The following is a 144,179-nucleotide window of genomic DNA, read 5'->3' as shown; positions in this document are numbered from 1 at the left end:
ACTCCCCCTGAAGAAGAAGGGGAAAGAGTTGCCAAACTTGACCAAGTATAGGACCAGGGGCCCAGAAAGAGAATTGGTAGCCCCAAGGAAAGGTCCTCATTGTCAGTTGTGGAGAAGGACCCCTAAGAAAGTAAAAGGTGGAAGGTTCAGCTTAAGGCAGGACTGATCCCAAACAACGCACACATTGTTAGAGGAGGCCTCACAAATCTCCAGGGTGAATATCTCTACCTGCACCGAAAACCTGGTTACCCTCCTGAACTGTACCTGTTACCGGACATCAGTAAAAGAAAGGTACTGAAACAAAGTCTTAATGTGTGTGTGTGCCTACTTTGACATTACTGCCTATAGCGTTCGTACAAGCCGTATGCTGATCACCTCAGCAACCATACACAGCGCTGGTAACCGATTTTACCAGTTACCACAGGAGGCGTCAGGACACAATACTCTCATCTTCCTGACCCCCATCCCTTTACTGACGGTCCAGGGCACGGAACCGGGAACCGACCAACCGTGATCCCCACAGAAGTAACCCATCCATCCCGGTATCCGAGTACCCCTACCCCTGTCGACCGACTCAGTTATATATACTTATATATGGCCCCACAGTCCCTTATATACAGTATAAAGTCCCAGCACAGCACCCCACACAGTATGATATCCACCACAGCCCCCCTATATACAGTATAATATCCACAACAGCCCAATATACACTTTGATGTCCATCACAGTTCCCATGCAGTGTGATGTACAACACAGCCCCCATTATATATTTTGATGGCCCCCACAGCACCCAATACATTATTATGGCCCCATAGCCAGCCCTTCTTATATACCCATAGCCAGCTCGTTATGTCCACATAGCTCTTGGAATGTCACCAGAAGCCCTAGGTATAATAGCCTCAATTCATTAGGAAAATAATAGAATAAAACTAAAAAATCTTTTACTCACCTAATCCAGGATTCCTGTTCAGCTCATATCCGTCTTCTCTTCCATCTTCTCTTCCATCTGATGCAGCAGTGAGCGCTGAATGGGGCATGACGTCACTGCATTGCGACATTCAACGTCATCTGCGTGCACTGATTACAGCTCCTCTGCTCCTGTCCCGGGTGGTGCAGATGTGAATACAGTTGAGTGTGGGGAAGGAGCGACGGTTGGAGTGCAGGCAGAGAGAGGGGTGAGCGTTCTCAGTGCCTGACACTGCTCCCCTGTGTGCCCGCACCCCGGCCATCACAGTGCTGAATGCCGGCGGCCAGAGTAAGGGGACGGGCGGCCGCAGGCATTCAATGAAGTAAGTTTTTTTTTCCAAAATGCACCCCCCTCAGGTAGGCAGGAGGTAGAGCCCTAGGTAGGTGCCTATCCTGTCCATCCCTCGTCCTGGCCCTGTCTCCTTGCACTGTATCCAACAACTTTCAAGTTCTTTAACACAAACACATCATTAGTAATGTCAAACTGACCTCACAATAGAAATGGATGGCAACGCAGTAGTAACCAACATCACATTTAATAATACAGCAAACATTTTCATGTTTTTCAAATGAAAAAGGTCCAAAAATGATCCCTCTTAGTCATTTTTGATTAGGCAGACCATTTTGTGCAGAACAATGATTCAAACTGACAGTGACACTGCCAGAGGTAACAGCATCCTGCTGTAACTGAAGTGAGTAATGTGCCATATACTCTATAATGCTTTTCACATTCTCCCCACCAATACACTCGATGGAGGCAAAGGAGGCTAATTATGGCTTGCGCTTGATAGAGTAACTGCCTGCGGGAGCCTGTGGTGATGCTTCTGCTGCAGTTTCTTTTCTTTTAAACAACCTCATCCATTGCCACTTTTTCTTTTACCATACATTTTATACAACACTATAATTAATTTTTGACAATATCTTCAATTCCAATAATTCTAACCTTGCCAAAAATGAGGTAAGAAGAAATTCTAGGTAGGTTTTAAAGATGAACTAATCGCTTTGTGCAACCCAGATCCATGGTCTAGGTTAGTAGTCACTGGCCATGAAAAGGAGCTGTGCGAAGATCCCAGGCTCGTATGATTAGCCAGGCTGGCGAGACATCACCTGTGTACTACACACCTCACAGATGATGTCATGTCAAGACGGTGAATAAAGCAGTGTGCAGGGAACCCGTAAGCTGTGAAAATTTATGCAGCTCCTGTCAATAGCTAGAGAGCACCGATCTTGATCATGGATTAGGGTTAAACAAAGTGATCCGCTTATCTCAAGTAGGTGGGTACATGTACAGAAAGTAAGAAATGTGGCAACAGGCCTAAGTATAGCAGTCCGGTTATCAGATTAAACTAGCAAAACAGGTGTGCAAAGCAGATATGCACAGTGAAATGTCTACATTTTTAAACATGTTTTCTGTCTTTGTTTTTTTTAAACAGAATTTAACCCCTATGCGACCTTGGTTGTTTCCATTTTTGCGTTTTGGTTTTTTTGCTCCACTTCTTCCCAGACCCATATTTTTTTTATTTTTACGTCAATATGGCCATGTGAGGGCTTATTTGTTGCAGGATGAGTTGTACTTTTGAACAACACCATTTGTTTTACCATATCGTGGAACAGAAAAAGTGCGGTGCGGTGAAATTACAAAAAAATCCACAATTGTTTCTTTTTTTTTACCATGTTCACTAAATACTTAAACTGACCTAACATTATGATTATCCAGGTTACTACGAGTTTGTAGATACCAAACATGGTTTTTTTTTTTTTAAGTGGTGAAAAAAAAATCCAAAGTTTGTAAAAAAAAGGCGCCATTTTTGAGACCCATAGCGTCTCCATTTTTTGTGATCTGGGGCTGGGTGAGGTGTAGTTATGATGTTTTTATCACCCGTTATTGCATTTTAATCCAATGTTGCGACTACCAAAAAACCTAATTTTGGAGTTTTGATTTTTTTTCTCATTAGTCATTACGTCTTTTACCGATCAGATTAATTATTTTTATATATTGATAGATCTGGTAACTCTGAACGCGGCGATACCAAATATGTGTATTTTTAATAGATTTTTAATTGTTTTATTTTGAATGGGGCGAAGGGGGGTGAATTGAACTTTTATATTTTTTTAATTTTTTTAAATATTTTTCAAAACATTTTTTTTTTTACACTTGCTTTAATAAATTCAAAAGCTGCAATCGTCTGATCACATGTGTTACACACAGTAGGGCTCCAGCCCTGCTGTGTGTAGCAAAAATGCTCACTTGCTATGAGCACCAAGTGCTGGATGGCACTCATAGCATCCCGGCAATGACAACACAGGAGTCTCTTGCAGACCCCGGGTTGTCATGCTAACCCATCAGTGACCCGTGGTCATGTGACATGGGTGCTAATGAGCGGGATTAGTGACACGCTTCTGTAGTGGCCATGTTAAATGCCGCTGTCGCAGATTGACAGCGGCATTTAACATGTTAACATCCGCGGGTGGATCGCGATTCCACCCGCAGCTGTTAGGGGCACATGACAGCTGATAAGATCAGCTGTCAAATAAAAAATTATAAAGATCAAAGTGACACTTGCGTAGCTAATAATAGCACCAAAAGACTGCAATTACTAGTGCAAAATTAGTATATTGTATGAAAGCAGACAGATTCATATCATCACCATAGTATAGACAACATTAAAGTGGCAAGTGCAAAGATGATAAATATAAAGTTCTGAATTGTGCTGCATAAATATAACTGTCTGCAAAATTATTAGTAAAAGGCTAATCTCAGCAAAAGGACAGTGGTCAATTTAAAGTATTGTCATGAAGCATGAGAGTATGAGAGAATGTCATATGTGACTCTCCATATGAATGACATCTGAGCACATGAGGTAATTATATTAATCACCCATAAAAGGATAGATGAAGAGGACCACCCACTCATACCCCGGCGCGCATTTCACCTCTGGCATTTACGAGGGAGTGCCCTCTCCAGATTTCATTCAAGTTTATGCAACTTAGAGTTGGAAAGACTGCATAAAAGCAATCATATGGTCAAAATACTCACTTATCTAATAATTATGCAAACAGTGTATTTTAGGGATTTACGGTCTAGGGCTAGGAAGTCAGAGCACACAGCTCATCACTAAAGATAGGTTAGAAAGGGCCAAAACAAAGTGTGTGGGAGTGGTGGTCTCACTCTGTGATTTGTAATATGTATGTTCACAGAACAGGTGGAGATAGAGTTAGGAAAGATACATGCACTGTAGAGTCAGTGTGACTGTGAATTTACTTGAACCGTGGTATACTGCAATACAGCACCTAATTACATCAATATTTTTCATTCTTGATGAACTACAAATAAAGAGAGCAGTTTAAATACACTCAGTCCTATTTTTCCAACTGAAGAAAAATACTGAAACCAAGACTAGTCTGGGATAATGTGCTTCCTGGTTTGTGAGATTGACAAGTCATAAGCAACATGTTTTTATTTATTTATTTTTTAAAAAACAAAAGAAAATTCACAGCATTTTAGAAATGTGTCTACCTCAAAAAGTGTGTGTTTTTAAACAGTTTTGATTTTTTTTGCACACTTGTTTTTACCTCTTTCCGACCAGGTCATGACAACATCCGGGTCACTAGGAGGCAGGAAATTACTTTGGTCATGGGCAGTGCATGACCAAAGTAATGTCTCCCTGTGTGCAGCGCTGACAGGCTGCATGGCATAGGGAGCTGCTGCTCTCTATGCTATGCAGCCGATTAGGCTGCAAAAAGTGAAAGTGACATAGTGTAAAAGTTAAAAAAGGGTAGGAAAGTGAAAAAAAAAATGGTAAAAGTATTAAAAAAAACTGAAAAAAAAATAATCCCCAAAACATAAAAATATATTGTACCCATAATATTTATTTATCATAAAAAAAATAAACCAATAAAAGTACACATATTTGGTATTGCCGCGTCAGGAATGATCTGACCTATAAAACTGTCCACTAGTTAACCCCTTTAGTGAACACGTTAAAAAAAATAAATAAAAAACGAAGCAAAAAACAATGCTTTATCATCATACAGCCAAACAAAAAATGGAATAACACGCAATCAAAAAGACGAATATAAATAAAAATGGTACTGCTGAAAACGTCATCTAGTTCCGCAAAAAACAAGCCACCATACAGCTCCATCATCCGAAAAATAAAAAAGTTACAGCTCTCAGAATAAAGCGATGCAAAAAAATTATTTTTCTAGAAAATAGTTTTTGTGTAAAAGCGCCAAAACATGAAAAAAAACTATATAAATGCGGTACCGCTGTAAACGTACTGACCCAAAGAATAAAGCTGCCTTATCACACGTGGAACGGCATGAAAAAAAAAACAAAAAACAATTCCGAAATTGCTGTTTTTTGTTTATTCTGCCTCCCAAACATCGGAATAGAAAGCGTTCAAAAAATGTCACATTCCCGAAAATGGTACCAATAAAAACATCAACTTGTCCCGCAAAAAACAAGCCATCACATGACTCTGTCGGCCAAATTATGAAAAAATTATAGCTCTCAAAATATGGCGATGCAAAAACTAGTCTTTGCAAAAAAAACGTATTTTTGTGTGTGATAGCTGTCAATCATAAAAGCCTGATCTGAATCTGGTATCGCTGTAATCGCACCGAACCGAACAATAAAGTCGTCTAATCACTTACACCACATGAGGAACGGCGTAAAAAAATAAACTCTAGGGTTAGGGTTAGGGTTGTGCTTGGGTTAGGGTTGTATTAAGGTGGGTTGGGGTTAGGGTTGGGCTAGGGTTAGGGTTGGGGTTGTATTAGGGTTGGGGTTAGGGTTGGGCTAGGGTTAGGGTTGGGGTTGGGGTTAGGGTTGGGGTTAGGGTTGGGCTAGGGTTAGGGTTGGGGTTGTATTAAGGTTGGGATTTTTTCAAAAGTAAAGAAAAAAACATGATGACAATATGAAGACCAGTGTTGGGCGCAAGTGTTCGCTACTTGAGTTTGCATCAGGTGCTCGGGTATGCACTGAGTATCACGGGTGCTCGAGTGACATGCTTGAGTCTCTGCCCCATATGCTTCGCGGCCAAAAAAAACATTGCTGGGATCGCCTGCCATGCACGAGCATTCCCCACATGTTTTTTTTTGGGTGTCTAACAACCGTGAAACATGCGGGGCGGGGACTCGAACATGTCACTCGATCACCCATGCAAACTCAAGTAGCGAGCACTTGCGCTAAAGACTAATGACAACTTATTCACTATGATGCCCTAATGTTATCAAATTCTGTCGTACCTCTGGGTTCAAAATGTACACTATACCCCTTGATAAAATCCTTGAGGGGTCTAGTTTCCAAAATTGAGTCAATTGTGGGGAGTTTCCACTATTTAGGCACATCAGGGGCTCCCGCAATGCGACATGGCGTCCGCTCTTGATTCCAGCCAATTTTGCATTCAAAAAGTCACACAGTGCTCCTTCCCTTCTGAACCCTGACGTGCGCCCAATCAGTGTATTTTCCCCACATATGGGGTATCGGCTTACTCAAGAGAGATTGCACAACAAGTTGCATGGTGCAATTTCTCCTGTTACCTTTATGAAAATGCAAAACTGGAGGCTGAAAAACATTTTTGTGGGAAAAATAGGAAAATTTTATTTTCACGGCTCCATGTTATAAACTTTTGTGAAGCACCTGGGGGTTCAAGGTGCTCACCACACATCTAGATAAGTTCCCTGAGGGGTCTAGTTTCCAAAATGATGTCACTTATGGGCGGTTTCCAGTGTTTAGGCACATCAGGGGCTCTCCAAACGCAACATGACGTCCGCTAATTATTCAAGTAAATTTTACATTCAAACAGTCAAATGGCGCTCCTTCCCTTCCCTTCCGAACCCTGCTGTGCGCTCAAGCAGTGGTTTTCCTCCACATATGGGTTATCGGCTTACTCAGGAGAGATTGCACAACAAGTTGCATGGTGCAATTTCTCCTGTTACCCTTATGTAAATGCAAAACTGGGGGCTGAAAAACATTTTTGTGGGAAAAATATGAAAATTAAATTTTCATGGCTCCATGTTATAAACTTCTGTGAAGCACCTGGGGGTTCAAGGTGCTCACCACACATCTAGATAAGTTCCCTGAGGGGTCTAGTTTCCGAAATGGTGTCACTTGTGGGGGGTTTCCACTGTTTAGGCACATTAAGAGCTCTCCAAATGCAACATGGCGTCTGCAAATTATTCAAGCAAATTTTACATTCAAAAAGTCAAATGGCGCTCCTTCCCTACTGAGACCTGCCGTGCGCCCAAACAGTGTTTTTTTCCCCACGTATGGGATATCTGCATGCTCAGGGGAAATTGCACAACAAATTTTGAAGTCCATTTTTTCTGTTACCCCTGCAAAAATAAAAAAGTGGGGTCTAAAGTAACATTTTTGTGAAAAAAGTTAAATGTTCATTTTTTTCTTTCCCATTCCAAAAATTTCTGTGATGCACCTGAAGGGTTACTAAACTTTGTGAATGTGGTTTTGAGCACCTTGAGGGGTGCAGTTTTTATAACGGTGTCACTTTTGAGTATTTTCTGTCATATAGACACCTCAAAGTCACTTCAAATGTGATGTGGTCCCTAAAAAAATGGTTTTGCAAATTTTGCTGTAAAAATGAGAAATTGCTGGTCAACTTTTAACCCTTATAGCTCCCTAATAAAAAAAATTTTGGTTCCAAAATTGTGCTGATGTAAAGTAGACATGTGGGAAATGTTATATATTAACTATTTTGTGAGATATATCTCTCTTATTTAAGGGCATAAAAATTCAAATTTTGAAAATTGCTAAATTTTCAAAATTTTCGCCAAATTTCCAATTTTTTCACAAATAAACGCAAGTGATATCAAGGAAATTTTACCACTATCATGAAGTACAATATATCATGAAAAAACATTCCCAGAATCAGCAGGATCCGTTGAAGCATTCCAGAGGTATTATCTCATAAAGTGACTGTGGTCAGATTAGTAAAAATTGGCTCGGTCATTAACATGCAAACCACCTTCGGGGGTGAAGGGGTTAATAGTCCAATATTATACTTATACACACCACAGCACACAGTGGCTTGTTGCAGGAGCTGTTTTTTGGGGCATGTACCCACTTAGCTTTTCTTGTCACATCTTTTTTGGCAAAGGGAACTGTGTGCGCGTGTGTGTGGTCAGTTATTTAAAAGAAAACAATATAAATATATATTTTTTAAAAAGTACATATTTACATTTTTGCATACCTGTTGTATGCATTAATTCCATAAGTATTAAGAAATTATTCCAGTACTAAATGAAAATATACCTCAATTGTTAACACTATTGGTTTATAAATATTGGTTACTTTACTCTTTACTAAGTGCTCATTAAATGCTTCATATAAATATAAATTCCGTGCTTGGATACATAGTATGGAAAGATATTTCGCAGTTTTCCCCAAATAGTACTATTATTCTAGTGTGTGAAGTTTGATATAGGTTAGAAATTCATGGAAGGGAGGAATGGAATGTATCTGCAAGTGGGAGTCCCATTCTGTCATCCGTCTTTGCTGCATGTTCACTCAAAGAAGAGGGAGGCTCTGGGAGACAGGGCAGCCTCTCCCTCCCTGTCTCCTGCATTAATCTAAATGCCAAAAATCAGACTTTGTGGAATGCAGAGACATTAATGAAAGTACAAGAGTCTAATTCCATATGGCATTACATTATCCCCCAGGTGGTACTTAGCAGACACCCAAAACATTTTCATAGCCTGTAGGTTAAAGCTTGACATCAGGGTGTTTTGGAGGAGTTCTGTGAATTACAGTGAATATATTATAGAGAACAGTGAAAGTCAAGTTTATCTGTTTGGTACATAACCAGAAAAACCACATTTGTAAGCCGGACAAGATAACATGTCGAGAAACATTTGGTTTTCTTTGTGTTCTTGCTGTGGTGTGTTGCAGTAGGTTTAATATACTGTACATTATCATCTTTAATTTCTCACTCTGTCTATCAAGAATTTAAATCTTTCAAGAGATACAAAATTATACAATGTAATCAGAGTACATTCTTGTCATACCATCATTTTACCAGTTGCCGTCATCTCAAAAAACCCTAATTATAAACTTGTCTAAAATTAGACACTTGTGTCCTCTTTTGGGTTGGCATTAAAATTCAAGGGAGTTTACTGTGTATGAATCAGGTTATTGCTGTTCCAAAGAAAATAATTATGGTAGGCTTTTGACGTGTTTAAAATTAATTCAGAACAATTTTCAGACATTTTATTTACAGATTAATAATGGTAGGTTTTCAAGCTCAAGGACAGAAAAAATGAATGTTTCAAGAATAAATTGTACTATATGTGAGCTGCAATTTCCAGATTTTCATTGAAATAGAAATCAGAGATATTAGAGAAGCATATATAATATTGTAAAAGATATTAATCATTTGCAATTGCTGCCCCTGTTTCAAACTGGAAATATAATGTTCATACCTAACTAAAGGGGCTATTACACAAATTAAAAAAATAAATAATTAAATAAATAAAAAACTTTTGCAGTAATGCCCGTCATTATTTTTACCACTTAGTAATGATATCTGCATGTGTGTGACGGCTGTGCATTATCACTGTATGCAGGGTTGCCAACCTAATATTACATTTTTTCTTGACAACTGGACCAAAATACATGGACAGACCAACATTTTTAAAGATATTTGTCATGCCTTTTAATGAAGACTATGGCCACTTATGATGACCACACCCTTTATAAAGACCACAACTCCTAAGAAATACAGAGTGAGATCATATACTGAGAATTAGACCTAGCATTCTGGACAGGAGAAATGGTACTGTGCAAGTCGTTATATACAGAATAAGAGCAGATAATGAGAATTGCACACAGTATACAGTAATGGAGAAGTTGTACTGTGCAGTATATGTATAGAAATATTTAGGAATGATAAAAGCAGATACAGAAAATTACACCCATATAGGAGAGAAGAAGTGGTGCTGTGCGGTGTATATAAACACACATGGAATATAAGATCAGGTATCGAGGATAACACCAAGCAGACTGAACATCAGTACTACCATGCTATTGCCATACATATAGATATGGCATGGTACTACTGATGTCCTGTCTGCTGGGTGTTATCCTCAATACCTGATCAACCTGATATATGTAATGTTTTTTGGTGACATATTGTACTTCATGATAATGGTAACATTTCTTTGATATGACTGGCAAATAGGAAATTTGTCAAAAATGTTGAAAATTTTGCAATTTTCAAACTTTAAATTTGTATGCCCTTAAACCAGAGAGATATGTCACACAAAATAGTGAATAAATAACATTTCCCACATGTCTACTTTACATCAGCACAATTTTTTAAGCAACTTTTTTTTCTTAGGAAGTTACAAGGGTTTTAAAGTTAATTAGCGATTTCTCATTTTTACAACAAAATTTACAAAACAATTTTTTAAGGATCACATCACATTTGAAGTGACTTTGAGAAGCCTTTATGACAGAAAATACCCAAAAGTGACACCAGTCTAAAAACTGCACCCCTCAAGGTGCTCAAACCCACATTCAAGAAGTTTATTAACCCTTCATGTGCTAAACAGGAATTCATGGAATGTGAAAGGAAAAAGTGAATATTTAACCTTTTACACAAAAATTTTACTTTAGACCCATTTTTTTATTTTCACAAGGGTAATATGAGAAAATGGACCCCAAAATTTGTTGTGCAGTTTCTACTGAGTACGCCAATACCCAATATGTGGAGGAAAACTACGGTTTGGGCACATGGCAGGGCTCGGAAGGGAAGGAATGACATTTTGGAACACAGACTGCTGGTGTCATAATGTGTTTTATAGAGCCCTTTGACTTTTTGAATGCAAAATTTGCTGGAATCATTAGCAGACACCTTATCGTTTTTTGGAGAGTCCCTGATGTGCATAAATAATGGAAATCACCAACAAGTGACCCCATTTTGGAAACTAGACTCCTCAAGGAACTTATCTAGATGTGTGGTGAGTACCTTGAACCCCCAGATGCTCCACAGAAGTTTATAACATTGAGCAGTGAAAATAAAAAATCACAATTTTTTTATTTTCATAGGAGTAACAGGAGAAAATGAACTATACAATTTGTTGTGCAGTTTATCCTTAGTATGCTGATACCCAATATGTGGAGGAAAACTATTGTTTTGGCGCACAGCAGGGCTCGGAAGGAAAAGAGCGCTATTTGACTTTTTGAATGCAAAATTTGTTGGACACGGACACCATATTGTGTTTGGAAAGCCCCTGATGTGCCGAAACAGTGGAAATTCTCAACAAGTGACTGCATTTTGGAAACTAGACCCCTTAAGGACCTTATCTAGATGTGTGGTGATCACCTTGAACCCCCAGATGCTTCACAGAAGTGAAAATAAAAAAATCTGATTTTTCCCACAAAAATTTTCTTTTAGCCCCAATTTTTTTATTTTCACAAGGGTAAAAAGAGAAAATAGACCCCAAAATTTCCTCTGAGTATGCAGATACCCCATATGAGGGGGAAAACTGATGTTTGGGTGCAAGGCAGGGCTAAGAAATGAAGGAGTGACGTTTTGGAACACAGGTTTTGATGGAATGGTCTGTGGGTGTCATGTCACGTTTGGAGAACCCTTGATGTGCCTAAACAGTGGAAACTCCCCACAAGTGACCCCATTTTGGAAACTAGACCCCACAAGGAATTTATCTAGATGTGTGGTGAGCACCTTGAACCTACAGGTGCTTCCCTGAATTTTACAATGTTGATCTGTAAAAATGTAGCATGGTGGCTCAGTGGTTAATACTGCAGCCTTGCAGCACTGGGGTCCTGGTTTCAAATCCCACCAAGGACAACATCTGCAAGGAGTTTGTATGGCCTCCCCGTGTTTGTGTGGGTTTCCTCCGGGTACTCCGGTTTCCTCCCACACTCCAAAAACATACTGATAGGGAATCTAGATTGTGAGCCCCAATGGGGACTGTGCTGATAATGTCTGTAAAGCACTGTGGAATTAATGGCACTATACAAGTGAATAAAATAAATAAATAAATGAATTTCTCCTGAGTACGCAGATAACCCTTATGTGGTCAAAAACTACTTTTGAGGCACAGTGCAAAGCACAGAAGGGAAGAAGCGTCATATTGGGGTTCAGATTTTGCTGGACTGGTTTGAGGGTGCCATGTTACATTGGTAGAGCCTGAGGTGCCAGAACAGCAGAACCCCCCATAAGTGATCCCATTTTACAAACTACACCTCTCAATTCATTTAGGGGTGCAGTGATCATATTGACACCACAGGTGGGTCACAGAATTTTATACTATAGGGCAGTGAAGAAAAAAATAGTTACATTTTTACCACCACAATTTTGTTTTAGCCCCGGATTTTACATTTTCACGCTGAGAACTGGATAAAAATGGCACCAAAATGTATCCCACAATTTCTGCTGAATGTAGAAATACCCCATATGTGGCTGTATGGTACTGTTAGCCACACGGCGAGACTCAGGAGGGATGGAGCGCTATTTGCCTCCTGGAGTGCATATTTTCTTAAAATAGTTGGCGGACTCCATATACAGAGCCCCTATGTACAAGAAGAGCAGAACCCCCTTTCAAGTGACCCCATTTTGGAAATTATACCTCTTTGGGAATTTATCTACAGGTATAGTGACAATTTTGATTCCATGGGTGTTTTTCAGAAACAAGCAGTAGTGGAGGTTGCTGAGTAAAAATTGCAAACTGTCATTGTAGTGACCAGTACATTGTACTGACCAGTACGTTGTAGTGATCAGTATGTTGTGCCCAGCTCATGCTTCTGGAGACACACACCCATAAATTAGACAGATTTTTATCACTACAGAAATGCCAAACATGTGATGCTAAATGTGGTTTAGACACACTAGGACTCAGAAGGGAGGGGTCATTTGGATTTAAGAGTGCAGAATTTGCTGAATTTCTTTTGGGGGGCATGGAGCCCTAGCGGTTTTTCAGAGCTTTTGTACTACCAATAATGTTGAAACCCCCTATATTTTTGTTGACAGATGATGGATCTGAGTGGGGACTTGCATTTTTTGTGGATTGAGTTGAAGCTTTTATTGGGAACATTTTACATAACATTTTGGATCATATTTATCCAGCGCTCTACGCTGAGCACTTACTTTGGGGTTTCCATCTAAATCTCCGAGTGACATGACAGATGAAACCCCTGATAGATCCATTCACATGAGTGAGGCAGCAGACTTACTCTGGACTCCATCTGGCCTCTGTACAGCAGTGTCCTTAATTTCAGAAGTGCACAAAACTGTGGCGGACCGTGTTTTTATGCACGCCTAAAAAGACGGACACCTCTGGATCACAGGTCAGGCAGGTATCCACAGTGCCTCCATCTGCATCATAATAGGGAATCTTCCATAGGGGGTTCCATCTGAATCAACTATTTCAGAGATTTACACGATGTATAATATAAAGTTATATTGTGGTACCGTGTTAGCCAGTAAAATCGATGTAAATACTTTTATGCCCAAAAATGACGAAAGTATTCTCGGAGTGATACCTTTACTGGCTAGCCAGAAAAAAAACAACAAACCTGCCAATAAAGGGCCGCGCTCGAAAACTCTCAGCTCGGGCAAAGAGGGCATTATTCAGAGGCAGCACAGAGATCAAAGGTAACCCTGAAGAAGCTGCAGAGTTCCCAAGCAGAGACTGGAGCATCTGTCCTTACGCGCACAATAAGCAGTACACTTCATAATGGTGGCCTTTATGGAAGAGTGGAGTGGACAGAAAAAGGAAAAAATCCTTTGCCCATTGCCAACTAGACGTACATGAGGGATTAACCACTTAAATGCTACTGTCAATCTGTGACCGTGTTATTTAAAACTTGCAACCAAGTTGGCACACAGTTCCACTCCATTGCACTCATCGATCGCGGACCACAAATGAGTTGCTATGGGACAGTAGGGGTTTGCTAAGGACCCCTGTGCCTGTCATGATGGTGCTTTTCTGAAACCCTGCCTGTGACTGGGCTATTAGGGAAACCATGATTTTTACTATATACTACAGTACTATGGCATTGCTGAATATAGTATAAGCAATCAGATGATTTTAGGTTCAAGTTGACTAAAAATAAAGAAACATTTTTTTACATAATAAAATTTTATTCCCCATTTTTCCCCTATTAAAAATAAAGAAATAAAACAAATTTTAAAAACTAACATCAAAATCAAAAATCCAGATGTGCAGTTTTTTGGTTGCTGCAACACCACAAAAAATGCAATAAGAATAGATCAAAATGTCATATCTACCCCAAAATGGTATGAATAAAAATACTGATTGCTACGCCAAAAAACAAGCCATCACAAAGTTCAATCGACGGAAGCATGACAATTTTACGAGTCTCAGAAAGTGAAGACACAAGCAAATTTTCTGAATTTGCAATTTTTTCACATAAAATACTAAAAAAAAAACATACAATTTTTCTTTTACTGTAACCATGCTGACCTGGAGAATCTTGTTGCCAGGTTATTTTTACTGCACAATAAACACCATAAAAAGAAAACTCAAAAAAACAAATGCGGAATTTTGCTTAATTTTTCTGCACTTGTGATTTTTTCCTCCTGTTTTTTACATTGTAGGGTAAAATGAATGATATGATTGAAAACTACAATTTGTCCCATTAAAAAAAAGCCCTCAACTGTTATGTGTCAAAAAAATAAAAATATTTTGGCTCTTGGAAGGAGGGGATAAAACCAAAGAGCAAAAACGGAAAATCGCTTGGGTAGGAAGGGGTTAGTATAAAACTGTTGTCTATAAAGAGGGTCATCATGAGAAGATTACAAGCTTGGCGACTTTCAGCAGTGTAATTGAAACTGTTAAAATGTATTTGTGGGCACCTCTAGTGCCATGTACACGGTGTCATCATTCTCTCGGGATAGAACAAGGAGCAGTTTAAAGATGGATTTTCTCATTGTGGCATTTCGGCAAACTAGCTGTTAGTTAAAGAAGATACCATTGTTTTTCTTCCTGCAGTGAATAAAATTAAACAAGTCCTTTATTTCTGAATGACAGCCAAGGGACTGTTGTTAGTCTGCAGCTCGCTATGAAGTAGCTCTATACCAGACTGTGTCCTGTGGGGCTTGGAGTTTTCAATTCATTATTTGTCAGGCTTGGAGAAGGATTCTACATTAGGCCTTTAATTTAGTATATTGCCATGGGCTACTGACCACATGACACTACTTAAATGTGAGCAAATCTAACAGGGATGCGGGTCTTGCTCTTTAATTTGGTGAGGAAAGCATAGAGATGACGGCCTGAAGAGTGTTAATCATGTAGGAAAACAGGTCAAAAATAGGTCATTTGTTAGACAAGGTCTGAAAATGTGATGCTCATATGTAACGCTATGGCAGCCAAAAGAGGCCAACGATCAATTGCTCAGTGGTGGATGCAATCATTTTTCTTTCTCACCTATAGAATGATATTGCAGGAGCACAAGAAATGTACAGCTGACAGAATCTTCATCAAAGCAAAATCCTATTGACTTGAAATTTGGTGCTTATCCTTGTAGGTCATTTATTGTATCTGAGCTGAACAGAATCAGCTATCAGACTGCAAACAAAAAAAGGAAAAGAGCCTTTTACATGTCCACTCTTATAGTCAAATATACCATTTTTTTTACAAAAACACTTAGACATAATGCACCAATCAGAAAATGTAATTAGAATGATGCAATGTATACTTTTAATTTCATTTTATTGAAGGATGTGTAGCATGCAGCCTATGTTTTATGAATTTAGTGTATAAATTATATTTAATAGATTTTAATTTCAATGTTAATGTTTTAATAGGTATTCCTGCTTATTGGCTGCTTATATAGTTTTATCAATCTCTAAGCTTCGGGGATCATATTTGCATACATTAAGCTAAGGTTCTCAAATGTGTGTCATTAACCGTCAATAAAAAGTAATCAGGCCAAAGTAATTATCAATTGGTATATATCATGTGTATGTTATGCATTGACCCGCCACCTCTGGATAAACATATAGAAGGTAAAATAAATATAGAGGATTATTTTCTACATAAAAATCTAAGGCTGGGGCTACATGGCAACACAGGTTGTAGAGCCAACAATTGGTCTGTGCCGCTGCTACATTGCAGCATAATGCAGGTGAAAGAGATTGCATTGCAACCCACAAGACATTGCAAGAAACAAGTCTCAAAAAGTCATAACTAGAGATGAGTGGATCAATCTGCGGAGAATTGACTTTTGAGTTGAATTTCCTTAAATGTGCAGGTCCTTGCGAATCCAAAAACTCTGTGATTCAATTGCAAAGATCAGACTAAAAAAAATGCTTGTCTCTCTTTCATACACTGCTAAAGACTCAGAAAGTGGGCTAATGGCATTAGACATGGCCGTGCAGGCATCACTATAATGCTTTGCAGCTATCACATCACCTGGTCTAGTTCAGCCAATTAGGGGGGGGGGGGCTATTACAGCCAATATAAAACATGGGGGCTGGCCAAAAAGAGCCATTTTATGTTTGTATAGTGATGGGATAGGAAGTCAGGGTGCACAGCTCATTCTACATAGGGAAAGAAAAGGTGCAATTTTGATTGTAACGTAGTACTTTGTACTAGTGCTGAATCAACTTGAAAATCAGAGGGCTAGTCTTGTTCTGTGAATAATAATCAAAGATTCAAATGATTTAGGGAAGTGCTGTACCTGCATAGTCACTCATTGTGATTGTGAATTTACTGATATGTGATATATTGCAGTAACAGAACTTTATAACAGCGTTTTTTTAATTCTTCACAATTGCAAACATGGGGAGCGGTATCAAACCCCTCATATATCTTTCTCTCATGCAATTAGTGGCTTTTGAGTTTTACGATTTTCAGAAAATTTATTGGCACAAATTTAATTTTTGGGGAAAATTTGGCGAATCCAACAAATTTATATTTCTAAATATTTGTTCCTCTCTAGTCGTAACCTATTGTTTCATTATGACTTTCTTGTCAAGGTTGCTGTACTTTGCTGTTCACAATTCAACCCCACACACCAGCAGTATGCTTCAATGTACAGCAACATAGAGCTATTTTTTACCATGTGATCTTTGTAGTCGCAGCTACAATGGGGAAAATAAGTGTTTGATACACTGCTGATTTTGAAAGTTTTCCCACCTAGAAAGAATGGAAAGGTCTGTAATTTTTATCCTATGTACACTTCACCTGTGAAAGACAGAATCTTGAAAAAAAATCCAGAAAATCACATTATGTGATTTTTACATAATTAACTTGCATTTTATTGCATGAAATAAGTATTTGATACACAAGAAAATCAGAACTTAATATTTGGTACAGAAACCTTTGTTTGCAATTGCAGAGGTCAGACGTTTCCTGTACTTCTTGACCAAGTTTGCACACATTGCAGCAGGGATTTTGGCCCACTCCTCCAAACAGATCACTAGATCTTCAGGTTTCGGGGCTGTTGCTGGGCAACATTGAGTTTCAGCTCCCTCCAAAGATTTTCTATTGGTCTCAGGTCTGGAAACTGGCCAGGCAACTCCAGAACCTTGAAATGCTTCTTATGGAGCCATTCCTTAGTTGGACTGGCTGTATGTTTCGGGTCATTGTCATGCTGGAAGACCCAGCCACCACTCATCTTCAATGCTCTTACTGAGGGAAAGAGGTTGTTGGCCAAAGTCTCACGATATATGACCCCATCCATCCTCCCTTCAATACGGTGCAGTCGTACTCTCCCCTTTGCAGAAAAGCACCCCCAAAGTATGATATTCCCCCCACCATGCTTCATGGTTGGGATGGTGATCTTGGGACTGTACTCATCCTTCTTCCTAAAAACACAGTGAGTGGAGTTGATACCAAAAAGTTACATTTTGGTCTCATCTGACCACATGGCCTACTTCCATGTACACTAACGTTCAAAATTTCATTTAGAAATTTCATTATTTTTGAAAGAAAAGCACATTTTTTTTTCAATGAAGCTAACATTAAATGAATCAGAAATACACACTATACATTGTTAATGTGGTAAATGATTATTCTAATTACAAACGTCTTGTTTTAATTGCAATATCTACATAGGTGTATAGAGGCACATTTCCAACAACCACCACTCCAGTGTTTTAATGGTACATAGTGTTTGCTATGTAAGTAGGCTAATGGATGTTTAGAAAACCGTAGAAAACCCTTGCACAGGTATTTTAGCCCAGCTGAAAACAGATTGGCTGATTTGAGAAGCTATAAAATTGACCTTCCTTTGAGCTAGTTGAGAATCTGGAGCATTACATTTGTTTGTTCTATGAAACTCTCAAAATGGCCAGAAAAAGAGAACTTTCATGTGAAACTCGACAGTCTATTGTAACATACCTGGCGGCGTCCTTGCATAGGGGTCCATCTCCCACTGTGCAAGAGCACGCACTTGATCTCCAGTCCAGTCTGCTAGCCTGGCTTCCCTCCATGCTGTCTGTTTGCCTCTGTTTTTGCTGCTTAAGGGCGGCGCCCGATCACTTCCTGTTTCTTGTACCTGCTGCAGACACACCCCTTGTGCGTCCTCAGCCTATTGCTGTCTGTCACCTGGTATTTAACCCAGCTCCTCCCAAGAAACCCTGTCTGAGCATTGTGTTCTGTCAGTTGGCTTCTGGTCACTGATATGCCAGGTCCCGTTTATGTTTCCTGCCTTCGGTATCAGTTCCCGTGTCTGAACTGTGTCCTGTCTGTATTATCTTCTAGCCTGTTGTCTTCTGCCTATCCTGGAAGCTGTATTTCCAGGCCTGTGTGTACACGCTTCTAGCCTTTTCGTTCCGCCTTCTAGGGGCCGCATACCTAGACCCGCTCCTGTATCTTGCTGCTGTGTCTGTTCTTGTCTGAATACTCTCCTAGCCTGTTTCCTGTTTTTTTTTCTATGTCCGTACCTTCCCTTTTCCTGCAGAATCTGATCCCGTACCTATCTCCTACTCGTTGTGTCTGTACTCCCGTTTGTGAGTTTAGAGTCCACTCGTTACTTCATTGCAAGTATCCTGTGTGTACCTGGTTCTGCCTTTCCCTTCCAGTCAGTTCCGTGTGAACAGAGCCCTGTCCCCTCTGCTCTGCCTTGCTTACCGCTCCGGCGGTTCTTGCCCGCATTGCCCTGTCCACCGCGTCTGCGGTTTCGCTTTGCTCAGTCCTGTCCACTGCGTCTGCGGTTTCGCTTTGCTCAGCCCTGTCCACCACGTCTGCGGTTTCGCTTTGCTCAGCCCTGTCCACCGCATCTGCGGTTTCGCTTTGCTCAGCCCTGTCCACCGTGTCTGCGGTTTCGCTTTGCTCAGTCCTGTGCACCGTGTCTGCGGTTTCGCTTTGCTCAGTCCTGTGCACCGTGTCTGCGGTTTCGCTTTGCTCAGTCCTGTCCACCGCGTCTGCGGTTTCGCTTTGCTCAGCCCTGTCCACCGCGTCTGCGGTTTCGCATTGCTCAGCCCTGTCCACCGCGTCTGCGTTTTCGCTTTGCTCAGCCCTGTCCACCGCGTCTGCGGTTTCGCTTTGCTCAGCCCTGTCTACCGCGTCTGCGGTTTCGCTTTGCTCAGCCCTGTCCCCCGCGTCTGCGGTTTCGCCTTGCTCAGCCCTGTCCACCGCGTCTGCGGTTTCGCTTTGCTCAGCCCTGTCCACCGCGTCTGCGGTTTCGCTTTGCTCAGCCCTGTCCACTGCGTCTGCGGTTTCGCTTTGCTCATCCCTGTCCTCCGCGTCTGTGGTTTCGCTTTGCTCAGCCCTGTCCACCGCATCTGCGGTTTCGCTTTGCTCAGCCCTGTCCACCGCATCTGTGGTTTCGCTTTGCTGAGCCCTGTCCACCGCGTCTGCGGTTTCGCTTTGCTCAGCCCTGTCCACCGCGTCTGCGGTTTCGCTTTGCTCAGCCCTGTCCACCGCGTCTGCGGTTTTGCTTTGCTCAGCCCTGTCCACCGCGTCTGCGGTTTCGCTTTGCTCAGCCCTGTCTACCGCGTCTGCGGTTTCGCTTTGCTCAGCTTTGTCTACCGTGTCTGCGGTTTTGCTCTGCTCAGCCTTGTCTACCGAGTCTGCGGTTCTGCTCTGCTCAGCCTTGTCTACCGCGTCTGCGGTTCTGCTCTACTCAGCCTTGTCTACCGCGTCTGCGGTTCTGCTCTGCTCAGCCTTGTCTACCTCGTCTGCGGTTCTGCTCTGCTCAGCCTTGTCTACCGCACCTGCGGTTTCGCTTTACCCTGTTTGTTTACCGCATCTGCGGCTCTGAATTTGTCTCCCAGTCTGTACTGGACCCTACCCAGCCTGCGCTCTAGTCTGCCTGTTCCTGTATTCCCCGGTGTGGGTCAACAGCCGTGTACGGAGTCTGACCTGGAGTAGACCCTGGTCCCTCTGCTCGGTTCCTCCCTGGTGCACGGGCATCGTATGCCGTCGTGCGACCTTGGTCGGATCGGGCAGATACTTAGTTACGCCCCTCCAGGCACTCTCCGGTTCATGGCACAGTGGAACCACTAAACACGCACACGCCAGTCAGTCCGGGCGTGTGCATTACATCTATTCTTGTTCTTAGAAATGAAGGCTATTCCATGCGAGAAATTGCCAAGAAACTGAAGATTTCCTGCAACAGTGTGTACTTCTCCCTTCAGAAGAGAGCACAAACAGGCTCTAAGCAGAGTAGAAAAAGAAGTGGGAGGCCCCGCTGCACAACTGAGCAACAAGACAAGTACATTAGAGTCTCTAGTTTGAGAAATCGACGCCTCACAGCTCCTCAACTGGCAGCTTCTTTAAATAGTACACGCAAAACTCCAGTGTCAATGTCTACAGTGAAGAGGCAACTCCGGGATGCTGGCCTTCAGGGCAAAGTGGCAAAGAAAAAGCCATGTCTGAGACTGGCTAATAAAAGGAAAAGATTAATATGGGCAAAAGAACACAGACATTGGACAGAGGAAGATTGGAAAAAAGTTTTATGGACAGATGAATCAAAGTTTGAGGTGTTTGGATCACACAGAAGAACATTTGTGAGACGCAGAACAACTGAAAAGATGCTGGAAGAGTGCCTGATGCCATCTGTCAAGCATGAAGGAGGTAATGTGATTGTCTGGGGTTGCTTTGGTGCTGGTAAAGTGGAAGATTTGTACAAGGTAAATGGGATTTTGAATAAGGAAGGCCATAACTGCATTTTGCAACGCCATGCCATACCCTGTGGACAGCGCTTGATTGGAGCCAATTTCATCCTACAACAGGACAATGACCCAGAGCACACCTCCAAATTATGCATGAACTATTTAATGAAGAAGCAGGCAGCTGGTATTCTATCTTTAATGGAGTGGCCAGCGCAGTCACCAGATCTCAACCCCATTGAGCTGTTGTGGAGCAGCTTGACCGTATGGTACGCAAAAAGTGCCCATCAAGCAAATCCAACCCCATTATGAGAGTGGCTTCAGGAAGCTTGGGGTGAAATTTCTCAAGATTACCTCAGAAAATTAACAGCTAGAATGCCAAAGGTCTGCAATGCTGTAATTGCTGCAAAGGGAGCATTCTTTGACGAAAGCAAAGTTTGAAGGAGAAAATTATTCTTTCAACTAAAAATCATTATTTCTAACCTTGTCAATGTCTGGACTATATTTTTTATTCATTTTGCAACTCATTTGATAAATAAAAGTATGAGTTTTCATGGAAAAAACAAAATTGTCTGGGTGACCTCAAACTTTTGAACAGTAGTGTATACTCTGGATCGTCTAGATGGTCAATAGCGAACTTCAAATTGCCTGGACATGTGCTGGTGTGAGCAGGGGGACCTTGCGTGCCCTGCAGGATTTTAATCCATGACGGTGTAATGTGTCACTAACGGTAATGTTTGAGACTGTGGTCCCAGCTCTCTTAAGGTCATTGACCAGGTCCTCCCTTCTAGTTCTGGGCTGATTCCTGATCTTTCTCAGAATCATCCTTACCCCACGAGGTGAGATCTTGCATGGAGCCCCAGACCGAGTAAGATTGACAGTAATTTTGTGTTTCTTCCATTTTCTAATAATTGTGCCAACAGTTGTTGGCTTCTCACCTAGCTGCTGGCCTATTGTCCTGTAGCCCTTCCCAGCCTTGTGAAGGTCTACAATTTAGTACTTGGTGTCCTTAGACAGCTCTTTGGTCTTGGCCATGATGGAGAGGTTGGAGTGTTAATGATTGAGTGTGTGGACAGATGTCTTTTATACAGGTAACGCGTTCAAACAAGTACAAATAATACAGGTATTGAGTGCAGAGTAGGAGGGCTTCTTAAAGAAAAACTGACAGGTCTGTGAGAGCCAGAATTCTTGCTGGTTGGTAGGTGATCAAATACTTATTTCATGCAATAAAATACAGTTTATTTATTTAAAAATCATACAATGTAGGTGGGAAAACTTGCAAAATCCGCAGTGTATCATATGCTTATTTTCCCCACCGTATATGATTCATGAATCCAAATAAGTTACATCTAATAATGTGGCATGAGTGAAACTATATTGAGACCGATTATTTTCCCCTTTACCCCCGAAGGTGATTTGCACGTTAATGACCAGGCCAATTTTTACAATTTTGAACATTGTCATTTTATGAGGTAATAACTCTGGAACGCTTCAACGGATCCCACTGTTTCTGAGACTTTTTTTTCGTGACATATTGTACTTCATGACAGTGGTAAAATTTCTTCATTATGACTTGTGTTTATTTGTGAAAAAATTGGAAATTTGGAGAACATTTTTAAAATTTCGCAATTTTCAAACTTTGAATTTTCATGCCCTTAAATCAGAGAGATATGTCACACAAAATAGTTAATACATAACATTTCACACATGTATACTTTACATCAGCACAATTTTGGAACTAAAATTTTTTTGGGTTAGGAAGTTATAAGGGTTAAAAGCTGACCAGCGATTTCTCAATTTTCCATAAAAATTTACAAAACCATTTTTTTAGGGACTACATCACATTTGAAGTGACTTTGAGGGCCTTTTTGACAGAAAATACCACAAAGTGACACCATTCTAAAAACTGCACCCCTCAAGGAGCTCAAAACCACATTCAAGAACTTTATTAACCCTTCAGGTGCTTCACAGGAATTTTTGGAATGAAAAAATGAACATTTAACTTTTTTCACAAAAATGTTAATTTAGACCCAATTTTTTTATTTTCGCAACAGTAACAGGAAAAAATAGACTCCAAAATTTGTTGTGCAATTTCTACTGAGTAAGCCGATACCCCATATGTGGGGGAAAAAACACTGTTTGGGCGCACGGCAGGGTTCGGAAGGGAAGGAGCGCCAATTGACTTTTTGAATGTAAAATTTGCTTGAATACTTAGCGAACACCATGTCGCTTTTGGGGAGCCCCTGATGTGCCTAAACAGTGGAAACCCCCACAGTTGACACCATTTTGGAAACCAGACCCCTCAGGGAATTTATCTAGATGTGTGGTGAGCACCTGAAACCCCCAGGTGCTTCACAGAAGTTTATAACATTCAGTCGTAGAAATAACATTTTCACATTTTTCCCACAATTTTTCTTCTGTGTATGCCGATACCCCATATGTGGGGGAAAAAACACTGTTTGGGCGCATCGCAGGGTTCAGAATAGAAGGAGCACTGTGTGACTTTTTGAATGCAAAATTGTTTGGAATTGAGAGCGGACGCCATGTCGTGTTTGGAGAGCCCCTGATGGAAATCCCCCACAAGTGACCCCATTTTGGAAACTAGACCCCTCAAAGATTTTATCAAGGGGTATAGTGAACATTTTGAATCCAAGGGTACGCCACAGAATTTGATCATCATATTGATGATCATATTGAATAAGTTGTCATTAGTCTTGAGCGCAAGTGCTCTCTACTTGAGTTTGCATCGGGTACTCGGGTATGCACCAAGTATCACGGGTGCTCGAGTTACATGCTCTCCCAGAAGTTTTGTGGCTTGTCAACATGTAGTTTGGCAAATTCCAGTCTGACTTTTTTATGATTTTTTCAACATTGGTGTTCTCCTTGGTCGTCTCCCGTGAAGTCCACTTTGGATCAACCAACGACGGATGATGCGATCTGACACTGATGTTCCTTGAGCTTAAAGTTCACCTTTAATCTCTTTAGAAGTTATCCTGAGCTCTTTTGATACCATTCGTATTATCCGTCTCTTTGATTTGTCATCAGTTTTCCTCCTACGGCCACGTCCAGGGAGGTTGGCTACAGTCCCATGGATCTTAAATTTATGAATAATATGTGCAACTGAAGTCCCAGGAACATCAAGCTGCTTGGAGACGGTCTTATAACCTTTACCTTTAACATGCTTGTCTATAATTTTCTTTCTAATCTCCTGAGACAACTCTTTCCTTTGCTTCCTCTGGTCCATGTTGAGTGTGGTACACACCATGTCACCAAACAGCACAGTGAGTATCTCTAGCCCTATGTACTGGCCTACTGACTGATTACAAGATTGTAGACACCTGTGATGCTAATTAGTGGACACAACTTGATTTAACATGTCCCTTTTGTCACATTATTTTCTGGGGTACCATCACTTCTGTCCAGGCCTATTTCATGAGTTACATTTTTTAAAAAATTCTGTGGAAGCAGGGTTGAAAAGCAATGTCTGACTTTCATTTGTTCATTTGCATAGATTTTTCATTTATTATTACTTTTGTCAGATTCAAGTTATTTCTGTGACCATTGTGGGTTTTTCTTTCATTAAACGAGGGGTACCAACAATTTTGACCACATGTGTACAACCCTAACCCCAACCCTAATACAACCCTAGCACAACCCTAACCCTAACCCTAGCACAATCCTAACCCTAGCAATCCACAGGCCAAGGTGAATTTGAACAAGAAGCGATTTTATTTGGGTAAATTGCCAAACAACAGCGATCATCGCTTTACATATTTTAGTAGATTGCACGAGTTTCAGGCTGCATGGGCTTTCCCAAAATGCTTTGCAGCTTTCACATCACATGGTAGTGCATCACCAACCTGAAGAGACCATGATACCTCATGTTTCTAATTGTGGCAATCCGTCAGCACCGCCTGCTATGTATTGACCTGAAAACTAATGTCTCTCTTTTTCATTTGGGAGTGATTTTTATCCCCACCTGTATGATAAAAACTTTAATCAAATCCACCCTTCTGATATCATGGTCATTTGTTGTATATATTATTATTTATTATTATTATAGCGCCATTAATTCCATGGCTCTTTACATGTGAAAAAGGGGTATAAGTAGAAGACAACAAGTACAATAGTTTGAACAAAAACAAGTCACCGACTGGTACAGGATGAGAGAGGACCCTGCCCACGAGGGCTCATAATCTATATATCCTCTCTAACACCAATAAGCGTTGTAACAAGCTCCCGTGGTGCCAATGCTGTACAATGAACCTACACCTTGAAATTTACCCACCAATCCATCATTTTAATCATGGTTGCTCCCCATTTTTTCTACTTTATCCTCACATGAGTATTTTTCTGATCAGCATTACATGTATTATCGGTCTTTCTCTCTCTCACCTCTCTCACTCCATTTCAAATTACTGAGACCTGCCAAAAACTTTAAAATAAGTACTATACATTACTAGGAAACCTTGGCGCATTAGCCAAATAATTTCAGGACAATTAGACTGCTTTCAGTTTGCGGCATATATATTCACCGCAAATCTAATTTTATGGAAAAATTTGCCGAACCTGACGAATTTGAATTTTAAAAGGTTCGATCATCTTTATTAACCACTGTATCACGAAAGCTAAGCTGTATGTGATCTAAGTTTGCCCGTATGGCAGAACTGAATTTGTTTTTTACATAAATTAATTTACTATCTGCACTTCATTTTATAAAGTTGGGGGTAGCCTTATCATATTATAACACTTTATCAGAGTGTTTAAAAGAGTCAATTCAGGGACACAATCAGCACTGCTGCATCCAAGGAAAGTCTTTCCAAAATTGGAAGTGGCAATGACAGACATCGATAGGCCTTTCCTGATTCTGTGTGTGATAGTGCATGAACATTCATTTGTGGTGTTTTCTGTCTGCTTAATTACAGTAATGAGTAAGCCTTTCCCAAGTTAATTAAGTATGCTAATCCATCCGAATTTGGTCCTCATCCGCACAGTCATGATTATATTCATATAATAGAGGATGAGGAAGTGCAGAACTAATTGTAATTTGTTTTATCTAGATTAACAGAAATTATCAAGAACACTTATAATGAAATAATCAGAATTCTTTTCAATATGCTGAACCACTGTTGTCTTACATTATTAAAGGGATTGTCCAGTTTCTGAAAATAATAATAATAATAAGAGACAGAAATCTTATAAAACAAAAACTGAGATCATTGAAGCCAATGATATGCCATAGAGGTCATGTGCCATATTTGCTGCCCTCATGGCTGCAGTAGTAACAGAGTCTTAGTTGTCAGTCGACAAAGATCTGTAGGGACTACTGAAGCATATATGTTGATACAGTTGGGGACAGAAGAGGCCAGTAGTGTTATTTTTTATGTTGTAACATGTGTGCTGTTTAATTTTTTTTGGACACCCCCTTTAATTCTAAAATCCTATCACAATATTTGGCTATTTGAGGTATGAGATAGAGAATGGTCTACACTGACTAGCATTCAGTGATCATCTGCCTCTAGCTCCTCTATCCTCTTCTCTCTTTTCCTCTCTGTAGACTCTAATAGACATCAACTGTAATCTGATACCTCAGTGAGTTTAAAACCTGACTTAATTGGATATGAGCAGTGAATTTACATTCGTTTAATCTTAATAATATATATTACAACGTTTCTTATTTTCATTTGTACTATTGAGTAATTCAAAAAATTACTTCTTATTAACTCATATGTGTGTCAAAAGGGATATTAATGCTTACACTTTATACTGGCCTTGTCCTTTAATTTCTAAGTTCACTGCAGTGGTTATCTCTTCTGATGCTTTTCTGCAGGTCTTGCTTTGCTAAGAACATTCATACAATTCTAGCCATAATTTTAATGATAACATACATTTATATGAGCCACAGTAATTACATCATACTGACAAATAAGGTAATTTGGATACTATCATTTAGTCATTGAAGCATCATTCTAAGTTATAATTTAAATGATTAACGTTGCTGTAATTAGGAAAATATTATCTATTACCGATTCTTAAGTACCCTTTAAGATAGGTGCTGTGGAAATGCTAAATAAGTATGAAAAGCGGAGTTTCTTATTTGTAACCTATTATGTCATATTGACCCGTATTGCAGATTCTTCTAAGCTAAAATAATAAGATTTGAAACTATTAACTGAACTGTTCAGATAATGTGGTCTAATTTTCTTTGAAGGAGTTATTGGTCTTTGTGATTACAATATATGTCAATGCAGGTATGTATTAGTTTTAGTAGAAATGAGCAGCACATTTCCTCCAAATTATTTTTGGTCAGATTCGCATTATTGGCCAGCACATACGATTAGGTTTGAATAAAATCAGCCTGAACTTAAAGTGTCCCGATTGTCATAAAAAGATGTTTATTATATTCAGAGGTTTCTCCAGATTTAAAGCACGATATATGGAAGAAAGAGAAGGGGTTAAAAAATGATAAAATACATAATACTCACCTCTCTAAGGCCCTCACCTGTTCTTATGCCGACTACACTGCAGCCACTCAACCTCCACGCTAGTCTTAAATTCTTCTGGTGCTCCCTTTTGGCATGAGCCCGGTGATTGGCCTCACATGATCACATGGGAGGTGGCCTACAACATTGAAATCAATCACTGGCCTCAGCTCCAGAAGAACAAAAGACCTATGTGGTGGCCTGCGAAGCTGCAGAAGCTTAAATATTTTTTCCCATCTCCAATATCCTATCCCAATATGTAGTAGATGTAATAATAATAATATTAGCAAATACCTCCAATTTGAAATGTAGTATAGTTCATCTGATTTTGCTTATCCCATGCAGGCCATTGAAGTAGCTAAGAAATCCATGGTTATGACCACTCATATAGTGACAGTTAGCTGTTAGTGGTCGATAACCATGGATTCCTAAGCTACTGCAATGCCCTACATGGGGTAAGTGACATACCAAATGAGATGAACTATACAAAATTTCTAATTGGAGGCATTTGCTAATATTATTATTATTACACCCACCAATTGTTAGGATAGGATCTTGGAGATGATAATACCCCTTTAAGGACAGATGCAGCCCAAGGACAGGTGAGTACAATATATATTATTGTTTTAACTTCTTCCAGACTCTTAAAAGTAGCAATATGGCGACTGTCTGGCTACTATTTTGCTAGATTCGTATGAATTGAATTCCAAAAAATTCACCACAATATGAATTTTTTGGGGATATTCCTAATGAATTTAATTTGTTAAGACTGATTTGGACATCTTTACTTAAAAGGGGTACATACGTTGAAAAAATACCTAGGTCCATTAAGTTCAATCTTTGTCCACCAATTATACATTTGTCACTAAATTAACTATAACCTACAATGTTATGTGTACTGAGGAAATCATCCAGCTCTTTTTAAACTCTGTTATAGTTTCTGCCATAAATACCTCTTGTGGTAAGGCATTCCACCGTCTGACTGCTCTAACTATAAAGAACCCTTTCATATTTAGCTGCCGGAATCACTTTTCTTCCACTCGTAATGATTGCCCCCTGGTCCTTAGTATGGTCTTTGGAAGGAAAAAGTCATGTGCCAGTCCTTTGTACTGACCACATACAGTCCTGCTCATCATTATTGGCACCCATGAAGTTTAAGTACATAATGTGGAATATCTCCTGAAAAAATGAATCAAGTGAAACATTTTTTTTGTATAGAGCACTCATAATAAATACAAAAGAGCAAATGATAAACTATAATTTAAAACAAAAAACAATGGGAGGGAAAAATAGAAAAACCCAAAGCTTGCTATGTCACTGGTATTGACACCTTTACATTAATTTAGTATGGAAACACATTTTGACTTGCCTGTGGTAAATAACAAAAGAAATTCTCCTGTGATTAATTGTCGGTACCCATGTGAAATGAATTAGCCAATGAATGATGACTTCAGTGTTTTATAAAGCCACATGGTAGGCCCTGTTCTTTTGTTACAATGGTGAAGACAAAGGAGCTGTCTGAGGACATCAGAACTGCTATTATTAGCAAACAAAAGACTTCCAAAGAGTATAAGGCCATATCCAAATACCTTGGTATTCCAGTTTCAACAGTGCGCAATGTTATTAAGAAGTTTGCTAAGCATGGAACTGTCAAGAACCTCCCTGGACGTGGGGGGAAGAGAAAAGTTGAGAGATGTCTTCAAAGGTTGGTGCAAATGGTGGAAAAAACACCACATCAAACATCCAAAGACCTGAAGGCCAAGTTGGAACAGTCTGGGGTTATGGTTTCAACAAGTACCATATGTTGCACACTAAACCAAACAGAGCTTTATGGGTGAAGGCCAAGAAAGAAACCATTGCTGAAGAAAAGACATGAAAAGGAATGACTGATCTTTGCCAAAGAGTACCTTAACAAAAAACAATCCTTCTCGGAAAATGTTCTGTGGACAGATGAAACAAAAATAGAGCTTTTTGGCAATGCAAAGCAACAGTTTGTTTACAGACGGCGCAATAAAGCTTATAAGGAAAATAACACCTTAACAACAGTTAAGCATGGTGGAGGATCCATAATGCTGTAAGACTGCTTTGCTGTGTCTGGTAATGAAGGCCTTGACCGTATCACAGGAATCATGAACTCAGAGAATTATCCAGAGATTTTAGAGTGAAATATCCTACCCAGTGTAAGAAAACTTGGTTTGAGTCAAAGATCATGGATCCTCCAGCAAGACAATGACCCAAACCACACATCCAAATGTACACAGGAATGGTTGAAAAAGAAAAAATGGACTGTTTTAAAATGGCCAGCAATGAGTCCTGACCTCAATCCCATTGAAAATCTTTGGGGTGAGCTGAAATTTGCCATTGCGAAAAAGAACACTGAAGACATTTAAGCTTGAACAAACTGCAAAGGAAGAGTGGGACAAAATTCCAGCTGAGAAGTACAAGAAGCGTATAGATGGTGTAATGCAGCGCCTTACTGCATTGCTAAAATGTCCAGGGGGTGTGTTCTGGCTGACCATGTACCTCCCCTCAAGTGACTGATCACATGACTGTGACATCATCACAGGTCCTATGTGCACAGACTGATATATAAACCTTGGTAGTTTTGAAACAGGTGTGAAAGGCATGAGGCCTGATCCCTGTATGTGGGACACCATTAGCCTGGAGGGGCTGGAAGAGAGAGGCCTGGGGAGGCAAGAGGCTAAATCCCTGTGTTTGGGATGCAGTAGCCCTGGAAGGCACGTGGCTTGGAGACCACGGCTGGGAAGATTTAAAGCCACAGCTGTGGCAGAACAGAGCTGAGAGAAGCAGCTAAGACCCAGCAAAGGTAAAAATGGTTCTTTATATGGACATTGATGTTGTACCTTGCTGAAGTCTGTATCTAAAGCCAAGCGGGCATGTCTGCCATTGGAAAGGTCTCCTGGATGTTATGTGTATAACCATGCCGGTGAGCCACTGAGATGGACTATGTTATGTGCAGTTATGAAGTGTAATAAACTGCTGGATGTCGTGTTATCAGGAAACGTGGCAGGTGTGCTTTAATTAACCCCGTGAAGCGAGTGTCCCCCAGCGTGATGAATAGCGCTACCTTACAATGGCTACAAGAAATGTTTGGAGTCTGTCAGCAATGCCAAAGGCTGTGCAACCAAGTATTAATTAGGGGTGCCTTTATTGCTGCATATGCTATTCATTCTGTTTTTTCATTGAAAAAACATGGAAGTTGAAAAACAATGTTTTATTGTCGTATTACTTTGGACCACTAATTAAAAAATCCGGAATTTGTGAAAATATTGTACAGTCTATGAAAAAATGAAGGGGTGCCAATAATGGTGAGCAGCACTGTATATATTTATACTTATAAATGAGATCTCCTCTAAGACGTCTTTTTTCTAAGGTAAACAAGCCCAACTTTTCCAACCTCTCATCAATGAGAGCCCGTCCATCACTTATAATAATCTAGTTGCCCGCCTTTGAGCTGAATCTAACTTCTGAATAGTGTTGAGCCACCCCCGTAGTGTTCGAGTTCGGTTCGGTTCGTCGAACACCCGTGTGTTCGCCGAACTGTTCGTCGAACACCTTCGAACACCGTTAAAACCAATGGCAGGCAAACAAAAACACATAGAAACACATAGAAAACACCTTCAAAGGTGTCCAAAAGCTGACAAACTGCTCAGAAGACACAACTAACACATGGAAAAGTGACAAGTACATATAGTCATGCGAAAATAAAAGAGGTGGAGGAGTAAAAGGAGGGGGAGACACAGATATAGGCATGTCATGCCCTTCTAAAATCCAAAAAGTGAGAAGCCGACACGGCCAGTCCGCTCCTGCCCGTGCCACCTCCGTGTCGCCGGGTTTGTGCCAGAGCCGCGGTGGACCCTGATGGCCAGCCCCCCTCTCCCAATACTGGTGCCTGTCCGCTGGTGGGTCGAGCGAGCCCCCCTGTGGTGGAGGCAGCTCTAAGCTTTTTAATTTAAATTGTCTCTCTAATTTGAATGAATACACTTTAAATCCATTTACAAGGATCTATTGGAGGGCAAGTCTCATGCCAGCAGCCACGTAATTCCAGCTCCAGTAGCGTCCACTAAAGCTGCTGCAGTTAAAAAGCTTTTATAAGGATCGAGCTCGGCTGTCCATCGCAAGGCATCCTACTGCCAGTCCCAGCCCCTATGCCTTGCTGTGCCTCCTGATGCTCTTCACTGAGTATCCCATGGTCCCGAAGCATTTCCTTTGAAAAAATTAAGTGTCTAAACTACAGGTGGTGTAGCTTGCTTAACAGCCGGGATAATCCGCTGACTAGCAGACACTGCTACTAGGCACAAAGTATTTCCTGGGCTAGATGCAGTTAAAAATTTGTAATTAGATACTCTCGTTGGATGCTGAGAAAGCATTCCATAGAGTCTCCTGGCACGCCATATATGATTCTCTTAAAAAGCTTGGGGTAGGGGTCTAGGGGACCCTTTTATAGCCTAAATCACGGCCCTGTATCGCAATACATCACCTAGGCTGAAGATAAATGGAACTGTAGCACCCTGAGGGCTCGGTTGCTACAGACGTATTGCACCTCACCCAGAGGTGTGATATCTCACTCTCAGGTAAGGATGGAGTGTGGATCAGGACCCGACACCTGCATGCATTACACCACATTGCCGTGGGGCAGGGCGACCAATATGCCCCTGAGATGGGCACGAGAGTCCCTGTCCCTGGCTGGAGTGGGGGGAGGGAACACTGAGGAAGGGGAACCCTGTAGTGCAGGAGCAGGGAGGAAGCAGTTCCTGGGTGCATTGAGAAGGGAGTATAAAAGGTGGGCACCATCTTAGTTCAGTGCAGAGAAGTCTGAGCAGAAGTGGCAGGGAGCAGGGGCTCTGCATGAGCTCTGCTCCGGAGGCGGGCCTAGTAACAGAGGCCCAGGCCTGGAAGAGGGAGAAGGAAGGAAGAGGAGCGGAGAAGGTTCCAGGAACGAGGAATGAAGGGATCCCAGGGGTGCGGACGGGTGAGTCGCCACCGCACGCCCGAATCCACCTGCGTGGAGGGGTCAGGCCAAAGGGGGAGACCGGTCCCCGAACTAGTGGAGGCAGGAAACGACCCTCAGCTAGAAACCGGAGGCTCTGACATTTTATGTGGCGCAGCCCCTCGCTACACCCGCTAGGAAGGCACCACATAGGGTCAGGGAAACTGGCGCCAAGTTTACCAAGAGGAGGCCCGAGGCAGCCGGACAGAAGTGTTGGTAAGAAAGGCCAGACAAAGGACACACAAAGGGGGTCCTGTGAAGTGCTCCAAAGTTATCTGGGAGTTGTCTGAGCCCCTCACCTGGTGAGCACAGTACGACGTGGGCAGCCGTTACCTGCAGACGTGGTCTGGATAATAAGAACTGTGAGTAAAGGCCTTGGACTGCATCACTGACTCCGTGTCGTTACTGCTGCTGCCCTGCACCATCACCCCCATCCTCCGCATACACTGCCCTGAGGCTATACTCCTCCCGTGGGGAGTTATGCTATGCTCTGCTGCACCCACAACACCAGCCTCAGCGGTCTGCCCTGTAGCGGCGGTTCACTCTGACCGCAATCCACGGGTGGCGTAGTCGGACATTTAAACATCAAAACCACATAAATAGTTCCGCCACTGGTTTGACCGCCCTGAGCCACGGAACCGGGTCGCCGCCACGAAGACTACAACCACCAGCATCCACCAAAAAGGGTCCGGCTCCGGGTGTCCCAAGGCCCTGGGGGTGCGTCAGAACATTTTCATCACCTTTCACAATCACCAATGGGACAAGGCAGGGATGTCCTCTGTCCCCTCTCTTATACATCCTAGTGACGGAGCACTTGCTCTCATCAATTCGCCATAACCCCAATATTAGGTGGATTGAGGTGGGAGGCACCGAGTACAAGTGCTCTCTATTTGCTGATGATGTCCTAGTATATATCACTCAATCACATATATCCATCCATGCTGTTATGGCTGAAATAGATCACTTTGTTACATGGTAAAATTTTAAAATCAATGCAGCGAAGTCTGAGGCCCTCGATGTCTCCCTCCCCAAATCCATATAGGATTCCATCCAGTCCAACTTTCCCTTTGCCTGGCCCTCACAGGGTATCAAATACTTAGGAATTCCTATTCATAGAGACCTCTCCCATCTATGTTATCTTAATTTTGGGCCCTTTATTGAACAATTCCATACAGACCACGGTTGGCAAGTTAGAACTGTAAGATTCACTACGTGAACCGCTGGTGTTTTGTGGAAAAGCACATGTACACCGCGTTCCAAATTATTATGCAAAAAGTGTTTAGGAGTGATAAGGGAAGAATTTGTTTGTTTGTCAGTTAAACTCATTGATGGTGATGTGTGTCAGGGCTCTTTATATCACTGTAAGCAATTGCAGACACCTGTGCTAATTAGTTTGGCAGGTGTGTCCAATGAAAGGCAAGACTACTTAAGAAGGCTCTCTCACATTATTAAGCAGCCTACATTTTCTGCGAAAATGGGAAAGAAAAAGGATGTGTCGGCTGCTGAGAAGAAACAAATTGTGGAGTGTTTAGGTCAAGGCATGACTACAATCAACATTGTGCGATGATCAGGATGAAGTGTCTTGGCAATCAAGAAGTATGTAGCTGATTCACAGTACACACGTGTGCGTGCTGATAAGGGCAAATTGAGGACTCTTTCCTACAGGCAATTACGTCAGGTTGAAAGAGCAGCGGCAAAAAAGCCTTGTCATAGCAGCAGACAAGTTTTTGAAGCTGCTTGTGCCTCCAACGTCCCCCGAACAACAAGATGCAGGGTCCTTCAGAGGTTTGCAGCTGTGCATACGCCATCCTGTCGACCTCCTCTATCCACTTCACACAAGCAGAAACGGCTCCAGTGGGCCAAACATTACATGAAGACTGATTTCAAAACTGTTTTGTTCACGGATGAGTGCCGTGCAGCGCTCGATGGTCCAGATGGATGGAGTGGAGGATGGCTGGTTGATGGACACCCCACGCAAACACGGCTACAGTGCCAACAAGGAGGGGGTGGAGTAATGTTTTGGGCTGGAATCATGGGGAGAGAGATTGTCGGCCCCTTTAGGATCCCTGAAGGCGCTAAAGATGAACTCCATAATGTATGTGGATTTTCTCAAACAGCACTTCCTGCCATGGTTCAAGAAGAAGAACCGTGTATTTCACAGCAAGATCATTTTTCTGCATGATAATGCACCATCTCATGCTGCACATAAAACATCTGCATCTTTGGCTGATATGGGCATAAAAGGGGACAAACTTATGGTGTGACCCCCATGCTCCCCTGACCTCTACCCCATTCAGAACCTTTGGAGCATCATTAAAAGGAGTGTCTATGATGGCGGGAGGCAGTTCACATCTAAGCAACAGCTCTGGGAGGGTATTCTGTCCTCATGCAAAACAATTGAAGCAGAAACCATCCAAAACCTGACAAATTCAATGGACGAGAGAGTTCAGAAGCTCCTTTCGAACAAGGGGTCCTATGTGAAAATGTAACATCACCTAGAATAAAGTTTTGAGTTGAAAACTGTTTGATTTCAGTTTCTAACAACCTGCTAATGCTTATAATTTCAAAAATGACCATTTTTTTGGTCTTTATTAAAATGAAAAGGTTGATCGAAAAGTTTGGGGGATCTAAGAGTGTGGCAACCCAGTAGTCATGATTACTTCGAATTCTGACAATATGAGGGTCATGCTGCAGGTAGTGCAGCAAGAAGGCACTTATGTGTCTTGCGCATCTCGGAGCCCCAAATTTATTTTCCGGGCTAGATGCAGCTAAAAATTATTTTTAATTTTAAATCTGGTGGAGCTTATTATAGATGGCCTAATAGGATCAGTGCTGCACACTGCTACAAAGCCCAAATTATTTTCCAGTCAAGATACAGATAAACATGATTAGTAATTTGAAAGCTTAAAACGTTTGGTAGGGTGATTTTAACCAATCATCAAGCTTTTACTCTCCCCAGGATGACACAGGGGTAGAAAAGTCGTTTCGGATCCATGATTTGTTCATCTTTATGAACGTGAGTCTGTCTACATTATCAGTGGAGAGCCGCATGCGCTTATCTGTCAGCACACCACCAGCAGCGCTGAACACATGTTCAGACAGAATGCTGGCTGCGGGGCATGACAAGATCTCCAAGGCGTAAGTGGCTAGCTCCGGCCATTTATCCAGATTGGAAGCCCAAAAAGAGCAAGGGTCCAGTGACACAGTCGTGGCTTCAATGTTTACTTGGAGATACTCCTGTACCTTCGTCTCTAGGCGTTGACTATGTGTCAGACTTCTTGTCTCCTGTGGCCTTGCAAAGGATGGGCTAAAAAAGTGGTGAAATGATTCCGCAAAATTGATGTTACCAGCAGATACTGTGGTTCTGTTACGGTTTGAGTGCTGAACACTTGACGGTCCCACGGTTGGCAAGTTGGAACTGTGAGATTCACTACGTGCACCACTGGTATTTTGTGGAAAAGCACATGTAAGATTCTGCAACAGTCTCTGCTGATACTCCTGCATGCGTGCATCCCTTTCTATGGCAGGAATAATTTCTGCAAATTTACTTTTGTACCGGGGATCTAACAGTGTGGCAACCCAGTAGTCAGGATTATTTCTAATTCTCACAATTCGAGGGTCATGTTGCAGGTAGTGCAGCAAGAAGGCACTCATGTGTGTTGCGCATCCAGGAGCACCAAGTCCCTGTTGTGTTGGTGGCGAGGTAACAATCATGCTTCCTTCCTCTGTCCTCTCCCCCCAACCTCGCACAACAGAAATGTGATCAAGGTCTCCCTCATCTGATGAGTCTTCCATCAGTTCGTCCTCCACTTCTTCCTGGGCTCCTGCACCTTCCTCACTAGTTTGGCTGCTACCATGCGCCCTGGTAAAACCATCTCCCCCACCCTCACATGCCTGCCGCCTTGGTGCTGCCGACCTTCTGGACCTTGCAGATGTTAGCCCTTCCGCATACAACTCCTCCTCCTCTACTTCCTCCACCTCCTCTTGTGCCACCACCTGACTCCGAATTCTGTTTAACATGTGCTCCAGCATGTAAATCACCGGAATAGTCATGCTGATAATGGCATCGTCAGCACTAAACATCTTCGTCGCCATTTCAAAACTGTGCAGAAGGGTGCATAGGTCCCTGATCTGAGACCACTCCTCCAGCGTGATTTGCCCCACCTCTGAATCTCATTGGCCCAGGCTATACGTCAGAACGTATTGCACCAGGGCTTGTCGGTGCTGCCACAGTCGCTGCAACATGTGCAGAGTTGAATTCCACCTGGTAGGCACATCGCATTTTAGCCGGTGAAGTGGCAGGCCCAACGACTTCTGTAGAGATGTAAGTCGCTGAGCTGCGGGATGCGAACGGCGGAAGTGAGCACACAGCGACCGTGCCCTCTGCAGAAGGCCATCTAGTCTGGGATAGTGGGCTAAAAATTGCTGGACAACCAGGTTCAACACGTGAGCCATACAAGGCACGTGTGTGACATTGCCCCGGCGAAGGGCCGCACCCAGGTTTGCAGCATTGTCGCACACGGCCTTCCCTGGTTTCAGGTCCAGTGGAGACAACCATTCATGAAATTGGTTCTCCAGAGCTGACCACAACTCCTCAGCTGTGTGACTCACATTTCCCAGACATTTCAATGTAAAAACCGCCTGATGACGTTGAGCCCTACTGCCAGCATAGTAAGGAGGTGTGCAGGATCCCTTCTGCGCAGTTAGAAAGCTTGTGGCCTGACCAGACAGGCTTTGGGTGCAGGTGGAAGACCGAGAGGAGGTTGAGGAGGCAGAAGCAGTGGAGGAACTTTGACATAAAGAGGATTGACGCACAACTCGTGGGGACGGCAAGACTTGGACAGCAGCCCCTTGTCCTGCTGTCACCATAGTTACCCAGTGCCCAGTCAGCGACATGTAACGCCCCTGTCCATGCCTACTCGTCCAAGTGTCTGTGGTGAAATGCACCCTGTCACACACAGAGTTTCTCAAAGAAGCGGTGATGTTGTGTGCGACATGCTGGTGGAGCGCAGGCACACCTTTCTTTGAGAAGTAGTGCCGACTGGGCATCTGGTACTGGGGCACTGCGACGGACATAAGGTCTCGAAAATCCTCTGTGTCCACCAGGCGGAAAGGCAGCATTTCTGTAGCCAAGAGCTTGCAGATGGTGAAATTCAACCTCTTAGCTTTCTCATGGCTAGGAGGAAATGGTCTTTTACTTGTCCACATCTGAGGGACCGAGGGCTGGCTATTGTGCTTAGACGGGGTTGATAAGGGTGTCCCCGGCAAACTGCCGGTCTGTGAGGAAGATGCAGGCGGACATGTTAGGTTGCCTTCATCCAAAGGTGGTGCTATCGATGTCGGACAGCGCTCAACACCAGCTGGTGTTACCACCTCCAAAGAAAATGATGACCTGCCAATCACGCTGGCTGTTGCGGGTAAAGAGGTGGCAGGTCTGCGCCCCAAAACAGGTGTGACTGCTGTCCCCCCAGTCACAGAGGATGAAGAGGCCGCGGATGCACAAGATATGGCAGACGGTGGTTGGCCCGGCCGGCTAGGCCGCATTGTAGCACACTGAGCTTCCCACTGCAACTTATGCTTCATGTCCATGTGCCGGTTCATGCATGAAGTACTCAAACTATGTATTTTTTGGCCTCTACTTAGCTTTTGCTGACAAATGTTACAGATAACACGAGTTGGGTCATCTTTATCGATCTGAAAAAATGCCCAGGCTATGCAAGGCTTAGCATCCATGCGACCTGAAGAGCCACCACGACTTGTGGTGAGAGGCAGAGTTGTGTTTGAGGATGCAGTTGTTGACGTGCTTCCAGTACTACGTCTCTGTCCAGGAAGGCGCAACCTGACCTCGTCGTCACTAGCATCTTCCTCCACCTCCTCTGCTGACCTCATCTCTTGGCTGACTGTGGGTTGACAGTAAGTGGGATCTCCGACCTCATCATCATCACCCTGTGCGTTATCACACCCGTCGTCCTCAGAGCCAACCTGTTCCTGCCCTGACAAAAAACTAAAGTTGTCGCTCCAATCAGGTATTTGAGTCTTATCATCGTCTTCCTCATTGTCTCCACCAACAGGAGTTACAGTTTGGGAATGAGGGTCTACATTATGGTCAGAACCTTCTGCGTCTGGTCCTGGATCCGACACATAAAGATTCTGGGCATCAGTGCAGATCATTTCCTCGTCTGGATTCACAGAAGCGCTGGAGTCGACCTCTGATTCCCAGGCTATAGTATGAGTAAACAGCTCTGCAGACTCAACCATCTGTTCTACCTCATACTCAGACGGGCAGCTGGAGATTTGGGAGCTGTGAGGAAGCAAGTGCGATTTGGGTGACACCTTTGAGGACTGGAGTATTTGTGATGTTGAAGTTGATGTGGAGGAGAGCCCACTTAAAGGAGCACTTGATATCCGTTGAAGCACCTGCTGTTTTTGTGCCTCATCTGGAATTTGCAGCGATTGGCGTGGCCGTAAGAAAGGGATCTTATCACATTGTCCGCTAAAAGAAGTAGACATTTTAGTTTGGCTGGAAGATGGTCTTTCTTCTGCAGATGTTACTGTTGCTTTAACACCTACCCCACGGACACAACCTTTTTTCCCCTTCCCAACATGCCTATTCCCCTTTCCACCAGCAGCAGGCCTTTTTCCACTCATTTTGGTGGTTAACTAATTCACAACTCTGGAGTTGTTTGCACAAAAAAACAATGGATGGTAACCGAGCAGAGCTGAGTGGCCAAACTGTGGTATTAGGCCAAAACTATTGGCTGGGTTAGATGCAGAAAAAAATTATTTTGAATTTGCAACCTGATGGAGGTCAGTATAGATGGACTAATAGAGAAAGTCCGACACACTACTAGAAGGCCAAATATTTTTTCAGAGGTAGATGCAGAAAAAAATATATTCAGTTTGCAACCTGATGGAGGTCAGTATAGATGGACTAATACAACAAGTCCCACACACAGCTAGAAGCCCAAATATTTTTTCAGAGGTACTGTAGATGCAGATAAAAATTAGTTTTAATTTGCAACCTGATGGAGGTCAGTATAGATGGACTAATAGAGAAAGTCCGACACACTACTAGAAGGCCAAATATTTTTTCAGAGCTAGATGCAGAAAAAAATTATATTCAGTTTGCAACCTGATGGAGGTCAGTATAGATGAATTAATAGAACAAGACCCACAAACAGCTAGAAGCCCAATATTTTTTCAGAGGTAGATGCAGAAAAAAATATATTCAGTTTGCAACCTGATGGAGGTCAGTATAGATGGACTAATAGAACAAGTCCCACACACTGCTAGAAGCCCAAATATTTTTTCAGAGGTACTGTAGATGCAGATAAAAATTAGTTTTAATTTGCAACCTGATGGAGGTCAGTATAGATGGACTAATAGAGAAAGTCCGACACACTACTAGAAGGCCAAATATTTTTTCAGAGCTAGATGCAGAAAAAAATTATATTCAGTTTGCAACCTGATGGAGGTCAGTATAGATGGACTAATAGAGAAAGTCCGACACACTACTAGAAGGCCAAATATTTTTTCAGAGGTAGATGCAGAAAAAAATATATTCAGTTTGCAACCTGATGGAGGTCAGTATAGATGGATTAATAGAACAAGACCCACACACAGCTAGAAGCCCAATATTTTTTCAGAGGTAGATGCAGAAAAAACTATATTCAGTTTGCAACCTGATGGAGGTCAGTATAGATGGACTAATAGAACAAGTCCCACACACTGCTAGAAGCCCAAATATTTTTTCAGAGGTACTGTAGATGCAGATAAAAATTAGTTTTAATTTGCAACCTGATGGAGGTCAGTATAGATGGACTAATAGAGAAAGTCCGACACACTACTAGAAGGCCAAATATTTTTTCAGAGCTAGATGCAGAAAAAAATTATATTCAGTTTGCAACCTGATGGAGGTCAGTATAGATGGACTAATAGAGAAAGTCCGACACACTACTAGAAGGCCAAATATTTTTTCAGAGGTAGATGCAGAAAAAAATATATTCAGTTTGCAACCTGATGGAGGTCAGTATAGATGGATTAATAGAACAAGACCCACACACAACTAGAAGCCCAATATTTTTTCAGAGGTAGATGCAGAAAAAAATATATTCAGTTTGCAACCTGATGGAGGTCAGTATAGATGGACTAATAGAACAAGTCCCACACACTGCTAGAAGCCAAAATATTTTTTCAGAGGTACTGTAGATGCAGATAAAAATTAGTTTGAATTTGCAACCTGATGGAGGTCAGTATAGATGGACTAATAGAGAAAGTCCGACACACTACTAGAAGGCCAAATATTTTTTCAGAGCTAGATGCAGAAAAGAATTATATTCAGTTTGCAACCTGATGGAGGTCAGTATAGATGGACTAATAGAGAAAGTCCAACACACTACTAGAAGGCCAAATATTTTTTCAGAGGTAGATGCAGAAAAAAATATATTCAGTTTGCAACCTGATGGAGGTCAGTATAGATGGATTAATAGAACAAGACCCACACACAGCTAGAAGCCCAATATTTTTTCAGAGGTAGATGCAGAAAAAACTATATTCAGTTTGCAACCTGATGGAGGTCAGTATAGATGGACTAATAGAACAAGTCCCACTCACTGCTAGAAGCCCAAATATTTTTTCAGAGGTACTGTAGATGCAGATAAAAATTAGTTTTAATTTGCAACCTGATGGAGGTCAGTATAGATGGACTAATAGAGAAAGTCCGACACACTACTAGAAGGCCAAATATTTTTTCAGAGGTAGATGCAGAAAAAAATATATTCAGTTTGCAACCTGATGGAGGTCAGTATAGATGGACTAATAGAACAAGTCCCACACACTGCTAGAAGCCCAAATATTTTTTCAGAGGTACTGTATATGCAGATAAAAATTAGTTTTAATTTGCAACCTGATGGAGGTCAGTATAGATGGACTAATAGAGAAAGTCCGACACACTACTAGAAGGCCAAATATTTTTTCAGAGGTAGATGCAGAAAAAAATATATTCAGTTTGCAACCTGATGGAGGTCAGTATAGATGGACTAATACAACAAGTCCCGCACACAGCTAGAAGCCCAAATATTTTTTCAGAGGTACTGTAGATGCAGATAAAAATTATTTTTAATTTGCAACCTGATGGAGGTCAGTATAGATGGACTAATAGAGAAAGTCCGACACACTACTAGAAGGCCAAATATTTTTTCAGAGGTAGATGCAGAAAAAAATATATTCAGTTTGCAACCTGATGGAGGTCAGTATAGATGGACTAATACAACAAGTCCCACACACAGCTAGAAGCCCAAATATTTTTTTAGAGGTACTGTAGATGCAGATAAAAATTAGTTTTAATTTGCAACCTGATGGAGGTCAGTATAGATGGACTAATAGAGAAAGTCCGACACACTACTAGAAGGCCAAATATTTTTTCAGAGGTAGATGCAGAAAAAAATATATTCAGTTTGCAACCTGATGGAGGTCAGTATAGATGGACTAATACAACAAGTCCCGCACACAGCTAGAAGCCCAAATATTTTTTCAGAGGTACTGTAGATGCAGATAAAAATTATTTTTAATTTGCAACCTGATGGAGGTCAGTATAGATGGACTAATAGAGAAAGTCCGACACACTACTAGAAGGCCAAATATTTTTTCAGAGCTAGATGCAGAAAAAAATTATATTCAGTTTGCAACCTGATGGAGGTCAGTATAGATGGACTAATAGAGAAAGTCCAACACACTACTAGAAGGCCAAATATTTTTTCAGAGGTAGATGCAGAAAAAAATATATTCAGTTTGCAACCTGATGGAGGTCAGTATAGATGGATTAATAGAACAAGACCCACACACAGCTAGAAGCCCAATATTTTTTCAGAGGTAGATGCAGAAAAAAATATATTCAGTTTGCAACCTGATGGAGGTCAGTATAGATGGACTAATAGAACAAGTCCCACACACTGCTAGAAGCCAAAATATTTTTTCAGAGGTACTGTAGATGCAGATAAAAATTAGTTTTAATTTGCAACCTGATGGAGGTCAGTATAGATGGACTAATAGAGAAAGTCCGACACACTACTAGAAGGCCAAATATTTTTTCAGAGCTAGATGCAGAAAAGAATTATATTCAGTTTGCAACCTGATGGAGGTCAGTATAGATGGACTAATAGAGAAAGTCCAACACACTACTAGAAGGCCAAATATTTTTTCAGAGGTAGATGCAGAAAAAAATATATTCAGTTTGCAACCTGATGGAGGTCAGTATAGATGGATTAATAGAACAAGACCCACACACAGCTAGAAGCCCAATATTTTTTCAGAGGTAGATGCAGAAAAAAATATATTCAGTTTGCAACCTGATGGAGGTCAGTATAGATGGACTAATACAACAAGTCCCGCACACAGCTAGAAGCCCAAATATTTTTTCAGAGGTACTGTAGATGCAGATAAAAATTATTTTTAATTTGCAACCTGATGGAGGTCAGTATAGATGGACTAATAGAGAAAGTCCGACACACTACTAGAAGGCCAAATATTTTTTCAGAGCTAGATGCAGAAAAAAATTATATTCAGTTTGCAACCTGATGGAGGTCAGTATAGATGGACTAATAGAGAAAATCCGACACACTACTAGAAGGCCAAATATTTTTTCAGAGGTAGATGCAGAAAAAAATATATTCAGTTTGCAACCTGATGGAGGTCAGTATAGATGGATTAATAGAACAAGACCCACACACAGCTAGAAGCCCAATATTTTTTCAGAGGTAGATGCAGAAAAAAATATATTCAGTTTGCAACCTGATGGAGGTCAGTATAGATGGACTAATAGAACAAGTCCCACACACTGCTAGAAGCCAAAATATTTTTTCAGAGGTACTGTAGATGCAGATAAAAATTAGTTTTAATTTGCAACCTGATGGAGGTCAGTATAGATGGACTAATAGAGAAAGTCCGACACACTACTAGAAGGCCAAATATTTTTTCAGAGCTAGATGCAGAAAAGAATTATATTCAGTTTGCAACCTGATGGAGGTCAGTATAGATGGACTAATAGAGAAAGTCCAACACACTACTAGAAGGCCAAATATTTTTTCAGAGGTAGATGCAGAAAAAAATATATTCAGTTTGCAACCTGATGGAGGTCAGTATAGATGGATTAATAGAACAAGACCCACACACAGCTAGAAGCCCAATATTTTTTCAGAGGTAGATGCAGAAAAAAATATATTCAGTTTGCAACCTGATGGAGGTCAGTATAGATGGACTAATAGAACAAGTCCCACACACTGCTAGAAGCCCAAATATTTTTTCAGAGGTACTGTAGATGCAGATAAAAATTAGTTTTAATTTGCAACCTGATGGAGGTCAGTATAGATGGACTAATAGAGAAAGTCCGACACACTACTAGAAGGCCAAATATTTTTTCAGAGGTAGATGCAGAAAAAAATATATTCAGTTTGCAACCTGATGGAGGTCAGTATAGATGGACTAATAGAACAAGTCCCACACACTGCTAGAAGCCCAAATATTTTTTCAGAGGTACTGTAGATGCAGATAAAAATTAGTTTTAATTTGCAACCTGATGGAGGTCAGTATAGATGGACTAATAGAGAAAGTCCGACACACTACTAGAAGGCCAAATATTTTTTCAGAGGTAGATGCAGAAAAAAATATATTCAGTTTGCAACCTGATGGAGGTCAGTATAGATGGACTAATACAACAAGTCCCGCACACAGCTAGAAGCCCAAATATTTTTTCAGAGGTACTGTAGATGCAGATAAAAATTATTTTTAATTTGCAACCTGATGGAGGTCAGTATAGATGGACTAATAGAGAAAGTCCGACACACTACTAGAAGGCCAAATATTTTTTCAGAGGTAGATGCAGAAAAAAATATATTCAGTTTGCAACCTGATGGAGGTCAGTATAGATGGACTAATACAACAAGTCCCACACACAGCTAGAAGCCCAAATATTTTTTCAGAGGTACTGTAGATGCAGATAAAAATTAATTTTAATTTGCAACCTGATGGAGGTCAGTATAGATGGACTAATAGAGAAAGTCCGACACACTACTAGAAGGCCAAATATTTTTTCAGAGCTAGATGCAGAAAAAAATTATATTCAGTTTGCAACCTGATGGAGGTCAGTATAGATGGATTAATAGAACAAGACCCACACACAGCTAGAAGCCCAATATTTTTTCAGAGTTAGATGCAGAAAAAAATATATTCAGTTTGCAACCTGATGGAGGTCAGTATAGATGGACTAATAGAACAAGTCCCACACACTGCTAGAAGCCCAAATATTTTTTCAGAGGTACTGTAGATGCAGATAAAAATTAGTTTTAATTTGCAACCTGATGGAGGTCAGTATAGATGGACTAATAGAATGATGCTATGCCCAAAAGATTTTACTTCACTAGGTGCAGTAAAAAAATTGGTATTCTATACACAGGTGGTATATCTTGCAACACAGATAGGCTACTCCACTGACTAACACACTCTGCAATAGGCCAAAAAGGATTAGCTTTGCTAGATTCAGCCAAATGCTGTGAAAAAAACTTGCACAGCACTGGCACAGACCTGCCTGGCAAAAACTGATAGGAACTCATGTAACCTAGTCCTGAAAAGGACTCCAATTACAATTAGTCTTTACTCCCACAACCTATCTATTTAAGAGCACAGACCTCCCTGATAAAAGTCGTAGGAAATGCTGTAACCTAGTCCTTAAAAGGACTGCAATCACAACTATTCCCTACTCCCAAGCTATCTGTATATTTGTGCGAAAATTGGCTTGAAATTAACAAGGTATAACGCACACAGCAACAGCGGTGCCGTCTAACACGCAGCTGCAGCAGTGAGAAAATGGTGGCGACGGGGAAAATGGCTTGGTCTTATAGGGCAAGGACATGTGACATACACTGCCAATGACACATGCCCTTGCTTGTGTGAAAAAAAGCACTTCGCTCCGTGTGTGCGCCGCTGATAGGCTGACAGATTTCACCTCCCCACTGTAAATGCGGGAAAGAGAAAAAATAATGGAGATCTTCATTGTTCCTGCAGAGATCCATCCCCTGCCCCTCCCCCCACCCCGCTGTACACTCAAACTGCGTATTAACATTAATTTTCATCATTACTGAGAAAAAATCCAGTTATGATTTTGGTGCACGAACAGTTATCGAACATAACCTCGAACAGCCGAATTTTTCTCAAATTGTTCGTGTTCGCCGAACGGCTCGAACACCGCCCAAAACAGCTCGAATTTGAGATTGGCGAACAGTTCGAGTAGAACAACGCTCATCTCTACTTCTGAATACCCTTTTTAATGTGGTGAGCCCAAAACTGGATCCCATATTCTAGATTCGGCCTTACAAGAAGTGATTTATAGAGGGGTAACATAAAAAAAATATTTATCCCTTATTCACTAGACATGTAATACATTTATGATTGTTGGGGGTACCACAGCTGGGACATCCCAATCACTAGTGTGGCACCCCTGAGGGTTCGACCGCCACAGGGATGCTGCACTTCTCTAATGGAGTGTAGTGTTCCTCCTCTGAGGTAAGAACAGTGTGATAGTCGTGACCCAACCTTTGCATCCAACACCACATTTCTCCACCAGAGGGGGCTATTATGCACTAGGTGCTGCTCCCCTGGTTACAGGAAGACTGGGGAACCAAGAGTTAGGGGAACCAGTTAGTGGGTGAGGGTGGAGGACTTACAAGTTATTTACACTTTAAATTTCATATTTAATAAAAAGCCATCTTGGTCCTTGAGAAGTCAGGTCTTTTGTGCTGTCAAATACTGTGTGTCACTGTGATCTCCCACCCTGAGCGTGGATCCTGTGTGGGCCTGCAGGGGAGGGAGACACAGCCCTCGTACCCCGGCCTTGGGACGAGGGGCAGGTTTCAGACGGGAAATGTCTCAACCCGGCCAAGGACCAGGACCAAGAAGGCCCGGAGCTTAAGAGTGTGGCTCCATAGCAAATGGATCCCAGGCAGGATGCAGACGGAGTGGTGTACGCCACCTGTCCTCGCCATGCTGATATATTCAGAGGGAGTCTGGCTGCAAGAGGGGTACCGGCCCCCGACACCCGACCTTGCTACTCTATGTCCTGGTCGGGAAAGCCGGTAGGCCCTGAGGATCCCACCGGGTATTGGACGGAGCGGAGCTGCCACCGGTGCCCTTGTTCTGAGAGGAGCTCAGAGGGAGACCCGGCCTATTTGCACACACATGGACAGGAAAGGATTCGGTCTGTAGTTCAGGAACACTCTGGTGTAGGGTCCCGACTGAATGCTGGACTTACTCGGAGGTTGTCGGACCCCCGTCCCTGGTGACTGCAGGACTCCAGGGGGAGCAGGGAGTCGCCTTCCTTCTGCCATCTCTAAAGTGAGTAAAGCCTTGGAAGTTCACCCCTATGGCCTCCGGACTGTCTATTCTGCGCTACACCGCGTGACGCGGCACCCGTTTTCCTCTATTACTACCCCCATCCTCCTGTCCCTCTGCCCTGAGGCCCTGCTCTGCCTGTGGGGAGTAGTAATAACTTTGGCCGCCATAACACCATGCCTCAGCGGACTGCAGCGGCGCTGGTGACCTTCACCAGGTGCCACAGGTGGCGTAGTCGTAAATCAGCCACTCAACCCGGATAAGCCCACACCATCCTTTTTAATGTGACGGCCCTGAGCACGGGTCGGGTCCGGGCCACGGCTGCACCCCATCTCTCCATCACAGGACCCGACTCCGAGTCCCCCATCTCCCAGGGTAAAGAAAAGGGCTTTTTCGAGTAAGAGGCGTCACACTAGAATGGATAGTTCTAAATTCCTTTTCATATTTATGGGACTGAGATAGATAAATATGAATTATAATTCAAACTGCAGCTGTATTGGTCACAAGGCTGCATATTTAAGAAAAAGAGCTTGAGACTATCCTAACTGTCAGGAGGGAACCTTCCCCTCCCCATTGTGCTCAGTCTGGTCTTTCCGCCAGTCCCATAGACTTTGAATGGTGAATCAATGGGCAGTTAAACTACTCCAAAATGAGGGCTTGAGTTTACTGTTGAAGTGCTCACATGTGTCCCAGCGTGAAACCCCAAGCTGTCAAACATTTGTCACATATTATGTGGATAGGGGATAAAGTTTTTTTTATGTGCCATACTTAAATAGCAGCCAATGTCACCACACTTTTGGTTAAGTTAAAATATTAATACTGATAATTGTGGCACCATGAGTTGAACAGTGCATATAAAAAGAGAGAAAGGGGGAAATGCAAACAAGTAATCCAAGTAAAATGCAACAGATTCTGTAGTACAGCATATTTTTCAGAGAGAGCATAGTAGAAACAACGGTAAATGGACAAAATTCTTGAAACAAAGAACCCGTTTCATTCCACAAGGATCTTGATCACGGTGGTTTAATGAAGAAGGAGAGACCACTCAATGCACGTGATCTCAGGTATATAAGTTGTAAGTTAAAATAGTATTTATACATCACATGCAGATAGTGCTCATAGCAGTAGTCGCATAAGACCCCCAGCAATCAAATGTATCACATGGATAAACTTTATCATGGGCCAATCTCTAAACAGCAGCCAATGTCACCACACTGGTGATTAAGTTAAAATATTATTCACATATCATATATTAAATATCTGTTATATGCAACATAATCAAGAGATCTGCATGGTAACCAATTCTTTTGGGGACATTTAAGATCCACCTCAACCTTGCTCCTCTTGGAAGAACAAACTCCCTCCTGGTAATCCCCAATGTCCACACCAGTATAGCCACTTAGGGTGGAATTTACATAAACTCCACACTTTTCTGCCTAGGAGTCCTTTGGGATAGTTACTAATTAGGCACTTTTGTGGAAATTTCCACATGATAAAATATTCAGATTTTGTTTTCCAACATTAAAACTAGGTTCACACAAGAATATATTCACTCATCTGAGAGAATCAGGTTGATTAAGCAAATCACACACTGATCAAACTCCTATCTGAACATGATTATAGTGTGAACCAATTCTCTTGGATGAGGAGGAGAAGAAGGAGAAAGAAATTATTCCATCTTCTCCATTATGTCAGTCTGTGGACATCTGACTGCATTCACATGTCATCCGAGTGCAATCTAATGTTTTCACTGACTCATTGACTTGCAAGACGGAGTGTGGTCTGAATATCGAATGAAACTCGGGCGTGCTGCAATTTTTTTCCTCTGACAGGCTCTATCCAAATAAAAAATTGGACACGTGCAAGTGTAACATAGCTAAGATAGTGGAAATTTGCTTATACTGTGAAATAAGCTTTATGAAGCATACTGTTTTACAATCTGCTGCAAGATCAGTCACTGATTATGTTTTATGACTTTAACATGAATATACAGTCATTGCCGAAAGTGTTGGCACCCTTGAAATTGTTCCAGAAAATTAAGTATTTCTCCCAGAAAATTATTGCAATTACACGTGTTTTGTTATACACATGTTTATTTCCTTTGTTTGTATTGGAACAACAAAAAAATGAGAAAAAAAGGCAAATTGGTCATAATTTCACACAAAACCCCCAAAATGGGCCAGACAAAATTGTTGGTACCGTCAACTTAATATTTGGTTGCACACCCTTTGGAATAAATAATTGCAATCAACCGCTTCCTATAACCATCAACAAGCTTCTTACACCTCTCAACTGGAATTTTGAACCACTCTTCCTTTGAAAATTGCATCAGGTCTCTCATATTTGAAGGGTGCCTTCTCCCAACAGCAATTTTAAGATATCTCCACAGGTGTTCAATGGGATTTAGATTTGAACTCGTTACTAGTAGGGTTGAGCGAGTATGTTCTGTCCGAGTATGCTCGGGCCGAGCTCCGAGTATTTATAGCTGCTCGGTGATATGGTTGAATCGCTCCCGTGTGCATGATTTGCAACTGTTTGACAGTTTTATTACATGTGAGGAATGTCTATTTCTTACACATTCCTCACATGTGATAAAACTGTTAAACAGTTGCAAATCATGCACACGGGAGCGATTCAACCATATCACCGAGCAGCTATAAATACTCGAAGCTCGGCTGGAGCATTCTCGCCGAAAGGGTTAATAGAACATACTTGCTCAACACTAGTTACTAGCCATTTCAGAACTCTCCAGCGCTTTGTTTCCATCCATTTCTGGTGGCTTCTTGAAGTATGACCCATGACCTAGGATGCAAACCTAGCTTTCTGACACTGGGCACTACATTGCGACCCAAAATCCATAGATAATGTACAGATTTCATGATGTCTTGCACACAGACGAAGCACCAAGTGCCAGATGCAGCAAAATAACCCCCAAACATGTTTGAACCTCCACCATATTTGAATGTAGGTACTGTGTACTTTTCTTTGTAGACCTCATCCGTTTACGGCAAACAGTACCGTAGAATGATGTGCTTTACCAAAAAGCTCTATCTTGGTCTCATCAGGATATTAGCTTACTCATGTATGTTTTGGAAAACTATAATACAGCTTTTTTATGTCTCTGTGTTAGCAGTGGGGTTTTCCTGGGACTCCTTTTCATTCAAATGTCGACGAATAGTTTGCATTGACACTTATGCACACTGAGCCTGTAGGACAGCTTTTATTTCTTTGGAACATGATTGAGGCTGCTTAACCACCATCCAGACTAACCTGCATTGCAGCTTTTCATCAATTTTTCTCTGTCGTCTATGTCCAAGGAGATTAGCTACAGTGCTATGGGTTGTAAACTTCTTGATTATGTGTATCTAAGTAAAGCAGGCACAGCCCACAGATCAACCCAATGCATATAATGTAATATACGAAGAAAAAAGAAAAGATATGCAAAAACAGGGATCACTTTTAAATAACAGAAATTTTATTTATACAAAACAAGCCAAAAAAATGCATAAAAATACTTAAAAAAGCCCCATGCCTTAAAATACTGACGAATAAGTTGTGTTAGAGATATTGTCCAACCTAACTAACAATATGGCACATGATATATAAGTATACAATTTATACTAAATTTCATTGTGATAATAACAATACAGTATAACAGGATAAACATGTCAGATTATATGTAATAATCTATAATATAACGCTGCAAGCGTCCCTCTGTCTGAAGCCTCTATAGACTGCGCAAGCGTGACACGCAGTGTGGCTCCAGACAGAAGAACGCATGGAGCCGTTACAGGTAAGAGGAGTGTATGGCGCCGGAGATCGCAGTATGCGTAGACACTGTGCGCATACCACGATCTCCGGCGCCATACTTACATACTTACCTGACCGGGAGGAGCGTTGCGGCAGCGTCTCTCTTCTCGCTGGAGACCGGGGCAGGAGTGAATGCGTAGGAGTCGGCGCATGCGAAAAGCGTTATCCGGCACCATTTTACTGAAGACACATTTGTGGCCCCCTCATCCCCCAATCCTGGTATGTGTCACCCCCTCATCCCCCAATCCAGGTATGTGTGGCCCCCTCATCCCCCAATCCTGGTATGTGTGGCCCCCTCATCCCCCAATCCTGGTATGTGTGGCCCCTCACCCCCCAATCCTGGTATGTGTGGCCCCATCATACCCTAATACTGGTATGTGTGGCCCCCTCATCCCTTTCACGCTGCACACATACAAAAAAAACCAAACACTTATACTCACCTTTCTTCCCTGTGCTCCAGCGCTGCGGTGTCCTGTTCTGCCGGAAGCCGGGGAGGAGTGTGGTGCTGGAGTACACGCATGCCCATACCGCGCTGTCTGGTGCTATTTTACTGAAGACACATTTGCAGTGGCACCCCTCATCCCCAATCCTGGTATGCATGGCACCATGCATACCAGGATTGGGGATGAGGGGTACCACGCATTCCAGGAATGGGAGGTGAGGGGGGCTATGCATACCAGGATTGGGGATGAGGGTTGCCATGCATACCAGCATTGGGGGTGAGGGGTGCCATGCATACCAGCATTGGGGAAGAGGAGTACCATGCATACCAGGATAGGAATGCGGGGTAACATGCATGCCCGGATGATGGATGGGGTGCCATACATACCAGGATGAGTGGTACCATGCATACCAGAATAGGAATGAGGGATACCATGCAAATCAGAATAGGAATATGTGGTGCCATGCATGGGCGGCATGGTGGCGCAGTGGTTAGCACTGGGGTCCTGGGTAGAGATGAGCGGTGTTCGACTAGAACTGTTCGCCAATCTCAAATTCGAGCTGTTTTGGGCGGTGTTCGAGTTGTTCGACGAACCCGAACGATTTGCAAAAAATTCGGCTGTTCGAGGTCATGTTCGATAACTCTTCATGCACCAAAAGCGTGTCCTGCATGTCTGGTGCTATTTAGAGCACCAATCATGCAGGGATTGTCTGCCACTCACTGTAATGCCACAGCCATGGTGGTTGTGGCATTACAGTGATTGCCCAAATCGATGGGAACTGTGCTCACAGTGAAACACGAAAAGCCGGCAATTCAGCAGCGGCATACACAGGTACCCGACAATTTAGAACCGAAAGAATAGAGCTTCACACATAGATTAGATAGATATAAACATGTCAGCCACATATATACGAAGTACAGTGAAAGTGCTGCTTACTGTACTTGTCATTTAGCGTAAAGGATTTATCAAAAAAAATAATAGTGTTTTCATGCACCGTCTCTTTAAAAAAGCCGGCCGGCAATTCAGCAGCGGTACCCGACAATTTAGAATAGAAGGAATAGAGAATCACACATAGATTAGATAGATAGAAACATGTCAGTCACATATATATGAAGTACAGTGACAGTGTTGATTACTGTACTTGTCATTAAGTGTAAAGGATTTATCAAAAAAAATAATAGTGTTTTCATGCACCGTCTCTTTAAAAAAGCCTGCCGGCAATTCAGCATCTGTACCCAACAATTTAGAATAGAAGGAATAGGGAATCACACATAGACTAGATAGATAGAAACATGTCAGTCACATATATATGAAGTACAGTGACAGTGTTGCTTACTGTACTTGTCATTTAGTGTAAAGGATTTATTAAAAAAAATAATAGTGTTTTCATGCACCGTCTCTTTAAGAAAGCCGGCCGGCAATTCAGCATCTGTACCCGACAATTTATAACAGACAGAATAGAGCTTCACACATAGATTAGATAGATAGAAACATGTCAGTCACATATATATGAAGTACAGTGATAGTGTTGGTTACTGTACTTGTCATTTAGTATTAAAATAAAGGATTTATTATTAAAAAAATTGGCGTGGGGTTCCCCTTAATTTTAGGCTCTAGCGGAGGTTAAGCAGACAGCTGGGGCAGATGTTTGAAGCCTGGGAAGGGGGTAATACCCACGGAGCTTCCCAGGCTACTAATATCAGCCCCCAGCTGAATACATAGCCTTTACTAGCTATTAAAGTGGGGGACCCCCCAAAAAAATGACGTGGGGTCCCCCCTAATTTAATAGCTAGCAAAGGCTAGGCAGACAGCTGGGGGCTGATATTAATAGCCCAGGAAGGGAGCCATGAATATTGGCCCCCTCCCAGGCTAGAAACACCAGCCGTCAGCCGCCCCAGAAATGGCGCATTCATAGGATGCGCCAATTCTGGCACTTAGCCTCGCTCTTCCACGCTGCCCTGGTGCGGTGGCAGGGGGTAATAGGGCTGGGGTTGATGTCAGCTTATAATGCCAGCTGACATCAAGCCCAGGTTAGTAATGGAGAGGCGTCTATAAGACACCCCCATTACTAACCCCATAGTCAAAGTTAAAAAAAACACAAACACCCAGATTAAAGTCCTTTAATTGAAATAAAGACACAATTCTTTATTGTTCTAAATTAAACCATACTTACCATCACGCCCATTCCAGCTGAAGCCAACGATCTCCTGTAATAAAAATAAAATAATAAAGCAACCTCATCCTTACCTTTCCATGGTTCCCACGACAGCTTCAGCTCTGCTACATCGAGATGACAGGCTGGACCGCAGCAGAACGTCGCCATCCAGCCTGTCATCCCGCAGACACTGAGAAGAGCAGGCTTGCTTGCGCTCCACATTGTCTCTCTGTGACGGCATAAAGATGAGCCGAGGTCATGTCCAATAAACTCAGCTCACCTCATGCACGTCACTGACAGCGTGGGAGAATTCTCCTGCACTCAGCACTTCAGCGTGAGAATTTTCCCACGCTGTCAGTGACGTGCATGAGGTGAGCCGAGTTCATTGGACATGACCTCGGCTCATCTTTATGCCGTCACAGAGAGACAATGTGGAGCGCAAGCAAGCCTGCTCTTCTCAGTGTCTGCGGGATGACAGGCTGGATGGCGGCGTTCTGCTGCGGTCCAGCCTGTCATCTCGATGTAGCAGAGCTGAAGCTGTCGTGGGAACCATGGAAAGGTAAGGATGAGGTTGGTTTATTATTTTTCTTTTATTGCAGGAGATCGTTGGCTTCAGCTGGAATGGGCGTGATGGTAAGTATAGTTTAATTTAGAACAATAAAGAATTGTGTGTTTATTTCAATTAAAGGACTTTATTCTGGGTGTTGTGTTTTTTTTAAATACTTTACTAGAAATTCATGGCGGTCATGTCTAATACTGGCGTGACCCCATGAATTTTGGGCTTGGGGCCAGCTGATAATACCAAGCTGGCCCTAACCCCTTTATTACCCAGTGAGCCACCGCACCAGGGCCCTGGATGAGTTGGGTACAGCTCCAGAAGATGGCGCTTCTATGAACGCGCCATTTTCCGGGGTGGCTGCGGACTGCAATTTGCAGCGTGGGGGGCCCAGAAAGCTTGGGCCTCCCTGCGCTGCAGATTCCAGCCCCCAGCTGCCTAGTTGTACCTGGCTGGACACAAAAATAGGGCGAAGCCCCACGTATTTTTTTTTTAATTATTTCATGAAATTCATGAAATAATTAAGAAAAAAAGGCCTTCCCTATATTGTTGTGTCCGGCCAGGTACAAATAGTCAGCTGGTGGTTGGGGGCAGCCCGTTCCTGCCTGCTGTACCTGGCTGGACACAAATATAGTGCGAAGCCCCACTTCAATTTTTTTTAATTATTTCAGGAAATTCATGAAATAATAAAAAAAAAATTGATGTGGGGCTTCGCACTATATTTGTGTCCAGTCAGGTGCAGCAGGCAGGAACGGGCTGCCCCCAACCACCAGCTGCCTATTTGTACCTGGCCGGACACAACAATATAGGGAAGCCCTTTTTTTCTTAATTATTTCATGAAATAATTTAAAGAAAATTGACGTGGGGCTTCGCCCTGTTTTTGTGTCCAGCCAGGTACAACTATGCAGCTGGGGGCTGGAATCCGCAGCGCAGGGAGGCCCAAGCTTTCTGGGCCACCCCCGCTGCAAATTGCAGTCCGCAGCCACCCCGGAAAATGGCGCGTTCATAGAAGCGCCATCTTCTGGCGCTGTACCCAACTCATCCAGGGCCCTGATGCGGTGGCTCACTGGGTAATAAAGGGGTTAGGGCCAGCTTGGCATTATCAGCTGGCCCTAAGCCCAAAATTCATGGGGTCACGCCAATATTAGACATGACCACCATGAATTTCTAGTAAAGTATTTAAAAAAAACACAACACCCAGAAAAAAGTCCTTTAATTGAAATAAACACACAATTCTTTATTGTTCTAAATTAAACCATACTTACCGTCACGCCCATTCCAGCTGAAGCCAACGATCTCCTGAAATAAAAGAAAAATAATAAAGCAACATCATCCTTACCTTTCCATGGTTCCCATGACAGCTTCAGCTCTGCTACATCGAGATGACAGGCTGGACCGCAGCAGAACGCTGCCATCCAGCCTGTCATCCCGCAGACACTGAGAAGCGCAGGCTTGCTTGCGCTCCACAGTGTCTCTCTGTGAGGGCATCCAGATGAGCCGAGTTAATGTCCAATGAACTCGGCTCACCTCATGCATGTCACTGACAGCGTGGGAAAATTCTCCTGCACTCAGCGCTCAGCGTGGGAGAATTCTCACACTGAAGCGCTGAGTGCAGGAGAATTCTCCCACGCTGTCAGTGACGTGCAGGAGGTGAGCTGAGTTCATTGGACATGAGCTCACCTTATGCACGTCACTGACAGCGTGGGAAAATTCTCCTGCACTCAGCGCTTCAGCGTGGGAGAATTCTCACGCTGAAGCGCTGAGTGCAGGAGAATTCTCCCACGCTGTCAGTGACGTGCAGGAGGTGAGCTGAGTTCATTGGACATGAGCTCACCTTATGCACGTCACTGACAGCATGGGATAATTCTCCTGCACTCAGCGCTTCATCGTGAGAATTTTCCCACGCTGTCAGTGACGTGCATGAGGTGCGCCGAGTTCATTGGACATGAACTCGTCTCATCTTTATGCCGTCACAGCCAGACACTGCAGAGCGCAAGCATGCCTGCACTTCTCAGTGTCTGCGGGATGACAGGCTGGATGGCAGCGTTCTGCTGCGGTCCAGCCTGTCATCTCGATGTAGCAGAGCTGAAGCTGTCGTGGGAACCATGGAAAGGTAAGGATGATGTTGCTTTATTATTTTTCTTTTATTGCAGGAGATCGTTGGCTTCAGCTGGAATGGGCGTGATGGTAAGTATGGTTTAATTTAGAACAATAAAGGATTGTGTCTTTATTTCAATTAAAGGACTTTATTCTGGGTGTTTGTGTTTTCTTTTAACTTTGACTATGGGGTTAGTAATGGGGGTGTCTTATAGACGCCTCTCCATTACTAACCTGGGCTTGATGTCAGCTGGCATTATAAGCTGACATCAACCCCAGCCCTATTACCCCCTGCCACCGCTACAGGGCAGCGTGGAAGAGCGAGGCTAAGTGCCAGAATTGGCGCATCCTATGAATGCGCCATTTCTGGGGCGGCTGACGGCTGGTGTTTCTAGCCTGGGAGGGGGCCAATATTCATGGCTCCCTTCCTGGGCTATTAATATCAGCCCCCAGCTGTCTGCCTAGCCTTTGCTAGCTATTAAATTAGGGGGGACCCCACGTCATTTTTTTGGGGGGTCCCCCATTTTAATAGCTAGTAAAGGCTAGGTATTCCGCTGGGGGCTGATAATAGTAGCCTGGGAAGCTCCGTGGGTATTACCCCCTTCCCAGGCTTCAAACATCTGCCCCAGCTGTCTGCTTAACCTCCGCTAGAGACTAAAATTAAGGGGAACCCCACGCCAATTTTTTTTAATAATAAATCCTTTATTTTAATAATAAATGACAAGTACAGTAACCAACACTATCACTGTACTTCATATATATGTGACTGACATGTTTCTATCTATCTAATCTATGTGTGAAGCTCTATTCTGTCTGTTATAAATTGTCGGGTACAGATGCTGAATTGCCGGCCGGCTTTTTTAAAGAGACGGTGCATGAAAACACTATTATTTTTTTTAATAAATCCTTTACACTAAATGACAAGTACAGTAAGCAACATTGTCACTGTACTTCATATATATGTGACTGACATGTTTCTATCTATCTAATCTATGTGTGAAGCTCTATTCTGTCTGTTATAAATTGTCGGGTACCGAGGCTGAATTGCCGGCCGGCTTTTTTAAAGAGACGGTGCATGAAAACACTATTATATTTTTTAATAAATCCTTTACACTAAATGACAAGTACAGTAAGCAACACTGTCACTGTACTTCATATATGTGTGACTGACATGTTTCTATCTATCTAATCTATGTGTGAGGCTCTATTCCTTCTTGTCTAAATTGTCGGCTACCGGTGTATGCCGCTGCTGAATTGCCGGCCGGCTTTTTTAAAGAAAGCGTCTTCTGAGCAGTTTGTCTGCTTTTGGACACCTTTGAAGGTGTTTTCTATGTGTTTCTATGTGTTTTTGTTTGCCTGCCATTGGTTTTAACGGTGTTCGACGGTGTTCTAAGGTGTTCAACGAACAGTTCGACGAACAGTTCCTCGAACATCCCGGTGTTCGACGAACCGAACCGAACCCGAACACTACGGGGGTGGCTCAACACTAGTCCTGGGTTCAAATCCCACCAAGGACAACATCTGCAAGGAGTTTGTATGTTCTCCCCGTGTTTGCATGGGTTTCCTCTGGGTTCTCCGGTTTCCTCCCACACTCCAAAGACATACTAATAGGGAATCTAGATTGTGAGCCCCGATGGGGACAGCGACGATAATGTATGTAAAGCGCTGCGGAATATGTTAGCGCTATATAAAAATAAAGATTATTATTATTATACCAGGATTAGTGTTGAGCCACCCCCATAGTGTTCGGGTTTGGTTCGGTTCGTCGAACACCGGTATGTTCGTCGAACGATTCGTCGAACACCGTTAAAACCAATGGCAGGCAAACAAAAACACATAGAAAACACATAGAAAACACCTTCAAAGGTGTCCAAAAGCTGACAAACTGCTCAGAACACACAACTAACACATGGAAAAGTGACAAGTACATATAGTCATGCGAAAAGAAAAGAGGTGGAGGAGTAAAAGGAGGAGGAGACACAGATATAGGCATGTGATGCCCTTCTAAAATCAAGAAAGGCTGGAGTAAAAATCTAAAATCAGCCTACCAACACCCAGACGTCGTGAAAAGAAAATTAAAAAAATAAATATCTTTAGGTAGAATGGCGGTTCCATTCAGAACACTTTCCTTACAAGACATAGTGGTATCCCGTTGGGAGTTGTGCCAAAAACGGAACCCAATACATTCGGACTAATCCACCATTTGTCATATCCAAGGGGCAGGTCAGTAAACGACGACATCGACGTGGAACCAAGTACAGTAGTATATACTGTACATCCGTTGACAAGGCAATCAGGCGGGTCAAGAAGTTGGGAAGGGGCACCGTAATGGCCAAAACAGACATTGAGAGGGCGTTCCGGTTACTCACTACCTGTGCCTCCGAATAGTGTCCGCCTATTGGACTGCTTCTGGGAAGGAGCATTCTATATAGATCGCTATTTGCCCATGGGGTGCTCCAGATCCTGCTCACTATTTGAGGAGTTTAGTTGCTTCCTCAAATGGGTCGTCATGGACGTTTCTAAGGGGGCACATAAAATCCATTACCTCGACGACTTCTTATGCCTGGGCCCAAAAGATTCGCCACAGTGTGAATACATGCGGTAGTCCACCTGTGAGAAGGAGAGAGCTGGAGGGAGAGCGGACACCACAGAGTCGAGGGGTTAGATGGAGAACGGAAGAAGGAAAGAGGACAAGGGAGGTAAGGGAGTACGGTGGAAGGCCGACCTGAGATCCCCCACATTCCTGCTGGGCGGGGAACAGCCCTGGGAAGAAAAGCCGCTTGCGCATTCCTTTGAGGTTACGGGCGCGAGCGGGCAGAGGGACTACGCTGGAGTGCGAATCCGACACGGCCAGGCCGTTCCTGCCCGTGCTACCTCCGTGTCGCCGGGTTTGTGCCAGAGCCGCGGTGGACCCTGACAGCCAGCCCCCCTCTCCCAATACTGGCGCCTGTCTGCTGGTGGGTCGAGACCCCCCGCGGTGGAGGCAGGTCTAAGCTCTGTAATTTGAATGAGTACACTTTAAATCCTTTTCCAAGGATCTATTGGAGGGCAAGTCTGGTGCCAGCAGCCGCGGTAATTCCTGCTCCAGTAGCGTCCACTAAAGCTGCTACAGTTAAAAAGCTTTTATAAGGATCGAGCTTGGTGGTCCGCCGCAAGGCGTGCTACCACCAGTCCCAGCCCCCTTGCCTTGGGGCGCCTCCCCGATGCTCTTCACTGAGTGTCCCTGGGGCCCGAAGCGTTTTCTTTGAAAAAATTAAGCGTCCAAACCACAGGTGGTGTAGCTTGCTTAACAGCTGGGCTACTCCACTGACTAGCAGACACTGCTACTAGGCCCAAAGTATTGCCTGGGCTGGATGCAGTTAAAAATTTGTAATTAGATCTACAGGCGGTGTAGCTTGCAAAACAGCTGGGCTACTCCACTGACTAGCAGACACTGCTACTAGGCCCAAAGTATTGCCTGGGCTAGATGCAGTTAACAATTGTTATTAGATACAAAGGCGATGTAGCTTGCTTCAGATGGGTTACTCCGCTGACTACCAGATACTGCTACTAGCCCAAAATGATTGGCTGGGTTAGATGCAGTAAAAAATTGTTATTAGATACACAGACTGTGTAGCTTGCTTCACAGCTGGGCTACTACGCTGACTAGCAGACACTGAAGTTTTGGAGCAGACCTCTGATTCCCAGGCTATAGTATGAGTAAACAGCTCTTCAGACTCAACCATCTGTGTTACCCCAAGTCATAGTGTATGTAGTTTCTTACGGTCAAAAGGGGGGGGGGAGCGACCTGACCCACCTGGAATTGACGATGCCAACATCATATAAAACACAGCAAGGGGACTCAAAAAAGAGTCTCCATTTTTTCAAAAAATTTTGGCACAGACACCACTTAAGTGGCATCAATTACCCCAGAGTTGCTTAAAATGGTTGGTGAGGTGATTTTCCAAAATCCTCAAGCTTTTAGTCTCCCCAGGATGACGCAGGGGTAGAAAAGACCTTGCGGATCCATGAATTGTTCATCTTTATGAACGTGAGTCTGTCTACATTGTCAGTGGACAGCCGTGTGCGCTTATCTGTCAGCACATCACCAGCAGCGCTGAACACACGTTCAGAGAGAACGCTGGCTGCGGGGCACGACAAGGCGAGAGTGGCGAGCTCAGGCCATTTTTCCAGATTGGAAGCCCAAAATGAGCAAGGGTCCAGTGACACAGTCATGGCTTCGATGTTCACTTGGAGATACTCCTGTACCATCGTCTCTAGGCGTTGACTATGTGTCAGACTTCTTGTCGCCTGTGGCCTTGCAAAGGATGGTCTAAAAAATTGGTGAAATGATTCCACAAAATTGCTGTTACCAGCCTTTATGGAGTTATTGTTACGGAATGAGTGATGAAGACTCGACAGTCCCACTGTTGGCAAGTTAGAACTGTGAGATTCACTACATGCACCACTGGTGTTTTGTGGAAAAGCACATGTAAGATTTTGTAACAGCCTCTGCTGATACTCCTGCATGCGTGAATCCCTTTCTATGGCAGGAATTATTTCGGCAAATTTACTTTTTACCGGGGATCTAAGAGTGTGGCAACCCAGTAGTCGGGGTAACTTTGAATTCTGACAATCTGATGGTCAAGTTGCAGGTAGTGCAGCAAGAAGGCACTCATGTGTCTTGCGCATCCAGGAGGACCAAGTCCTTGTTGTGTTGGTGGCGAGGTAAGAATCATGCTTCCTTCCCCTGCCCTCTCCCCCCAACCCAACAGAAATGTGATCAAGGTCTCCCTCATCTGATGAGTCTTCCATGCCCATCGCCAGTTCGTCCTCCACTTCTTCCTCGGCTCCTGCACCTTCCCCAACAGTTTGGCTGCTACCATGCGCCCTCGTTAATCAGTCTCCCCCACCCTCCCATGCCTGCCGCCTTGGTGCTGCTGACCGTCTGGACCTTGGAGATGTTATCCCTTGCGCATACGACTCCTCCTGTACTTCCTCCCCCTCCTCTTGTCCCACCACCTGACTCCAAATTCTGTTTAAAGTGTGCTCCAGCATGTAAATCACCGGAAAAGTCATGCTGATAATGGCATTGTCAGCACTAAACATCTTCGTCGCCATTTCAAATCTGTGCAGAAGGGTGCATAGGTCCCTGATCTGAGACCACTCCTGCAGTGTGATTTGCCCCACCTCTGGATCTCGTTGGCCCAGGCTATACATCAGAACGTATTGCACCAGGGCTCGTCGGTGCTGCCACAGTCGCTGCAATATGTGCAGAGTTGAATTCCACCGTGTCGGCACATCGCATTTCAGCCGGTGAACTGGCAGGCCCATTGACTTATGTAGAGATGTAAGTTGTTGAGCTTCGGGATGCGAACGGCGGAAGTGAGCACACAGCGACCACGCCCTCTGCAGAAGGCCATCTAGTCCGGGATAGTGGGCTAAAAATTGCTGGACAACCAGGTTCAACACGTGTGCCATACAAGGCACGTGTGTGACATTGCCCCGGCGAAGGGCCGCACCAAGGTTTGCAGCATTATCGCACACAGCCTTCCCTAGCTGCAGGTTCAGTGGAGACAACCATTCATGAAACTCGGTCTCCAGAGCTGACCACAACTCCTCAGCTGTGTGACTCACATTTCTCTGACATTTCAAAGTAAACATTGCCTGAAGTCGTTGAGCCTTGCTGCCAGCATAGTAAGGAGGTGTGCAGGATTCCTTCTGCGCAGTTAGAACACAGGAGGCATTACCAGACAGGTTTTGGGTGCAGGTGGAGGACTGAGAGGAGGTTGAGGAAGCAGAAGCAGTGGAGGAACTTCTAGATAAAGAGGATTGACGCACAACTCGTGGGGATGGCAAGACTTGGACAGCAGCCCCTTGACCTGCTGTCACCATAGTTACCCAGTGCCCAGTCAGCGACATCTAACGCCCTTGTCCATGCCTACTCATCCAAGTGTCTGTGGTGAAATGCACCCTGTCACACACAGAGTTTCTCAAGGAAGCGGTGATGTTGTGTGCGACATGCTGGTGTAGCGCAGGCACACCTTTCTTTAAGAAGTAATGGCGACTTGGCATCTGGTACTGGGGCACTGCGACGGACATAAGGTCTCGAAAATCCTCTGTGTCTACCAGGTGGAAAGGCAGCATTTCTGTAGCCAACAGCTTGCAGATGGTGAAATTCAACCTCTTAGCTTTCTCATGGCTAGGAGGAAATGGTCTTTTACTTGTCCACATCTGAGGGACCGAGGGCTGGCTGTTGTGCTTAGACGGGGTTGAGTAGGGTGTCCTCGGCAAACTGCCGGTCTGTGAGGAAGATGCAGGCGGACATGTTAGGTTGCCTTGATCCAAAGGTGGTGTTTTCGATGTCAGAGAGCGCTCAACACCAGCAGGTGTTTCCACTTCCAAATGAACTGACGACCTGCCAATCACACTGGCTGTTGCGCGTAAAGAGGTGGCAGGTCTGCGTCCAAAAACATGCGTGACTGCTGTCCCCCCAGTCACAGAGGATGAAGAGACCGCGGATGCACAAGATGGGGCAGACAGTGGTTGGCCCGGCCCGCTAGGCCGCATTGTAGCACAGTGAGCTTTCCACTGCAACTTATGCTTCATATCCATGTGACGGTTCATGCATGAAGTACTCAAACTATGGATTTTTTGGCCTCTACTTAGGTTTTGGTGACAAATGTTACAGATAACATGAGTTGGGTCATCCTTATCGATCTCAAAATATGCCCAGGCTATGCAAGGCTCAGAGCCCATGCGACCTGAAGAGCCACCACGACTTGTTGTCAGAGGCAGAGTTGTGGTTGAGGGTTTAGTTGTTGACATGCTTCCAGTACTCCGTCTCTGTCCAGGAAGGCGCAACCTAACCTCGTCGTCACTAGCATCCTCCTCCACCTCCTCTGCTGACCTCATCTCTTGGCTGACTGTGGGTTGACAGTAAGTGGGATCTCCAACCTCGTCATCATCACCCTGTGTGTTCTCACACCCGTCGTCCTCAGAGCCAACCTCTTCCTGCCCTGACCGAAAAGTCAAGTTTTCGCTCCAATCAGGTATCTGAGTCTCATCATGGTCTTCCTCATTGTCTCCACCAACAGGAGTTATAGTTTGGGAACAAGGGTCTAAATTATGCTCAGAACCTTCTTCATCTGGGCCTTGATCCGACTCATAAACATTCTGGGCATCAGTGCAGATCATTTCCTCGTCTGGATTCACAGAAGCTCTGGAGCAGACCTCTGATTCCCAGGATATAGTATGAGTAAACAGCTCTGCAGACTCAACCATCTTTGTTACCCCATACTCAGACGGGCAGCAGGAGACTTGGGAGCTGTGAGGAAGCAAGTGCGATTGGGGTGACACCTCTGAGGACTGGAGTATTTGTAATGTTGAAGTTGAGGTGGAGGAGAGCCAACTTGAAGGAGCACTTGATATCCATTGAAGCACCTGCTGTTTTTGTGCCTCATCTGGAATTTGTAGTGATGGGCGTGTCCGTAAGAAAGGGATCGTAACACATTTTCCACGAAAAGAAGTAGACATCTTAGTTTGGCTGAAAGATGGTCTTTTTTCTGCAGATGTTACTGTTGCTTTACCACCTACCCCACGGACACAACCGTTTTTTCCCTTTCCAACACGCCTATTCCCCTTTCCACCAGCAGCAGGCCTTTTGCCACTCATTTTGATGGTTAACTAATTGGCAACTTTGTAGTTGTTTGCACAAAAAACGATGGATGGAAACCGAGCAGAGCTGAGTGACCAAACTGTGGTACTAGCCCAAAAGGATTGGCTGGGTTAGATGCAGTAAAACAATTTTATTAGATACACAGGCGTTGTAGCTTGCTACACAGGTGGGCTACTCCGCTGACAACGAGACACTGCTACTATGCCCAAAAGGATTTACTGTTCTAGATGCAGTAAAAAAATTTTTATTAGATACACAGGTTGTGTAGCTTAGTTCAGATGGGCTACTCCACTGACTAACAGACACTGCTAGAGGCCCAAAAGGATTTACTGGGCTAGATGCAGTAAAAAATTTTTATTAGATACACAGGTGGTGTAGCTTGGTTCAGATGGGCTACTCCACTTACTACCAGACACTGCTACTATGCCCAAAAGGATTTATTGGGCTAGATGCAGTAGAAAATTGTTATTAGATACACAGGTGGTGTAGCTTGGTTCAGACGGGCTACTCCACTGACTACCAGACACTGCTACTATGCCCAAAAGGATTTACTGGGCTAGATGCAGTAAAAAATTGTTATTAGATACACAGGTGGTGTAGCTTGGTTAAGATGGGCTACTCCACTGACTACCAGACACTGCTACTATGCTCAAAAGGATTTACTGGGCTAGTTGCAGTAAAAAATTGTTATTAGATACACAGGTGGTGTAGCTTGGTTAAGATGGGCTACTCCACTTACTACCAGACACTGCTACTATGCCCAAAAGGATTTACTCGGCTAGATGGAGTAAAAAATTGTTATTAGATACACAGGTGGTGTAGCTTGGTTCAGGTGGGCTACTCCACTGACTACCAGACACTGCTACAGGCCCAAAAGGATTTACTGGGCTAGATGCAGTAAAAAATTTTTATTAGATACACAGGTGGTGTAGCTTGGTTCAGATGGGCTACTCCACTGACTACCAGACACTGCTACTATGCCCTAAAGGATTTATTTGGCTAGATGCAGTAGGAAATTGTTATTAGATACACAGGTGGTGTAGCTTGGTTCAGATGGGCTACTCCACTGACTACCAGACACTGCTACTATGCCCAAAAGGATTTACTGGGCTAGATGCAGTAAAAAATTGTTATTAGATACACAGGTGGTGTAGCTTGGCTCAGATGTGCTACTCCAATGACTAACAGACACTGCTACAGGCCCAAAAGGATTTACTGGGCTAGATGCAGTAAAAAATTGTTATTAGATACACAGGTGGTGTAGCTTGGTTCAGATGGGCTACTCCACTGACTACCAGACACTGCTACTATGCCCAAAAGGATTTTCTGGGCTATATGCAGTAAAAAATTGTTATTAGATACACAGGTGGTGTAGCTTGGTTCAGATGGGCTACTCCACTGAGTAACAGACACTTCTACAGGCCAAAAAGGATTTACTCGGCTAGATGGAGTAAAAAAATGTTATTAGATACACAGGTGGTGTAGCTTGGTTCAGATGGGCTACTCCACTGACTAACAGACACTTCTACAGGCCAAAAATGATTTACTGGGCTAGATGCAGTAAAAATTTTTTTATTAGATACACAGGTTGTGTAGCTTGGTTCAGATGGGCTACTCCACTGACTACCAGACACTGCTACTATGCCCAAAAGGATTTACTGGGCTAGATGCAGTAAAAAATTGTTATTAGATACACAGGTGATGTAGCTTGGTTCAGATGGGCTACTCCACTGACTAACAGACACTTCTACAGGCCAAAAAGGATTTACTGGACTAGATGCAGTAAAAAATTGTTATTAGATACACAGGTGGTGTAGCTTGGTTCAGGTGGGCTTCTCCACTGACTAACAGACACTGCTGCAGGCCCAAAAGGATTTACTGGGCTAGATGCAGTAAAAATTGTTATTAGATATACACGTGGTGTAGCTTGGTTCAGATGGGCTACTCCACTGACTACCAGACACTACTACTATGCCCAAAAGGATTTACTGGGCTAGATGCAGTAAAAAAATGTTATTAGATACACAGGTGGTGTAGCTTGGTTCAGATGGGCTACTCCACTGACTAACAGACACTTCTACAGGCCAAAAAGGATAGGCTTAGCTACATTTAGCCAAATGCTGTAAAAAACACTTGCACAGCACTGGCACAGACCTGCCTGCAAAAAGTGCTAGGAACTGCTGTAACCTAGCCCTCAAAAGGGCTGCAATTACAACTAGTCCCTACTCCCTAAACCTATTTCTCTATTTAACTGCAAATTTGCTCGCAATTCACACAGTTATACTGTATAGCGCCCACATCAGCAGCGGTGCCGTCTAGCACGCAGCTGCAGCAGTGAGAAAATGGTGGCGACGTGGAAAATGGCTGAGTCTTATAGGGCAAGGACATGTGACATACACAGCCAATGACACATGCCTTGCTTGTGTGAAAAAAAGCACTTCGCTGCATGTGTGCGCTGCTGATAGGCCGACAGACTGCACCGCCCCACTGTAAATGCGGGAAAGAAAAAAAAAATGGAGATCGGCATTATTTCTGCAGAGATCCATCCCCTGCCCCTCCCCCCGCCCACTCTACACTGAAACTGACTATTAACATTGATTAACAGTATTACCGTGAAAAAATCCAGTTACGCTTTTGGTGCATGAACAGTTATCGAACATAACCTCGAACTGCCGAATTTTTTGCAAATTGTTCGGGTTCGTCAAACGGCTCGAACACCGCGCAAAACAGCTCGAATTTGAGATTGGCGAACAGTTCGAGTCGACCACCGCTCATCTCTAGCCAGGATTGGGGGATGAGGAGTGCCATACATACCAGGATTGGGGATGAGGGAGCCATGTATACCAGGATGAGGGGTAGGTTGCCATGCATATAAGGATTAGTGATGAGGAGGCCATACATGCCAGGATTGGAGGATGAGGGGTGCCATACATACCAGAATTGGGATGAGGGGTGCCATGTCTACCAGGATGAGGGGTACCATACATACCAGAATAGGGATGTGGGGTACCATGCATACCAGGATGAGGGATGGGGTTCCATGCATACCAGGATGAGGGGTACCATGCGTACCAGAATAGGGATGAGGGGTACCATGCATACCAGGATAGGAATGCGGGGTACCATGCATACCAGGATTAAGGGATGAGGAGGCCATACATACCATAATTGGGATGAGGGGTGCCATGTATACCAGGATTGGGGATGAGGGGTGCCATGCATACCAGGATAGGGGGTGAGGGGTGCCATGCATAACTGGATTGGGGATGAGGGGTGCCATGCATACCAGGATTGGGGGTGAGGGGTGCCATGCATACCAAGATTGGGGGTGAGGGGTGCCATGCATACAAGGATTGGGGATGAGGAAGCCATGCATACCAGGATGAGGGATTGGGTACCATGCATACATACCAGAATTGGGGGATGAGGGGTGAGGGGTGCCATGCATTCCAGTATTGGGGGTGAAGGGTGCCATGCACATCAGGATTGGGGATGAGGGGTGCCATGCATAACAGGATTGGGGATGAGGGGTGCCATACATACCAGGATTGGAGGATGAGGGGTGCCATACATACCAGAATTGGGATGAGGGGTGCCATGTCTATCAGGATGAGGGGTACCATACATACCAGAATAGGGATGTGGGGTACCATGCATACCAGGATGAGGGATGGGGTTCCATGCATACCATGATGAGGGATGGGGTGCCATGCATACCAGGATGAGGAGTACCATGCATACCAAAATAGGGATGAGGGGTACCATGCATACCAGGATAGGAATGCGGGGTACCATGCATACCAAGATTAAGGGATGAGGAGGCCATACATACCAGAATTGGGATGAGGGGTGCCATGTATACCAGGATGAGGGGTACCATACATACCAGAATAGGGATGAGGGGTACCATGCATACCAGGATGAGGGATGGGGCGTCATGCATACCAGGATGAGGGGTACTATACATACCAGGATAGAGATGTGGGGTACCATGCATACAAGGATGAGGGATGGGGTGCATGCATACCAGGATGAGGGGTGCCATACATTCCAGGATAGGGATGAGGAGTGCCATGCATGCCAGGATTGGGGATGAGCGGTACCATGCATACCAGGATTGGGGATGAGGAAGTCATGCATACCAGGATGAGGGATTGGGTACCATACATACCAGAATTGGGGGATGAGGGGTGCCATACATATCAGGATTGGGATGAGGGGTGCCATGCAAACCAGGATGAGAAATGGGGTGCCATGCATACCAGGATGAGAGATGGGGTGCCATGCATACCAGGATTGGGGATGAGTGGTGCCAAGCAAACGAGGATTGGGGATGAAGAGTGCCATGCATACCAAGATTGGGGATGAGGGGTGCCATGCATACCAGGATTGGGGATGAGGAGTGCCATGCATACCAGGATTGGAGATGAGGAGTGCCATGCATACCAGGATAGGGATCTGGGAAGGCCATGCAAACCAGGATTCGGATGAGGGGCCATGCATACCAGGAAACGGATGAGGGGAACCATGCATACCAGGATGAGGGGTACCATACATACCAGGATAGGGATGAGGGATGGGGTACCATGCATACCAGGATTGGGTGCCATGCATACCAGGGATGAGAGATGGGGTGCCATGCATACCAGGATTGGGGATGAGGGGTGCCATGCGTACCAGGATAGGGATGAGGGGTACCATGCATACCAGGACAGGGATGAGGGGTACCATGCATACCAGGATAGGGATCTGGGGGGACCATGCATACCAGGATTCAGATGAGGGGCCATGTATACCAGGATAGGGATGAGGGGTACCATGTATATCAGGATGAGGGATGGGGTGGCATGCATATCAGGATGAGGGATGGGGTGGCATGCATACCAGGATGTGGGGTACCGTACATGCCAGGATATGGATGAGGGATGGGGTCCCATGCATACCAGGATTGGGTATGAGGGAGCCATGCATGCCAGGATTGGGGATGAGGGGTGCCATGCATGCCAGGATTGGGGATGAGGGGTGCCATGCATTCCAGGATTGGGGGTGAGGGGTGCCATGCATACCAGGATTGGGGATGAGGGGTGCCATGCATAACAGGATTGGGGATGAGGGGTGCCATGCATACCAGGATTGGGGGTGAGGGGTGTCATGCATACCAGGATTGGTGGTGAGGGGTGCCATGCATTCCAGAATTGGGGGTGAGGGGTGCCATGCATACCAGGATTGGGGATGAGGGGTGCCATGCATACCAGGATTGGGGATGAGGGGTGCCATGCATAATAGGATTGAGGATGAGGGGAGTCATGCATAACAGGATAGGGGATGAAGGGTGCCATGCATACCAGGATTGGGGGTGAGGGGTGCCATGCATACCAGGATTAGTGGTGAGGGGTGCCATACATAACAGGATGGGGGCAGCACATACCAGCATGGGAGACCATATACCAATAAAAATGCTCGCCACCCGGGCGTAGAACGGGCTCAATAGCTAGTAGATTATATTATGCCAGCATGTATCCACATATGCAAGGAAGAAAAATATATCGAGTGCATATACTGTATGGTCTATTACCAAAATTAATTGTCTGTCCATAAACACCAGGTAAAAAGCCCATTAGATGTAACATATGGGAACATGCCTAGCAGCCAGAGCTGTAAATATAATCTACTGACATTCAAAAAATATCAAAACTAAATAAGTGTGTGGGTACCAAAAATAGAGAAAACCCTACAGCAATAAAAAGAACCTAGTAGTCCAAAATATTCAACATAAACATGTAAAAACCTTTGTCTATCATAAGGTTAGAATTAGTGTTGAGCCACCCCCGTAGTGTTCGAGTTCGGTTCGGTTCGTCAAACACCCGTGTGTTCGCCGAACTGTTCGTCGAACTGTTCGTCGAACACCTTCGAACACCGTTAAAACCAATGGCAGGCAAACAAAAACACATAGAAACACATAGAAAACACCTTCAATGGTGTCCAAAAGCTGACAAACTGCTCAGAAGACATAACTAACACATGGAAAAGTGACAAGTACATATAGTCATGCAAAAAGAAAAGAGGTGGAGGAGTAAAAGGAGGGGGAGACACAGATATAGGCATGTCATGCCCTTCTAAAACCCAAAAAGTCAGAAGCCGACACGGCCAGTCCGTTCCTGCCCGTGCCACCTCCGTGTCGCCGGGTTTGTGCCAGAGCCGCGGTAGACCCTGACGGCCAGCCCCCCTCTCCCAATACTGGTGCCTGTCCGCTGGTGGGTCGAGCGAGCCCCCCTGTGGTGGAGGCAGGTCTAAGCTTTTTAATTTAAATTGTCTCTCTAATTTGAATGAATACACTTTAAATCCTTTTACAAGGATCTATTGGAGGGCAAGTCTCATGCCAGCAGCTGCGTAATTCCAGCTCCAGTAGCGTCCACTAAAGCTGCTGCAGTTAAAAAGTTTTTATAAGGATCGAGCTCGGCGGTCCGCCGCAAGGCGTCCTACCGCCAGTCCCAGCCCCTATGCCTTGGGGTGCCTCCTGATGCTCTTCACTGAGTATCCAGGGGTCCCGAATCATTTCCTTTGAAAAAATTAAGTGTCCAAACTACAGGTGGTGTAGCTTGCTTAACAGCTGGGATAATCCGCTGACTAGCAGACACTGCTACTAGGCACAAAGTATTTCCTGGGCTAGATGCAGTTAAAAATTTGTAATTAGATACTCTCGTTGGATGCTGAGAAAGCATTCCATAGAGTCTCCTGGCACACCATATATTATTCTCTTAAAAAGCTTAGGGTAGGGGTCTAGGGGACCCTTTTATAGCCAAAATCATGGCCCTGTATTGCAATACGTCACCTAGGCTGAAGATAAATGGAACTGTAGCACCCAGAGGGCTCGATTGCTACAGAGGTATTGCACCTCACCCAGAGGTGTGATATCTCACTCTCAGGTAAGGATGGAGTGTGGATCAGGACCCCGACACCAGCATGCATTACACCACATTGCCGTGGGGCAGGGCGACCAATATGCCCCTGAGATGGGCACGACAGTCCCTGTCCCTGGCTGGAGTAGGGGGAGGGAACACTGAGGAAGGGGAGCCCTGTAGTGCAGGAGCAGGGAGGAAGCAGTTCCTGGGTGCATTGAGAAGGGAGTATAAAAGGTGGGCACCATCTTAGTTCAGTGCAGAGAAGTCTGAGCAGTAGTGACAGGGAGCAGGGGCTCTGCATGAGCTCTGCTCCAGAGGCGGGCCTAGTAACAGAGGCCAAGGCCTGGAAGAGGGAGAAGGAAGGAAGAGGAGCGGAGAAGGCTCCAGGAACGAGGAACGAAGGGATCCCAGGGGTGCGGATGGGCGAGTCGCCACCGCACGCCGGAATCCACCTGCGTGGAGGGGTCAGACCAAAGTGGGAGACTGGTCCCCGAAACTAGTGGAGGCGGGAAACGACTCTCAGCTACAAACCGGAGGCTGTGACATTTTATGTGGAGCAGCCCCTCGCTACACCCGCTAGGAAGGCACCACATAGGGTCAGGGAAACTGGCGCCAAGTTTACCAAGAGGAGGCCCGAGGCAGCCGGACAGAAGCATTGGTAAGAAAGGCCAGACAAAGGACACACAAAGGGGGTCCTGTGAAGCGCTCCAAAGTTGTCTGAGCCCCTCACCTGGTGAGCACAGTACGACGTGGGCAGCCGTTACCTGCAGAAGTGGTCTGGATAATAAGAACTGTGAGTAAGGGCCCTGGACTGCATCACTGACTCCGTGTCGTTACTGCTGCTGCCCTGCACCATCACCCCCATCCTCCGCATACACTGCCCTGAGGCTATACTCCTCCTGTGGGGAGTTATACTACGCTCTGCTGCACCCACAACACCAGCCTCAGCGGTCTGCCATGCAGCGGCGGTTCACTCTGACCGCAATCCACGGGTGGCGTAGTCGGACATTTAAACATCACAACCACATAAATAGTTCCGCCACTGGTTTGACCGCCCTGAGCCACGGAACTGGGTCACCGCCACGGAGACTACAACCACCAGCATCCACCAAAAAGGGACCGGCTCCGGGTGTCCCAAGGCCCAGGGGGCGCGTCAGAACATTTTCATCACCTTTCATAATCACCAATGGGACAAGGCAGGGATGTCCTCTGTCCCTTCTCTTATACATCCTAGTGACGGAGCACCTGCTCTCATCAATTCGCCATAACCCCAATATTAGGTGGATTGAGGTGGGAGGCACCGAGTACAAGTGCTCTCTATTTGCTGATGATGTCCTAGTATATATCACTCAATCACATATATCCATCCCTGCTGTTATGGCTGAAATAGATCACTTTGTTACATGGTCAAATTTTAAAATCAATGCAGCGAAGTCTGAGGCCCTCGATGTCTCCCTCCCCAAATCCATACAGGATTCCATCTAGTCCAGCTTTCCCTTTGCCTGGCCCTCACAGGGTATCAAATACTAAGGAATTCCTATTCATAGAGACCTCTCCCGTCTATGTTATCTTAATTTTGGGCCCTTTATTGAACAACTCCATTCAGACCATGGTTGGCAAGTTAGAACTGTAAGATTCACTACGTGAACCACTGGTCTTTTGTTGAAAAGCACATGTACACTGTGTTCCAAATTATTATTCAAAAAGTGTTTAGGAGTAATAAGATAAGAAATTTTTTGTTTGTCAGTTAAACTCATTGATGGTGATGTGTGTCAGGGCTCTTTATATCACTGTAAGCAATTGCAGACACCTGTGCTAATTAGTTTGGCAGGTGTGTCCAATGAAAGGCAAGACTACTTAAGAAGGCTGTCCCACATTATTAAGCAGCCTACATTTTCTGCCAAAATGGGAAAGAAAAAGGATGTGTTGGCTGCTGAGAAGCAACAAATTGTGGAGTGTTTAGGTCAAGGCATGACTACAATCAACATTGTGCGATGATCAGGATGAAGTGTCTTGGCAATCAAGAATTATGTAGCTGATTCACAGTACACACGTGTGCGTGCTGATTAGGGAAAATTGAGGACTCTTTCCTACAGGCAATTACGTCAGGTTAAAAGAGCAGCGGCAAAAAAGCCTTGTCATAGCAGCAGACAAGTTTTTGAAGCTGCTGGTGCCTCCAACGTCCCCCGAACAACAAGATGCAGGGTCCTTCAGAGGTTTGCAGCTGTGCGTAAGCCATCCTGTCGACCTCCTCTATCCACTGTACACAAGCAGAAACGGCTCCAGTGGGCCAAACAATACATGAAGACTGACTTCAAAACTGTTTTGTTCACGGATGAGTGCCGTGCAACGCTCGATGGTCCAGATGGATGGAGTGGAGGATGGCTGGTTGATGGACAACCCACGCAAACACGGCTACAGCGCCAACAAGGAGGAGGTGGAGTAATGTTTTGGGCTGGAATCATGGGGAGAGAGATTGTTGGCCCCTTTAGGATCCCTGAAGGGGTAAAGATGAACTCCATAATGTATGTGGAGTTTCTCAAACAGCACTTCCTGCCATTGTTCAAGAAGAAGAACCGTATATTCCACAGTAAAATCATTTTCATGCATGATAATGCACAGGCTCATGCTGCACATAACGCATCTGCATCTCTGGCTGATATGGGCATAAAAGGGGACAAACATATGGTGTGACCTCCATGCTCCCCTGACCTCTACCCCATTCAGAACCTCTGGAGCATCATCAAAAGGAGTGTCTATGATGGCGGGGGGCAGTTCACACCTAAGCAACAGCTCTGGGAGGGTATTCTGTCCTCATGCAAAACAATTGAAGCAGAATCCATCCAAAACCTGACAAATTCAATGGACGAGACAGTTCAGAAGCTCCTTTCGAACAAGGGGTCCTATGTGCAAATGTAACATCACCTAGAATAAAGTTTTGAGTTGAAAACTGTTTGATTTCAGTTTCTACTAACCTGCTAATGCTTATAATTTCAAAAATGACCATTTTTTTGTTTTTTATTAAAATGAAAAGTTTGATTGACGATTGTGGGGGATCTAAGAGTGTGGCAACCCAGTAGTCAGGATTACTTAGAATTCTGAGAATCTGAGGGTCATGTTGCAGGTAGTGCAGCAAGAAGGCACTCATGTGTCTTGCACATCTAGGAGCCCCAAAATTATTTTCCGGCCTAGATGCAGCTAAAAATTATTATTAATTTGAAAGCTGGTGGAGCTTAGTATAGATGGCCTAATAGAATCAGTCCTGCACACTGCTACAAAGCCCAAATTATTTTCCAGCCAAGATACAGATAAACATGATTAGTAATTTGAAAGCTTAAAACGGTTGGTGAGGTGATTTTAACAAATCATCAAGCTTTTACTCTCTCCAGGATGACACAGGGGTAGAAATGTCGCTTCGGATCCATGATTTGTTCATCTTTATGAACGTGAGTCTGTCTACATTATCAGTGGAGAGCCGCGTGTGCTTATCTGTCAGCACACCACCAGCAGTGCTGAACACACGTTCAGAGAGAACGCTGGCTGCAGGGCATGACAACATCTCCAAGGCGTAAGTGGCGAGCTCCGGCCATTTATCCAGATTGGAAGCCCAAAAAGAGCAAGGGTCCAGTGACACAGTCATGGCTTCAATGTTTACTTGGAGATACTCCTGTACCATCGTCTCTAGGCGTTGACTATGTGTCAGACTTCTTGTCTCCTGTGGCCTTGCAAAGGATGGGCTAAAAAAGTGGTGAAATGATTCTGCAAAATTGATGTTACCAGCAGATACTGTGTTTCTGTTACGGTTTGAGTGCTGAACACTCGACGGTCCCACGGTTGGCAAGTTGGAACTGTGAGATTCACTACGTGCACCACTGGTGTTTTGTGGAAAAGCACATGTAAGATTCTGCAACAGTCTCTGCTGATACTCCTGCATGCGTGCATCCCTTTCTATGGCAGGAATAATTTCTGCAAATTTACTTTTGTACCGGGGATCTAACAGTGTGGCAACCCAGTAGTCAGGATTATTTCTAATTCACACAATTCGAGGGTCATGTTGCAGGTAGTGCAGCAAGAAGGCACTCATGTGTCTTGCACATCCAGGAGCACCAAGTCCCTGTTGTGTTGGTGGTGAGGTAACAATCATGCTTCCTTCCTCTGTCCTCTCCCCCCAACCTCGCACAACAGAAATGTGATCAAGGTCTCCCTCATCTGATGAGTCTTCCATCAGTTCGTCCTCCACTTCTTCCTGGGCTCCTGCACCTTCCTCACTAGTTTGGCTGCTACCATGCACCCTGGTAAAACCATCTCCCCCACCCTCACATGCCTGCCGCCTTTGTGCTGCCGACCGTCTGGACCTTGCAGATGTTAGCCCTTCCGCATACAATGCCTCCTCCTCTACTTCCTCCACCTCCTCCAATGCCACCACCTGACTCCGAATTCTGTTTAACATGTGCTCCAGCATGTAAATCACCGGAATAGTCATGCTGATAATGGCATCGTCAGCACTAAACATATTCGTCGCCATTTCAAAACTGTGCAGAAGGGTGCATAGGTCCCTGATCTGAGACCAGTCCTCCAGCGTGATTTGCCCCACCTCTGGATCTCGTTGGCCCAGGCTATACGTCAGAACGTATTGCACCAGGGCTTGTCGGAGCTGCCACAGTCGCTGCAACATGTGCAGAGTTGAATTCCAATGGGTAGGCACATCGCATTTTAGCCGGTGAAGTGGCAGGCCCAACAACTTCTGTAGAGATGTAAGTCGCTGAGCTGCAGGATGCGAACGGCGGAAGTGAGCACACAGCGACCGTGCCCTCTGCAGAAGGCCATCTAGTCCGAGATAGTGGGCTAAAAATTGCTGGACAACCAGGTTCAACACATGAGCCATACAAGGCATGTGTGTGACATTGCCCCAGCGAAGGGCCATACCAAGGTTTGCAGCATTGTCGCACACGGCCTTCCCTGGTTTCAGGTCCAGTGGAGACAACCATTCATGAAATTGGCTCTCCAGAGCTGACCACAACTCCTCAGCTGTGTGACTCACATTTCCCAGACATTTCAAAGTAAAAACTGCCTGATGACTTTGAGCCCTGCTGCCAGCATAGTAAGGAGGTGTGCAGGATCCCTTCTGCGCAGTTAGAAAGCTTGTGGCATGACCAGACAGGCTTTGGGTGCAGGTGGAGGACCGAGAGGAGGTTGAGGAGGCAGAAGCAGTGGAGGAACTTTGAGATAAAGATGATTGACATACAACTCGTGGGGACGGCAAGACTTGGACAGCAGTCCCTTGTCCTGCTGTCACAATAGTTACCCAGTGCCCAGTCAGCGACATGTAACGCCCCTGTCCATGCCTACTGGTCCAAGTGTCTGTGGTGAAATGCACCCTGTCACACACAGAGTTTCTCAAAGAAGCGGTGATGTTGTGTGTGACATGCTGGTGGAGCGCAGGCACACCTTTCTTTGAGAAGTAGTGCCGACTGGGCATCTGGTACTGGGGCACTGCGACGGACATAAGGTCTCGAAAATCCTCTGTGTCCACCAGGCGGAAAGGAAGCATTTCTGTAGCCAAGAGCTTGCAGATGGTGAAATTCAACCTCTTAGCTTTCTCATGGCTAGGAGGAAATGGTCTTTTACTTGTCCACATCTGAGGGACCGAGGTCTGGCTGTTGTGCTTAGACGGGGTTGAGAAGGGTGTCCCCGGCAAACTGCCGGTCTGTGAGGAAGATGCAGGCGGACATGTTAGGTTGCCTTGATCCAAAGGTGGTGCTATCGATGTCGGAGAGCTCTCAACACCAGCTGGTGTTTCCACCTCCAAAGAAAATGATGACCTGCCAATCACGCTGGCTGTTGCGGGTAAAGAGGTGGCAGGTCTGCGTCCCAAAACAGGTGTGACTGCTGTCCCCCCAGTCACAGAGGATGAAGAGACCACGGATGCACAAGATGTGGCAGACGGTGGTTGGCCCGGCCGGCTAGGCCGCATTGTAGCACAGTGAGCTTCCCACTACAACTTATGCTTCATGTCCATGTGCCGATTCATGCATGAAGTACTCAAACTATGTATTTTTTGGCCTCTAATTAGCTTTTGCTGCCAATGTTACAGATAACACGAGTTGGGTCATCTTTATCGATCTGAAAAAATGCCCAGGGTATGCAAGGCTTAGCACCCATGCAACCTGAAGAGCCACCACGACTTGTGGTCAGAGGCAGAGTTGTGTTTGAGGATGCAGTTGTTGACGTGCTTCCAGTACTACGTCTCTGTCCAGGAAGGCGCAACCTGACCTGGTCGTCACTAGCATCCTCCTCCACCTCCTCTGCTGACCTCATCTCTTGGCTGACTGTGGGTTGACAGTAAGTGGGATCTCCAACCTCATCATCATCACCCTGTGCGTTATCACACCCGTCGTCCTCAGAGCCAACCTGTTCCTGCCCTGACAAAAAACTAAAGTTATCGCTCCAATCAGGTATTTGAGTCTCATCATCGTCTTCCTCATTGTCTCCACCAACAGGAGTTACAGTTTGGGAATGAGGGTCTACATTATGGTCAGAACCTTCTGCGTCTGGTCCTTGATCCGACTCATAAAGATTCTGGGCATCAGTGCAGATCATTTCCTCGTCTGGATTCACAGAAGCTCTGGAGCCGAACTCTGATTCCCAGGCTATAGTATGAGTAAACAGCTCTGCAGACTCAACCATCTGTTCAACCCCATACTCAGACGGGCAGCTGGAGTTTTGGGAGCTGTGAGGAAGCAAGTGCGATTGGGGTGGACTGGAGTATTTGTGATGTTGAAGTTGAGGTGGTGGAGAGCCCACTTAAAGGAGCACTTGATATCCGTTGAAGCACCTGCTGTTTTTGTGCCTCATCTGGAATTTGTAGCGATTGGCGTGGCCGTAAGAAAGGGATCTTATCACATTGTCCGCTAAAAGAAGTAGACATTTTAGTTTGGCTGGAAGATGATCTTTCTTCTGCAGATGTTACTGTTGCTTTAACACCTACCCCACAGACACAACCTTTTTTCCCCTTCCCAACACGCCTATTCCCCTTTCCACCAGCAGCAGGCCTTTTTCCACTCATTTTGGTGGTTAACTAATTCACAACTCTGGAGTTGTTTGCACAAAAAAACAATAGATGGGAAGCGAGCAGAGCTGAGTGGCCAAACTGTGGTATTAGGCCAAAAGTATTGGCTGGGTTAGATGCAGATAAAAATGATATTGAATTTGCAACCTGGTGGAGTTTAGTATAGATGGACTAATAGAGCAAGTCCCACACACTGCTAGAAGCCGAAATATTTTTTCAGAGCTCGATGCAGAAAAAAATTATATTGAATTTGCAACCTGATGGAGGTCAGTATAGATGGACTAATAGACCAAGTCCCACACACTGCTAGAAGCCGAAATATTTTTTCAGAGCTAGATGTAGAAAGAAATTATATTGAATTTGCAACCTGAAGGAGGTCAGTATAGATGAACTAATAGAACAAGTCCCACACACTGCTAGAAGCTGAAATATTTTTTCAGAGCAAGATGCAGAAAAAAATTATATTGAATTTGCAACCTGATGGAGGTCAGTATAGACTGACTAATAGAACAAGTCCCACACACTGCTAGAAGCCGAAATATATTTTCAGAGCTCGATGCAGAAAAATATTATATTGAATTTGCAACCTGGTGGAGGTTAGTATAGATGGACTAATAGAATGATGCTATGCCGAAAAGGTTTTACTTCACTAGGTGCAGTGAAAAAATTGGTATTCTATATACAGGTGGTGTAGCTTGCAGCACAGATAGGCTACTTCACTGACTAACACACTCTGCAATAGGCCAAAAAGGATTTGCTTTGCTAGATTTAGCCAAATGCTGTGAAAAAAACTTGCACAGCACTGGCACAGACCTGCCTGGCAAAAACTGATAGGAACTGATGTAACTTAGTCCTGAAAAGGACTGCAATTACAATTAGTCTTTACTCCCAACCTATCTATTTAAGAGCACAGACCTGCCTGATAAAAGTCGTAGGAAATGATGTAACCTAGTCCTTAAAAGGACTGCAATCACAACTCTTCCCTACTCCCAAGCTATCTGTAGATTTGTGCGAAAATTGGCTTGAAATTAACAAGGTATAGCGCACACAGCAACAGCGGTGCCGTCTAACACGCAGCTGCAGCAGTGAGAAAATGGTGGCGACGGGGAAAATGGCTGGGTCTTATAGGGCAAGGACATGTGACATACACTGCCAATGACACATGCCCTTGCTTGTGTGAAAAAAAGCACTTCGCTCCGTGTGTTCACTGCCGATAGGCTGATAGATTGCACCTCCCCACTGTAAATGCGGGAAAGAGAAAAAAAAATGGAGATCTTCATTATTCCTGCAGAGATCCATCCCCTGCCCCTCTCCCCGCCCCGCTGTACACTCAAACTGCGTATTAACATTAATTTTGAGCATTACTGAGAAAAAATCCAGTTATGATTTTGGTGCACGAACAGTTATTGAACATAACCTCGAAGAGCCGAATTTTTTTCAAATCGTTCGTGTTCGCCGAGCGGCTCGAACACCGACAAAAACAGCTCGAATTTGAGATTGGCGAACAGTTCGAGTCGAACACCGCTCATCTCTAGTTAGAATAGGGATTAGACCCAATGTGTTTCGCCAATCTGTGTGGTTTCCTCAGGGGCAAATGCCAATAGCCTGTATGAGTATATATAAGGTTAATAATTGTTAAATAGTTACCATCTGGAGGCAAGAATATAAGGTGTTCGATATTCGGCGTCCATCATGGCCTCCTATGCATGCACAGTGAGAGACCTAATGCAAGTAAATGGTGCTCTACAATGACGGTGGTCACGTGGTTGGTGAGGTCAAATAAGACAGTCAGCAATATCGACACATATAGATGATAATAATCATGTCTGAGTGTGCATGCGCACATAGTCCTGCTGAATACCAGAAGTCATAATAGACGTCGGCAGGAGAAAACAACACTCAAATTGTGCATGTGCTGACATATCTAATCCGCCCCTGCGCAGATAACTGCAGGAGAGAAGACAACATAATGCCTTCATACAAATTGCTCGGCAGAATTCCTCAAAGTGAAAGCTCGCAAAGTGAATAACACACACAAGTGTCAATTTGCCAGGTCATAGTGATATAAATGTCTCAGGAGAACACCAGACATATAGATACTTAATCAAAAAAGGACATGTTTATTCCAAGAAAAAGGATATATATTAAATTATGCAAATATATAATTATTAACCAAAAAGTATAAAAATAAAAAACAAATATATCTTGAAATATTGAGATCATAATAGGACCCCTCCATCAAAAATTACTAGGGCCATATCACGATATCACCCAAATGAAAAGTACTCATTTATGATCACACACCATGTATATATATATATATATATATATATATATATATATAAATATATATATACAGTGCTGGCCAAAAGTATTGGCACCCCTGCAATTCTGTCAAATAATATTCAGTTTCTTCCTGAAAATTATTGCAATCACAAATTCTTTGGTATTATTCTCTTCATTTAATTTGCTTGCAAGGAAAAAACACAAAAGAGAATGAAGCAAAAATCAAATCATTGATCATTTCACACAAAACTCCAAAAAAGGGCCAGACAAAAGTATTGGCACCCTCAGCCTAATACTTGGTTGCACAACCTTTAGCCAAAATAACTGCGAACAACCGCTTCCGGTAACCATCAATGAGTTTCTTACTGCTGGAATTGTAGACCATTCTTCTATGGCAAACTGCTCCAGGTCCCTGATATTTGAAGGGTGCCTTCTCCAAACTGCCATTTTGAGATCTCTCCACAGGTGTTCTATGGGATTCAGATCTGGACTCATTGCTGGCCACCTTAGAAGTCTCCAGTGCTTTCTCTCAAACCATTTTATAGTGCTTTTGGAATTGTGTTTTGGGTCATTGTCCTGCTGGAAGACCCATGACCTCTGAGGGAGACCCAGCTTTCTCACACTGGACCCTACATTATGCTGCAAAATTTGCTGGTAGTCTTCAGACTTCATAATGCCATGCACACGGTCAAGCAGTCCAGTGCCGGAGGCAGCAAAGCAACCCCAAAACATCAGGGAACCTCCGCCATGTTTGACTGTAGGGACCGTGTTCTTTTCTTTGAATGCCTCTTTCTTTTTCCTGTACACTCTATGTTGATGCTTTTTCCCAAAAAGCTCTACTTTAGTCTCATCTGACCAGAGAACATTCTTACAAAATTTTTTAGGCTTTCTCAGGTAAGTTTTGGCAAACTCCAGCCTGGCTTTTTTATGTCTCGTGCTAAGAAGTGGGATTTTCCTGGGTATCCTACCATACAGTCCCTTTTCATTCAGACGTCGACGGATAGTACGGGTTGACACTGTTGTACCCTTGGACTGCAGGGCAGCTTGAACTTGTTTGGATGTTAGTCGAGGTTCTTTATCCACCATCCGCACAATCTTGCGTTGAAATCTCTCATCAATTTTTCTTTTCCGTCCACATCTAGGGAGGTTAGCCACAGTGCCATGGGCTTTAAGCTTCTTGATGACACTGCACACGGAAGACACAGGAACATTCAGGTCTTTGGAGATGGACTTGTAGCCTTGAGATTGCTCATGCTTCCTCACAATTTGGTTTCTCAAGTCCTCAGACAGTTCTTTGGTCTTGTTTCTTTTCTCCATGCTCAATGTGGTACACACAAGGACACAGGACAGAGGTTGAGTCAACTTTAATCCATGTTAACTGGCTGCAAGTGTGATTTAGTTATTGCCAACACCTGTTAGGTGCCACAGGTAAGTTACAGGTGCTGTTAATTACACGAATTAGAGAAGCATCACATGAGTTTTCAAAGGGTGCCAATACTTTTGTCCACCCCCTTTTGTAGGTTTGGTGTGGAATTATATCCAATTTGGCTTTAGGACAATTCTTTTTGTGTTTTTTTCATTGAAGACAAATTAAATGAAGAGAATAATACCAAAGAATTTGTGATTGCAATCATTTTCAGGAAGAAACTGAGAATTATCTGACAGAACTGCAGGGGTGCCAATACTTTTGGCCAGCACTGTATATATAGTAATAAATGATAACCCAAATCTCAATACAACTTGATCAGTACAGAAAAAATACAGGTTCCAGCAATCCTGAATGCAATGTAAAGATACAGTGGGTTCAGAAAATATTCAGACCCCTTTAAATTTTTCACTCTTTGTTTCATGGCAGCCATTCGGTAAATTCTAAACAGTTCATTTTTTTTCTCATTAATGTACTCTCTGCATCCCATCTTGACTGAAAAAAAAACAGAAATTTTTGCAAATTTATTAAAAAAGAAAAACTGAAATATCACATGGTCATAAGTATTCAGACCCTTTGCTTAGACACTCATATTTAAGTCACATGCTGTCCATTTTCTTGTGATCCTCCTTGAGATGGTTCTACTCCTTCATTGGAGTCCAGCTGTGTTTAATTAAACTGATAGCACTTGATTTGGAAAGGCACACACCTGTCTATATAAGACCTCACAGCTCACAGTGCATGTCAGACCAAATGAGAATCATGAGCTCAAAGGCACTGTCAAAGGAGCTCAGAGACAGAATTGTGGCAAGGCACAGATCTGGCCAAGGTTACAAAATATTTTCTGCAGTACTCAAGATTCCTAAGAGCACAGTGGCCTTTATAATCCTTAAATGGAAGAAGTTTGGGACCACAAGAAGTCTTCCTAGACCTGGCAGTCCTGCCAAACTGAGCAATCGTGGGAGAAGTGCCTTGGTGAGAGAGGTAAAGAAGACCCCTAAGATCATTGTGGCTGGGCTCCAGAGATGCAGTAGGGAGATGGGAGAAAGTTCCACAAAGTCAGCTATCACTGCAGCCCTCCACCAATCAGGCCTTTATGGCAGAGTAGCCTGACTAAAGCCTCTCCTTAGTGCAAGACATATGAAAGCCAGCATAGAGTTTGCTCAAAAACACATGAAGGACTCCCAGACTATGAGAAATAAGATTCTCTGGTCTGATGAGACGAATATAGAACTTTTTGGTTATAATTCTAAGCGGTATGTATGGAGAAAACCAGGCACTCCTCATCACCTTCCCAATACAATCCCAACAATGAAACAAGGTGATGGCAGCATCATGCTATGGGGGTGTTTTTCAGCTGCAGGGACAGGATGACTGGTTGCAATTGAAGGAAACATGAAAGCGGCCAAGTACAGAGATATCCTGGATGAAAACCTCTTCCAAATGCTCTGGACCTCAGACTTGGCCGAAGGTTCACCTTCCAACAAAACAATGACCCTATGCACACAGCTAAAATAACAAAGGAGTGGCTTCAGAGCAAATCTGTGACCATTATTGACTGGCCCAGCCAGAGCCCTGACCTAAACCCAATTGAGCATCTCTGGAGAGACCTGAAAATGGCTGTCCACCAACGTTCACCATCCAACCTGACGGAACTGGAGAGGATCTGCAAGGAAGATTGGCAGAGGATCCCCAAATCTAGGTGTGAAAAACTTGTTGAATCATTCCCAAAAAGACTCATGGCTGTACTAGGTCAAAAGGGTGCTTCTACTCAATACTGAGCAAAGGGTCTAAATACTTATGACCATGTGATATTTCAGTTATTCTTTTTTAATAAATTTGCAAAAATTTCTACATTTCTGTTTTGTTTTCAGTCAAGATGGGGTGCAGAGTGTACTTTAATGAGAGAAAAAAAGAACTTTTTAGAATTTACCAAATGGCTGCAATGAAACAAAGAGTGAAATATGTAAAGGGATCTGAATATTTTCCGTACCTACTGTATACACGATATATGAATATGGTATAAGTTATCTTCAGAAAGGTAGGTATTTGTATTTCCATACATCGGTATCTGTCAACTGTCACAATGGTTGACATAACAATTAACACTCTCATTAATAAGCCCTCCCTGTATAGGCCAATAATAGGGGTCACCAAACCATAATTGAATCATATTAAAAAATGAAGACTATAATGTGAGCCTATATTATCACAAAAACTGAATCCTGTGTTACCAATATGGTAAACAAACCGAAGGTTAAGGTAGAATTTTATAAATAAGAACACTGTAAGAGTGAATAAATGTGCCAAAAATTCAAGTGGCTATAAATATTATGAATGTATATGAATATTATAAAAGTACAGATATTACAAAGTAAATACAAAAAATCTTTCCTTCTTTTTCTCAGATACCACCCTGGCACCATTCAAATCAATGATTAAAAATGTGACACTAATTCAGTCAACCAGAATTCATCCAATACTTGATTGCACGTGTAAAACTTTCCTGTCCTGGGGTTTTTACCTGGTGTTTATGGACAGACAATTTGTTTTGGTAATAGAGCATATAAGCACTCTTAATATATTTTTCTTCCTTGCCTTTACGGATACATGCTGGCATCATATAATCTATTATTACATCTAATCTGACGTGTTTATCCAGTTATACTGTATTGTTATTATTATAATGTTATTTAGTATAAATTGTATACTTCTATAACTTATGTGCCATATAGTTAGTTAGGGTGGACCATAACTCTAACCTTATTTATTGGTCTGTACTGTGAGGCCTTGGGCTTTTTTAAGTTTTCTTAATTTTGTTGCACACTGTGGACAAAGGAACATCAAGATTTCTGGAGATGGACTTATAACCATGAGATTGTTTATATTTTTCAACAACTTTTGGTTCTCAAGTCTTCACACAGTTCTCTTCTCATCTTTCTGTTATCCATGCTTACTGTAGCACACATAGAAATAGAATGCAAAGATTGAGTCAACTTATCCCCTTTGTATCTGGTTTCATGTGTGATTATCATATTGCCCACACCTGTTACTTGCCACAGGTGAGTTTGAGCGATCATCACATGCTTGAAGCACAGTTGGTTACCCACATTTTTGGAGAGGTGCCAATAATTTTGTTAGGATTATTTTGGGGGGTTTTGTGCGAAATTATGTCCAATTTGCCTTTTTTCTCTGCTTTTTTGTGTTGTTCCAATACACCCAAAGGGTAAAAACATGTGTATAACAAAGATTGTGTAAATGCAGTGCCAACACTTTCAGCCATGACTGTATACATGAACAGACTACTGGATAAATTTCAGATTTATAAATAATGAAACCATGTTTCCAGCTGCTTCCTTGAATGTTAGCTCATAATACAGAGTGGGGAAAATAAGTATTTGATACACTGCTGATTTTGCAAGTTTTCCCACCTACAAAGAATGGAGAGATCTGTAATTTTTATCGTAGGTAAACTTCAACATTGAGAGATAGAATCTTTAAAAAAATCCAGAAAATCACAATTTATGATTTTTAAATAATTAAATAGCATTTTGTTGCATAAATAAGTATATGATCACCTACCAACCAGCAAGAATTCTTGCTCTCACAGACCTGTTAGTTTTTCTTTAAGAAGACTTCCTACTCTCCATTCATTACCTGTATTAATTGCACCTGTTTGAACTTGTTGCCTGTATAAAAGACACCTGCCCACACACTCAATTAATCACAATCCAACCTCTCCAACATGGCCAAGACCAAAGAGCTGTCTAAGGACACCAGGGACAAAATTGTAGACCTGCATAATGCTGGGATGGGCTAAAGGACAATAGGCAAGCAGCTTGGTGAAAAGCCAAACATCTGTTGGCACAATTATTAGAAAATGGATGAATGACTGTTAATCTTCCTCAGTCTGGGGCTCCATGCAAGATCTCACCTTATGGGGTAAGGTTGATTCTGAGAAAGTTCAGGAATCAGCCCAGAACTTGTCAATGACCTTAAGAGAGCTGAAACCACAGTTTCAAACATTACTGTTAGTAACACACTACGTCGGCATGGATTAAAATACTGCAGGACACACAAGGTCTCCCTGCTCACACCAGCACATGTTTAGGTGCGTTTGAAGTTTGCCAATGACCATCTAGATGATCAAGAGGAGGCATGAAAGATGATTATGTGGTCAGATGTGACTAAAATAGAACTTTTTGGTATCAAATCCACTCGCCGTGTTTGGAGGAAGAAGAAGGATGAGTACAACCCCAAGAACACCGTCCCAACCGTGAAACATGGGTGGGGGAAGCATCATACTTTGGGGGTGCTTTTCTGCAAAGGGGACAGGACAACTGCACCATATTGAAAAAGGATGGATGGGGTCATGTATCGCGTGATTTTGTCCAACAACCTCCTTCCATCAGTAAGAGCAATGAAGATAGGTCTTGGCTGGGTCTTCCAGCATGACAATGACCCAAAACACACAGTCACGGCAACTGAGGAGTGGCTCCATAAGAAGCATTTCAAGATCGTGGTGTGGTTTAGCCAGTCTCCAAACCTGAACCCAATAGAAAATCTTTGGAGGGAAAGGAAACTCAATGTTGCCCAGTAACAGCCCCGAAACCTGAAAGATCTGGAGAAGATCTGTATGGAAGAATAGGCCAAAATCCCTGCTGCAGTGTGTGCAAACTTGGTTAAGAACTACAGGAAACGTCTGACCTCTGTAATTTCAACAAAGGTTGCAATACCAAATATTAAGTTCTGTTTTTATATTGTATCAAATACTTATTTCAAGCAATAAAATGCTAATTAATTATGTAACAATCATACAATGTGATTTTCTGTAATTTTTTTAAGATTCTGTCTCTCACAGTTGAAGTGTACCTATGATAAAAATTACAGACCTCTCCATTCTTTCTAGGTAGGAAAACTTGCAAAATAGGCCCTGTATCAAATACTTATTTTCCCCACTGTAGGTGTGAATACTACAAATGGGTCTCTTATGATGACTAGTTTTTTGGAAAACTACATGTAAAGTGACCTGGTAAATTTTCTGCAAGACATTAACCTCTGATTTTGATAGTAATCTACAATACATTAATAATGGCCTTTGAAATTATCCCCATTATTAATCTTCACTTAGTACACTAATTAGCATTTAAATGGATTAACTCAGTTTTTCCTTCAGGCTCTTACACTAATGTTATGAAGTTAGTAGTATGTTCTGCTCCACAAGCCAAACTCTGATACATTTCATGTTATTCTTTTCTTCCATTGAAAGGACTATAAATTGGGTTTATATTCTCATAAATGACAATATAGTATTTATTAGTGGTACTAATATTGCAGCCTATATGGGTTGAAAGTTACCATGACTGATGATCTGCCCTAAATTGATTCATATTACTTTCTTAGATTTTCTTGAAAGATGACTGTCAAGAGGCTAAATTGAAATTTGTATTTCACCACCCTCTGTTCATGGGCTTAATGGGTTTTAATATAATCAGCTATAATTGGACAGATCGCTCTGGATGGCTGAATGGCCAGATCTCTTTTGATTTGTTCATCCTGTTTTTTAAAACACCAGTTTTCCTTTATTACCAAATGTGTAATCAGTTACCTGAAGAAATAGAGGATCATCTACAGAGGAACTTTAAGCTCTTGCATCCCAGTTAAAAATTTGTTTCAGAGCTTCCGATTTACCATGACTCTCCTGAGTTTTCCTGTTTAGCATTTGGGCAAATGGCAAACTTAAGGCAACAAGGTCTGGGTGTATGTATCTGCCACTTTCGTGTCCGCAAAAGCTTTATCCTTGATCATTGTAATAGCATTATGTGTGCAATATGTGTGCTAATGTGAGCCTTTGTTGTTAATAATATAGACTAAAAGTGTATTCACTAGACATAGTCTTTATGAAGAGGAGAATTCTTTGTTCTCTGATCATAAAGGAAATTTAAGAAATGAACATGAAAAGTCTGAGGCTCCTATTTCAGATAAATCTACTGCAGATGGCAATAGTGATAGCAAAAGATGATCAAATCATTTGAGATTCAAATTCACCAAGTTCAAAATATTTAAAAAGAAAAATGTGATTTATAGCTAATAGATTCACTGTACATTTCCAAAACAGCTACGCCTGTAATTGTCAGATAAGATCAGTAACACTCTTGTGTGTCATGGTACTGTCATGGGAGTTGTGGTAAGATGACTCACTTGGCCACTTCTGGAAGTAGACTCAGGAACCGGGTTTTCTCTGCAGGCTTTATTATATGGCATATCTCTGCAGGCTTTATTAAATGGCATGAAGCCCTGCAACTTCAGCAAAGATAAGCACAGCCTTACTGGCAAAACGACAAAACAAAAGATAAATGATAGCACAGTCCATATGTATGTAGATTTCGCCCACACAGGGTTTAGTCCCAGCCTTCAGCTCCACCCCGAGCTGAAGCTATCCCAGTCTGGAGACCTTGCCTCTCCAGACCACAACACAGAAAAAAGCAGGACTGAACATTTAAACCATGCTCAGCCACACCCTGAGGGGAGGTATGGTGAATGACGTCCCTCCCATCTGTATTTCATTCACAGAAAACCACACCCTTTAAAACAGTTAACCCCCAGCATATATCATGCTGGCAGAAATTCAGTAGGTCTCAGTTCACACAGGAGAGCAACCTGAGTGACACATACCTCCCCTCATATATCACACCAGTGACTCTGTCACATAGTGTATTGAACCCCTTTTAATACATAAATGCTAAAGTGATCGCACCACATAAAAGGATGGTAACAACTAGTAACTAACAGCCTTTTTAACAACATACTGCACCTGCAGACGTTTTAGGATTTTTTTTTACATTATATAAGCAGTCCAAAAAGTATCCCTTTTCTGGGGACAGATGCCTGCTTTGCAGATGTTTATACATAGGCAGTGCATACAGAAGAAGACCTGACTTTTTCAAAAAGGGAGGAATTGAAAAAAATATCCCTGTTTGAGGAGCATCAAAAAGTTTTTTATTTGCTAAATGATGAATTGCTTTTCACAAGCTGTTCAAAAAAGTATCTTTGTTTTATAATCTGCAGACAGCAACACCTTCACTGTTTAGATAAAAAAGCTATGGCAAGTAGAGATGAGCGGTGTTCGACTCGAACTGTTCGCCAATCTCAAATTCTAGCTGTTTTGGGCGGTGTTCGAGCCGTTCGGCGAACTCGAACGATTTGAAAAAAATTCGGCTGTTCGAGGTTATGTTCGATAACTGTTCGTGCACCAAAATCATAACTGGATTTTTTCTCAGTAATGCTGAAAATTAATGTTAATACGCAGTTTGAGTGTACAGCGGGGCGGGGGGAGGGGCAGGGGATGGATCTCTGCAGGAACAATGAAGATCTCCATTTTTTTTTCTCCATTTTTTTTTCTCTTTCCCGCATTTACAGTGGGGAGGTGCAATCTGTCAGCCTATCAGCAGCGCACACACGGAGTGAACTGCTTTTTTTTCACACAAGCAAGGACATGTGACATTGGCAGTGTATGTCACATGTCCTTGCCCTATAAGACCCAGCCATTTTCCCCGTCGCCACCATTTTCTCACTGCTGCAGCTGCATGTTAGACGGCACCGCTGTTGCTGTGTGCGCAATACTTTGTTAATTTCAAGCCAATTTTTGCACAAATCTACAGATAGCTTGGGAGTAGGGAATAGTTGTGATTGCAGTCCTTTTAAGGACTAGGTTACATAATTTCCTACGACTTTTATCAGGCAGGTCTGTGCTCTTAAATAGATAGGTTGGGAGTAAAGACTAATTGTAATTGCAGTCCTTTTCAGGACTAGGTTACATCAGTTCCTATCACTTTTATCAGGCAGGTCTGTGCCAATACTGTGCAAGTTTTTTTCACAGCATTTGGCTAAATCTAGCAAAGCAAATCCTTTTTGTCCTCTTGCAGTGTGTGTTAGTCAGTGGAGAAGCCTATCTGTGTTGCAAGCTACACCACCTGTGTATAGAATACAATTTTTTTTACTGTACCTAGTGAAATGAAACCTTTTGGGCATAGCATCATTCTATTAGTCCATCTATACTAACCTCCACCAGGTTGCAAATTTAATACAATTTTTTTCTGCATCTAGCTCTGAAAAAATATTTCAGCTTGTAGCAGTGTGTGGGACTTGTTCTATTAGTCCATCTAAACTAACCTCCACCAGGTTGCAAATTCAATCTAATTTTTTTCTACATCTAGCTCTGAAAAAATATTTCGGCTTGTAGCAGTGTGTGGGACTTGTTCTATTAGTCCATCTATACTAACCTCCACCAGGATGCAAATTCAATATAATTTTTTTCTGCATCTAGCTCTGAAAAAATATTTTGGCTTGTAGCAGTGTGTGGGACTTGTTCTATTAGTCCATCTATATTAACCTCCACCAGGTTGCAAATTCAATCTAATTTTTTCCTGCATCGAGCTCTGAAAAAATATTTCGGCTTGTAGCAGTGTGTGAGACTTGTTCTATTAGTCCATCTATTCTAACCTCCACCAGGTTGCAAATTCAATCTAATTTTTTTCTGCATCTAGCTCTGAAAAAATATTTCGGCTTGTAGCAGTGTGTGGGACTTGTTCTATTAGTCCATCTATACTAGCCTCCACCAGGTTGCAAATTCAATCAAATTTTTTTCTGCATCTAGCTCTGAAAAAATATTTTGGCTTGTAGCAGTGTGTGGGACTTGTTCTATTAGTCCATCTATACTAACCTCCACCAGGTTGCAAATTCAATCTAATTTTTTTCTGCATCTAGATCTGAAATAATATTTCGGTTGGTAGCAGTGTGTGGGACTTGTTCTATTAGTCCATCTATACTAACCTCCACCAGGTTGCAAATTCAATCTAATTTTTTTCTGCATCTAACCCAGCCAATACTTTTGGGCTAATACCACAGTTTGGCCACTCAGCTCTGCTCGGTTCCCATCCATTGTTTTTTGTGCAAACAACTCCAGAGTTGTGAATTAGTTAACCACCAAAATGAGTGGAAAAAGGCCTGCTGCTTGTGGAAAGGGGAAAAGGCGTGTTGGGAAGGGAAAAAAAGGTTGTGTCTGTGGGGTAGGTGTTAAAGCAACAGTAACATCTGCAGAAGAAAGACCATCTTCCAGCCAAACTAAGATGTCTACTTCTTTTAGCGGACAATGTGATAAGATCCCTTTCTTACGGCCACGCCAATCCCTACAAATTCCAGATGACGCACTAAAACAGCAGGTGCTTCAACGGATATCAAGTGCTCCTTTAAGTGGGCTCTCCTCCACCTCAACTTCAACATCACAAATACTCCAGTCCTCAGAGGTGTCACCCTAATCGCAATTGCTTCCTCACAGCTCCCAAGTCTCCAGCTGCCCGTCTGAGTATGGGGTAGAACAGATTTTTGAGTCTGCTGAGCTGTTTACTCATACTATAGCCTGGGAATCAGAGGTCGGCTCCAGAGCTTCTGTGAATCCAGACGAGGAAATGATCTGCACTGATGCCCAGAATCTTTATGAGTCGGATCCAGGACCAGACGCAGAAGGTTCTGACCATAATGCAGACCCTCATTCCCAAACTGTAACTCCTGTTGGTGGAGACAATGAGGAAGATGATGATGAGACTCAAATGCCTGATTGGAGCGACAACTTAAGTTTTTTGTCAGGGCAGGAAGAGGTTGGCTCTGAGGACGACGGGTGTGATAACACACAGGGTGATGATGACTAGGTTGGAGATCCCACTTACTGTCAACCCACAGTCAGCCAAGAGATGAGGTCAGCAGAGGAGGTGGAGGAGGATGCTAGTGACGACGAGGTCAGGTTGCGCCTTCCTGGACAGAGACGTAGTACTGGAATCACGTCAACAACTGCATCCTCAAACACAACTCTGCTTCTGACCACAAGTCATGGTGGCTCTTCAGGTCGCATGGGTGCTACGCCTTGCATAGCCTGGGCATTTTTTCAGATCGATAAAGATGACCCAACTCGTGTTATCTGTAACATTTGTCAGCAAAAGCTAAGTAGAGGCCAAAAAATACATAGTTTGAGTACTTCATGCATGAACCGGCACATGGATATGAAGCATAAATTGCAGTGGGATGCTCACTGTGCTACAATGCGGCCTAGCCGGCCGGGCCAGCCGCCGTCTGCCACATCTTGTGCATCCGCGGCCTCTTCATCCTCTGTGACTGGGGGGACAGCAGTCACACCTGTTTTGGGACGCAGACCTGCCACCTCTTTACCCGCAACAGCCAGCATGATTGGCAGGTCATCATTTTCTTTGGAGGTGGAAACACGTCAGCTGGTGTTGAGCGCTCTCCGACATCGATAGCACCACCTTTGGATCAAGGCAACCTAACATGTCCGCCTGCATCTTCCTCACAGACCGGCAGTTTTCCGGGGACACCCTTCTCAACCCCGTCTGAGCACAACAGCCAGCTCTCGGTCCCTCAGATGTGGACAAGTAAAAGACCATTTCCTCCTAGCCTTGAGAAAGCTAAGAGGTTGAATTTCACCATCTGCAAGCTCTTGGCTACAGAAATGCTTCCTTTCCGCCTGGTGGACACAGAGGATTTTCGAGACCTTATGTCCGTCACAGTGCCCCAGTACCAGATGCCCAGTCGGCACTACTTCTGAAAGAAAGGTGTGCCTGCGCTCCACCAGCATGTCGCACACAACATCACCGCATTTCACCACAGACACTTGGATGAGTAGGCATGGACAGGGGCGTTACATGTCGCTGACTGGGCACTGGGTAACTATGGTGACAGCAGGACAAGGGGCTGCTGTCCAAGTCTTGCCATCTCCACGAGTTGTGCGTCAATCCTCTTTATCTCAAAGTTCCTTCACTGCTTCTGCCTCCTCAACCTCCTCTCGGTCCTCCACCTGCCCCCAAAGCCTGTCTGGTCATGCCACAAGCTTTCTAACTGCGCAGAAGGGATCCTGCACACCTCCTTACTATGCTGGCAGCAGGGCTCAACGTCATCAGGCGGTTTTTACTTTGAAATGCCTGGGAAATGTGAGTCACACAGCTGAGGAGTTGTGGTCATCTCTGGAGAACCAGTTTCATGAATGGTTGTCTCCAATGGACCTGAAACCAGGGAAGGCCGTGTGCGACAATCCTGCAAACCTGGGTGCGGCCCTTCGCCGGGGCAATGTCACACACATGCCTTGTATGGCTCACGTGTTGAACCTGGTTGTCCAGCAATTTTTAGCCCACTATCCCGGACTAGATGGCCTTCTGCAGAGGGCACGGTCGCTGTGTGCTCACTTCCGCTGTTCGCATCCCGCAGCTCAGCAACTTACATCTCTACAGAAGTCGTTGGGCCTGCCACTTCACCTGCTAAAATGCGATGTGCCTACCCAGTGGAATTCAACTCTGCATATGTTGCAGCGACTGTGGCAGCACCGACAAGCCCTGGTGCAATACGTTGTGATGTATAGCCTGGGCCAACAAGATCCAGAGGTGGGGCAAATCACGCTGGAGGAGTGGTCTCAGATCAGGGACCTATGCACCCTTCTGCACAGTTTTGAAATGGCGACGAAGATGTTTAGTGCTGACGATGCCATTACCAGCATGACTATTCCGGTGATTTACATGCTGGAGCACATGTTAAACAGAATTCGGAGTCAGGTGGTAGCACAAGAGGAGGTGGAGGAAGTAGAGGAGAAGGAGTTGTATGTGGAAGGGCTAACATCTGCAAAGTCCAGACGGTCGGTCGCACCAAGGCGGCAGGCATGTGAGGGTGGGGGAGATGGTTTTACCAGGGCGCATGGTAGCAGCCAAACTAGTGAGGAAGGTGCAGGAGCCCAAGAAGAAGTGGAGGACGAACTGATGGAAGACTCATCAGATGAGGGAGACCTTGATCACATTTCTGTTGTGCGAGGTTGGGGGGAGAGGGCAGAGGAAGGAAGCATGATTGTTACCTCGCCACCAACACAACAGGGACTTGGTGCTCCTGGATGCGCAAGACACATAAGTGCCTTCTTGCTGCACTACCTGCAACATGACCCTCGAATTGTGAGAATTAGAAATAATCCTGACTTCTGGGTTGCCACAGTGTTAGATCCCCGGTACAAAACTAAATTTGCAGAAATTATTCCTGCCATAGAAAGAGATGCACGCATGCAGGAGTATCAGCAGAGACTGTTGCAGAATCTTACATGTGCGTTTCCCCAAAACACTAGTGGTGCACGTAGTGAATCTCACAGTTCCAACTTGCCAACCGTGGGACCGTCGAGTGTTCAGCACTCAAAACGTAACAGAAACACAGTATCTGCTGGTAACATCAATTTTGCGGAATCATTTCACCACTTTTTTAGCCCATCCTTTGCAAGGCCACAGGAGACAAGAAGTCTGACACATAGTCAACGCCTAGAGACGATGGTACAGGAATATCTCCAAGTAAACATTGAAGCCATGACTGTGTCACTGGACCCTTGCTCTTTTTGGGCTTCCAATCTGGATAAATGGCCGGCGCTCGCCGCTTACGCCTTGGAGATCTTGTCATGCCCCGCAGCCAGCTTTCTGTCTGAACGTCTGTTCAGCGCTGCTGGTGGTGTGCTGACAGATAAGCGCACGCGGCTCTCCACTGATAATGTAGACAGACTCACGTTCATAAGGATGAATAAATCATGGATCCGAAATGACTTTTCTACCCCTATGTCATCCTGGGGAGCGTAAAAGCTTGATGATTTGTTAAAATCACCTCACCAACCTTTTTAAGCTTTCAAATTACTAATCATGTTTATCTGTATCTTGGCTGGAAAATAATTTGGGCCTTGTAGCAGTGTGCAGTGCTGATTCCATTAGGCCAGCTATACTAAACTCCACCAGATTTAAAATTACTACTCAAGTTTATCTGTATCTTGGCTGGAAAATAATTTGGGCTTAGTAGCAGTTTGCAGTACTGATTCTATTAGGCCATCTATACTAAGCTCCACCAGCTTTCAAATTAATAATAATTTTTAGCTGCATCTAGCCCGGAAAATAATTTTGGGGCTCCTAGATGCGCAAGACACATGAGTGCCTTCTTGCTGCACTACCTGCAACATGACCCTCAGATTCTCAGAATTCGAAATAATCCTGACTACTGGGTTGCCACACTCTTAGATCCCCCACACTCTTTGATCAACCTTTTCATTTTAATAAAGAACAAAAAAATGGTCATTTTTGAAATTATAAGCATTAGCATGTTATTAGAAACTGAAATCAAACAGTTTTCAGCTCAAAACTTTATTCTAGGTGATGTAACATTTGCACATAGGACCCCTTGTTCGAAAGGAGCTTCTGAACTCTCTCGTCCATTGAATTTGTCAGGTTTTGGATGGTTTCTGCTTCAATTGTTTTGCATGAGGACAGAATACCCTCCCAGAGCTGTTGCTTAGATGTGAACTGCCTCCCGCCATCATAGACACTCCTTTTGATGATGCTCTAGAGGTACTCAATGGGGTTGAGGTCAGGGGAGCATGGGGGTCATAACATAAGTTTGTCCACTTTTACGCTCATATCAGCCAGAGATGCAGATGTGTTTTGTGCAGCATGAGACGGTGCATTATCATGCATGAAAATGATCTTGCTGCGGAATACACGGTTCTTTTTCTTGAACCATGGCAGGAAGTGCTGTTTGAGAAACTCCACATACATTATGGAGTTCATCTTTACCCCTTCAGGGATCCTAAAGGGGCTGACATTCTCTCTCCCCATGATTCCAGCCCAAAACATTACTCCACCTCCTCCTTGTTGGCGCCGTAGCCGTGTTTGCATGGGGTGTCCATCAACCAGCCATCCTCCACTCCATCCATCTGGACCAGCGAGCGTTGCACGGCACTCATCGGTGAACAAAACAGTTTTGAAGTCAGTCTTCATGTATTGTTTGGCCCACTGGAGCCGTTTCTGCTTGTGTGCAGTGGATAGAGGAGGTCGACAGGATGGCTTACGCACAGCTGCAAACCTCTGAAGGACTCTGCATCTTGTTGTTCAGGGGACGTTGGATGCACCAGCAGCTTCAAAAACTTGTCTGCTGCAATGACAAGGCTTTTTTGCCGCTGCTCTTTTAAACTGATGTAATTGCCTGTAGGAAAGAGTCCTCAATTTTCCCTTATCAGCATGCACACGTGTGTACTGTGAATCAGCTACATACTTCTTGATTGTGCGATGATCAGAATGAAGTGTCTTGGCATTGCTGATTGTAGTCATGCCTTGACCTAAACACTCCACAATTTGTTGCTTCTCAGCAACCAACACATCCTTTTTATTTCCCATTTTGGCAGAAAATGTAGGCTGCTTAATAATGTGGGACAGCCTTCTTAAGTAGTCTTGCCTTTCATTGGACACACCAGCCAAACTAATTAGCACAGGTGTCTGCAATTGCTTACAGTGATATAAAGAGCCCTGACACACATCACCATCAATGAGTTTAACTGACAAACAAAAAAATTCTTACCTTATCACTCCTAAACACTTTTTGCATAATAATTTGGAACACAGTGTACATGTGCTTTTCCACAAAACACCAGTGGTTCACGTAGTGAATCTTACAGTTCTAACTTGCCAACCGTGGTCTGTATGGAGTTGTTCAATAAAGGGCCCAAAATTAAGGTCTCTATGAATAGGAATTCCTAAGTATTTGATACCCTGTGAGGGCCAGGCAAAGGGAAAGTTGGACTGGATGGAATCCTGTATGGATTTGGGGAGGGAGACATCGAGGGCCTCAGACTTCGCTGCATTGATTTTAAAATTTGACCATGTAACAAAGTGATCTATTTCAGCCATAACAGCAGGGATGGATATATGTGATAGAGTGATATATACTAGGACATCATCAGCAAATGCAGAGCACTTGTGCTCGGTGCCTCCCACCTCAATCCACCTAATATTGGTGTTATGGTGAATCGATGAGAGCAGGTGCTCCATCACTAGGATGTATAAGAGAGGGGACAGAGGACATCCCTGCCTTGTCCCATTGGTGATTATGAAAGGTGATGAAAACGTTCCATTTATCTTCAGCCTAGGTGACGTATTGCGATACAGGGCTGTGATTTTGGCTATAAAAGGGTCCCCTAGACCCCTACCCCAAGCTTTTTAAGAGAATAATATATGGCGTGCCAGGAGACTCTATGGAATGCTTTCTCAGCATCCAACGAGAGTATCTAATTAAAATTTTTAACTGCATCTAGCCCAGGAAATAATTTGTGCCTAGTAGCAGTGTCTGCTAGTCAGCGGATTATCCCAGCTGTTAAGCAAGCTACACCACCTGTAGTTTGGACACTTAATTTTTTCAAAGGAAATGGTTCAGGCCCCCGGGACACTCAGTGAAGAGCATCGGGGAGGCACCCCAAGGCATAGGGGCTGGGACTGGCGGTAAGACGCCTTGCGGTGGACACCGAGCTCGATCCTTATAAAAGCTTTTTAACTGCAGCAGCTTTAGTGGACGCTACTGGAGCTGGAATTTCGCGGCTGCTGGCATGAGACTTGCCCTCCAATAGATCCTTGTAAAAGGATTTAAAGTGTACTCATTCAAATTAGAGAGACAATTTAAATTAAAAAGATTAGACCTGCCTCCACCGCAGGAGGGCTCGCTCGACCCACCAGCGGACAGGCACCAGTATTGGGAGATGGGGGCTGGCAATCAGGGTCCACCGCGGCTCTGGCACAAACCCGGCGACACGGAGGTCGCATGGGCAGGAACGGACTGGCCGTGTCGGCTTCGCACTTTTTTGGTTTTAGAAGGGCATGACATGCCTATATCTGTGTCTCCCCCTCCTTTTACTCCTCCACCCCTTTTCTTTTCGCATGACTATATGTACTTGTCACTTTTCCATGTGTTAATTGTGTCTTCTGAGCAGTTTATCAGCTTTTGGACACCTTTGAAGGTGTTTTCTATGTGTTTCTATGTGTTTTTGTTTGCCTGCCATTGGTTTTAACGGTGTTCGAAGGTGTTCGACGAACAGTTTGACGAACAGTTCGGCGAACATACGGGTGTTCGACGAACCGAACCGAACTCGAACACTACGGGGGTGGCTCAACACTAATGGCAAGTTGTTAATAAACTGTACAAAAATGATCCCTATTTTGAGATCTGATTGAGGTTTTCTATTTGCAAAATGAAGAAACAATAGCATATTTTCAAGTCTTTCAAAGATTATCCTTTTATTTAGGCTGCAGAAACAAGTGAAGAAGCAACGACTTCTCAGCAGAGTGAATAATAAATCCCTTTTTGGGATCTGCAACAGGTTTGCTATTTGAAAGATAAATAAACAATTACAATGGATTTTTATCAAGCAATCCAAAAATTATCCCTTTATTTAGAGAGCAGGAACAGGTAAGCTGTTTTCAAAAGTAAGAAGCAATGATTTGTCAATAAGCTGTGAACAAGTTATCGTTATTCTGGGAGAAGTTTCATGTTTGAGTACCCTGATGAGAGTACACGCCTCATCATCTGTGCAATACAGCTATGTAATACACTGATCAAACACAGCAAATGTGTGATGGTGCCTAGCTGTTTAGCAGCAGTGGCAACAGAAATAGCAGTGGCAACAACTACACAGTGTAGACTTTGATGTGTCATGCAAGGAAGTATCTCGTAATATAGGGCCAGCTTTGGCAGTTCAGGCAGCCGTAGTACAGTAAAGAATAGAGATGAGCGTTGTTCTACTCGAACTGTTCGCCAATCTCAAATTCGAGCTGTTTTGGGCGGTGTTCGAGCCGGTCGGCGAACACGAACAATTTGAGAAAAATTCGGCTGTTCGAGGTTATGTTCGATAACTGTTCGTGCACCAAAATCATAACTGGATTTTTTTCTCAGTAATGATGAAAATTAATGTTAATACGCAGTTTGAGTGTACAGCAGGGCGGGGGGAGGGGCAGGGGATGGATCTCTGCAGGAACAATGAAGATCTCCATTTTTTTTTCTCTTTCCCGCATTTGCAGTGGGGAGGTGCAATCTGTCAGCCTATCAGCAGCGCACACACGGAGCGAAGTGCTTTTTTTCACACAAGCAAGGGCATGTGTGATTGGCAGTGTATGTCACATGTCCTTGCCCTATAAGACCAAGCCATTTTCCCCGTCGCCACCATTTTCTCACTGCTGCAGCTGCGTGTTAGACGGCACCGCTGTTGCTGTGTGCGCTATACCTTGTTAATTTCAAGCCAATTTTCGCACAAATATACAGATAGCTTGGGAGTAGGGAATAGTTGTGATTGCAGTCCTTTTAAGGAATAGGTTACAGCATTTCCTACGACTTTTATCAGGCAGGTCTGTGCTCTTAAATAGATAGATTGTGGGAGTAAAGACTAATTGTAATTGGAGTCCTTTTCAGGACTAGGTTACATCAGTTCCTATCAGTTTTTGCCAGGCAGGTCTGTGCCAGTGCTGTGCAAGTTTTTTTCACAGCATTTGGCTGAATCTAGCAAAGCTAATCCTTTTTGGCCTATTGCAGAGTGTGTTAGTCAGTGGAGTAGCCTATCTGTGTTGCAAGATATACCACCTGTGTATAGAATACCAATTTTTTTACTGCACCTAGTGAAGTAAAATCTTTTGGGCATAGCATCATTCTATTAGTCCATCTATACTGACCTCCATCAGGTTGCAAACTGAATATAATTTTTTTCTGCATCTAGCTCTGAAAAAATATTTGGGCTTCTAGCAGTGTGTGGGACTTGGTCTATTAGTCCATCTATACTGACCTCCATCAGGTTGCAAATTAAAAATAATTTTTTTCTTCATTTAGCTCTGAAAAAATATTTGGGCTTCTAGCAGTGTGTGGGACTTGTTCTATTAGTCCTTCTATACTGACCTCCAGCAGGTTGCAAATTGAATATAATTTTTTTCTGCATCTAGCTCTGAAAAAATATTTGGGCTTCTAGCGGTGTGTGGGACTTGGTCTATTAGTCCATCTATACTGACCTCCATCAGGTTGCAAATTAAAAATAATTTTTTTCTGCATCTAGCTCTGAAAAAATATTTGGGCTTCTAGCAGTGTGTGGGACTTGGTCTATTAGACCATCTATACTGACCTCCATCAGGTTGCAAATTAAAAATAATTTTTTTCTTCATTTATCTCTGAAAAAATATTTGGGCTTCTAGCAGCGTGTGGGACTTGTTCTATTAGTCCATCTATACTGACGTCCATCAGGTTGCAAATTAAAAATAATTTTTTTCTGCATCTAGCTCTGAAAAAATATTTGGGCTTCTAGCAGTGTGTGGGACTTGGTCTATTAGTCCATCTATACTGACCTCCATCAGGTTGCAAATTAAAAATAATTTTTTTCTGCATCTAGCTCTGAAAAAATATTTGGGCTTCTAGCAGTGTGTGGGACTTGGTCTATTAGTCCATCTATACTGACCTCCATCAGGTTGCAAATTGAATAAAAAAATTTTCTGCATCTAGCTCTGAAAAAATATTTGGGCTTCTAGCGGTGTGTGGGACTTGGTCTATTAGTCCATCTATACTGACCTCCATCAGGTTGCAAATTAAAAATAATTTTTTTCTGCATCTAGCTCTGAAAAAATATTTGGGCTTCTAGCAGTGTGTGGGACTTGGTCTATTAGTCCATCTATACTGACCTCCATCAGGTTGCAAATTAAAAATAATTTTTTTCTTCATTTAGCTCTGAAAAAATATTTGGGCTTCTAGCAGTGTGTGGGACTTGTTCTATTAGTCCTTCTATACTGACGTCCAGCAGGTTGCAAATTGAATATAATTTTTTTCTGCATCTAGCTCTGAAAAAATATTTGGGCTTCTAGCGTTGTGTGGGACTTGGTCTATTAGTCCATCTATACTGACCTCCATCAGGTTGCAAATTAAAAATAATTTTTTTCTGCATCTAGCTCTGAAAAAATATTTGGGCTTCTAGCAGTGTGTGGGACTTGGTCTATTAGTCCATCTATACTGACCTCCATCAGGTTGCAAATTAAAAATAATTTTTTTCTGCATCTAGCTCTGAAAAAATATTTGGGCTTCTAGCAGTGTGTGGGACTTGGTCTATTAGTCTATCTATACTGACCTCCATCAGGTTGCAAATTAAAAATAATTTTTTTCTTCATTTAGCTCTGAAAAAATATTTGGGCTTCTAGCAGTGTGTGGGACTTGTTCTATTAGTCCTTCTATACTGACCTCCAGCAGGTTGCAAATTGAATATAATTTTTTTCTGCATCTAGCTCTGAAAAAATATTTGGGCTTCTAGCGGTGTGTGGGACTTGGTCTATTAGTCCATCTATACTGACCTCCATCAGGTTGCAAATTAAAAATAATTTTTTTCTGCATCTAGCTCTGAAAAAATATTTGAGCTTCTAGCGGTGTGTGGGACTTGGTCTATTAGTCCATCTATACTGACCTCCATCAGGTTGCAAATTAAAAATAATTTTTTTCTGCATCTAGCTCTGAAAAAATATTTGGGCTTCTAGCAGTCTGTGGGACTTGGTCTATTAGTCCATCTATACTGACCTCCATCAGGTTGCAAATTGAATAAAAAAATTTTCTGCATCTAGCTCTGAAAAAATATTTGGGCTTCTAGCGGTGTGTGGGACTTGGTCTATTAGTCCATCTATACTGACCTCCATCAGGTTGCAAATTAAAAATAATTTTTTTCTGCATCTAACCCAGCCAATAGTTTTGGCCTAATACCACAGTTTGGCCACTCAGCTCTGCTCGGTTACCATCCATTGTTTTTTTATGCAAACAACTCCAGAGTTGTGAATTAGTTAACCACCAAAATGAGTGGAAAAAGGCCTGCTGCTGGTGGAAAGGGGAATAGGCGTGTTGGGAAGGGGAAAAAAGGTTGTGTCCGTGGGGTAGGTGCAGAAGAAAGACCATCTTCCAGCCAAACTAAAATGTCTACTTCTTTTAGCGGACAATGTGATAAGATCCCTTTCTTACGGCCACGCCAATCGCTACAAATTCCAGATGAGGCACAAAAACAGCAGGTGCTTCAACGGATATCAAGTGCTCCTTTAAGTGGGCTCTCCTCCACATCAACTTCAACATCACAAATACTCCAGTCCTCAAAGGTGTCACCCAAATCGCACTTGCTTCCTCACAGCTCCCAAATCTCCAGCTGCCCGTCTGAGTATGAGGTAGAACAGATGGTTGAGTCTGCAGAGCTGTTTACTCATACTATAGCCTGAGAATCAGAGGTCGACTCCAGCGCTTCTGTGAATCCAGACGAGGAAATGATCTGCACTGATGCCCAGAATCTTTGAGTCGGATCCAGGACCAGACGCAGAAGGTTCTGACCATAATGTAGACCCTCATTCCCAAACTGTAACTCCTGTTGGTGGAGACAATGAGGAAGACGATGATAAGACTCAAATACCTGATTGGAGCGACAACTTTAGTTTTTTGTCAGGGCAGGAACAGGTTGGCTCTGAGGACGACGGGTGTGATAACGCACAGGGTGATGATGATGAGGTCGGAGATCCCACTTACTGTCAACCCACAGTCAGCCAAGAGATGAGGTCAGCAGAGGAGGTGGAGGAAGATGCTAGTGACGACGAGGTCAGGTTGCGCCTTCCTGGACAGAGACGTAGTACTGGAAGCACGTCAACAACTGCATCCTCAAACACAACTCTGCCTCTCACCACAAGTCGTGGTGGCTCTTCAGGTCGCATGAGTGCTAAGCCTTGCATAGCCTGGGCATTTTTTCAGATCGATAAAGATGACCCAACTCGTGTTATCTGTAACATTTGTCAGCAAAAGCTAAGTAGAGGCCAAAAAATACATAGTTTGAGTACTTCATGCATGAACCGGCACATGGACATGAAGCATAAGTTGCAGTGGGAAGCTCAGTGTGGTACAATGCAGTCTAGCCGGCCGGGCCAACCACCGTCTGCCATATCTTGTGCATCCGCGGCCTCTTCATCCTCTGTGACTGGGGGGACAGCAGTCACACCTGTTTTGGGGCGCAGACCTGCCACCTCTTTACCCGCAACAGCCAGCGTGATTGGCAGGTCATCATTTTCTTTGGAGGTGGTAACACCAGCTGGTCTTGAGCGCTGTCCGACATCGATAGCACCACCTTTGGATCAAGGCAACCTAACATGTCCGCCTGCATCTTCCTCACAGACCGGCAGTTTGCCGGGGACACCCTACTCAACCCCGTCTAAGCACAATAGCCAGCCCTCGGTCCCTCAGATGTGGACAAGTAAAAGACTATTTCCTCCTAGCCATGAGAAAGCTAAGAGGTTGAATTTCACCATCTGCAAGCTCTTGGCTACAGAAATGCTGCCTTTCCGCCTGGTGGACACAGAGGATTTTCGAGACCTTATGTCCGTCGCAGTGCCCCAGTACCAGATGCCCAGTCGGCACTACTTCTCAAAGAAAGGTGTGCCTGCGCTCCACCAGCATGTCGCACACAACATCACCGCTTCTTGAGAAACTCTGTGTGTGACAGGGTGCATTTCACCACAGACACTTGGACGAGTAGGCATGGACAGGGGCGTTACATGTCGCTGACTGGGCACTGGGTAACTATGGTGACAGCAGGACAAGGGGCTGCTGTCCAAGTCTTGCCGTCCCCACGAGTTGTGCGTCAATCCTCTTTATGTCATTTTTCCTCCACTGCTTCTGCCTCCTCAACCTCCTCTCGGTCTTCCACCTGCACCCAAAGCCTGTCTGGTCATGCCACAAGCTTTCTAACTGCGCAGAAGGGATCCTGCACACCTCCTTACTATGCTGGCAGTAGGGCTCAACGTCATCAGGCGGTTTTTACATTGAAATGTCTGGGAAATGTGAGTCACACAGCTGAGGAGTTGTGGTCAGCTCTGGAGAACCAATTTCATGAATGGTTGTCTCCACTGGACCTGAAACCAGGGAAGGCCGTGTGCGACAATGCTGCAAACCTGGGTGCGGCCCTTCGCCGGGGCAATGTCACACACGTGCCTTGTATGGCTCACGTGTTGAACCTGGTTGTCCAGCAATTTTTAGCCCACTATCCCAGACTAGATGGCCTTCTGCAGAGGGCACAGTCGCTGTGTGCTCACTTCCGCCGTTCGCATCCCGCAGCTCAGCGACTTACATCTCTACAGAAGTCGTTGGGCCTGCCACTTCACCGGCTAAAATGCGATGTGCCTACCCGGTGGAATTCAACTCTGCACATGTTGCAGCGACTGTGGCAGCACCGACAAGCCCTGGTGCAATACGTTCTGACGTATAGCCTGGGCCAACGAGATTCAGAGGTGGGGCAAATCACACTGGAGGAGTGGTCTCAGATCAGGGACCTATGCACCCTTCTGCACAGTTTTGAAATGGCGACGAAGATGTTTAGTGCTGACGATGCCATTATCAGCATGACTATTCCGGTGATTTACATGCTGGGGCACATGTTAAACAGAATTCGGAGTCAGGTGGTGGCACAAGAGGAGGTGGAGGAAGTAGAGGAGGAGGAGTTGTATGCGGAAGGGCTAACATCTGCAAGGTCCAGACGGTCGGCAGCACCAGGGCGGCAGGCATGTGAGGGTGGGGGAGATGATTTTACCAGGGCGCATGGTAGCAGCCAAACTAGTGAGGAAGGTGCAGGAGCCCAGGAAGAAGTGGAGGACGAACTGATGGAAGACTCATCAGATGAGGGAGACCTTGATCACATTTCTGTTGTGCGAGGTTGGGGGGAGAGGACAGAGGAAGGAAGCATGATTGTTACCTCGCCACCAACACAACAGGGACTTGGTGCTCCTGGATGCGCAACACACATGAGTGCCTTCTTGCTGCACTACCTGCAACATGACCCTCGAATTGTGAGAATTAGAAATAATCCTGACTACTGGGTTGCCACACTGTTAGATCCCCGGTACAAAAGTAAATTTGCAGAAATTATTCCTGCCATAGAAAGGGATGCACGCATGCAGGAGTATCAGCAGAGACTGTTGCAGAATCTTACATGTGCTTTTCCACAAAATACCAGTGGTGCACGTAGTGAATCTCACAGTTCCAACTTGCCAACCGTGGGACCGTCAAGTGTTCAGCACTCAAACCGTAACAGAACCACAGTATCTGCTGGTAACATCAATTTTGCGGAATCATTTCACCACTTTTTTAGCCCATCCTTTGCAAGGCCACAGGAGACAAGAAGTCTGACACATAGTCAAAGCCTAGAGACGATGGTACAGGAGTATCTCCAAGTAAACATTGAAGCCACGACTGTGTCACTGGACCCTTGCTCTTTTTGGGCTTCCAATCTGGATAAATGGCCGAAGCTAGCCACTTATGCCTTGGAGATCTTGTCATGCCCCGCAGCCAGCGTTCTGTCTGAACGTGTGTTCAGCGCTGCTGGTGGTGTGCTGACAGATAAGCGCACGCGGCTCTCCACTGATAATGTAGACAGACTCACGTTCATAAAGATGAACAAATCATGGATCCGAAACGACTTTTCTACCCCTGTGTCATCCTGGGGAGAGTAAAAGCTTGATGATTGGTTAAAATCACCCTACCAACCGTTTTAAGCTTTCAAATTACTAATCATGTTTATCTGTATCTTGACTGGAAAATAATTTGGGCTTTGTAGCAGTGTGCAGCACTGATCCTATTAGGCCATCTATAATAAGCTTCACCAGATTTAAAATTAAAAATAATTTTTAGCTGCATCTAGCCCGGAAAATAATTTTGGGGCTCCGAGATGCGCAAGACACATAAGTGCCTTCTTGCTGCACTACCTGCAGCATGACCCTCATATTGTCAGAATTCGAAGTAATCATGACTACTGGGTTGCCACACTCTTAGATCCCCCAAACTTTTCGATCAACCTTTTCATTTTAATAAAGACCAAAAAAATGGTCATTTTTGAAATTATAAGCATTAGCAGGTTGTTAGAAACTGAAATCAAACAGTTTTCAACTCAAAACTTTATTCTAGATGATGTTACATTTTCACATAGGACCCCTTGTTCGAAAGGAGCTTCTGAACTCTCTCGTCCATTGAATTTGTCAGGTTTTGGATGGTTTCTGCTTCAATTGTTTTGCATGAGGACAGAATACCCTCCCAGAGCTGTTGCTTAGATGTGAACTGCCTCCCGCCATCATAGACACTCCTTTTAATGATGCTCCAAAGGTTCTGAATGGGGTAGAGGTCAGGGGAGCATGGGGGTCACACCATAAGTTTGTCCCCTTTTATGCCCATATCAGCCAGAGATGCAGATGTTTTATGTGCAGCATGAGATGGTGCATTATCATGCAGAAAAATGATCTTGCTGTGAAATACACGGTTCTTCTTCTTGAACCATGGCAGGAAGTGCTGTTTGAGAAAATCCACATACATTATGGAGTTCATCTTTAGCGCCTTCAGGGATCCTAAAGGGGCCGACAATCTCTCTCCCCATGATTCCAGCCCAAAACATTACTCCACCTCCTCCTTGTTGGCGCTGTAGCCGTGTTTGCGTGGGGTGTCCATCAACCAGCCATCCTCCACTCCATTCATCTGGACCATCGAGCGCTGCACGGCACTCATCCGTGAACAAAACAGTTTTGAAATCAGTCTTCATGTAATGTTTGGCCCACTGGAGCCGTTTCTGCTTGTGTGAAGTGGATAGAGGAGGTCGACAGGATGGCGTATGCACAGCTGCAAACCTCTGAAGGACCCTGCATCTTGTTGTTCGGGGGACGTTGGAGGCACAAGCAGCTTCAAAAACTTGTCTGCTGCTATGACAAGGCTTTTTTGCCGCTGCTCTTTCAACCTGACGTAATTGCCTGTAGGAAAGAGTCCTCAATTTGCCCTTATCAGCACGCACACGTGCGTACTGTGAATCAGCTACATACTTCTTGATTGCCAAGACACTTCATCCTGATCATCGCACAATGTTGATTGTAGTCATGCCTTGACCTAAACACTCCACAATTTGTTGCTTCTCAGCAGCCGACACATCCTTTTTCTTTCCCATTTTGGCAGAAAATGTAGGCTGCTTAATAATGTGAGAGAGCCTTCTTAAGTAGTCTTGCCTTTCATTGGACACACCTGCCAAACTAATTAGCACAGGTGTCTGCAATTGCTTACAGTGATATAAAGAGCCCTGACACACATCACCATCAATGAGTTTAACTGACAAACAAACAAATTCTTCCCTTATCACTCCTAAACACTTTTTGCATAATAATTTGGAACGCGGTGTACATGTGCTTTTCCACAAAACACCAGTGGTTCACGTAGTGAATCTTACAGTTCTAACTTGCCAACCGTGGTCTGTATGGAATTGTTCAATAAAGGGCCCAAAATTAAGATAACATAGATGGGAGAGGTCTCTATGAATAGGAATTCCTAAGTATTTGATACCCTGTGAGGGCCAGGCAAAGGGAAAGTTGGACTGGATGGAATCCTATATGGATTTAGGGAGGGAGACATCGAGGGCCTCAGACTTCGCTGCATTGATTTTAAAATTTTACCATGTAACAAAGTGATCTATTTCAGCCATAACAGCAGGGATGGATATATGTGATTGAGTGATATATACTAGGACATCATCAGCAAATAGAGAGCACTTGTACTCGGTGCCTCCCACCTCAATCCACCTAATATTGGGGTTATGGCGAATTGATGAGAGCAGGTGCTCCGTCACTAGGATGTATAAGAGAGGGGACAGAGGACATCCCTGCCTTGTCCCATTGGTGATTGTGAAAGGTGATGAAAATGTTCTGACGCACCCCCTGGGCCTTGGGACACCCGGAGCCGGACCCTTTTTGGTGGATGCTGGTAGTTGTAGTCTTCGTGGCGGCGATCCGGTTCCGTGGCTCAGGGCGGTCAAACCAGTGGCGGAACTATTTATGTGGTTTTGATGTTTAAATGTCCGACTACGCCACCCGTGGATTGCGGTCAGAGTGAACCGCCGCTACAGGGCAGACCGCTAAGGCTGGTGTTGTGGGTGCAGCAGAGCGTAGCATAACTCCCCACGGGAGGAGTATAGCCTCAGGGCAGTGTATGCGGAGGATGGGGGTGATGGTGCAGGGCAGCAGCAGTAACGACACGGAGTCAGTGATGCAGTTCAGGGCCTTTACTCACAGTTCTTATTATCCAGACCACGTCTGCAGGTAACGGCTGCCCACGTCGTACTGTGCTCACCAGGTGAGGGGCTCAGACAACTCCCAGATAACTTTGGAGCGCTTCACAGGACCCCCTTTGTGTGTCCTTTGTCTGGCCTTTCTTACCAACACTTCTGTCCGGCTGCCTCGGGCCTCCTCTTGGTAAACTTGGCGCCAGTTTCCCTGACCCTATGTGGTGCCTTCCTAGCGGGTGGAGCAAGGGGCTGCGCCACATAAAATGTCAGAGCCTCCGGTTTCTAGCTGAGGGTCGTTTCCTGCCTCCACTAGTTCGGGGACCGGTCTCCCCCTTTGGCCTGACCCCTCCACGCAGGTGGATTCGGGCGTGCGGTGGCGACTTGCCCGTCCGCACCCCTGGGATCCCTTCATTCCTCGTTCCTGGAGCCTTCTCCGCTCCTCTTCCTTCCTTCTCCCTCTTGCAGGCCTGGGCCTCTGTTACTAGGCCCGCCTCCGGAGCAGAGCTCATGCAGAGCCCCTGCTCCCTGCCACTTCTGCTCAGACTTCTCTGCACTGAACTAAGATGGTGCCCACCTTTTATACTCCCTTCTCAATGCACCCAGGAACTGCTTCCTCCCTGCTCCTGCACTGCAGGGTTCCCCTTCCTCAGTGTTCCCTCCCCCCACTCCAGCCAGGGACAGGGACTGTCGTGCCCATCTCAGGGGCATATTGGTCGCCCTGCCCCACGGCAATGTGGTGTAATGCATGCAGGTGTCGGGTCCTGATCCACACTCCATCCTTATCTGAGAGTGAGATATCACACCTCTGGGTGAGGTGCAATACGTCTGTAGCAACCGAGCCCTCGGTGCTACAGTTCCATTTATCTTCAGCCTAGGTGACATATTGTACTACAGGGCCGTGATTTTGGCTATAAAAGGGTCCCCTAGACCCCTACCCCAAGCTTTTTAAGAGAATCATATATGGCGTGCCAGGAGACTCTATGGAATGCTTTCTCAGCATCCAACGAGAGTATCTACTTACAAATTTTTAACTGCATCTAGCCCAGGAAATACTTTGTGCCTAGTAGCAGTGTCTGCTAGTCAGCGGATTATCCCGGCTGTTAAGCAAGCTATACCACCTGTAGTTTGGACACTTAATTTTTTCAAAGGAAATGCTTCGGGACCACGGGATACTTAGTGAAGAGCATCAGGAGGCACCCCAAGGCATAGGGGCTGGGACTGGCACTAGGATGCCTTGCGGTGGACAGCCGAGCTCGATCCTTATAAAAGCTTTTTAACTGCAGCAGCTTTAGTGGACGCTACTGGAGCTGGAATTACGCGGCTGCTGGCATGAGACTTGCCCTCCAATAGATCCTTGTAAATGGATTTAAAGTGTATTCATTCAAATTAGAGGGACAATTTAAATTAAAAAGCTTAGAGCTGCCTCCACCACAGGGGGGCTCTCTCGACCCACCAGCGGACAGGCACCAGTATTGGGAGAGGGGGGCTGGCCGTCAGGGTTCACCGCGGCTCTGGCACAAACCCGGCGACACGGAGGTGGCACGGGCAGGAGCGGACTGGCCGTCTCGGCTTCTCACTTTTTGGATTTTAGAAGGGCATGACATGCCTATATCTGTGTCTCCCCCTCCTTTTACTCCTCCACCTCTTTTCTTTTCGCATGACTATATGTACTTGTCACTTTTCCATGTGTTAGTTGTGTCTTCTGAGCAGTTTGTCAGCTTTTGGACACCTTTGAAGGTGTTTTCTATGTGTTTCTATGTGTTTTTGTTTGCCTGCCATTGGTTTTAACGGTGTTCGAAGGTGTTCGACGAACAGTTCGACGAACAGTTCGGCGAACACACGGGTGTTCGACGAACCGAACCGAACTCGAACACTACGGGGGTGGCTCAACACTAGTCAGGATCTCCTTCATCTCCTGAAATGACTCAGCTTGCTCCTTACCCCAGTGGAATGGGGTTTTTTTGCCTTTGGGGGACTGCCCTACCAGGAGGTCTTGCAGAGGAGCTGCTTTCTTAGTGTAGTCCTTTACGAACCTCCGGTAGTATCCTACTAGTCCCAAGAACTGACGCACCTCCTTGAGGTTCTTTGGCTCCGGCCACTTCTGGATGGCTGTGACCTTCTCCGGGTCTGGTGCTACCCCTTCCGGACTGACAATGTGCCCCAGGTACTGTACCTTTCTCTTGAGCAGGTGGCACTTTGAGGGCTTCAACTTCATCCCGTACGGGACAGTGACTTAAATACCTCTGCCAGGTGTTTCAAGTGGTCCTCGTACGTTTCGGAGTACACTATTACATCGTCCAGGTAAAGTAACACAGTCTCGAAGTTGCGGTGTCCCAGGCAGCACTCCATCAATCGTTGGAATGTCCCGGGGGCATTGCAGAGTCCAAACAGCATACTGTTGAACTCGCAGAGTCCCAACGAGGTGGTGAAGGCCATTTTCTCCCGATCCTCTTCAGCCACAGCTACTTGCCAGTACCCACTAGTAAGGTCAAGGGTGGAAAAGTAATTTGCAGACTTTAAGGCAGCTAGGGACTCTTCTATGCGTGGTAAAGGGTATGCATCTTTATGTGTAATGCGATTTACTTGACGGTAATCTACACACATTCTCATGCTCCCGTCCTTTTTCCTAACCAGCACTAGGGGAGCTGCCCAGGGACTACAACTATCCCTTATTACTCCCGCCTTCCTCATGTCATGCAGCATTTCTTTTGCCTTCTGGTAGTGAGCTGGGGGTATAGGCCTATAACGTCCTTTGATTGGGGAATGGTTGCCTGTGGGGATATGATGTTGAACCCCCTTAACCCTCCTGAAGTAAAGTGGATGTTTACTGAACACCTGCGAGTATTCTTGAACCACCCGGTGTACACCCTGTTTTTGATGGGCAGGAGTGGTGTCTGTCCCAACATGGAGCTGTTGACACCAATCCTCCACCTGGGTTGCAGGGTCATTATCCTCCACTTTGTCTGGTGAAGTTAAGGACTCCGCCTCGCGAATGCAGTTGTTATTGACAGCATGTAATTTGGCAACAGTGGCATAACGTGGCAGTTTGACCTCATCTTCCCCTAAGTTGAGAAGACGGGCGGGCACTCTTCCATTACGTACATCTACCACTCCTCTGGCGGTTAAGAGCGTGGGTCTATGCTCGGAGCAAAGGGGTTCTACTACCGCCTGGTAGCTCTGTCCTCTAAGACCTATAGCAGCTTTACACCAGATGAGCATTTCACTCATTGGGGGGATGACAATGGGTATGGGGTCTGTTACCCGCACGTTACCAATTTCACCGTCTGTTAACCTTACTTGCTGTTGATACATCAGGACTCGGATTTCCTTCTGCAGCGCCCTCCTCTGTCCTGGTTTGGCAGTGTCAGCTATCTGTTGGAGTAAGAACACAACCTCTCACAAACAGTTACCAACAATGTTAGTGCCAAGTGCCATATACGGATTAGTGTCATCAGGATTAGTCTCTACTTCAATTAGCCCCTGGTCCTTCAGCTCCACTCTCCCCACCTTTACAGTCACATTCTTAACCCCGAGTAGGTTAAGGGGGAGTCCATTTGAAGCAAATACAGTAAAATTTGGAGCTGGCGGACGTAGGTTGTCCATGGACCAGAACCTCTTGTAGAGGACGTCAAGCATGATGATTACCTGAGATCCTGTGTCCAGCAGGGCATGCGTCGGGATCCCGTCCAGTACAATGGACAGGAAAAGTCTTCCTCCGACGAACCTATTGTACCAGTCTGATTGGCCTGGTGAGTTTACTCCTGGGTGTCGGCCCTCGGGCCCAGGGTTTTCTCGTTTAAAGGACAATTCTGGGCAATGTGTCCGGTCTTGCGGCAACGGTAGCAGGCAGGGTCCTTCTGTGGACGGCGCTGGTCACTGGTCCTCGGCAAGGGTGGTGTTAGCCTCCTCCTCCTTCGCATCCAGGGGACATCCTCAGGGCTATCGGCTAGCAGGATCTTCCCTCCTTCCTCGGGCTCCGTCCGCAGCTGCAGAGCACTCAGCATGGTGGTCAGGGTTTTGCTCAACTGATGCACCTCAGATCGCAGACTGTCCAGTTCTTTAGGGGACGTTGCTGGGACCTTGGCTTCAGCAGCCACTGAGGAGAAGGTGGGTTTTGCAGGCTCTGGAGTAGCCCCACCCTGGTAACATTGGATGGCATTTGTTTCCAGGGGCTGCAGTCCTTTTATAGCCATGTCCTTAAGATTGTCAAAGGTGGCATCTGGATGATCCAGGGACCACCAACGCACAGTCCTGCTCTCCTCTGGAGACCTCAGTCCCCGGAAAAACTGTTCCTTCAGCATTTTGTTCTCATTCTCAACGCTGGTTGGACTAACCTGGTTCAGAGTCCGCAGGGCCCCTTGAAGACGCCAGGCGTAGTCCCGAACATTGTCCTCCGGTTGTTGGGAACAGCTGTAGAACCTCATCCGGAGGTCCACCTCAGTAAAGTCCTCAAATACAGTCTGTAGTTTTTGAAAGATTGCGGACACTGACTTCTGGTCTGCGGCCGACCATGTTTCCACTTCCCGCTCCGCAGCACCGGTCAGTTGTCCTAATACAACTGCAGCTTTTTGTTTACCTGTCATGGAGTACATGTCCAAGATACCACATATCTTCCGTTTGAATCCAGACAGGGTATCTGGTTTGCCGTTGTACTGGGGGAGCCACTTTGCTCCAGGAATGTACGGTAAAGTCATAGGAATTACAGGTGTTACAGGCGCTGCTGGTGGAGCGGCGGCTTCGGCCTGCTCATCATCGGGCGCGGGCTGAACCTCAGGGATGTTGGCCGGCATGTCGGCGTTCTGCTGTTGCTCGCCGGACATCTTGGCGCCCCCCTAGTTAACCGTGGCCTACCTTCTGTTTTTTCTTCCGGTAGGCCGCAGCTCCGCAGGTGACAGTCGTCTTCAGGACCTTGCGTCGCTTACATGCTACGTCAGCGCGTTCAGCGACGCTCCTTACAGGACCTGGCACTTCTTGGTTTGACGTCGAGGCGTGGGGCGTGTCCGAGGCTTCGCGCTCTTTTGCAGATACGCCCCTTATTTTCCCGCAGTTACGCCCTTCTTCTCGCTCAATGGCCCAACAATGGCGGCTATCTTCACCACAACTTTACGTACACAGTTCAGAATAAAGGCGCACAGTACCTGGTGGCAACAGGCACAACACTCCATCATTGCAGTGGGCACGCAATCCTGTTCGTGACGCCAGTTGGAGATGACCAGCCCAGGGGGATGTGGATGACTCGGTACCCGGGCCTTTGCCTTTAGTGATGTCGCGCTGGTCGGCTCCCGGGCCCGTACCCTGGGGTCTCTCTTTAAAAAAAGGGTGGATATTTGTTAATTTTAAGAAAGAGTTCATGATGCCACCTGTGGCTTCTGGTGATGATCCCCAGTGCTGCGCAGTCCACTGAGTCCGATGATAAGGCAGCTTGATGGTATAGCTCCCCACAGGTGGAGCTAGGCCTCAGGGCAGTGTATGAAGAGGGATGCAGGACAGGCGAGACCCAGCCGGGTCAGAGCAAGAACAGGGACAGACACAATAGTCACTTCAGTACCTTTTACTGATGGAAAGTCAGGCACGTCCCGGAGTACTGTAGGGTCAAGGGTGAATGTCAGGATCCTCCCCAACAAGCAGGTTTTGGGCCTCCTGTTTCTTGCTTCTGCGTAGTAAGTTTCTGACCTGCCTGGAGCTAGGCCTAACTTTGTCTCTGTCCTGCGCTGGCTGACCTTGTGGTAGGGCCTTTTCTTGGAGCACACGCACCTTAGCTGCGGGCCTATGTGTCTCCTGGCTCTGTTACGTATCAGCACTTTAGCGATCCTGGAACTTGTAGTTCTCCAGGGATTCCGGTTATATCTTACTGGGTCATAGAGATCCCGGTAAGCTTCGGACCCGGTGTCCGGTAACTGCTTCGGGGTGAGCCAGTAAAGCTCCTCTGCCCCCTATGTACTAACTCTCCACTCGCCTTCGGCCTACTCGGGCCCTCACTAGGCTACTCACACTAACGGCAGCTTGCCGCGCTTCACCGATCTTATGGCGCCGGCACACCTAAAGCTCACCTCTCCGAGCTACAACTGAGTCTTGGTCTGGATAAGCTCCACTGCAGGATAGCAATTGCAGGAGCTGGAACAGGCTTTTGTCCTCTGAGGTAACTCCTCTCAGGCTGTACTGGACTCACTGCTAAACCAGAATAGACTCAACTCACAACTCCAACTAGACTGACTGCTGCCTGGCTCCACCTTCTCTATTTATCTATCCCTAATGGGCTCCCTCTGGTGGTCTGAGGTGGAAGGTGGAGATGTGTGAATGGTTATGCGGGCCACTTGTGGAGGAATCCTTCAATACACCCTTCTAGGATCTGTGATACCAAGCGCAGCTGGGCGTCACACAAGGACTTGAGAATTTCATGAAATTTGACTCAGTCTCGATTTATAGCTGAATCATTTGATTATTATCACTACTTGTAGCCCATTTAGTACACATATAGTGTCATATTCTACACTGGGCTTTTTGTAGAGGTAAAGAGAAGGAACCTATGATGCCTCCTACTAAATTTATATAACTTGAACTTGTAACATTGAGAGTTCTTTTCAACATTTCTCCAGCATTTCTTTCCAAATTGTTCCTATGCATTGTATCTCTTTATTCAGTTGTTGTGAGGTCATGTCAGAGAATTTTTCTAAGCTTTGGGCCCATTTGTGTTTCTTAAATGCATACACCCTAATCACATCTGAAAGTCATGTGCAGCTGACCCTTTCAGCTGGGCCTTAAGCAATAGATGTGCTTTTAATGGGCTTAACTCTTTAAATTGTAAATTTCCAATCTCTTTTGACTATGCCAGTCCTTTGCAAGCTATTGTAGCACCTTCTGGGTTTCTCTGAATCAACAACAGAGAGATGTTAAACGGGATCTTGTTTTTGAATGCTGATGCTGAACTGCCTGGTTTTAGGATTCTAGTATCCATTTAAAAGACATTATACAATACATAGCTGGAGAACTTGCCTGAAAGGGAGTTCTTTCTGTCACGGCTTAAAAGGTTTTCCATATTTAGACCTGATTTTTGGCAACATATAGGCCCAATTATAAAAAAAAGATAAGCTAGCTTGTACTCTTTAAACAATATATTAGCACAATGATATGATAAAATAAAGTTTATTTTGACATTTCAACATCAAATAAAGCTTTGTAAATATGCATTGTACAGATTGGTAGATGATAGACAAACAGATATCTGTGTTATAGATGTATATATTTATAATAGCATATTCATGATAGATACATACGGTAGATAAATAGATAGATAACTGTAACAACTAGAGGCAGCACTCCAAAATAATGTGGCAAAAAGAGTGGTTTATTTATAGATAGATAGATAGATAGATAGATGGAGATAGATAGAGATAGATAGATGGATAGATATGTGGCGTCCCTGCGGATCCAGTTGCCACAGAGGTACTGCATCTCAGCCAGAGGTGTGGTACCCCACTCTCAGGTAAGGAGGGAGCACAACCCGGGACCCACACACTCACATCCAACACTACACCACTCCATTAGGGAAGGGCAAGATTGCTCCTGAGGGAGAGCACAGACCCGGTCCCTGTCTGGAGGATGGAACTAAGTAGAGGAGGTGGGTGGAGGAAATAGTTTAAGGGAGCACTGAAGGAAGGACTGAAGGTAGAGGGGACCATATAGAGTGACAGTTGGTGACGTGGGTCACATGACAGGTAGTATAAAAGGAAAGGTAGAAAGATCTAGAAGGGTCCTAGTAGCAAAAGCGCAGTGAGAGAGGACCGTTGAGCAGTGGGGTCCAGTCAGAGGGGCCCAGTAAGAGAAAGAACGAGAGGAGCGAGGGAGTAAGAGAGAAGGGCTCCAGAGACAGAGAAAGGATCTTAGGGGCACGGGAAGTGAGGAGTCCACCCGTGCGCCCGAGTTCACTCCGACCGTGAAGGGATCAGGTCACAGTTGGGGACTGGCCCCAGACTAGTGGAGGACTACAGGACTCAGCTAGCAAACCGGAGGTTGTGGTATCTCTAAGTGCCGTAGCCAAAACCACACACATTCGCTGATAAGGTGGCCATATAGGACTAAGGGGACAGAGAGGACGTCGCCCGACAAGGCCCACTGCCACTGGCTCGGGACACTGTGTGTGAGGCGCAGGGCAGGAGGGCAAGAGCCAACGCAGAGACGACCCGGGAAGGTACACAAGAAGGGAGTCCCAATCAAGTGCACCCAAGTTATCTGAGAGTTGGCTGGATCACTTCCCCGGAGGACACAGGACTCAGTGGGCTGTTATAACATGGCTATCAGTTGTAACCTGGAGCACCATAAAACCAGTGAGTAAAAACTTGAAGACTGCACCCCTCTGTGTCCTTGACTTAATTGCTGAGTCACCTGCCTTGCACTACACCAATAACATCAAAAATATCTCTTTAACTGCCCTGGGGCCTAGCTCTACCCGTGGAGAGCTGAACCATCCCTGCTGCGTCACCAACGGCCCAGTGGATCTGAACAGCAGCGGCGGCCACCTATAGCCGCGTACCACTGGTGGCGTCACAAAACTGAATTCACAAAACTTTATTCCCCTCTTTTCTTTATTTATTGATCGCCCTGGGCCACGGATCGGGTCACGCCACCGTGACTACCCCAATAGAACCGACCAGCCTGGCTTCTGAGTACTCCACGGCCCCAGGGGGCGCGTCAGATAGATAGATACAGTTATATGAAAAAGTTTCGGCACCTCTATTAATCTTAAGCTTAATGTTTTATAGAAATTGGTGTTTTTGCAACAGCTATTTCAGTTTGATATATGTAATAACTGTTGGACACAGTAATGTTTCACCCTTGAAATGAGGTTTATTGTACTAACAGAAAATGTGCAATCTGCATTCAAACAAAATTTGACAGGTGCATAAGTATGGGCACCTCACCAGAAAAGTGACATTAATATTTAGTAGATCCTCCTTTTGCAAAAATAACAGCCTCTAGTCGCTTCCTGTAGCTTTTAATGATTTCCTGGATCCTGGATGAAGGTATTTTTGACCATTCCTCTTTATAAAACAATTCCAGTTCAGTTAAGTTTGATGGTCGCCGAGCATGGACAGCCCTCTTCAAATGATCCCACAGATGTTCAATGATATTCAGGTCTGGGGACTGGGATGGCCATTCCAGAACATTGTAATTGTTCCTCTGCATGAATGCCTGAGTAGATTTGGAGCGGTGTTTTGGATCATTGTCTTGCTGAAAGATCCATCCCCTGCGTAACTTCAACTTTGTCACTGATTCTTGAACATTATTGTCAAGAATCTGCTGATACTGAGTGGAATCCATGCGTCCCTCAACTTTAACAAGATTCCCGCCAGTGCCGGCATTTGCCACACAACCCCAAAGCATGATGGAACCTCCACCAAATTTTACTGTGGGTAGCAAGTGTTTTTCTTGGAATGCTGTGTTTTTTTGCCACCATGCATAACGCCTTTATGTATGACCAAATAACTCAATCTTGGTTTCATCAGTCCACAGGACCTTCTTCCAAAAAGAAATTGGCTTCTCCAAATGTGCTTTTGCATACCTCAACTCTGTTTGTGGCATGGTTGCAGAAACGGCTTCTTTCGCATCACTCTCCCATACAGCTTCTCCTTGTGCAAAGTGCGTTGTATAGTTGACCGATGCACAGTGACACCATCTGCAGCAAGTTGATGCTGCAGCTCTCTGGAGGTGGTCTGAGGATTGTCCTTGACTGATCTCACCATTCTTCTTCTCTGCCTTTCTGATGTTTTTCTTGGCCTGCCACTTTTGGCCTTAACAAGAACTGTCCCTGTGTTCTTCCATTTCTTACTATGTTCCTCACAGTGGAAACTGACAGGTTAAATCTCTGAGACAGCTTTTTGTATCCTTCCCCTGAACAACTATGTTGAATACTCTTTGTTTTCAGATCATTTGACAGTTGTTTTGAGGAGCCCACGATGCCACTCTTCAGAGGAGATTCAAATTTTGTTTGAATGCAGATTGCACATTTTCTGTTAGTACAATAAACCTCATTTCAAGGCAGAAAGATTACTGTGTCCAACTGTTATTACATATATCAAACTGAAATAGCTGTTGCAAAAACACCAATTTTTATAAAACATTAAGCTTAAGATTAATAGGGGTGCCCAAACTTTTTCATATAACTGTAGATAGTAGCAGAGTTATAATATGAAAACTGCAGCACTCCAGAGTTCAAAATAATATAAAAAGTTGTACTTTATTGAGCATTGTGTTTACAGCAATGTTTCAGTTCCTCTTCAAAATTCGATTCCATTAGGCCAGGAAATTCAATTAGATTTTATTATTTTGTTCATTTACTTTGCATTTTGTTAATTGATAAAAATAAACTTGGAACAGTTAAATTTTTTGAAAGCATTCTTACTTTGCAACATTTTTACAATATCTGCCTAAATCTTTTGTACTGTATATGAATGACAGCAAGATGTTATGCTTACTTAAAGCACCACTCCAGTGTTTTTTTATTTCAGCGCTGGAGTCGCTGCCTTCAGCTGTTCCTGGCACCGATCCAGTCCTGCGCCACCATCTTCCTACCATAACTTTTGATTATTCGGAAGTCAGAGGTTACGGTCACAAGCTCTCAATGTTAGTCTATGAGAGCCTCATTCTAGCTCTGATAGACTTGCATTGAGTTGTGACTTCTAGATCGCCCAGCATTCACTGGAGCAACATGGCAGGTCACAAACTGCTCGAGACTGACCAGAGCAGCGGCAAGAACAGATGAAGACAGCGGCTGATATGTATCAGTCTAGGGACAGGGAACTTAGATTAATGGCACTATTTCTGAGGTAAAATTAAAAAAAACACTGGAGTAGTGTTTTATCCTAGAGGGGTAAGTGTTTTTAACTTATTCATCCACATGGTCTCTACTTATCAACCTTTTGGACAAACAAAAGCTTGATTTATACCTCTAACCTTAATTTCCAATTCATTACCTGAAGGAAATCAAGTTAAGGGAGTTATCTTGGAGTAATCCAAGAGAATTCATTGCAGCAGTTAAGATTTATGTGTGGCACATAGTGTTTATTATCTGTCTAACATGATATTAGGCTCTATACAATCTCCTACTTTTGTGTGGCCATTCAGTTCCTCTACATGCAACTGATTTCGTAGGGTAGCAGCCAGAGGTTTTTTTTCTGTTATATTCCATTTGAATTGTGTTTTGTTCCATAGGATACAGTGGAGCAGTTACGGAGTTATTCTCATGAACATACAATGAATTGGAACTACATTTTAATTTACACCACTTTTTTTGTTGTAAATTATGATGAATTTGCCAGGCTATGTTTGACCATATCCCCTTCCACTTTACTCCAACCATTTTTCATAAAGTAGGCAGTCGGAGTAAAAATTACAAAAGTTGCATCATTTTTGTGCAGCTACCAGTTTTGCTAAATTTTATGACATTTCAAACAGTTTTACGTCACTTTTTGCAAGCAAACAACCTTGATGATTCTGCCCCTAAGGCTCCATTCCATTATTTTTCTCATACGTAAAACCATGGACTGAGTTACATTTTTTTTATCTGAGTTTCATCAGTGTTTGGTCAGTGTGTTAATCTTTATCATCAGTGTGTCATCAGTCATTTTCACATATGGAAAAATAAATAAGTCAATTAAAAGCTTCTTCTATCACAGACAGAACACGAGTTGACACAGATGCCATCTATGTGCTGTCTGTGATTTTCATAGACCCATAAATTTGTGTTTGCAATTTTGATAGCACTCGGTGCTGTAAAAAACCCACAGACAAGTGAACAGCCACACGGACTATGATAAGTATGTGTTCCACTGATTAAACATGTATTTGACACATAGACATTTGATGGAGGCCTTAGTCAATAAACTATCAGTGATTTTTTATAGATAGGTAACATGCACAATGTTGTAGGGGGAGGTTCAATTGATTAAGCAAATTTTCCAATTTTCCAATCAAAAACTTTATTTTTTTTATAGATAGTTTTAATATTTATCATGTTTTTTTAAGTTACTTTCTCTAAAAATGATGTGACTTTTATAACAATCAAGAATGATTTGTGTCGAAGAAAGGTAACTATGACTCCTATATGTACATTTTATATGGTGGTACGAGTGCATTTCCCATGGAATTCCTTTTCATCGTAAACATGTTGCTTCACGAAGCAGCTGTATTTGGTTGACGCCTTACATACCTAATGCTGATACAGAATGCATACCGTTACTATATGACATACACAGTTTGGGATGAATTCCTTCATAAAGAAACATTGTTGTTTTAATACCATCTGTGACATACCAGCATTTAGTAGTAAAATTAAGCAGTGACTGACCTTGACTGCGGGTTTTATGGAAAATTGCATTCTTTCTTTGAGGTGTTTTTGAAGTGTTTTTGATTGAAATGAAGTATGTCTACAGTTCATCCTTCCCACACCAGGCTTCAGCAATTTTCAATGAATATATGTTATGGCTCACAAATCTGCAAGTAGTATAAACCATTCACACGTGCTTGTTTAATCTCTTTAATTCTCTTTTGATGCCCAATGTTTGTTCTGAGAATTGGGAATCCAGGAGCAGCGATGTGCACAGTAAAGATGCTTCTGACCTTGTGCGGTAAGTACAGTGCGGCAGGAGAGTTTTCAGATAACGTGGAAGGAAAATTATTAATATTCCTTTTCATAGAATTATGGGAATTTGTAATTGTGCGTGCAAATTACGATCAAGTACATAAACAAACTTAAAAATGAATTATACAAAACTCCTCAAAAATTAACTGAAGTGATCATCACTGTTCACAGATTACCAAAACAGTTCAAACCTATGGTAGCACATATAGCTAAAGCAGGGATGCAGAACTCCAGTCCTCAAGGGCCATCAACAGTGCATGTTTTCAAGATCTCCTTAGCATTGCACAAGGTGTTTGAATCATCATCTGTGCGGGTGAATAAATAATTACCTATAAAATTCTATGGAAATCCTGAAGACATGCAATTTTGGTGGCCCTTGAGGACTGGAGTTGAGCACTCCTGAGCTAAAGTCTCTCTGCTCTACCATTGTCTTGGACGCTGAAGACCATTTTAATCCTGCAGCTTACAGGTTGCAGGGGCTAAACCTAGGACATCAATGGCCCTGGAAACTGCAGAAAAGGACTTGTTTGATGCTCTTATCAATAAATTCCGGTATAAGTTTTCTTTTTTCTGGACCACAAAGCATTTTTATATTGTGTTAGGCACCTTAATTTTTAAGGTGGCACTCATACGGCATTTTTACTTTCTAAAGGGACATTAATACTTATATTGTTCATTTCTAAAAGAGAACACTATTACTTTTTGAGGCCCACTCAGTTTTTAAGAGGGAACTCAAGGCATTATTACTTTTTAATGAGACAATTGGAAGGCATAATACATTTTTAAGTGTGCATTATAACCTCAACCAGGCACACAGGAGCACTATTACTTTTGTAGGGTAAGAAAGTTTCAAAGGAAAAAAAAAACCCTAAAAAAAAACTTTATCGAATATCAAAAACTAGTTAAAAACACTGAATAGCATTCCTATACAGAGTAATTGTAAAATTCCTACAGTGTGAAAAAATAACAGGGCTTTTAGGTAAGGGACAGATAAAATAAGAGACATCCTGGAATAAGGGCATTAAAAAATGCACAGACAAGGCTACATGTTAACACTAGTCTTGCAAAATAAATTCCTGCCTAGTTGCAAAGTTTGCCCCCTTTCAAATCTGAACAATGGCTCCCATACTCAGCAAACACTGTCCCTACAGTCCCCCTAAATATTCTTAATATCCCCAATATCATCAGTCCCCAAAAACAGTTTTGATGCCTTCAGTGTGAATGTACAATTTTCATAGTCATGAAAATACAGAAAAATCTTTAAATGAGAAGGTGTGTCCAAACTTTTGGTCTGTGCTGTATGTATACATATATATATATATATATATATATATATATATATATATATATATCACCAGCTGCTGTGGTCTTGTGTATCCTTTGACTGATATGCATAAGAGTTTATTCTACACCGTCATTTCCCTCTATGTAAAACTGTGTTAAAACAATAAATAGAGGAATTGTTGATAATAGTAATTTCATTCATAGAGGTGACTTATGAACTTCATGCTTGAATTTGTTACTGTTAGCACCATGTTAAGCTAAGTTTATTTATGCATAGTGTAAGTAAGATAAAGCGATATTGAAAAAGCAGGAAATGTAGTATATTGTAGATACAAAGCGTTCTCAAACATACATTTATATTATTTTTCTTTCTGAGATAATGCAATAACAATTTTTGGGTTATGTTTTGCCAGTTTTGGGTGTGTTATCTTGCAGAAAATCAAGTATTAATATTATGGAAAATCATTTTTTACAATGTGGGAGTTTAAATTTAGTAATTAGCTTCATCAGTATGAGGCAAAAAATGTACTTTCTTTAATTCCAGTTGCTTATATAGTATCATCATATTTTGCTGCATGCTTTACAGAGATTCTACTCACATCAGTCCATGCCCCGAATTGGATGTTAATCTTTCCTTTTTTAATAATGTTTTAATATTCTGGAACATTTATTTACAACTTGCATTTGAATAGACAAAAACGGTATTTAGCCTCATTTTTATTATTTATTATTATAGCGCCATTTCTTCCATGGTGCTTTACATGTGAAAAGGGGTATACATATCAAAAAGAAGTACAATAATCTTGAACACAATGTGACAGCGACTGGTACAGGAGAAGCGAGGACCCTGCCCGCGAGGGCTTCCAATCTATAAGATGAGGGGCTTTCATTAAAGATTTCCCTTGACCCTCTTCTATTTATCACAGGACGCTGAAACTTCACATGTGTAATGATAATATAAGTCTCTATAGGTTACGTGCCAATTTGCAACTCAGAACTGATAATGGTCTTGATTTTAAAGGTGCTGAAGTGGTGTGAGATTTGATAATGGACCCAGTGGAATACAGAGCAGTCATCAAGTTCCTTTATTTGAAAGACCGCACACCAAAGGAGACAATCGATGAGATAAAAGAGGTTTATGGTGATGATTCCCCATCATTTGATGTAGTCAAGAACTGGCATCATCAATTGAAATGTGGTCGTACTTCGGTGCAAACAGCTCCAATTCCAGGGCGACCCCACTCTGCTATTGATGAACACACCATCCAGCAACTTGAGGTCACCATTTTCAAAAATTGCCGCATAACCATTTGCCACCTAGCCCAAAATGTCAAGATTAGTGTGGGGTCCATGGAAAAAATAATCCAAGACCATCTTCACATGCATGAGGTATCCGCTCGCTGGGTTCCTCGTCTGCTCACACCTTTCCAGAAGCAATTGATGATGTGCCATGGAAACCTGGAGGACGTTTTTGACAGATTGATCCCACAGGATGAAAGCTGGATCCATCACTATGATCCTGAGACTAAAGTCCAGTTGATGCAATGGAAGCATCATGACTCACGGCCTTCAAAGAAGGCACGTGCCCAACCCTCAGCAGGCAAGATCATTCTCACAGTATTTTGGGACCAGCACGGAGTAGTATTGATGGATTTCCTAGCACATGGTACCATGATCACTGGGGCATACTATGCTTCACTGCTGCAGAATCTGTCGACTTCTACAAGCGAGATGTTTACAGTTGCTTAAAGAGTTGGAAGAAGTGTGTGTCCCTAGGTGGCACCTATGTAGAGAAGGACTAATAACTGTTCCAAGTTACAATGCTCTCAGTCCGCAGGAAGTGGGTCAGGGGAAATATTTAATGAAAGCACCTTATGTATCCAATCCATTCAATAGAATGAGTCAAAAGGATAATTCTTTGGACTGTGTTTGATCTCCTTTCAAAATAGCATGATAGACTTAACTATGATGTCTCGCAAAAAACAATGCCACAAAGCAGGTTAGAGAAAGTCCAACATTTCATCTTTCGGACTCCGCTTGCCTGCTTCAAGAAAATGGATACGTTTATGGATAAGATATACTGTATAAATCTGTGTTACGGGTCCGCGTGGTGGAACCTCTGTGCTTCGGTGCAAGGAGGGACCAGAGGGCCGAGTACCTACTCGGCCTGACCAAGGTCGCACGGCGGCTCAATTGACTCCGTGAACCAGGGAGGGACCGAGCAGGGGGACCAGGTGCCACTCTGGGACCGACCTTGTGTGAGAGCAGGTGACTCCCACGGGTCAGATGGCAGGAACTGACCGGTACAGCGGATGAGCACGGCTGGAAGGCTGATGGGTAGTCTGGGTAGACAACTTAGCGGGCACGACAGGTAACAGGCAGGTGCTCCAGGTAGGCAGGCAGGCGGGCACAAAAGGTAACAAGCAGGTGCTTCCAGGTAAGCAGGCTGGCGGGCACAACAGGTAACAGGCAGGTGCTTCCAGGTAAGCTGGCTGGTGAGCACGGAAGGTAACTGGCAGGCAGACAGTCGGGCAGGACTGGCAGGCAGACTGACGGGCAGGACTGACAGGCAGCGGGACCTAAGGGCTGAAGCAAGTGTTAGCACACGGAACAACAACCATTGCACAGGCACCTCCATATTGGAGGAGATGCTTTAAATAGGGGAAGTCCTCCGGCCTTTGGCCGGGGACTTTTTAGGACAGCGTGCACGGTCCCATTAAGAGGGAGGGAGCGCACGCGCACGCACCCTAAGCACAGTGCCTGGGAAGCTGCGCACAGTGCGCGCCACAGTAGCTGCAGGACGGGAGCCGGTGAGGGGAATGGCGTCTCTGCCCGGCAGGTGGCAGAGACGCCGATGCTACAATCTGAATACCTTTTTGGTTTTATAAAAGGAACCTCCTTATAAAATGCGCAACAGAGAACAGTTACGTGATGTGAACTCTCCCAACAAAAGGGGTGGTCCAAAACTAAAATATATTGTAATTCTAAATGCCTATCTATTTAATGTCATAATCTAATCTCTTTTCTAATATACCTTAATTAAAAAGTCCCTACCTTTCCCTCACTACATTATCTAATGGCTTTATTTTTTTTTTACTACTTCCCATTTGATGACACTTCGTTTGAGAATCCCAGTGCATGCTGGGATAGTCAAGCAAGTCGTCATCAGGGTGCAAAGGCCTTGGTCGCTACCACAGCCTCTGCCCGCTCCCTGAAATGAGGCATCATCAGTGATGTCTGTTTCATGCTCTGCGCTAGTCCTTGCTCTGCTGAGCATGGGTCAGTTGTCAATTCTGACATTTGCTCAATAGATTCTTGTCATTGTGCAATATGCACAGTGACAGTGCTCTCCCTCATTGACTCTGATCAGAAGTAAAGAACTGGCAAGAGAGCGCACTGTTAGTGTGCATTGTGATAAGAATACCTGCAGTAAAAGCAGAGACCAGCACCACACCGCAAATGACGTCACTTGCAAGGGTGGGACTGATCTCTGCTTGCTCCTTCTCTCCTTACAATGCTCACTGACAGTGCACTCTATTGCAGGCTCATCATTTCTCATCAGAGCCGGTGAGCCAGTGCACTGTCACTGTGCATATTGGCCATTGACAAAAATTTACTGAGAATATGTCGGATTTGACAACCGATGCATGCGTTGTAGTGCGGGGACTAGCCCAGCCCCTGAAATGAACGTCACTTGTGATGCTTCGTTTCAGGGAGAGCGCAGAAGCTGTAGCAGTGACTTCTAATAACAACTCATTTGATTATAAGAGAATGCACTCGGATTCTCCACCGAAGTGTCATCAAAGAGGAGGTAATAAAAAAATAATAATAAAACAGATAGAGTAGTGTGCTAATGGTAGGGACTTTTTAATTGAACCAAATGATTGGATTATGACATTAAATCGATAGGCATTTAGGATTAAAATAAATTTTAATTTCAGACCACCCCGTTAACTTTTAAGCCCTTTCCTTTGATCATATGATGTGGTGCTGTGTGTTGTTCATGTAGAGTAGTTATGTTGCGCCCATCTTCCTAGTTGTTAATAATTTCCATTCTTGGTGGCCACACTTAAATTACATATAACAGACATAATGGATTTATGTTTAATAGAGTTTAAATATGTAACATGTAAGAAATAAAAAATGATATTTATGATTAAATATTGACCCAAACCTCTGTTTTTGCCTAACAACAACATCAGCATGTTTTGATGTACATTACCCATCTCTGCAAACTGAAAATATGGCTTACTGTTTTTTATATATACTGTATATATACAGTACAGACCAAAAGTTTGGACACACCTTCTCATTTAAAGATTTTTCTGTATTTTTCTGACTATGAAAATTGTACATTCACACTGAAGGCATCAAAACTATGAATTAACACATGTGGAATTATATACTTAACAAAAAAGTGTGAAACAACTGAAAATATGTCTTATATTCTAGGTTCTTCAAAGTAGCCACCTTTTGCTTTGATGACTGCTTTGATGGTTTTTGCAACTGCACTTGGGGACACTTTCAAAGTTTTCCCAATTTTTCGGACTGACTGACCTACAGTACAGACCAAAAGTTTGGACACACCTTCTCATTTAAAGATTTTTCTGTATTTTCATGACTATGAAAATTGTACATTCACACTGAAGGCATCAAAACTATGAATTAACACATGTGGAATTATATACTTAACAAAAAAGTGTGAAACAACTGAAAATATGTCTTATATTCTAGGTTCTTCAAAGTAACCACCTTTTGCTTTGATGACTGCTTTGCACACTCTTGGCATTCTCTTGATGAGCTTCAAGAGGTAGTCACCGGAAATGGTCTTCCAACAATCTTGAAGGAGTTCCCAGAGATGCTTAGCACTTGTTGGCCCTTTTGCCTTCACTCTGCGGTCCAGCTCACCCCAAACCTTCTCGATTCAGGTCTGGTGACTGTGGAGGCCAGGTCATCTGGCATAGCACCTCATCACTCTCCTTCTTGGTAAAATAGCCCTTACACAGCCTGGAGGTGTGTTTGGGGTCATTGTCCTGTTGAAAAATAAATGATGGTCCAACTAAACGCAAACTGAATGGAATAGCATGCCGCTGCAAGATGCTGTGGTAGTCATGCTGGTTCAGTATGCCTTCAATTTTGAATCAATCCCCAACAGTGTCACCAACAAAGCACCCCCACACCATCACACCTCCTCCATGCTTCACGATGGGAACCAAGCATGTGGAGTCCATCCGTTCACCTTTTCTGAGTCGCACAAAGACACGGTGGTTGGAACCAAAGATCTCAAATTTGTACTCATCAGACCAAAGCACAGATTTCCACTGGTCTAATGTCCATTCCTTGTGTTCTTTAGCCCAAACAAGTCTCTTCTGCTTGTTGCCTGTCCTTAGCAGTGGTTTCATAGCAGCTATTTTACCATGAAGGCCTGCTGCACAAAGTCTCCTCTTAACAGTTGTTGTAGAGATGTGTCTGCTGCTAGAACTCTGCGTGGCATTGACCTGGTCTCTAATCTGAGCTGCTGTTAACCTGCAATTTCTGAGGCTGGTGACTCGGATAAACTTATCCTCAGAAGCAGAGGTGACTCTTGGTATTCCTTTCCTAGGGCGGTCCTCATGTGAGCCAGTTTCTTTGTAGCTCTTGATGGTTTTTGCAACTGCACTTGGGGACACTTTCAAAGTTTGCCCAATTTTTCGGACTGACTGACCTTCATTTCTTAAAGTAATGATGGCCACTCGTTTTTCTTTACTTAGCTGCTTTTTTCTTGCCATAATACAAATTCTAACAGTCTATTCAGTAGGACTATCAGCTGTGTATCCACCTGCCTTCTGCACAACACAACTGATGGTCCCAACCCCATTTATAAGGCAAGAAATCCCACTTATTAAACCTGAGAGGGCACACCTGTGAAGTGAAAACCATTTCCGGTGACTACCTCTTGAAGCTCATCAAGAGAATGCCAAGAGTGTGCAAAGCAGTCAACAAAGCAAAAAGTGACTACTTTGAAGAACCTAAAATATAAGACATAGTTTCAGTTGTTTCACACTTTTTTGTTAAGTATATAATTCCACATGTGTTAATTCATAGTTTTGATGCCTTCAGTGTGAATGTACAATTTTCATAGTCAAGAAAATACAGAAAAATCTTTAAATGAGAAGGTGTGTCCAAACTTTTGGTCTGTACTGTACATTTCTTAAAGTAATGATGGCCACTCGTTTTTCTTTACTTAGCTGCTTTTTTCTTGCCATAATACAAATTCTAACAGTCTATTCAGTAGGACTATCAGCTGTGTATCCACCAGACTTCTGCACAACACAACTGATGGTCCCAACCCCATTTATAAGGCAAGAAATCCCACTTATTAAACCTGACAGGGCACACCTGTGAAGTGAAAACCATTTCCGGTGACTACCTCTTGATGCTCATCAAGAGAATGCCAAGAGTGTGCAAAGCAGTCATCAAAGCAAAAGGTGGCTACTTTGAAGAACCTAGAATATAAGACATATTTTCAGTTGTTTCACACTTTTTTGTTAAGTATATAATTCCACAAGTGTTAATTCATAGTTTTGATGCCTTCAGTGTGAATGTACAATTTTCATAGTCATGAAAATACAGAAAAATCTTTAAATGAGAAGGTGTGTCCAAACGTTTGCTCTGTACTGTATGACCTACAGCAGTTATCAGGGAAAGGTACTGTACTTCTAGCTATCTATTTCTCCTGTAACTCAATGAATGACTAACCATGTAATGCATGTGATGCTGCTTTTTAATATCGGATCTCCATTCTGGCTCTTAGAGTTGGAACTCCCTCTGTGGCATCTATTTGCCTTAAAAGGGAATATAAACAGTGATTGTCACTGTTGCCTGAAAGTACAAACCAAAAAGTAGAGAAATGTAGTGTCAGAATTTTTTTTTAACATTTAACATCTTTGTTAAAGGATTATTCTCAACCTTAAAAAGTGACAGCTTTGGCCAGCAGCATTGTTGCACTGCTCCCATGAATGTGTGCTGAATAGGACTGCTCTGGCTCAGCAGCGGATGGGAGCGAGGTTAGCATATATTGTAGAACTGCTCCTGGGCTACTATCTAAGCCCAGAAATTTAGGTATTAATGCATATGCTCCAGAATGCGCCTTTCCAAGACATCGGTCAACTTTAACAGAAATAGACAGGTTGCAACTACAGATGTTCAGCCACACTCCAAGATTACAGGGATGACCAGTGACTTTACCAACAAAGCTGTAAACTAAAAAAAAACAGAAAGGAACACATATAAAGAAAAGGGGAAAGTATGTGGAAATATGAAAATGACAGTACAATGCAAACTAGCTGATTTCTAAAAAGATTACCTAACTATACCTATTCAGATTGTATCTAGTTGGACAAAACACATAAGGTGGGCTGTGCTGCTGTTGTAAATCGATTCTTCAACAACAGTGATGATAAAAAGGTTTTTTATACACAACGCTTTTAAACGCCGTACTGGCATCTTTATCAAGTGAAAAAACATTTTGCTTTTTCACTTGATAAAGACGCCGGTATGGCATTTAAACGCTCGTTGAATAAAAAAAAAACCTTTATCCGGCTATATACAATATTTCCTGAAGGATTTACTCACCAGCCACAGGGCAGCAGCATCTGATTTCCTTTATGCCTACATAGGAGTTGTGTCTGTCACAACTCCATCAGGTGAGTGTAACCATCACTTTCCTACTCTCCCTCCATAGGGTATCCCCCTATTGTGCGCTCTGTTCCTTAAATCTAGATTTATTCAAGCAGATTGGGAGATCCCTTAAGTTTATTGTGGGAGAATACCTACCAAACTCCAGACAAAAGATGTCTGTATTTAATAATACAAGTTTAACTTAGACCAAATTAAATATTTATTGACTATTAATGAACATTCCTTGTAAATGTATTTCCCTAGAACCCTGTTCACACTGCGCTGATGCATTGTAGCTTGGGGTTCCTTATTTCCCTGAAAAGGGATGCATATGGAACCCCCAACAGAGGAACAATAATTTGTATTAATAGAGCTCAATTGGACCTCATTTATGCTTTTTTCCCCAGAGGTGTTTGTCTTTTCAGATGAACACAAAAAAGTAGTAGACTACATCCATCGGGAAAAAAAGCACAAACCAACTTTATTTGAACTTTGTGTCATTGACTTTACGGCTCAGTCGGGTGTTCCATCTGACTCCCATTTGTTCTGGGATTTTCCCACTTTCCACAGGTACTGAATGGTATTTTTATTATTATTTTCACCAATCAGCAATGTTCCATTTATGCCAATTCCTCCTTTATCCCCCCTGGATATACCTCTGAGAGGAAAGAATACGTCTAAGTCTAAATGAGTTCAGTAATAATGTGATTTTGTATATCAAATCATTGCTCAGTTAGTATAAAGAAATAATCTTTTTTATGTTGTACTTGAGTTCTCCACACACTAATGAAGAAAGAAACGTCCGCGGTAATTTAATTCCCGCTCACTGCAGAACAATTGAGAACCTTGATGCTCTTCTGAACACTTTCCAAGTATTTTAAGAGACATGCTTAGTCTTTTACAGTTAATGTTCTGATTTGTTGCATTTCAGTTTTGAGCCAGGAAGAAGTAATTTCCAGTAGCATAGCCCATCATTTCAGGGTAGAAGATGTGGGCAATTTACTGTAACTGTCAGCTACGATCCCTTTTCAAAAATCAGCTGATTGACTATTAAGGTCATCATACAAAAGCCACCCGCATCCCGCATTAAACATTATAATGTGGAGCCTTAGCTGAAACTGAGAGTTGGTCAGCTGTCCAGAGTCACAGCAGGGATATTCAGTGATCTGTCAAGCTGTGATTGATTCGTGTAGACATGCTCCAATCTTATTCTGATTAGTTTGAGCATCTTGCCTGGTGGCCATTTGCAGTGTTGACAGAGTTTAATCCTTGAAGACTCAATGCAGATTTAACACTTTCCTTTGATTCTAAATGTCACAGTGGTTACAAAAGAATTCTGCACCTTGGGTCCTGTAAAATGTCGTTCAGCGAAATTAATTGATTATAAATCTTAACATTGAAAATATGTTATGACTATCTTACTTGATGTGCCTGCAGTGTATGAAATGGTCAGTGTGTACAGTTTCTGGAGTAGGAGACAGACTTTCATTGAATATAACATTAAATAGAATAGCATGAGGTTTACAAATAGAGAAACTTTTATACAAGGTTCATAAATATTGAAAGAATGCATGACACTGTAACATATCATAAGCACTTTTACTTATTGAAGGAACTTTTATTTTAAATTTTTCAAATGCATTAGACGTAGACTGTAATTCTACCTTAAAAATAATGTATAACATCCAAATGCACGTAAAGGTCAAGGCCAGTACACATTAGACGAAATTTGACTGAATATGATCTTTTGACAAACTGACCATCTAATGTGTATGGGTTCCTCTCAACTGAACCCAAAGAAGGATTGAGCATGTTGTATTTCAGTACCTACACTCATTGGAAATAAACTTCTGCAAGTGATGTCTGGCTGCACAGTCTCCCTTCTACTCATTCAGTATACATGCAGACTCGGACAAGTGATAGTGGTAAAGTTACAAATCCCAAGAAAATCAATTCCCCAAAAACAACAAGCTTGATCCTGGTCAACATACATTTATTTATTTTACTCACTTATATAGCGCCATCATATTCCGCAGCGCTTTAAAAACATCATCACTCTTCCGATTGGGGCTCACAATCTAAATTCGTAACAGTATGCCTTGGAGTGTGGGATGAAACCGGGGAACCCGGAGGAAATGCACGCTTACACAGGGACAACACACAAACTCCTTGCAGATGTTGTCCTTGGTGGGATTTGAACCCAGTACCCCAGCACTACAGTGCTAACCAATGAGCCACCATGCTGTCTGCAGTTCATCACCCAACACAAATGAATTAGGATACAATAGCATAAAGTTTACAAATATAGAAGCATTTTTTTTTAAAGTTCATAAATTGAAAGAAAGCAGTAGCAATAACAGATGTATAAAACAGTCTTTTTATTCCATCATTTCAAAACAAAGTAGTGGATACAAGGCCGACAAGCACAAGCAAATGCCGTTTTGCATCAGCATGTTTTTTTTTGGCCCCAGCAATGTATGTACTACTTTGCTTGTTTAAGAATGATGGAATAAAAGACAGTTGATAAATTATTGATAGACTAGTGCTTCTTCTTTTCTTCTCTGTTTATCAATGTGAAAAAGTTACATTAAAAATGCTGTAGTCAGATTATCAAATTTACTGTAGTGTGATTTTTTGGTGCCATTTTTGGTGCATATGTTATTGGTGTTTTTTCCAAAGCTCAGCGTGCTCAATATATAGCATTTATTGCCATAATTTCTTTTCCCGCTGACTTCTCTATAGAGAAAAAAACAAACATATAAATAAATGAAAAAATAAATTGTGTTTCCTCCTTCTACTAACCTTCTGAAACCCAATATTGCCATTTTTGTTTGTGGCCCACTGTCTTGCAGTTATATTTGTCTCAGATCTTTCCTTCACTCCCTATTCATTCTCGTTCTGGACTATTGCAATGCTCTACTAATCAGTCTCCCTCTTACTAAACTCTCACCTCTCCAATCCATCCTGAAAGCAGCAGCCAGGATTATATTCCTGTCCAACCGCTACACAGATGTCTCTACCCTGTGCCAGTCATTATTCTTGTTGCTTATCCGCTATAGAATACAATATAAACTTATCAATTTCAACAACAAAGCTCTCTACAGTTCTACACCACCCTACATCTTCTCCGTCATCTCTGTCTACCACCCTACCCGCACCCTCCATTCCACTAACGACCTAAGACTAAAAACCTCAAAAATCAAGCCTCCCACTCCCGTCTCCAAGTCTTCTTGCATGTGTGTCACCCCAGGCCTGGATGCCACAAATATTAAAGGCTGTGTCTGAGAGCAGGAGGCAGGTTCCCTGGTCAGGGACAACTAGCATACAGCACCTCCTGTCCCAGGCCAGTAGGGGGAGCAGGCTGCCCCTATAAAAGCTGGAACTGAGGGCAGGGTTAGGGAGAACTGGACGACCTAGCTCAGGACTGAGACTAGTCCCAGAGAAGGAGGGACAGGTGAGCTGTAGCCAAGGAGTCCGTGAGGCAGAGGAGTAGCTGCGAGCTAGGGACAGAGGCGACGAGAGCCGGTCCTGGCTGAGAGAATCACCACCGGACATTGGGGTCCGAGGCTGTCAGGGTTGCAAGCCCTGCAGCAGATAACCAGCCCGCAAGGGATTTCAGGTTCCTTGGCCTAAGAAGCCTGGAGGCTCCGCCACACAGAGGGACCGGTACAGCACGGAAAAGCAAAAGGTACCTAAGGCCCGAGTCGCAAGCCATACAGGCGAAGTACACGGCCAGCTCAGGGACGTGGGCTATTACACCACGAAAAGGGGGATAGTCAGCAAGGGCAGAGAGAGAACGGTAGGCCTTCACACTCACCCTGACCAGTGGGGCTCGCCCGAATGCCCTCAGACACCCAGGCCCATTCCTGCCCGGTACTCCTGTTGAGTTAGGAGTAATACCTACAATAAAGACCCTGGACTGTTTGAAGTGGACTCTGAACTCTTATTACTTCGGGCTACACCATCACCCCTAGCATCCACCTACATTACCCTGAGGCTACACTCTTCCCGTGGGGAGTTATCCTATCCCTGTGCTGCACACCAACACCAGCCTCAGCGGTCTGCCTTGCAGCGGCGGTCATCCCTGACCGCAATCCACGGGTGGCGTAGTCGAACATTCATAGCTCTACAAATAGACTGCCACAGCATTTGGTCTGACCACCCTGAGCCACGGGATCGGGTTGCCACTACTACTCCCAGCATCGCACTGAAGCCTGGTTCCGGGTACCCCACGGCCCAGGGGGCGAGTCAGCTTTGGCATAGTTGGCAGGATTGTGACCAACCCGCCACAAACGGGTATTGCGTGCCTGAAAAAGACTTTGTACTTACCTGAGTGAAGTTTCCTGCCATCCGGAGCCGTTTCCCGCCATCTTCAGCCGTTTTCCCGCCATCTTCAGCTGTTTTCCTGCCAACGGGCGCCATCTTTGGGACGCCGCGCGGGAAGAACAGGGGCGTGGAAATCATGGTCTGATGAGGAGAAAAGGACTGTAAAGGACAGTCTGACATGGCTGCGGAGTACCGTTGATACCCATACCTCAGCAGAAATCAAAATGCGGTTTTATGGCTGTAAGCAGCGAGCCCAAGATAGTATCAGAGACTATGCCTTGAACCTGCAAGAAGCTCTGGGAGCAATTAATCAAGCTGACCCTGGCAGCGTGCAGGACACCGATAAACTGTTGACTGACCAGTTCATAGAAGGTCTGCTGTCCAGCGCCCACAGAACCCAGCTGCGCCTCATGGCCCTACAGAACCCCGATTTGACTTTTGCGCAGTTCAAAGATAGGGCCATCCGGGTGCTCCGAAAACCCGCACCAAGTGGCGCTGTAGTTTCCCGGTGCCCTGCCATCACTTACCACCAGGAAGCAGCGCCCTACCCCGCAGACCTTGTGGGGGCTGATGCGCAGGCCCTAAATCCATCCCTGCCTGCCAACCTGCACCATCAGGTCCAAGAATTAACCAAGAGTGTGGCTGCATTGACCAGGACCGTACAGTCGTTGCAGATGGAACCATCAAGACCAATCAAGCTGGCTTCCAGTCTGGAGGATGTCCCGTGGCGTTGACAGAGGAGGATCCTGTCATTCAGAGGGAGGCCCGCCGACCGTTACACCGAGGATGGACAGCCGATTTGCCGCCGTTGCAGCCAGCCAGGACACATAGCCAGGTATTGTACTTTAAATGGGTCCGACCTGGGGCAGAGGGCCAACCCCCAGGCATAAGGTCATCAGGCCCGTCTAATTGGCGCGATAAGTACGTGGGGGGATGCCCGGTCTTACCCGTAGTGCTGGACGGTATCCCCATGAGTGCACTGCTGGACACTGGGTCTCAAGTGACTACCATCCCCTACGTACTTTTCAAGCGGTACTGGAGTGACGCTGACATAACCCGCTATCCAGACGATGACTTAAGCATCATCGCCAGCAATGGCCAACCCGTGCCGCAGGTGGGGTTCAGAGAGATGACCATCAAGATTGGTAAGGTTGAACTGCCGGCACAGGGAGTGATCATTGTGGACATTGACTGTAGTGAAAGTCACCCTAAAATAACCTTGGGTACTAATGTGATTGAAAACTATCTTTCAGAAGTAATTGTGATTTTGCAGCAGGTGGCGGTGAATGCGAGCTCCAGCCAACAGAGGGTCCTCCAGAAAGAGATAAGAGCCCTGATGAGACAGCAACAGGTAGAACTGTCTGGTGGTGAGATCGGTAGCGTGAGGATGAGCGACCCGTTCCCCATTGCCATGCCTCCCAAAAGCGAAATGATGATTTGGTGTCGGACTGCAATCGGGTTAAGAGGGAGAGACTACCAAGCCATGGTAGAACCCGTGTACTCCGACAGCAGGCCCACCATTTTGACAGCCCGGGGGGTGGTAGATGTCCGCCATGGAAAGGTACCCGTTCGGATCTTAAACATTGGGGAAAGGGAAGTACACTTGCCTCGGTATACTACACTAGCCAAATTGTTTGCCATCGAGCACAATGCTATCAGGGTCGTTGAACCCTTGTCTCCATCTCCACTGGTGGAGGATAATGGCTCCCAGAAACACAAGGAGGACTGGTGCCAGAAACTCCACGTGGGTGCTGACTCCACTCCCTTGCACCAAAACCAAGTATTCTACCGGGTGGTTCAGGAGTAGTGATGAGCCACCCCCGTAGTGTTCGAGTTCGGTTCGGTTCGTCGAACACCCGTATGGCAGGCAAACAAAAACACATAGAAACACATAGAAAACACCTACAAAGGTGTCCAAAAGCTGACAAACTGCTCAGAAGACACAACTAACACATGGAAAAGTGACACGTACATATAGTCATGCGAAAAGAAAAGAGGTGGAGGAGTAAAAGGAGGGGGAGACACAGATATAGGCATGTCATGCCCTTCTAAAACCAAAAAAGTGCGAAGCCGACACGGCCCGTCCGTTCCTGCCCGTGCGACCTCCGTGTCGCCGGGTTTGTGCCAGAGCCGCGGTGGACCCTGACGGCCAGCCCCCCCTCTGACAATACTGGTGCCTGTCCGCTGGTGTGTCGAGCGAGCCCCCCTGTGGTAGAGGCAGGTCTAATCTTTTTAATTTAAATTGTCTCTCTAATTTAAATGAGTACACTTTAAATCCTTTTACAAGGATCTATTGGAGGGCAAGTCTCATGCCAGCAGCCGCATAATTCCAGCTTCAGTAGCGTCCACTAGAGCTGCTGCAGTTAAAAAGCTTTTATAAGGATCGAGCTCGGCGGTCCACCGCAAGGCGTCCTACCGCCAGTCCCAGCCCCTTTGCCTTGGGATGCCTCCCCGATGCTCTTCACTGAGTGTCCCGGGGGCCCGAACCATTTCCTTTGAAAAAATTAAGTGTCCAAACTACAGGTGGTGTAGCTTGCTTAACAGCTGGGATAATCTGCTGACTAGCAGACACTGCTACTAGGCAAAAAGTATTTCCTGGGCTAGATACAGTTAAAAATTTGTAATTAGATACTCTCGTTGGATGCTGAGAAAGCATTCCATAGAGTCTCCTGGCACGCCATATATTATGCTCTTAAAAAGCTTGGGGTAGGGGTCTAGGGGACCCTTTTATAGGCAAAATCACGGCCCTGTATCGCAATACGTCACCTAGGCTGAAGATAAATGGAACATTTTCATCACCAATGGGACAAGGCAGGGATGTCCTCTGTCCCCTCTCTTATACATCCTAGTGACGGAGCACCTGCTCTCATCAATTCGCCATAAACCCAATATTAGGTGGATTGAGGTGGGAGGCACCGAGTACAAGTGCTCTGCACTTGCTGATGATGTCCTAGTATATATCACTCAATCACATATATCCATCCCTGCTGTTATGGCTGAAATAGATCACTTTGTTACATGGTCAAATTTTAAAATCAATGCAGTGAAGTCTGAGGCCCTCGATGTCTCCCTCCCCAAATCCATACAGGATTCCATCCAGTCCAACTTTCCCTTTGACTGGCCCTGACAGGGTATCAAATACTTAGGAATTCGTATTCATAGAGACCTCTCCTGTCTATGTTATCTTAATTTGGGGCACTTTATGGAACAACTCCATACAGACCACGGTTGGCAAGTTAGAACTTGTAAGATTCACTACGTGAACCACTGGTGTTTTGTGGAAAAGCACATGTACACTGTGTTCCAAATTATTATGCAAAAAGTGTTTAGGAGTGATAAGGTAATAATTTTTTTGTTTGTCAGTTAAACTCATTGATGGTGATGTGTGTCAGGGCTCTTTATATCACTGTAAGCAATTGCAGACACCTGTGCTAATTAGTTTAGCAGGTGTGTCCAATGAAAGGCAAGACTACTTAAGAAGGCTGTCCCACATTATTAAGCAGCCTACATTTTCTGCCAAAATGGGAAAGAAAAAGGATGTGTCGGCTGCTGAGAAGCAACAAATTGTGGAGTGTTTAGGTCAAGGCATGACTACAATCAACATTGCCAAGACACTTCATCCTGATCTTCGCACAATCAAGAAGTATGTAGCTGATTCACAGTACACACGTGTGCATGCTGATAAGGGAAAATTGAGGACTCTTTCCTACAGGCAATTACGTCAGGTTAAAAGAGCAGCGGCAAAAAAGCCTTGTCATAGCAGCAGACAAGTTTTTGAAGCTGCTGGTGCCTCTAACATCCCCGGAACAACAAGATGCAGAGTCCTTCAGAGGTTTGCAGCTGTGCGCAAGCCATCCTGTCGACCTACTCTATCCACTGCACACAAGCAGAAACGGCTCCAGTGGGCCAAACAATACATGAAGACTGACTTCAAAACTGTTTTGTTCACCGATGAGTGCCGTGCAACGTTCGCTGGTCCAGATGGATGGAGTGGAGGATGGCTGGTTGATGGACACCCCATGCAAACACGGCTACGGCGCCAACAAAGAGGAGGTGGAGTACGGTTTTGGGCTGGAATCATGGGGAGAGAGATTGTCGGCCCCTTTAGGATGCCTGAAGGGGTAAAGATGAACTCCATAATGTTTGTGGAGTTTCTGAAACAGCACTTCCTGCCATGGTTCAAGAAGAAGTACCGTGTATTCCGCAGCAAGATCATTTTCATGCATGATAATGCACCGTCTCATGCTGCACATAAAACATCTGCATCTCTGGCTGATATGGGCATTAAAGGGGGCAAACTTATGGTGTGACCCCCATGCTCCCCTGACCTCAACCCCATTCAGAACCTCTGGAGCATCATCAAAAGGAGTGTCTATGATGGCGGGAGGCAGTTCACATCTAAGCAACAGCTCTAGGAGGGTATTCTGTCCTCATGCAAAACAATTGAAGCAGAAACCATCCAAAACCTGACAAATTCAATGGACGAGAGAGTTCAGAAGCTCCTTTCGAACAAGGGGTCCTATGTGCAAATGTAACATCACCTAGAATAAAGTTTTGAGTTGAAAACTATTTGATTTCAGTTTCTAATAACCTGCTAATGCTTATAATTTCAAAAATGATCATTTTTTTGTTCTTTATTAAAATGAAAAGGTTGATCGAAGAGTGTGGGGGATCTAAGAGTGTGGCAACCCAGTAGTCAGAATTATTTCGAATTCTGACAATCTGAGGGTCATGTTGCAGGTAGTGCAGCAAGAAGGCACTCATGTGTCTTGCGCATCTAGGAGCCCCAAAATAATTTTCCGGGCTAGATGCAGCTAAAAATTATTATTAATTTGAAAGCTGGTGGAGCGTAGTATAGATGGCCTAATAGAATCAGTACTGCAAACTGCTACAAAGCCCAAATTATTTTCCAGCCAAGATACAGATAAACATGATTAGTAATTTTAAATCTAGTGGAATTTAGTATAGATGGCCTAATAGAATCAGTACTGCACACTGCCACAAGGCCCAAATTATTTTCCAGCCAAGATACAGATAAACATGATTATTAAATTGAAAGTTTAAAACGGTTGGTGAGGTGATTTTAACAAATCATCAAGCTTTTACTCTCCCCAGGATGACACAGGGGTAGAAAAGTCGTTTTGGATCCATGATTTGTTTATCTTTATGAACGTGAGTCTGTCTACATTATCAGTGGAGAGCCGCGTGCGCTTATCTGTCAGAACACCACCAGCAGCGCTGAACACACGTTCAGACAGAACGCTGGCTGCGGGGCATAACAAGATCTCCAAGGCGTAAGTGGCGAGCTCCGACCATTTATCCAGATTGGAAGCCCAAAAAGAGAAAGGGTCAAGTGACACACTCATGGCTTCAATGTTTACTTGGAGAAACTCTTGTACCATCGTCTCTAGGCGTTGACTATGTGTCAGACTTCTTGTCTCCTGTGGCCTTGCAAAGGATGGGCTAAAAAAGTGGTGAAATGATTCCGCAAAATTGATGTTACCAGCAGATACTGTGTTTCTGTTACGCTTTGAGTGCTGAGCACTCGACGGTCCCACGGTTGGCAAGTTGGAATTGTGAGATTCACTACGTGCACCACTAGTGTTTTGGGGAAAAGCACATGTAAGATTCTGCAACAGTCTCTGCTGATACTCCTGCATGCGTGCATCTCTTTCTATGGCAGGAATAATTTCTGCAAATTTACTTTTGTACTGGGGATCTAACAGTGTGACAACCCAGTAGTCAGGATTATTTCTAATTCTCACAATTCGAGGGTCATGTTGCAGGTAGTGCAGCAAGAAGGCACTCATGTGTCTTGGGCATCCAGGAGCACCAAGTCCCTGTTGTGTTGGTGGCAAGGTAACAGTCATGCTTTCTTCCTCTGCCCTCTCCACCCAACCTCACACAACAGAAATGTGATAAAGGTCTCCCTCATCTGATGAGTCTTCCATCAGTTCGTCCTCCTCTTCTTCCATGGCTCCTGCACCTTCCTTACTAGTTTGGCTGCTACCATGCGCCCTGGTAAAACCATCTCCCCCACCCTCACATGCCTGCCGCCTTGGTGCTGCCGACCGTCTGGACCTTGCAGATGTTAGCCCTTCCGCATACAACTTCTCCTCCTCTACTTCCTCCACCTCCTCTTGTGCCACCACCTGACTCTGAATTCTGTTTAACATGTGCTCCAGCATGTATATCACCGGAATAGTCATGCTGATAATGGCATCGTCAGCACTAAACATCTTCATCGCCATTTCAAAACTGTGCAGAAGGGTGCATAGGTCCCTGATCTGAGACCACTCCTCCAGCGTGATTTGCCCCACCTCTGGATCTCGTTGGCCCAGGCTATACGTCACAACGTATTGCACCAGGGCTTGTCGGTGCTGCCACATCGCTGCAACATGTGCAGAGTTGAATTCCACCGGGTAGGCACATCGCATTTTAGCCGGTGAAGTGGCAGGCCCAACGACTTCTGTAGAGATATAAGTCGCTGAGCTGCGGGCTGCGAACGGCGGAAGTGAGCACACAGCAACCGTGCCCTCTGCAGAAGGCCATCTAGTCCGGGATAGTGGGCTAAAAATTGCTGGACAACCAGGTTCAACACGTGAGCCATACAATGCACGCGTGTGACATTGCCCCGGCGAAGGGCTGCACCCAGGTTTGCAGCATTGTCTCACACGGCCTTCCCTGGTTTCAGGTACAGTGGAGACAACCATTCATGAAACTGGTTCTCCAGAGCTGACCACAACTCCTCAGCTGTGTGACTCACATTTCCCAGACATTTCAAAGTAAAAATCGTCTGATGACGTTGAGCCCTGCTGCCAGCATAGTATGGAGGTGTGCACGATCCCTTCTGCGCAGTTAGAAAGCTTGTGGCATGACCAGACAGGCTTTGGGTGCAGGCGGAGGACCGAGAGGAGGTTGAGGAGGCAGAAGCAGTGGAGGAACTTTGAGATAAAGAGGATTGACGCACAACTCGTGGGGACGGCAAGACTTGGACAGCAGCCCTTTGTCCTGCTGTCACCATAGTTACCCAGTGCCCAGTCAGCGACATGTAACACCCCTGTCCATGCCCTCTGTGTCCACCAGGTGGAAAGGCAGAATTTCTGTAGCCAAGAGCTTGCAGATGGTGAAATTCAACCTCTTAGCTTTCTCATGGCTAGGAGGAAATGGTCTTTTACTTGTCCACATCTGAGGGACCGAGGGCTGGCTGTTGTGCTTAGACGGGGTTGAGAAGGGTGTCCCCGGCAAACGGCCGGTCTGTGAGGAAGATGCAGGTGGATATGTTAGGTTGCCTTGATCCAAAGGTGGTGCTATTGATGTCGGACAGCGCTGAACACCAGCTGGTGTTTCCACCTCAAAAGAAAATGATGTCCTGCCAATCACGCTGGCTGTTGCGGGTAAAGAGGTGGCAGGTCTGCGTCCCAAAACAGGTGTGACTGCTGTCCCCCCAGTCACAGAGGATGAAGAGGCCGCGGATGCACTAGATGTGGCAGACGGTGGTTGGCCCGGCCGGCTAGGCCGCATTGTAGCACAGTGAGCTTCCCACTGCAACTTATGCTTCATATCCATGTACCGGTTCATGCATGAAGTACTCAAACTATGTATTTTTTGGCCTCTACTTAGCTTTTGCTGACAAATGTTACAGATAACACGAGTTGGGTCATCTTTATCGATCTGAAAAAATGCCCAGGTTATGCAAGGCTTAGCACCCATGCGACCTGAAGAGCCACCACGACTTGTAGTCAGAGGCAGAGTTGTGTTTGAGGATACAGTTGTTGACGTGCTTCCAGTACTACGTCTCTGTCCAGGAAGGCGCAACCTGACCTCGTCGTCACTAGCATCCTCCTCCACCTCCTCTGCTGACCTCATCTCTTGGCTGACTGTGGGTTGACAGTAAGTGGGATCTCCAACCTCGTCATCATCACCCTGTGTGTTATCACACCTGTCGTCCTCAGAGCCAACCTCTTCCTGCCCTGACAAAATACTCAAGTTGTTGCTCCAATCAGGTATTTGAGTCTCATCATCATCTTCCTCATTGTCTCCACCAACAGGAATTACAGTTTGGGAACGAGGTTCTACATTATGGTCAGAACCTTCTGCGTCTGGTCCTGGATCCGACTCATAAAGATTCTGGGCATCAGTGCAGATCATTTCCTTGTCTGGAATCACAGAAGCTCTGGAGCCGACCTCTGATTCCCAGGCTATAGTATGAGTAAACAGCTCTGTAGACTCAACCATCTGTTCTACCCCATACTCAGACGGGCAGCTGGAGACTTGGGAGCTGTGAGGAAGCAAGTGCGATTGGGGTGACACCTCTGAGGACTGGAGTATTTGTGATGTTGAAGTTGAAGTGGAGGAGAGCCCACTTAAAGGAGCACTTGATATCCGTTGAAGCACCTGCTGTTTTTGTGCCTCATCTGGAATTTGTCGCGGTTGGCGTGGCCGTAAGAAAGGGATCTTATCACATTGTCCGCTAAAAGAAGTAGACATCTTAGTTTGGCTGGAAGATGGTCTTTCTTCTGCAGATGTTACTGTTGCTTTAACACCTACCCCACAGACACAACCTTTTTTTCCCTTCCCAACACGCCTATTCCTCTTTCCACCAGCAGCAGGCCTTTTTCCACTCATTTTGGTGGTTAACTAATTCACAACTCTGGAGTTGTTTGCACAAAAAATAATGGATGGGAACCGAGCAGAGCTGAGTGGCCAAACTGTGGTATTAGCCCAAAAGTATTGGCTGGGTTAGATGCAGATAAAAATGATATTGAATTTGCAACCTGGTGGAGGTTAGTATAGATGGACTAATATAACAAGTCCCACACACTGCTACAAGCCGAAATATTTTTTCAGAGCTACATGCAGAAAAAAATTAGATTGAATTTGCAACCTGGTGGAGGTTAGTATAGATGGACTAATAGAACAAGTCCCACACACTGCTTCAAGCTGAAATATTTTTTCAGAGCTAGATGCAGAAAAAAATTAGATTGAATTTGCAACCTGGTGGAGGTTAGTATAGATGGACTAATAGAACAAGTCCCACACACTGCTACAAGCCGAAATATTTTTTCAGAGCTAGACGTAGAAAAAAATTAGATTGAATTTGCAACCTGGTGGAGGTTAGTATAGATGGACTAATAGAACAAGACCCACACACTGCTACAAGCTGAAATATTTTTTCAGAGCTAGATGCAGAAAAAAATTAGATTGAATTTGCAGCCTGGTGGAGGTTAGTATAGATGGACTAATAGAACAAGTCCCACACACTGCTACAAGCCGAAATATTTTTTCAGAGCTAGATGCAGAAAAAAATTAAGTTGAATTTGCAACCTGGTGGAGGTTAGTATAGATGGACTAATAGAACAAGTCCCACACACTGCTACAAGCCGAAATATTTTTTCAGAGCTAGATGTAGAAAAAAATTTGATTGAATTAGCAACCTGGTGGAGGTTAGTATAGATGGACTAATAGAACAAGTCCCACACACTGCTACAAGCCGAAATATTTTTTCAGAGCTAGATGCTGAAAAAAATTAGATTGAATTTGCAACCTGGTGGAGGTTAGTATAGATGAACTAATAGAACAAGTCCCACACACTGCTACAAGCCGAAATATTTTTTCAGAGCTTGATGCAGAAAAAAATTAGTTTGAATTTGCAACCTGGTGGAGGTTAGTATAGATGGACTAATAGAATGATGCTATGCCCAAAAGGTTTTACTTCACTAGGTGCAGTAAAAAAAATTGTATTCTATACACAGGTGGTGTAGCTTGCAACACAGATAGGCTTCTCCACTGACTAACACACACTGCAAGAGGACATAAAGGATTTGCTTTGCTAGATTTAGCCAAATGCTGTGAAAAAAACTTGCACAGCACTGGCACAGACCTGCCTGGCAAAAAGTGATAGGAACTGATGAAACCTAGCCCTGAAAAGGACTGCAATTACAATTAGTCTTTACTCCCAACCTATCTATTTAAGAGCACAGACCTGCCTGATAAAAGTGATAGGAACTGATGTAACCTAGCCCTGAAAAGGACTGCAATTACAATTAGTCTTTACTCCCAACCTATCTATTTAAGAGCACAGACCTGCCTGATAAAAGTCGTAGGAAATGATGTAACCTAGTCCTTAACAGGACTGCAATCACAACTATTCCCTACTCCCAAGCTATCTGTAGATTTGTGCGAAAATTGGCTTGAAATTAACAAAGTATAGCGCACACTGCAACAGTGGTGCCGTCTAACATGCAGCTGCAGCAGTGAGAAAATGGTGGCGACGGGGAAAATGGCTGGGTCTTATAGGGCAAGGACATGTGACATACACTGCCAATGACACATGCCCTTGCTTGTGTGAAAAAAAGCAGTTCGCTCCGTGTGTGCGCTGCTGATAGGCTGACAGATTTCACCTTCCCACTGTAATTGCGGGAAAGAGAAAAAAAAATGGAGATCTTCATTGTTCCTGCAGAGATCCATCCCCTGCCCCTCCCCCACCCCGCTGTACACTCAAACTGCGTATTAACATTAATTTTCAGCATTACTGAGAAAAAATCCAGTTATGATTTTGGCGCACGAACAGTTATCGAACATAACCTCGAACAGCTGAATTTTTTTCAAATCGTTCGGGTTCGCCAAACGGCTTCAACACCGCCCAAAACAGCTCGAATTTGAGATTGGCGAACAGTTCGAGTCGAACACCACTCATCTCTATTCAGGAGTACGAGAGAATCTTTAGTAAGCACCCGCTAAACTTCGGCAGAGTGAAAGGGGTAGAACACCACATCCCCACGGGGAGCCACCCACCAATAAAAGAGTGACACAGACCTGTACCCCCTGCACATTATCAGAACGCAAAGGGCATGCTGAGAGAAATGAAGGAAGCTGGGGTCATTAGAGATAGCTGTAGCCCCTGGGAAGCTCCCTTAGTTTTGGTAAAGAAGAAAGACGGTACCATGAGAATGTGCGTGGACTATAGACAAATCAATCGTATCACCCATAAAGACGCGTACCCGTTACCTAGGATAGA

The sequence above is a fragment of the Phyllobates terribilis genome, unplaced genomic scaffold (genome assembly GCF_046119375.1).
Source record: "Phyllobates terribilis strain yellow unplaced genomic scaffold, ASM4611937v1 Scaffold_1__5_contigs__length_1240528914, whole genome shotgun sequence".
NCBI lineage: Eukaryota > Metazoa > Chordata > Amphibia > Anura > Dendrobatidae > Phyllobates > Phyllobates terribilis.
This window is presented reverse-complemented; position numbering follows the sequence as displayed.